This window comes from Petromyzon marinus, chromosome 83, assembly GCF_048934315.1.
Source record: "Petromyzon marinus isolate PM22_M1 ecotype Great Lakes invasive population chromosome 83, UKy_Petmar_22M1.pri1.0, whole genome shotgun sequence".
Classification (NCBI taxonomy): Eukaryota; Metazoa; Chordata; class Hyperoartia; order Petromyzontiformes; family Petromyzontidae; genus Petromyzon; species Petromyzon marinus.
The window spans coordinates 4,794,090-4,938,268 of NC_133748.1; the positions used below are offsets into that span (position 1 = coordinate 4,794,090).

The 144,179-nt window shown below is 48.6% G+C and overlaps 2 protein-coding genes across 6 annotated transcripts; one reads left to right on the top strand and one right to left on the bottom strand.

Moving 5' to 3' along the window:
- Positions 1-13,790: 13,790 nt before the first annotated feature.
- On the bottom strand, positions 13,791-23,365 carry LOC116936809 (uncharacterized). Of its 3 annotated transcripts, none has more exons than XM_032943960.2 (3): positions 23,270-23,365; positions 22,511-22,636; positions 13,791-20,573 (listed from the first exon to the last, which is right to left on the bottom strand). In XM_032943960.2, the coding sequence occupies exon 3, from the start codon at positions 20,561-20,563 to the stop codon at positions 19,238-19,240; it is 1,326 nt and encodes a 441-aa protein (XP_032799851.1). In that variant the 5' UTR covers positions 20,564-20,573; positions 22,511-22,636; positions 23,270-23,365; the 3' UTR covers positions 13,791-19,237. The 3 variants fall into 3 exon arrangements, with proteins under 3 accessions (XP_032799851.1, XP_032799852.1, XP_075913693.1); XM_032943961.2 differs by having other exon boundaries at positions 13,791-20,576; XM_076057578.1 differs by lacking the exon at positions 23,270-23,365 and having other exon boundaries at positions 13,791-20,576; positions 22,511-23,260.
- A 72-nt stretch (positions 23,366-23,437) lies between these two features.
- Positions 23,438-116,457, top strand: LOC142907782 (mesoderm induction early response protein 2-like). 3 transcript variants are annotated; one of them, XM_076057577.1, is made up of 11 exons: positions 44,636-44,842; positions 45,929-46,009; positions 47,939-47,971; positions 101,636-101,695; positions 102,059-102,122; positions 102,276-102,343; positions 102,458-102,679; positions 104,017-104,450; positions 104,726-104,905; positions 112,077-112,285; positions 115,075-116,457. In XM_076057577.1, the coding sequence occupies exons 1-10, from the start codon at positions 44,807-44,809 to the stop codon at positions 112,081-112,083; spliced, it is 1,185 nt and encodes a 394-aa protein (XP_075913692.1). In that variant the 5' UTR covers positions 44,636-44,806; the 3' UTR covers positions 112,084-112,285; positions 115,075-116,457. The 3 variants fall into 3 exon arrangements, with proteins under 3 accessions (XP_075913691.1, XP_075913690.1, XP_075913692.1); XM_076057576.1 differs by lacking the exons at positions 112,077-112,285; positions 115,075-116,457 and adding an exon at positions 23,438-23,528 and having other exon boundaries at positions 44,777-44,842; positions 104,726-109,270; XM_076057575.1 differs by lacking the exons at positions 112,077-112,285; positions 115,075-116,457 and adding an exon at positions 23,450-23,528 and having other exon boundaries at positions 44,774-44,842; positions 104,726-109,270.
- Positions 116,458-144,179: the final 27,722 nt, after the last annotated feature.

Sequence of the window (144,179 nt, forward strand, 5' to 3'; positions counted from 1 at the left end):
GCACGCATGACGCAAGCTCCCGTGATGTCATCGACCCTGGAGGCGAGCGTGACATCAGGTCCGCAACTAGTCCTCTACAATTGTAGGGGGTGGTAGGTGTCCTCGCGGAGTTTGTTGAAAAAGGATCTTTGTTTTGCTGGTATTCAATGTTAGACCCATCCTGCTGTCAGCATCTGTAAATATGTTGACAATGACCTGAAGGTCAACTTCTGAGCAGGCACTGACTTGGGCATGATAAGCATATTGGAATTTGACTTGGCTCTGACACAGTTGATGTTGAATATGTTCACGGCTATACTCTTTGGTTCTTTCGGTAAGGTCACGAAGGTATAAAATAAAATAAATCACGACGTTTTGATTGCAACACAAGCAATCATCATCAGGTGGGAACACCACAGCCGGAATTTTTTTTGCTGAAGTGGGAGAGAGATACCGTGGTAGGAGGTTATATAGGTAAGAAAGGAGGGAGGGGCAAGGGGGGGAGAAAGGGGGGGGGATGTGGAGTAGGGGAAGGGGAGTGCTGCGTGGATGCTAGGAGAGGGACGTGAAGCTGGATGGGGGGAATTGGACAGGGCTGGAAGTGGGAGGCCTAGAGAACTTGGGATGCGGGGGGGGGGGGGGAATTTAACTCGGAAAAATAGACTAGTACCCGGCAGATATGATAGACAACAACCACAAAGCAGTTAGGGTTTTACCTGGTTCATAAAATCCTTCCAATGATTGCTAATTGGAAGGATGTTACATCGTTTCCCCGATGTAACTGCTGCAGCAGGTAAAACTCAGTTTGTAAACTCCAGAATATTGCATGTCAGGAATGACATCCTTCACAGATGGGATTAGATCACGGATTTTGTGTACTGTATTGAATTGGACCTGAATCTTGCGTTTGTTTAAGATATTGGAAATCTTTTTGGTAACACCTGCTATGTATGGTAAGATTATGGTTTTGATTGGCTTCTCAGGGTCTCCATAGTTGGAGAAACAGCTTTGCGAATAATGCGGTCCGAGTACCCATTCATCTTGAGGGACTGGTGTACGTGACCCAGTTCACTGGCTAGGTGGTGTTGGTCGGAAATGCAGTGGGCCCTATGATGTAGTGTTTTAATAAGGGAATTCTTCTGTGCCGGATGGTGGTGGGAGTCAGGTTTCAGATAGGAATCTGTGTGGGTAGATTTCCTGTAGACAGAGTGACCCAACGAGCCGTCAGGTCTCTTCTCAAACACAACATCGAGGAAAGGTAGCTTACCATCCTTCTCCACTTTCATGGTGAATTTGATGAATGGGTGTATGGAATTAATGTGGTTGAGAAATTGGTTCGAAGTTGGCAGGCCATGTGGCCAAATGACCAAAGTATCATCTACAAGGCAGATCTGAAACACGGCAGAACCAATACCTCTGCCGTAGCTGACCTTTGTAATAACACTGTGGGCTCACATGATATTGTGTTTTCCGAGACCAAGGTACTCTATAAACCTTCGGGCTACTATCAAAGGTTTGTTCATGAAGCCATCCAGATATATAAACATAGACATAACCCCCCCCCCCCACCCCTAGGCCCATGCCGGCATGGTATCTCACCAGCCGTTGCCTACCGCACACTAGAAGGATGTTATTAATATGATAATATCCCAATAGCCTCGGGGCTACAGAAAATAACGACAACAGCTTAACCCCCGCCCCCAATTTCCACACGCCGCCCCCCCCCCCGCATCCCTCCTCCATGGCTCTTACCCTATATAATCGCTTGTCGCATGCAGCTCTCTCTGCCCACTACAGTAAAAAACATTTTGCTGTGGTTGTCCCACCTGATGACAGCATCTTGTGTTGCCTCCGAAACGTCGTTAATTAGTTATTTTTTTATTAATATTTTTTCACCTATGTGACTTTACCGAAATAACCAAAGAGTATGGATCATTGTAGTCACGAAAACTTCAAATCTAGGATGAGGCAGTTGTGGAGAGAGTGGAGAATTTCCCATACCTTGGCAGTGTACTAATGACCAGCTCCGGTTTAACAGCAGAGGTTTCACCCTGAATCAGTCGAGCTGTGTGGAAGCTACCAGGTCTATCACTCCGCAGGAAGCTTCAGGTTTTCTCGGCCACGGTCAGTCACTCCCTTCTCTATGCTTGCAAAACTTAGACCCCCCTAATAGAACATCTTCGCTGGTGAGAAACATTGAGGATGGCCTGCCTGGATCCATCCTGGGTTTAACCAGGCTGGATTGTGTGAGGAGCTCATAAATCCTTGAAAGATGTGGACAAAGTCCCATTGGTGAGCTCCTCCGGCAGTCAAGGCTGCGTTGACTGGGTCATGTAGCCCGCATGCGCAGTCATCGCATGCCTAAACAGCTTTTGTTCAGCCACATCGAGGGGGCTAAACGGGCGCGGCACTGGCTAGAGAAGAGATGGAGTGATGTGGTACAGGAGGACGTAGAGCTAAGTGGACTTGCCGATGACTGGTACCAGCAGTGTCAAGATCGGCCTCTGTGGAAGAGGCTCGTGAAGGACGCTACTGGGCAGTTGGAGGTAGTCGCCCTCCAACAACAACGGAGGGCGGAGGAGCGATACTCACAACAACGAGAGAAGCACCGGGTGGCTAATGCAGAGCAAGTTGGCACAGTAGGGGGCACAAGTGGTGCATCAGCCAGTCGTCTCGGTCAGTCGACCTGTATCATCTGAGTCTACCCCGTGACCTCCTACCAGCGGGCATTCGACACTTCATGTGGCCTCAAGGTGCATATAGCCTGGCACAAGCGTTGCGGAAACGTCACCGCCACTTAGTGGCGAATGGCGGTTGTTGTTCAGTCTATGTATGTATGTGTGAGTCGATATGTGTGTGCAAGTCTATGTGTGTGTGTGTGTGAGTCGATTTGTGTGTGTAACTACATGTGTGTGTTTAAAGTCGATGTCTGTGTGAGTCCAAAACAACCCCCTACCTCCTCGCGGTGTCAGACGGGCAACTCTGTCGTGGACAGTGCTGTGGGGGGAGGGCCAATTCCCATTGGCCCTTCCCCTCATAGCGTCTGTGACCACCACAGTGGCTAAACGGGGGCTCTGGATGGGTGCGAGGGGCTGGTAACCCCTCCACCTTCAAAAAATTACCACGAAACCACGACTTAAATATATAACTAATAACCTTGTGCCGGAGGCCCCGGGGGGACAGGCATCTATAACGTCTCCTGGCCAAACCCCAATTGGCAGAGCCAGTAGATTGAATCACTACCCTCGGGGCTCCTCCAGAAACAACAAAAAGCCACTTCGTGTGGCCACGTGGAATGTTTGAAAGCTCACTGCGGAGGAGAGGCTGCCACTCCTCTGTCGGGAGCTGGACCGGTACCGCCTGGATCTCTGTGACATTTAGGAGGTCCGGTGGACCGGTTCTGGCTCCTGGCACTATAAGAGGTGGACAGTCCTCTGCTCGGGGCAGCAGACTGCCAAACAACAGGGTGTGGCTCTTCTTTTGAACAAAAGAATAAAGGGGGCGTGGGAGCGCGGCGGTGAGGTGTGAGAAGCTGTATGCTCCATGCTACTTTGGGCTCGCCTTCTCATTAACCGGAGACGAGGAGTGGTGGTCGTGGTTACTTATGCCCCCACCGAAGACGAACATCCATGGAGGGATGCAGGCAAAGCTGATGGGTCAGATTCCTTCTATGACCTCCTGTAACAGGTGCTGGCTAAAGTAGCCCCTTGGGATAGAGTCACCTTGTTGGGTGACTTTAATCCCCGAGTTGGTCATGATGCTGGCACCTGGTCTGGAGTGATTGGAGGGCATGGGCCAGATCAGCTCAATAACAACGGTAGGAGGCTGCTAGATTTTTGTGCAGCCCATGGGATTGTAATTACCAACATGCTGTTCCAGCATCGGCGCATCCACACATCATGGATGCATGCCGGGTCCAAGCAAGAACATCTGCTGGACTACATAGTGACGGACCAGCGGATGCGAGCCCATGTCCTTGACACCAGGACCTACCGTGGAGCTGATCTGCCCTCTGACCATCGACTTGTCATCTGTAAGATGCGCCTGCCATTCTTCCACCCCGGTGGAGGGTGTACACCCAGGACCCCATTCCAACCTCAAGTGGCCTGGTCTCAGTTAGCTGATGAAAGTTGCAAGCGAGAATTTCATCATCGTTTACGGCTGTGGTTGGCATCGTCCCCCACTCCCCCTGATGTCGAGGGTAAATGGGCAAGGTTTAGGACTGTGACTCATGCAGCAGCAATGGCTGCTTTGGGTACGCGGCCCAGACCTCCCCATAGACTATGGCTGACAGAGCAGGTGTTCAGGATAGTTGAGAAAAGGCGACCGGCCCACTGTCATCGGCTACAGAATCCCACGTCAGAGAATGAGGAGGCTTACCGCAGCCTTCGCTCGGAGGTTTGGAGAGCTGTAAGGCGCTGCAAGGATGGGTGGTGGTCGCAGGTTGCTGAGGATCACAAATCTCTATTTAACTCCATCAAAAAGGTAACCTGCAGCGCCACACCTATTACCATAATTAGGGGAAAAAACGGTGTTTCAATCTCCGACCCCCAGGAACAGGTTTGCAGATTTGCTGAGCATTTCTGTGAGGTCCTGGGGGAGGGGAAACCCCTCAGCCAGGAAAACATTGTGGCACAAAGTGGGGATGACCCTGCTGAGACTGTGGTGCCTCAAATATTGGAAAAAGTCACCCCCTGTGAGTGGCTGGCTGAGGTGCCATCTGTTGAGCAAGTACTGAAGGCGATCCGGAGTTTGAGACCAGGAAAGGCACCGGCAGAGATGATCTCTCAAGCGAAATGCTGAGGAAGGGTGGCGTTTGTGCACAGACTGCCCTATATGACATCATAACAACAGTCTGGACCACTGGATGGGTTCCGCAGGATTGGAAGGATGCCCTGGTGGTCCCCCTCTTTAAGAAGGGGGACCGCACAGACTGTAACAACTACAGGGGCATCTCACTTCTCAGTATGCTGGGAAAGCTCCTGGCAAGGATTATTCAACATCGCCTTGCCAGGCACGCTGAGGAGAGGCTTGTGGAGCCCCAATGCGGTTTCAGGAAAAGGCGGTCCTGCACAGATGCCATATTTTCTGTCCGTCTGCTACAGCAGAGGTGACGGGAATTCCAAGAAGACCTACATCTCTGCTTTATTGACCTGGTCAAGGCCTATGATACCATTAGTAGGCCTGGGCTCTGGTTTGTTCTTCGTGCTTTTGGAGTCCCTGACCCTTTGCTCACGGTCATTAAGGACCTTCATGATCGTGAGCGGGCCCAGGTAAAACTACGTGGCCGGGAGCCAGAGCCATTCCCTGTACACCTTGGGGTGCGACAGGGATGTCCCCTGGCTCCCACCTTATTTAACATCTATTTTGACCACGTTGTTCGTGAAGCCTTCAATAGTTGTAACGGGGGAATCTCCATTTGGTACAGATATAATGGGAGGCTGATCGATGCCCGGGTGCGGTCAAGGGATGGCTCCCTATTGCTCAACCACGTTATGTATGCCGATGATTTGGTAATAGTTGGAGACGCTGCTGCTGAGCCTGGAGCGTGCCACTAAGAGATGGGGCCTTACCATCAGCCCCACCAAAACTAAGCACCTGCCTGGGAATTTTGTACCATCGGACACTCCACCCCCACAACTCCCAATCGGTGATGGGGCAGTTGTGGAGAGAGTGAAGAGTTTTCCATATCTGGGCAGTGTGTTTATGACTGGCTCAAGTTTAACAGCAGAGATCTCACTCCGAATCAGTCGAGCGGCAATATATTTTAATCGGTTGCGTAACGCTGTGTGGAAGGTACCTGGTCTGTCACTCCGCACTAAGCATCAGGTCTTCTCGGCCACGGTCATTCCCTCCCTTCTCTACGCTTGCGAAACGTGGACCCCCTTAATGGAACATCTTCGCCGGTTAGAAACATTTAGGCTAGCCTGGCTACGATCCATTCTGGGTTTAACCAGGCTGGATTGTGTGGGGAGCTCACAAATCCTTGAAAAATCTGGGCAAGGTCCCATCGGTGAGCTCCTCCAGCAGGCAAGGCTGTGTTGACTGGGTCATGTAGCCCGCATACGCAGCCACCGCATGCCGAAACAGCTTTTGTTCGGCCGGATCGAGGGGGCTAAACGGGCACGGCACGGGCTAGAGAAGAGATGGAGTGATGTGGTACAAGAGGACGTGGAGCTGAGTGGACTTGTCGATGACTGGTACCAGCGGTGTCAAGATCGGCCTCTGTGGAGGAGGCTCGTGAAGGACGCTACTGGGCAGTTGGAGGCAGTCGCCCTCCAACAACAACGGAGGGTGGAGGAGCGACGCTCAACACAAAGAGCGGAGCACCGGATGGCTAAAGCACAGCAGGTTGGCACAGTAGGGAGGACAGGTGGTGCATCAGCCAGTTATCTCAGTCATCTCAGTCAGTCGACCCGTGGCACCTGGGTCTGTCCCGTGACCTCCTGCAGCAGGCGTTCGACACTTCACGTGGCCTCAAGGTGCACATGGCCTAGCACAAGCGTCGTGGTGACGTCACCGCCACTTAGTGGCGAATGGCGGTTGTTGTTGTGTGCGTGTAAGTCCATGTGTTTCTATGTGTGTAGGTCGATGTCTGTGTGTAAGTCCATGTGTTTGTCTGCCTTTTTCGCCCGGGCAATGCCGGGTACTTACCGCCAGTCTTATATATAAAAGTCTCTGTGCACGTGCTTGCGAGGGATAAATTAACAATTTCTTGCTATTTCGCTATATTTATTTATTTATTGCGCGACATTGACCATACCAACTCATGCCAATTGGGTGGGGGGGGGCGGATCCTGCCAAGTGATGCGTGTTCGCTCGAGCTCACGGGGGACATCTTTTTTTACGCGTTTAACATCAATATTTACATAATGCTGCACATATTCCTTCATAGTGTGATGTCCTCTTCGCCCCCCCCCCCCCCCAATACGTTGCGTGCAGTTAAAACTACGGAGTCCATAGATAGTAATATTATAGTGCTTAGCATTATTGTTGCACGGGCGAGGGGATGATGGTGGAAGGGGGGTGGGGAGGTAGCGGCCCAGCCCCCAGCCTGGCAACATGCCACCTCCGCCGGCTCGGCAATGTAGGCCAGGGCGAGGGCTCCGCACTGGACTAGGCCTCACCACGGCTATGGTAAGTACAAATTTCCTTCCTTCTTACGCTACAATCACGTACGTCTAAAACTGTTGTTTTATTCCTCACCTTGAAACTATTGTTATTTTTGTTTGTGTGCTCACAACATATATTTTTTGTTCATAACTTGCCCATTACTTTAATCTTTCTTATTATGTCAACTCATGTTCAAATATACCTATCTTTGAAAATATCACCTTCATATTCTTACATTACTTATATTCACTTACAACATTCGCCACTGCAGGAATTCATATTCTTTGCCTCTTTCTGTTACCTCACGTAGCTACAAACATTTCCATACAATTTGCATTTGTCACAATGCCATACACACCATACAAATCGCTCAACAAATATTTTTGGTTTATACCTTGCCCATTACTTTCATCTTTATTGTTGTGTTAACTCCCGTTCAAATATCGTCTTTATAATTGTGTTAGCCCACGTTCAAATACACCTATCTTTGAAAATATCACCTTCATATTCTTCCATTACTTATCTTCACTTACAGCTTTCGTGACTGCAGGATTTCATATTCTTTGCCTCTTTCTGTTACGCCACATAGCTATAAATTTTTTTTCAATTTTGCATTTGTCACTATGCCATACACACCATACAAATCGTACACCTAATTTTTTGGCTTATAACTTGGCCATTGCTTTCTTCTTTATTATTGTGTCAACTCACGTTAAAATATCTATTATTGTGAACTCACGCTCAAATACACCAATTTGACAAAATATCATCTTCCTATAACATTACTTATCTTCACTTCCAGCTTTCGTTACTGCAGGATTTGATTCTTTGCTGCCCGGGGAAAACTACTTGGCCGGGAGTCGGAGCCATTCCTTCTACACCTTCGGGTGTGACAGGGATGTCCTCTGGCTCCCACATTATTTTACATCTATTTTTACCATGTACTTTATGAAGCGTTCAATCTGCTACAGATACAATGGGAGGCTGATCGATGCCCGGGTGCGGTCAAGGGATGGCTCCCTATTGCTCAACAATGTTCTGTATGCCCATGATCTGGTAATTGCTGCTCACTCAGAGGACGAGTTGGAGGTGCTGCTGCTGAACCTGGAGCTTGCCACTCAGAGGTGGGGCCTTGCCATCAGCCCCATCAAAACTAAGCATCTGCCTGGGTATTTTGTACCATTGGATACTCCGCCCCCACAACTCCCAATTGGTGATGGCCCGGTTGTGGAGAAAGTGGAGAGTTTGCCATACCTGGCCTGTGTGCTCATGGCCGGCTCTGGTTTGACTGCAGAGGTCTCACTCCGAATCAGTCCAGCGGCATTGTCTTTTCATCGGTTGCGTAATGCTGTGTGCAAGCTACCTGGTCTGTCGCTCCACACGAAGCTTCAGGTCTTCTCGGCCACAGTCAGTCCCTCCCTTCTCTACGCATGTGAAACGTCGACCCCCCTAATGGAACATCTTCACTGGTTACAAACATTTATGCTGGCCTGCCTACGATCCTTCCTGGGTCTAACCAGGTCTAACCAGGCTGCATTGTGTGAGGAACTCACAATTCCTTTAAACATGTGCACAAAGTCCCATCGTTGAGCTCCTCCAGCAGGCAAGGCTGCGTTGGCTGGCCCATGTAGCCCGTATGCCCAGCCACCGCATGCCTAAACAGCTTTTGTTCAGCCGGATCGAGGGGGCTAAACGGGCGCGGCACGGGCTAGAGTAGAGATGGAGTGATGTGGTACAGGAGGACGTGGAGCTGAGTGGACTTGCCAATGACTGCTACCAGCGGTGTCAAGATCGGCCTCTGTGGAGGAGGCTCATGAAGGACGCTACTGGGCAGTTGGAGGCAGTCGTTCTCCAAGAACAACGGGGGGCGGAGGAGCGACGCTCACAACAAGAGGAGCACCGGGTGGCTAAAGCACAGCAAGTTGCCACAGTCGGGGGCACAGGTGGTGCATCAGCCAGTCGTCTCAGTCAGTCGACCTGTGGCATCTGGGTCTGCCCCATCACCTCCTGCCAGCGGGCGTTCGACACTTGACGTGGCCTCAAGGTGCACATAACCTGCCACAAGCGTCGTGGTGACGTCACCGCCACTTAGTGCCGAATGGCGATTCTTGTTGTATGGTATTGGGTGATATTTTATCTATCTGCGTGACTTTACCGATAGACACAATCAATGTACATTAATAATGTGTGTGCGGACAACTATTTTTTTGTATTCCATGCTTCTTTCGCTCAACTCTTCTACACAGGAACCTGGTATTTTTATCAGCACCTTCTAAATATTCACATTATCGTTTGTGTGCTCACAACTATTACTTGATTATTAACTTGCTCTGCATTCATTTTTTTTGGTGTCAAGTCACCTTCATAGAAACCTATTTTTTCAATAATCACCTTGCTAACATTACAATCATAATGTTTGTGTGCGGACACATTATATTTCTGTTCCTTGCTTCTTCCACTAAACTCATGTACGTAGAAAGTGTGTGTAATTCGATGTGTGTGTCTGTCTTTTTCGCCCGGGCAACGCCGGGTACTTATCGCTAGTAAAACATATACAGAAAATACGACAAACGTTTGTTCCAACCTTCAGGCATGCTCGACTCTTGGGTGATGGGATGAGGCAGGATAAATTCAGGGGACACGGATCTGCAGTCAAGGTCGTGTGCAGCCTCAAGAATTCCCAGGACCCAACAGTAGTGTCTTTGTTTGCATTTACAACTGTGCTCTTGATGTATCCACTCAAACGGCAGTCTCTGGACTTGGTGGAAGCCTCCAACCACACAGTGAACAGCTTGGTGCAGCTGCATTTGTGGTCACAGAGTTTACACTTTCAGTAGCGCTATTGAGAGACTCCACGTGGCAAGAGTTTCGGAACTTGACTAGTGCCTCTGTCTGAACATTAAACAACTCAACGCTGCTGCAGTCTTAGGCCCAGAACCGCCCGCCCGGCAGTCATCACTGATTTTCTCCGGGATTCTTTCGGTCATGGTGGGCGTCGATCGTCCCTCTTGTACCCCGGTGGTGCTTACTTACATCCAGAACATTTATCCCGCCCCTAGCACCCTCTCTCTCCCTCCCTCCCTCCCTAACAGTCAATCAACTGCCTGTTGCTGGGCAGCAGACATTCATCTTTCACCTCTCAGCTCCTGTTAATCAACTTGGCACGTGCAACGTTCTCCAATTGGAACCTCGAAAATTCGTTACATTGAACCTGATTTATTTTGGCAACACCTGCCACCAATCACGCATAGCCCCGTCGACTACTAACCACCTCAGCTCACCCCAGTGCTACAGCGCTCACTCACACCATTGCAGGACACTGGGACCCCACAGCCCCCTCGCTGACCGAAGGAGGCTGCTGGGGCCGATGTGGCCATCATTAAAGGCCTCGGGAGGCTAATGACTTCTCCTCGGCTCTCCTGGAGGACCGAAGGAGTCAACTGGGCCCCCCACGGCCCCCCACGGCCCTCAGGTAGGGTCCTAGGAGGAGGCGGGGACCCTGTGACTTCCCTGGAGGACCGCAGGTAGCTGATGGGGCACCCCCTTGGAGGGCCACAGAAGGGTGCCAGGTCCCCCGCAGCCCCGATGGAACACCACAGGAAGTCACCGGGGCTCATTCGCCTCCTGGAGTGCTGCAGGAGGCCACTGGGGCACCCGTGCCCCCTCTGAAGATCGTCAAGAGGCTGCTGTGGCTCCCTCGGTCTACCTGGAGGGTGGGAGGATGCGGCTGGGGCCCCCACGGCCCATCTGGGCCCCTACAGGGATGCAGGAGGCTGGGGCCCCCGCGACCCCCTGGAGTGGCGCAGATGGTCGCTGTTCTCACTGAGGCCCCCCAGAGGGCCACAGGAGGCCGTTGGGGCCACCACGGCCCGTCTGGTGGGACCGACGAGGAAGCTAGGTTCACTTTGGCCCTCCTGGAGGGCCGTACATAGCCGCGGGGGCTGCCGCAGCCTCTCGGGAAAGCCGCAGAAGGCCACTGGGCTGGCCTTGAGCACCGCAGGTGGCTTATGGGGCCAATCCCGCCCCCCTAAAAGGCCCATGAAGATATTGGGGGCCCACGACACCCCCAGAACGCCGAAGGAGGCCATGGAAGCCCCCATGGCTCCTTGAAAAACCGCATGTCACTGGGGCCTGCATGGCCTCCCTTGGAGAGCTGCAGAAGGCCACTCGGGCTACCACAGCCTCCTGGGAGCTGATGGGGCAAGTCCGGTCCTCCGAGAAGGCCCCATGAAGCCATTGGGGCCAATGTGACACCCCCTGGAGGGCCACAGTATGACGCTGGGACCACCATGGCTGCCCTTGATGGCTGCAGGAGGGTGCTGGGGCTTGTGGTTTCCCTGGAGCACTGGAGGAGGCCACAAGGCCAACCTCATCCCACTTGAAGGGCCGCAGGAGGCTGCTCAGATCTCAGAGGCCCCCTGGGAGGAACACAGGCTGATATGGGGCCACGTCAGCCCCCCTCAAAGACCGGAGGTGGCCATTGGGACCCATGCGGCCCCCCTCAAAGAACCGAGTTGAGGCCTGTGCGACCCCTTTGACAGCTCCAGGAGGCTATTAGGGGCTCCGGGAATCTCCTGCAGGGCCGCAGGAGACTACTCTGATGCCGTTGAACCACATGCCAGGCTGCAGGAGGCCACTGGGAGGCGTCTGTGCCCACAGCAGCCCCTCTGTAGGGTGGCAGGAGGCCACTCGTAGTAGGAAGCTGCTGGAGCCCTATGTGGCGCACCTGGAGGACCACAGGAGGCAGCTAGGACCCTGTTTCCCCCTCCCCCCTTGGGAAGGACATAAGTGGCTGCTGGGGCTGCCATGGCCCTCTGCAGGACTGCAGGAGCCTACTAGTCGTCGTCGTCGTCCCCCCCCCCCCGGAGGGTTTCTGGAGGCTGTTAGAACCGCTGTGGCCCACCTGAAGGGCCACGGGAGGATGCTGGGGCTCATCTGACCATCCTTGATGGACCCAGAAGGCCATTTGGGCCACCACACTGGGTCACAGGAGGCCGTTGGTGCCCCTGCAGTCCCCCTAGAGAGTCATTGGAGGCCATTGGGCCCCATGCGGCCCCCTCAAAGGTCCCACGATATGGTTGTGGCCCCCACATCATTTCCAGAGGACCGCAGGAGGGCAATTACTCCGCCGTGGCCCCCCTGGAAAGCCGCAAGAGACCGCTGGAACCCTGCGGCCTACCTGGAGGGATGCAGGAGGCCACTGGTTCCGCTTCAGCAACCTGAAGCACTGGAGGAGGCTGATGGGTCAGTGGGGCCCCACCGGTGAGCCTTTGTGTTTTCCGGAGTTACCTTTGATGGACACAGGATGCCACTCGGGTCTGTGCGGCTCCCACTGAAGGCCGCAGGTGGCCATTGAGGCCCATGCGGCCCACCTCGATGGCCCCAGGAGGCCTATGGGGCCCCTGCATCCACCCTGGAGGACCACAGGGCCCCCACAGACCCCTGGAGCACTGCAGGAGGACGCTGGAATCCCATGCCCCCTGTGGACAGCCGTAGTAGGCCTCTGTGGCCCCTGCGGCTCCCCTGAAGGTCCATAGTAGGCATATGGAGCCCCCGCGGCCCCCCTAGTGCACCGCAGGAGGCCACTTGGACCCCTGCAGCCCCCATGGAGGGCCGCAGGAGGCCACCGGGGCTGCCGTGGACCCACTGGAGGGCTGCTGGCACAGTGTTTGCATGCCTAGAGGGCTCCTGGGGCCCCTGAAGCCACCCTCCATGCATCGAGGAGGCCATTAGGGTCACAAGAGGCCTCAGGGATCCCCACAGCCTCCCTGTAGGGCCGAAGGAGGCCACTGGGCCCCTGTGGCCTCCCTGGACTGCCTCAGAAGGCTACTGGGTCCACACAATCCCCTGGAAGAGGCCACAGGGGGAGGCCACCGGGGCGCTGGCCGGCCCGAGTGAGTGGTACAGGCCGCTGATGGGGACAGTGCCCACACCTCGAAACCACCAGGATGAGGATGCTGAGGCCCATGCGACCGCCCTGGCATGCCACAGGAGACTTCTGGGTCGCCCGAGGCCCCTTTGGAGGGCCGCTGGGGTCTATGTGGGCCCTTGAATAATGTTTGCGGCCCGCGTGGGATCCAAGGAGAGGAAGGGGCACAGGTGGCAAAGTGATAATTAGGGTACTGTAGCAAGAGAACACAGGTGCTTTAGAATTAGGACCACGAGGGAGATATAAAAGGGGAGCCTCACTGGCAATAGACGTCCTTGCCTGGGGCAAAGACCAAGACAATGTAACTCCGCTGTTTTATTAGAAGCCTCGTTGTTAACTGTTAAATAAAGGTCTTACACCTTCATCTTCTTCTACACCTCGTCAGATCTCCTTTACACATGCATTGTCTTGGTACTCTTCGCCTTTTAGGGTTGTTCTTTGGTCTGACACTCGTAAGACTAGGCCAAAAAGAAGGCCGTCTGGTTTAGGACAATCCGTTTTAAAGACAATACTTATATCAGAGCATGTTTGTTTGCATGTTCACAAGTACGATTGATTAATGCAGACTTGAGTCCTTGTAAAAGGTATCTATTTTGTGGTTGAACATCTTAACACCTCCTGTTGTATTGCCAGGAAGGGCAAAAGCAATTCTTACTTTCCATACGTTGAAACTGACAAAAGTATGATCACACAGCATGGAGGGGTGTTAGCGACGTAAATGGGCGGCAGCTACTGGGGGGCAAAAAACAGGCAGCGATGCTCAGACGGATTTTATGAGGTTTGACCGATTTTATTTTTTGGCTCTTCACCAAGTTAAGGGGAGTTTGTGAGTGTAATGTATGTATGTTGTGTGTGTGATGTGTGTACGTGGTGATTGTAATGTGCGTACGCTGTGATGTGCGTACAGTATGATGTGTGATGTGTGTACGTTGTGTGATGTGTGTACATTGTGTTTGTGATGTGTGTGCATTGTGTATACACTGTGTGATGTGTAAGTTGTGTGTATGATGTGAATACGTTGTGTGTGTGTAATTGTGTATGTTGCGAGTGTGATGTACGTTGAGTGTGTGTACACTGTGTGATGTGTGTACGTGGTGAGTGTGATGTGCGTCCACTAGGAGTTTGATGTGTGTATGCTGAGTGTTATGTCTGTACACTTAGAGTGTGATGTGTGTTTGTGATGAATCTTGTCAGTGTCATGTGTGTACACTGTTTGTGATGTGTGTACATTGTGTATACACTGTGTGATATGTAAGTTGTGTGTGTGATGTATGCTGTGAGTGTGATGTGTGTACACTTTGACTGTGATGTGTATTCGTGAGTGTGATGTATCTTTCGATTTAAAGCTTTCGTGACTGCAAGGATTCATCTTCTTTGGTTCTTTCGGTAAAGTCACGTAGAATGAGAATAAAATAATAAATTGATAAAATAAAATAACACAATAATATTCTCACGACGTTTCGGCCACAACACAAGCGGCCTTCATCAGGTGAAGGGACGAGACTGTCTGGAGGACAAGCGGCCTTCATCAGGTGAAGGGACGAGACTGTCTGGAGGACATTCTCGTCTGGAGGACAGTCTCGTCCCTTCACCTGATGAAGGCCGCTTGTGTTGTGGCCGAAACGTCGTGAGAATATTGTGTTATTTTATTTTATCAATTATTTTATTCTCATTCTACATGACTTTACCGAAAGAACCAAAGAAGGTGATGTATCTTGTCAGTGTCATGTGTGTACACTGTGTTTGTGATGTGTGTACATTGTGTATACACTGTGTGATATGTAAGTTGTGTGTGTGATGTATGCTGTGAGTGTGATGTGTGTGCACTTTGACTGTGACGTATCTTGTCAGTGTGATGTGTGTACACTGAGTATGATGTGTGTAAGTTGCGTGATGTATGTGTGATCTGTGTACATTGTGTGAACACTGTGTGATGGGTATGTGTGATTTGTGTGCGTTGTAAGTGTGATGTATAAGTTGTGTGATGTGTGTATGTTGAGTGTGATGTACGTTGTGAGTGAAGTGTGTACACTTTAAGTGTGATGTGTGTACACTGAGTGTTGTGTGTATGTTGTGAGTAGTGACGGATTAAGATAGTGCGGGGCCTGTAGCATATGTAATTACGGGGCCCTAAATAAAAAAACACACAAATATTAAAACAAACATTTCTAATAATAGAGTTTTTCCCCTTTTTTCTGGCAACAAAACTGAAACCTTTTTACGAGAATTCATGTCTGCATTAACCACAATACCTGCAGTCAAAATGCAAACAAAAAACATACTATGACAATATATGCATTGTCCTTAAAACTGATTGGTCCACACCAAGGGACGGCTTTCTTTTGAGCCTCGACCCAATTGGTGCTTGACCACATGACGCCAGAAGGCGTACAGCTCAAAGAATTATTGTTAAAAGGTTTCAGTTTTGTTGCCAGAAAAAAGGGGAAAACCCTATTACATTTTGGTACTGGCAAAGGAGGTCTAATGATGTAAATGCTCACCCCGAGCCCTCATTACTTTGATAGTGCATTGTCTTTGTGATATGCGTACATTGTGGGATGGGTGTACACTGAGTGTAATGTGTGTACGTTGTGAGTGATGTGTGTACAGTGACTGTGATGTGTACGCTGTGAGTGTGCTGAGTGTATGTTGTGAGTGTGATGGGTGTATACTGAGTGTGATGGGTGTATACTGAGTGTGATGGGTGTATGTTGTGAGTGTGAGGTTTGTACACCGAGTATGTACAGTGAGGGAAAAAAGTATTTGATCCCCTGCTAATTGTGTACGTTTGCCCACTGACGAAGAAATGATCAGTCTATAATTTTAATGGTAGGTTTATTTGAACAGTGAGAGACAGAATAACAATAAAACAATCCAGAAAAACGCATGTCAAAAATTTTATAAATTGATTTGCATTTTAATGAGGGAAATAAGTATTTGACCCCTCTGCAAAACATGACTTAGTACTTGGTGGCAAAACCCTTGTTGGCAATCACAGAGTTCAGACGTTTCTTGTAGATGGCCACCAGCTTTGCACATATCTCAGGAGGGATTTTGTCCCACTCCTCTTTGCAGATCTTCTCCAAGTCATTAAGGTTTCGAGGCTGACGTTTGGCAACTCGAACTCTGCTCCTTCCACAGATTTTCTATGGGATTAAGGTCTGGAGACTGGCTAGGCCACTCCAGGACCTTAATGTGCTTCTTCTTGAGCCACTGCTTTGTTGTCTTGGCCGTGTGTTTTGGGTCATTGTCATGCTGAAATTCCCATCCACGACCCATTTTCAATGCCCTGGCTGAGGGAAGGAGGTTCTCACCCAAGATCTGACGGTACATGGCCCCGTCCATCGTCCCTTTGATGCAGTGAAGTTGACCTGTCTCCTTAGCAGAAAAACACCCCCAAAGCATAATGTTTCCAACCTCCATGTTTGACGGTGGGGATGGTGTTCTTGGGGTCATTGGCAGCATTCCTCCTCTTCCAAACACGGCGAGTCGAGTTGATGCCAAAGAGCTCTATTTTGGTCTCATCTCACCCAGTTGTCCTCTGAATCATTCAGATGTTCATTGGCAAACTTCAGACGGGCATGTATATGTGCTTTCTTGAGCAGGGGGACCTTGAGGGCGCTGCAGGATTTCAGTCCTTCACGGCGTAGTGTTACCAATTGTTTTCTTGGTGACTATGGTCCCAGCTGCCTTGAGATCATTGACAAGATACTCCCGTGTAGTTCTGGGCTGATTCCTCACCGTTTTCATGATCATTGCAACTCCACGAGGTGAGATCTTGCATGGAGCCCCAGGCCGTGGGAGATTGACAGTTATTTTGTGTTTCTTCCATTTGCGAATAATCGCACCAACTGTTGGCACCGTCTCACCAAGCTGCTTGGCAATGGTCTTATAGCCCATTCCAGCCTTGTGTAGGTCTACAATCTTGTCCCTGACATCCTTGGAGAGCTCTTTGGTCTTGGTCATGGTGGAGAGTTTGGAATCTGATTGATTGCTTCTGTGGACAATTGTCTTTTATACAGGTAACAAGCTGAGATTAGGAGCACTCCCTTTAAGAGTGTGCTCCGAATCTCAGCTCGTTACCTGTAAAAAAAGACACCTGGGATCCAGAAATCTTTCTGATTGAGAGGGGGTCAAATACTTATTTCCCTCATTAAAATGCAAATCAATTTATAACATTTTTTTTAAAATGCGTTTTTCCGGATGTTTTTGTTGTTATTATGTCTCTCACTGTTCAAATAAACCAACCATTAAAATTATAGACGGATCATTTCTTTGTTAGTGGGCAAACGTACAAAATCAGCAGGGGATCAAATACTTTTTTCCCTCACTGTATGTATACTTTGAGTGTGATGTGTGTACCTTGTGAATGTGATGTGTGTACCTTGTGAATGTGATGTGTGTACAATTTCAGTGTGATGTGTATGTTGTGTAAATAGGCATAGCCACACCCCCAGAAAAAAAATCCACATACACGCGTAGTCCATATTAGTCCATACTATTCCCTACTGGTCCCACTAGTCCCTACTCGTCCCAACTACTTCATACTCGTCTATACTAATCCCTACTAGTCCATACTCGTCCCTACTGCGCGTAAATCTATTTTCATACTTAGAATAGCACTCAACTCGTTCCCATTGGCCAGGTAGAAGTATGGTTGTGGTGGTTGTTGGAGTGGTTGTTGTGGTTGTTGTTGCGGTGGTGGTTGTGGTGGTGGTTGTTGTGACGGTGGTTGTTATCGTAGTGATTTTGGTGGTGGATATTGTGGCGGTTATTGTGTTCTACTCTGTCTACACATCATCTGTCCTGGCCGACTGGGCCAACTGACAACGTTAAAGCATTCCAAAGGTACTAACAGTTACTCACCCATTCACTAAATCAGACACACAAAGATCCCCCGTATAGCCCATAACAGACTGTTGGGGCAAGTTCTGTTAGCTAGCAGCACCAATGAAGGCCGGCACTGTGGCACATACAGACGAGGAGTGGGTGGCCAGTGCCACACTGGGCCGCCTTTGTCTCCCCAGTGGAGATGTTTACTGCACACCACCGAACCGGATACTTATTTGAGGCTGAGTCGACTCTAGAGAGAGGCCTAGAACCGGTTCAGACAATGACTATCAATGGTGATGGTGGCCGTGAGCGACAACTGAACTTGGGTCTCTTGCTGGGTTCGTATCGTAGTGCTCAGCGCGACCACACTATTGCCGCTCCCCACCATGGAGCATTCCCACATGCACACACACACACAGCCCCTATGCAAACTTGTCCTCATCCACAAACACCGACCAAAGTGAACATTTGACACCACTGGTGAACACTTGAGCACAACAGCAGCAGTGTGCACCTAGAACAGCTAATAGAACACACCGCTAGTGCCTACCGATTAGCACGACTGGCTACGCACATACCAGAGTAGTTTCAAGGTATGTACACACTGCTACAAAGACAAAGATCCCCCGTATAGTCTGAACAGACTGTGGGGAGCAGTGTTATAGCGGTTAGCTCTGCACTGCTATGCTATGAACCCAGCTATGACCTGAGTTCGATTCCCGCTCACGGCCACCAACACCCAGTGACGAGTTTCTGAACCTGTCCTGGGCCTCCCCTAGGTCGACTCAGCCTCAAATGAGTACCTGGTGCGGTGGTGTATAAATAAACATCGCCACTAGGGAGACAAAGGCAGCCGGACATGGTGCTGGCTACTACCCACCCCCTGTGTGTGCCACAGTACCGGCCTTCATAGGTGCTGCTACTACTCACTACTAAGAGCACTTGGCCCAACACTGATACAACACACAGGTCCACACACACAACTATGTACGTACTGCTTCACATAAAAGCGGCACTGCTGCACATACAGCTAAGCACTGCTGGACACACACACAGCTATGCCCTGCTGCACGCAGAGCTACACACCCTGCTGCAAACACAGCTAAGCACTGCTGCAAACACACAGCTTAGCACTGCTGCAAAAGCTTGTGGCTTCTCAAGCAGACCTACGAGTTTGCACTGCACTGTACACCACCACCACCACGATCACCACAACCTCCATTATAAGCACTTCCACCACCACCACCACCTATATCATCACCACTACCACCATGCATTACACTCCAAACACCACCGCACACACCTCTATCCCGAGGTACCGAGGTAACGTCCAGCAGGAGGTAACCCCCCCCACCCCCCCCCCCCCCAAATCTTCGTCGTCTTTCACATCTCCCCCTCGCATTTCACCGTCACTCCTTCACTTTTCAAATTCGCCACCTTCTTGACCTCTTCCTCTTCTGCTTCAGCCTCTTCGTTGCCACCGCCGCCACATTCCACGTCCGCCTCTATGCGTTCCACCTTCACTGTCGGCCACGTCGCCAAAAAGCCGGTGCCGTGGTTCTCCGGCTCTTGCCGCGCGCCAGGCTGGCTCGAAGCGGCGACTTGGCTTTCCCGTCTCAACTCCTCCACCACCTTCATCTTCGTCACCACCGCCTTCTTCATTTCCATCACCGCCGCCTTCTTCGTCCCCATCACCGCCGCCTTCTTCGTCCCCATCACCGCCGCCTTCTTCGTCCCCATCACCGCTGTCTTCTTCATCCCCATCACCGCTGCCTTCTTCGTCTCCATCACTGCTGACTTCTTCGTCCCCATCACTGCTGCCTTCTTCATCTCCATCACCACCACCTTCATCATCGTCTTCTTTGTCTCCACCGTCTTCTTCGTCTCCACCGCCTTCTTCGTCTCCACCGCCTTCTTCGTCTCCATCGCCGCTGCCTTTTTCGTCTCCACCGTCGCCTTTTTCGTCTCCACCGTCGCCTTCTCCGTCTCCATCGCCGTCGCCTTGTTCATCTCCATCGCCACTGCTGCCGTCTCCAGCTCCATCTCCGCCGCCATGTGGATCTTCTCGTGCCTCCTGCGGGCCTCGGAGCGTGCGAAAGCCTTCCCACAGATGCCACACGCGAACGGCCTCTCGCCCGTGTGCGTCCGCTGGTGGTTGTGCAGATACGAACGCTCACCAAATGCCCGGCCGCACGCGGTGCACACGAACGGCCTTTCGCCCGTGTGCGTTCTCAGGTGCTTGCGGAAGTGCGCCGACTCGGCGAACGCCTTCCCGCAGACACTGCACGCGAACGGCCTCTCGCCAGTGTGCGTCCGCAGGTGGACGCCGAGGGACGCCGACTGCTTGAACGCCCTGCTGCATAGGGAGCACGCGAACGGCCTCTCGTCCGTGTGCGTCCTCAGGTGCATCTGGAGGTGGGCGAGCTGCCGGAACGGCCGGTCGCACGCGGCGCACACAAAGGGCTTCTCGCCCGTGTGGGACCTCAGGTGGATCTGGAGGTGCGACGACTGCTTGAACGCCTTCGCACACGCGGGGCACTGGAAGGTCTTCTTCTTCTTGGCGGTGATGGTGGCAGCAACGGGCCGGGGTTTGGAGTGTGGGTTGGGGTTTTCAGGCTGATTATTGGTGTCCAGGTCATGTTGCTGCTGCTGCTCCTCATATTTGTGGCTTCTGGCGACGGTTGGCTGCGTGTTGGGCGTCTGCTGCATGTCGTTGATTCTGCTGGGTGTACATTTACACACGCGCACGTGTGTGCGTGACACACATATGCATCACACACTCAATATAAAACTAGATTCGAAGCTTTCGCGACTGCAGGAATTGCTCTTTGGCTCTTTCGGTAAAGTCACGTAGAAAGAAATTAAATTAAATAATAATAGAATACGACATTTCGTTTGCAACACAAGCAACCGTCATCAGGTACGAATAAATGAGAAAACAAACCTAGTAAATGTATAAATATAATGCAATATAACACAGAGAGTCGGCTAACCAAAGAATAAATCCTGCAGTCACAAAAGCTTCGAATCCAGTTTCAACCACCTCTACGGGGAGGATTTGCCGTGCTTGTTTGTTTCACACTTCTAATTGAGCAATCTTTGAAAGAACGTAATCAACCAGGCTATTCGTTAACTGTTTGTTAACCGACTCTCTGTGTCGCATTGCATTACACTTTCTAATTTTACTAAATTTGCTTTCTCTGTGCTTGTTTGTTTAGAAGTCCAGTGTCTAGCTCGTCTGTCCGCTATGGGCAGGAATTCTACACAACTCTCTCATTGTTCTCTACCCCCCCCTTTCTATTTAAGGCCTCGACACATAGGCGTTGTTTCTGTGTGCCTATGTGTGTGTCTCTCTCTGTCTCTGTGTGAGTCTCTCTCTGCTTGTGTGTCTATGTGTCTCCGTCTCTGTGTTTTGTCTCTCTCTCAAATTTAGCAATTTTTGGAAGAACGTAATCAACCAGGTATGGTGTTGACTGTTATGTTAGCTGACTCTATGTGTTGCATTACATTGTATTTCTAAGTTTACTAGGTTTGTTTTCTCATTCAATCGTACCTAATGACAATTGCTTGAGTTGCAATTGAAACGTCGTATTCTATTATTATATGTATTTCTACGTGACTTTCCCGAAAGAACCAAAGAGTAACACTCAATATACAGTGTACATACACACATCACACACAGTATACACACATTACTCACACCACAGTATACACTGCACATACACATTACACACTCACACAATATACACTGAAGGATAGACATTACACTCACAGTATACACTGTAGATACACATTACACAAACAGTATTTACTGTACATCCACATTACACTCACACAGCGCACACTGTACATATATATTACACACACATAATGTACACTACATACACATTACAAAAATACACACACATTACATACTCCAAATATACAGCAGGCGTCAAGGTCGGGCTCGAACCCACGACTTCCTGTATAACATGCGAGGTAGTTCACATCTCATAGCCACCGTGATGATGGGAAGAGAGAGACATGCAAAATCAAAATATACAGCAGGTTAAATTTTGACTTAAAACTTTCGTGACTGCAGGAATTCATATTCTGTATATTCTATGGTTCTTTCGGTAAAGTCACGTAGATAGAAAAAAATATAACAATAAAGTAATAAAAATAAATATGAAAATAAAGTGAATAAAAAATAATAAAAATATCACGAGGTTTCGATCGCAACACAAGCGGTCGTCATCCGGAACAGGGAGATGATGATATTGTTTAATACGTTTTAATTCACTTCATTTTCATTTTTATTTTGTTATTTTTTCTATCGTCGTGAATTCACCGAAAGAACAATAGAATATAGAGCAGGTGTCAGGGTCAGGATCGAAACCATCACCTCATGTATATCTGAGAACGTCTCCTTGTCTTTGCGATGATGAGAGACACGCAAACTCCAAATATACCAAAGTAGGCGTCAGGGTGTCTGGATCAAACCCATGAACTCCTGTATACCAGGCGAAATAGTTACCATCTCCTAATCACCATGATGATGATGAGAGAGAGAAACGCAACCTCCAAAATATACAGCAGCAGGTGTCAGGGGGTCGGGATCGAACCCACGCATTCCTGTATACCAGGTGAGGTAGTTGACATCACCCTAGGACTCACCACAAGCTATCGCGAGTCGGCTTAGGACAGATGATGTGGACGCACCGAGGCAGAATAACAACAGCAGCAGCGAAGGACTCAGTCCTGAGCGTCGTTCTCCGCGGTGCAGTGAAGGTATGAGCCGGGCTTAGGATAAAAAGGACAGAAAGTAGAAAAGGAATCGCCACAACCATCACAACCTCCACCACAATCACTGCCACCATCACCACCACAACTATCAACCATCATCATCACCACCACCACAACTATCATCACCACCACAACTACCACCACCACAACGACCACCATCACCCCCATAACCTCCATCACCACAACCGGTCCAAAGAGTTACTGGTGTTGGCCGTGAGCGGGAATCGAACCCAGGTGGCCAGATTCGTAGCGCAGCGCACTAACCGCTACACTACCGCTTCCCACAAGCACCACCACAACCAACACCACCACAACCACCACCACAAACAATACAACCACCACCACAAACAACACAACCACAAGCACCACCACAACCACCACCACAAACAACCACCACCACAGCCACCATCTCCCCATCTACCACCACTACTACCACCACAACAACAACCACCATCTCCCCATCTACCACCACTACTACTACCACCACCACATCAACCACCACAACAACCACCATCTCCCCATCTACTACCACCACCACAACAACCACCACTACTACTACCACCACAACAACAACCACCATCTCCCCATCTACCACAACAACAACCACCACAACAACAACCACCACCGCACCTCTTGCTCAGACAACCACCGGAGTCGACTCCCAACTCCACTTCCTGGTTCAGAGGTCGTCTCGTTGCGTCAGAGAGAGGAGGGGCTGTGCAGGGGGCTTACTCCCATCGTGACGTCAGCAGATACGCCTTCTCCCCCGCTCGTGACGTCCACAGAGGAGACCCCCCCCTGTTCGTGACGTCACCGGAAACTTCCCCCTCCACAACGCCACCAGAGACGTCCCGAGACGACCCCTGAACCAGGAAGTGGATTTGACTCGGTGGGTCTCTGAGCAGAGGTGCGGTGGTGAGATGGTGGTGGTTGTTGTGGTGGTAGTAGTGGTGGTGGTAGATGGGGAGATGTGGTGGTGGTAGATGGGGAGTTGGTAGTGGTTATGGTGGTTGTAGTGATGGTAGTGGTTATGGTGGTAGTTGGAGAGGTGGTAGTGGTGGTGGTAGTAGTGGTGGGTGTGGTGGAGGTGGTGGTTGTGTTGGTGGTTGTCTTTGTGGTTGTGTTGATGGTTGTTGTGGTTGTGCAGCCCATGGGCTTGTAATTACCAACCACGGTCTGGCATCCACGCATCATCCACACCACATCATGGATGCACGCCCGGTCCAAGCGAGAACATCTGCTGGACTATATAGTGATGTAACAGTGGATGCAGGCCCATGTCCTTGACACCAGGACCTACCAGGGAGCTCATCTGCACACTGACCATTGGCTTGTTATCTGTAAGATGCACCTGCCATTCTTCCACTCCAGTGGTGGGTGTACATCTAGTAACCCCATTAAAACCACAGTGGCCTCGTCTCAGCTCGCAAGAAATTCATCATCGATTGCAGCTGAGGTTGACATCGTCTCTCGCTGCTCCTGATGCCGAAGGGAAATGGGCAAGGTTTATGACTGGCTCATGCAGCTGCAGTGACTGCTTTGGTTACACGGTCCAAACCTCAAAGACCCTTGGCTGAAGGAGGTGTTCCGGCTGGCTGAGAAAAAGCGACAGGCCCACTCCCACTATCTACAGCATCTCACGTCGGTGAATGAGGCTTCCTTCAGCCTTCGCTGGATGAGTGGTGGTCCCAGGTTTCTGTGGAGATGGCATCTTCCTTAGCCCGCGATCACAAATCACTCTTTAATTTCATTAAAACGTTTCTCGCAGAACCACACCTATCACCATCTTGAGGGGAAAGAAGGTTGATCAAATCTCTGACCCCCAGAAACAGGTTTGAAGGTTTGCTAAGCATTTATGTGAGATCTTCAGGTAAGGAAAATCCATATGCCCAGAAAACGTTATGGGGCAAAGTGGGTATGACCCTACAGAGGCTACTGTGCCTTGAATGTTGGAAGAAGTAACCACCCCTTGTGAGTGGCTGTCTGAAATGCTGAGGGAGGGTGGCATTTGTGTGCAGACTGCCTTATATGACAATAACAGTCTGGACTAATGGAGATCTTTCGCACGAATGGAACGATCCCCTGGTGGCCCCCATCTTTAAGAAGGGGACCGAACAGACAACTACAGTGACATCTCCCTGCTCAGTGTGCCAGGAAAGGTCCTGGCAAGGATTATTCAACATTGCCTTGCTAGGCACACTGAGTGGAGGTTTGTGGAGCCCCATTGGTGTTTCGGGCCAGGGCAGTCCTGCACAGACACTATATTTTATGTCCGCCTGCTACAGCAGAGGTGTAGGAAATCCTAAATGTCTTTAATCTGTGCTTTATTGACCTGGTCAAGACCTATGATATCATAAATTGGCGTGGGCTCTGGGTTCTGACTGCTCACAATCCTTACATGGCTATACCAGAGGAATCTCCATCTGCTACAGATACCATGGGAGACTGATTGATACCCGGGTGTGGTCGAGAGATGGCTCCCTATTGGTCAACCATATTATGTTTATCTAGTGATTGCTGCTCATTCTGAAAAGTTGGATGCGCTGCTCCTGAATCTGTGTCATGCTACTAAGAGGTCGGCGGGGCCTTACCATCAGCCCCACCAAAACTAAGCACCTGCCTGGATATTTTGTGCCATCAAATACTCCACCGACTCAAGTCCCCATTGGTGATGGGGCAGTTTTGGAGAGAGTGGAGAAGTGTCTGTACGTAGACAGCTTGATTATGACCAGCTGCGGTTTGGCAGCCAAGATCAAGCGGCATTATCATTTCATCCTTCATCAGCTGTGTAATGTGTGGAAGCTACCTGGCCTGTCGCTTCATACAAAGCTCCGGGTCGTCTCAGCCACTATTATGCCCTCCCTTATCAATGCTTGTGAAAAGTGGAGCCCTCCAACTGAACATCTGCGCCAGGCTAGCCTGCCTAGGACACTTCCTGGGTTTAACGAGACTGGAAATTACGAGGGGTTCAGAGATCATTGAAACATCTGGACACAGTCCCATCAGTGGCACCATAATTTTCAAGATGTTGACTACTTTGGCCTAAACCCCCTTCGCTCAAAAGATGGACACAAGCTCCTGAAGGGTGATGAACAAATCAAATTCCGGTGGAAAGAACTCAATTGAAGTACATCTCTTTGAGATGGAATTTATAAACCAAATCCCTCAGGATGTGGAAGAACCACCCAGCATGCAGGAGGTACAAGATGTTAACTACCTTGCTTGGTATACAGAAGGTTGTGGATTCAGTCCCGACCCCGATACCTGTATATTTGGCGTTTGCATGTGTCTCTCCCCATGGTCGTGTGGATTTTCTCCGGGTCCTCCAGTGTTCCCCTCCACATTTAGAATTTTGCATTTAGAATATTTGCCTGATATAAATGTCCACATGATGAGCCACTTCAGTGGACTATCATTTGCGGCTGAGTCACTTCTGAAAAAGAGCTATATAGTATCTCAGTGGGGTCTTACCTGCTAAAATTAAAAATAGTAAACAAAAATCGGTGACCTACTCCTTGCAAGCGAGTTTGCCTTGGCTGGGTCATGTAGCCCACATGCCCACCCACTGCATGTCCAAGCAGCTTCTGTTCGGCTGGGTGTACTAGTATTGGTATGATGCAGATGGTTTAGATTTATATGTATGTGTTTGGGTGATTTTGCTTACCTTTCTTGTACTTTTCAAGACTACCATGTTTTTGTATTTATTGTTGTAACCTTCTTACTCGTCCCTACTGGACATCTGTGAAACATATCTTTATAGCTCACCAGATTCCTCCATTATAAATATTATGATCCTGAGTGTATAATGTCTGTATATTGTCTGTAATGTGTATATATATATGCTGGGTGTATATATTTCTTGTGTGTACGTATATGTTCTGAGTGTACTGCGTGTGAGTGTCTAATATGTAAGCGTAATGTTTAGGTGTGTGTAATGTGTATGTATATAGTCTAGTATGTGCAGTGTGTATATGTATCTGCTGGGTATACTGTATGTAAATGTATAACGTGTGTGTATAGTGTGTGTAATGTGTGTATTGTGTGTAATGCGTTTGTATATTGTATGTATATTGTGTCACGTGACTAGTGTGGGTGTACTGTGTATGTATAGTGTATATTGTGTGTAGCATGTGTAATGTGTGTATATTGTGTAATTGTGTTGCATATGTATATATTGTGTGTGATGTGTGTAATGTGTAGTTTGTGATGTGTGTATATTGAGTGTAATGTGTGTATCTTGTGTGTAATGCATGTGTAGTGAGTCCAACCGAGTCGCAGACATTAACTTGGGAGCAACACTATTTATTGTACATCAACACGTAACGTAACACGGACTCCACTCGGGTCTCAAATGCTCATCTAACCACACTACGGCAGAACTAGACATGGTTCACTATACCGGTCCGGACCACAAGCTGGGTCCCGGACCGTGTGGCTGGAGGCTTCTTCTCCCCGACGTGGATCTTCCAACACCAACACGTCAAGAACCCCGAGCTTCTCACGAGGCCTTCGGTATATGCTCCCGGGCTGGGGCTGGCTCTGCCCTTCGCCCCGCCCACCTTACAGACCTCTCGAGCTCCTTCTCGAAGCTTCTCGAGAGCTCCTTTGGATCACGTGACCGCCGCACAGCCCCCGTCCACCGGTGGCCTCCCTCCAGTATCGTCCGGTCACGTGACAGCAGGTCAACTAGAGTATCATGCCCAGGGTAACCCTGGCTGGCTGACGCCTCTTGCTCCCTCACGAGGAGCCGGCACCGCACACTGCTCATGGTGCCTCCGCGCTAACCAGCGCTCACCAAACCCCCGCTCGGGTTGGTACTGCATCCCGTAACCCGGGCTGCCCATAATGACAACACACTCAATTGAGAGGTACCGGCATGCCAAGAGGGTGGCAGCTGCAGCAGTTGCTGAAGCAAAAACCCGGGCGTGGGAGGAGTTTGGAGAGGCCATAGACAGGGACTAACGGGCAGCCTAAAAGATGTTCTGGAAAACCATCCATCGATTTAGGGGGGATCGACAGGACATGGCCCAGGCTGTTTTCAGTAAGGGTGGCGTAACATTGACCTCAACTAAAGAGACAGTCGAGAGGTGAGGAGCTCCTGAACCCGTTGGATAGCCCTGGAAGCAGTTGGGGGGGGGGGCGTCAGATCCATTACAGTTGCTGAAGTCGCTGCAGCGGTTGAGACTTTTTAGTGGCAAAACTGCTGGGGTGGACGAGATTAACCCAGAGTTGTTGAAAGCGTTGGATAGTGTATGAGTGTCATGCTTAACATGCCTCTTCAATGTTCTGGATTGGAAAACTGGGGTCGTGGTTGCCATTTTTAAAAAAGAGGACCAGAGGGTATGCTCCAACTATAGAGGAATCGCACTCCTCAACGTTCCAGGTCAAGCTGGAGAGGAGGCTCCGTCCGGTGGTCGAGCCTCACATTCAGGAGAAACAATGTGGATTCCGTCATGGTCGTGGAACAATGGACCAGCTCTTTTCCCTCTCACAGATATTTGAGGGGTCGACTGGAGAAAGCATATGACCGTGTTCCGCACAATGTCTTGTGGGAGGTGCTGAAGGAGAATGATGTACCGGTGCCGCTTTTGTGCGCTAACCAGTCCCTCTATACCCGGAGTGAGAGCTGTGTCCATAATCTTGGTGTTAAATCAAAGTCGTTCACGGTGGGTGTCAGACTCTGCCAAGGGTGCGTCTTGTCTCCACTCCTGTTTGTCATTTTCATGGACAGGATATCAAGGTGCAGCCGAGGCATGGATAGTATCCAGTACGGGAGCATGGAAGTGGCGTCGCTGCCTTTTGCAGATGATGTCCTCTATATGCCTCGTAAGTCTGTGATCTCCGTCATGCACTGGAATGGCTTGATGCCGAGTGTGAAGCGGCTGGGAAGAGGATCAGCACCTCCAAATCTAAGGTCATGGTTCACTTCCGGGAGATGGTGGATTGTTCCCGCCAGGTGAGGGGGGATTGTTCCCTCCAGGTGAGGGGGGAACAGCTGCCCTTCATGGATGAGTTTAAGTAGCTCGGGTTCTCTTTCACGAGTGCTGGTAAGTGGTAGCGGAAGATCGGCTGTGGATCGGTGTGTTGCAGGCACTGTACCATTCCGTGGTAGTGAAGCGGGAGCTGGGTTCTCCAACAAAGCTTATGATTCACAGGTCGATCTACATTCCCACCCTCAACGCGGGTACAATGGGTGGAAGTGAGGTTTCTCCGCATAGTTGCCGTGCTCACTCTCCATGATCGGGTGAGGAGCTTGGTAATCCGGGAGAGCCTCAGTCGAGCTGCTGCTCCTCCGGATCGAGAGGAGCCACTTGAGGTGGTTCGGGCACCTGGTAAGGATTCCCCCCAATAGATCTCCCCTGGAACTCTACCAGGCACGACCCACTAGGCGAAGACCCCGGGGCCGCCCAGGACATGCTGGCAGGACTATGTTGCTCAGCTGGCCTGGGAATGCCTTGGAATTCCCCAGGAAGAGCCAGAGTCTGTCGCCAGGGAAAGGGAGGTCTGGAGCACCCTACTCAACATGCTGCCCCTGTGACCCTCACCAGGACAAGCGGACCGAGAAATGGAACAAAAAATATCAGCAATGTTGTAAAATTACATTCACACCTAAACGTTGGTGATTTTAATAAGAGTCAGTTTAAATTACAGAAGATGACTGAATGGAGATGCCAAGAGACGAAACTTATTAGGCAGTTCCAAACACTTTGGGGTATCTACTGACTGGATGACGCCTACAACTGCATGCGTTGTTGCATAGAAACCTGTGAATAAGATGACCTCTATGGGTATTCTTTGTCACGCTCCTGGATAGGCGTTCCCAGACTCCACTTCACACGTGCAGGGTCCACCTCTGCTTTGTCCAAATACTTCGAAGACACACATCCCCTTCATAGAATGCAGCAGGTACTTATTTCAGGTGAGCTATGGGTGGCCCAGGACTGGTTCCGATAATCGTTAGTGGTGTTGGTAGTCGTGAGGAGGAATTTAACTCAGTCCGCCGGGTTTGCAGCTCAACATGCTAATAGCTACGTGATCGCTCCCCCAACAAATTCATCCACACCTACACATTCACAAACTCCTGGGGGTTGCATTGCTCTCCTTCAGAGTCTGAATGCTCCTCCTGCTTCACGCTACCTCCATCTACCTGGAGGTTGGGTCCTGGAGTCGAATATTCATCTTCACTTTTCACCATTTCTTCATATTCCACCTTCACCTCTTCATATTCCTTCAATTCTTCATATTTCACCTTCACATTTCACATTCAGTTGTTCACATCCCACCTCCACTGCTGGCCACGTTGCTAAACTGGGGTTGTCTTCTGGTTCTGGTTGCCTGTGGATGAGCTCAGTGCAGCACTTTTGACTTTAACGTCTTTTTTTCCACCTCCATCTTCTCATTGCCTAATTGACATCTGACTGCAAATGCCTTTCCACACGCAGTGCACTAAAAGGGCTTCTCGCGTGTGTTGTCTTTGGTGAATGTTACGAGATCCTGACTGTAAATGCTTTGCCACACACAGTGCACTTGAAGGGCTGATCACATTCAGTGTGTTCTTCAAATGTTTCAGAAAATTTCATGAATCTGCAAATGCCTTTCGGCACGCAGTGCATTTGAAGGGCTTCTCGCCTGTGTGTTCACTGGTGAGTTTGAAGTTGTGATGGCTATCGAAATATGTTTGCGCATACATTACACTTAAAGGGCTTTTTGTCTGGTGAGATTTCTGGTGCAGATTCATGTGTCCTGTGTGGTCCGTGTCATATACACTGGTCGCATTGGTGCCTTTTAGTACCAGGCTATTTTAGGCCTCTGCTCCATGCCATTGATTCTGCAGATATACATTACACTCGTAACATATAATATAGACAAATTACACACACACTAAACGCAATATACAAGTTACATATTACACACACCCATACACATTGCACACAATATACACAAAATTAATACGTATTACACACTCACATGCAGTACACCCAGCATATATACATATATGGATTACACACAATATACATAGACATACACTTACACGCAGTACACCCAGCCGAACATCAACAGCTTGGGCATGAACTGAAAGGCATGCGGGTTACATGACCCAGCCACCGCAGACTTTCTTGCCAGGAGAGATCACAGAGCTATTTATCTCTTTTTCATAAGTGACCTGGCCACAAATTATAGCGCAACGAAGTGGCTTATCATGTGGAAATGTATAGCAGTCAAATAATCTAAACGCACATTTCTAAATGTGGATGAAAAAACCGGAGGACCCGGAGAAAAATCCACTTGACCACGGAAAAAAACAAACCAACTCCAGTGGACTCGATCGAGTGTCGTCTCCTCAGCGAGGTAAAGCAATCAGCCAGGCTGAGGACAAACGACACGAGAATCGCCATCAGCGATAGACAGCGGAGAAGCCCTGCACGGACAGGGCCCCACGCTGAGGCGTCGTCGCTGTTACAACCTGGAAAGCGATCATTCCATAGAGTTGCTGCCACTCAATCGATATCCCGAGAGAAGGAAGCCGAAGCGATGCCTCACCAACATCAACCACTACAGCCACCAACAAGCACAACAACGACTACCACAACAACCGAATCAAAATATTAATTTATACTGGAGGAATCCGATTAGCTACAAAGCGCTTCTTCACAGATGTTTCGTTGTGATCTGTATTCACACACACACACGGGCAAGGCCGTAGCCATGTCAACATTAGGGGGGGACCAAATCTTCGAGGGGTTCTGGGGGTCTCCCCCAGATTTTTTTTTAATTTGATAACTAATTTCCTGCCTAAAATAGTGTAAATAGTGTATTGTATTACATGTATTACATTGCTCTGTTTATTTTTTTTACCTTGTTTCATTGTATGTAATGGCAGAGATTAGGAATTAATAAAAGACAACCATAATCACAATCATATAAACAGAAATCTATGCTTTGTTATTTGAAGACAAGTCAAGATATTGTGGCCAAGGTTTAGCAAATTGTTGTTTTTATTTACATATGTACAAGCTTACTGACAAATATAACGTAATGAAGACGTTAACGTTAGTTGAATTCGCCCGTGAGCACCATTGTTGGTCGCTGGGTGAATGTGTGGCTAGTTAACTTTCCAGGTAACTTAGCTATGATAGCTAACGTTAGTGATGGTTGCTTGATAGCTTGATTAGCAATCGCAAATCGGCCCGTTTTCACCAAAAACGTTTGTTTCCACTCGACAGTGATCTAGCCTACGTAACACATTACATTCTCGTTTTCCACTTTTTAATACATTTGAAAGTAATGAAATGGAGAGAGAGTACAGTGTTTGACATTGATTGTACCTACCCACAACAGTCGAACAACGGCTTCTGCTGGGGTACGGCGAACACCACTTGGACAAACCACACACAAAACTGCAGTACATCGTAATACTAGAACCGGTAGTAGTAGTAATAATAATGTCAATTTAAGTTTAGTTATGATTAAGATTACATTTGCTAATGATTATTTCGGACGGCGGTATGTGGTTGCCTGTCGTAGCATAGCAATAATTTTTTAAAATATTTTTCATATCAATATATTGGTGGGGATATTTTGAGCATATTTGAATATTATAATTACAGCCTTGCTATGTGATGAGTCTATGAGTCTCTGCATGTTGAGTTCCTGGAAGTGACATGGTTTGCCAAATACCTTTACTGTTTGATAGTGTAAATTAATAAAAATTTGGATACGAGTTTTAACATTAATATTCGTGCAGATCAATTTTTTTTTATGTTGACTGATCGTGCATTATTTGTACAATGTTTCATAGCAAACACGTGTGGAGCCAAGTTTCAAATTAAGCATTTCCTTCACACAAGTTTGCCCTTTATTGGCAGCATCGTGACTGTCCCGTGATCACATTCACGAGCTGTAGGGCTGGGTTTTGTCCACTCAGAAGGGATGTTTGCATTCAAAGGCAGCAACACGAATCGGGAGGCTCATCCCTGTCCATACATACACACCTACAGTGAGGGAAAAAAGTATTTGATCCCCTGCTGATTTTGTACGTTTTCCCACTGACAAAGAAATGATCAGTCTATAACAGTGGTTCTTAACCTGGGTTCGATCGAACCCCAGGGGTTCGGTGAGTCGATCTCAGGGGTTCGGCAGAGCCCCCGCCACGGAGGTCCGGACACACTTGAATTATTGTGTAAATTTGCGATGACACACACGGCCTGCTTGGCCATCACTGGCTGCAGATGATCATGCTACACTGCTTGGCCAATCAGCGCTGCGGGGAATTTAGTGCGTACTCAGTAGTCAACGTGTGACTGTTGTTGTCGTACGTCGTGTGATTTCTTTAATATTTTATCCATACTAACTATGTCGGGCAAAAGAAGAAAGTGGTCGGACGAATATGTACAACATGGATTCTCATGTATCACGGAACGTGATGGGAGTGAGCGTCCTATCTGCATGATTTGCAACGCCAAGTTGAGCAACTCTAGTCTTGCACCGGCAAAACTAAAGGAACACTTCTTGAAGCTGCATGGAGACGGGGAATACAAGAACACAACACTTGCTGAATTCAGGGTGAAGAGAGCCAGATTCGATGAAAGGGCCACTCTGCCTGCTCTTGGATTTGTACCTGTTAACAAACCGATCCTGACAGCATCGTACGAAGTTGCTTACCTGATCGCAAAGCAGGGCAAGCCACACACCATTGGTGAAACACTTGTGAAACCAGCTGCATTAAAGATGGCGAATCTGATACTCGGAACAGCGGCCGAAGGTAAATTATCCCAAATTCCCCTTTCAAATGACACCGTCAGTGACAGAATAGAAGACATGAGTAAAGACATCTTGGCTCAAGTAGTCGCGGATCTGATTTCAAGCCCGGCAAAATTCAGCCTTCAACTCGACGAAACCACAGACGTTTCTGATCTAAGCCAGCTTGCTGTTTTTGTACGCTATGTGAAAGACGACATGATAAAAGAAGAGTTTTTATTTTGTAAGCCTCTTACAACAAAAACAAAGGCAGCCGATGTGAAGAAGCTTGTGGATGACTACTTCAGAGACAACAATCTTTCATGGGATATGGTTTCTGCAGTTTGTACGGACGGAGCTCCAGTCATGCTGGGAAGAAAGTCTGGTTTTGGTGCGCTAGTAAAGGCCGATGCACCACACATCATTGTGACGCATTGTATTCTGCACAGGCATGCGTTGGCAACAAAAACCTTACCTCCAAAAATGGCAGAAGTATTAAAAACTGTGGTGGAATGTGTGAACTATGTGCGAAAAAGTGCTCTGAGGCACCGCATCTTCAGTGAGCTGTGTAAAGAAATGGGCTCTGAATTTGAGGTACTTCTGCTCCATTCTAATATTCGGTGGTTATCCCGGGGACAGGTGCTGAATCGTGTTTTTGCCATGCGTGTGGAATTAGCCCTGTTTTTGCAAGAGCACCAACACTGCCATGCAGATTGCTTCAAAAATCCTGAGTTCATTCTCATTTTAGCATACATGGCTGATATATTCGCAGCTCTCAATCATCTTAATCAGCAGATGCAGGGTGGTGGAGTCAATATCATGGAAGCGGAAGAACACCTGAAGGCTTTTCAAAAAAAGCTACCGTTATGGAAACGACGAACAGAGAACAATAACTTCGCAAACTTCCCGCTTCTGGACGACTGTGCAAGTAAGATCGAAGATGTGTCTGGAATCGGAGATATTTCTGTATCCACGGAACTGAAGCAAACAATTGCCACGCACTTAGATGAGCTTGCAAAGTCTCTCGACGGATATTTCCCTACAAGAGAGTCATATCCAGCATGGGTGAGACAGCCGTTCACGTTTGCTGTTGAAACAGCAGATGTCAATGATGAATTCCTCGACGAAATCATTGAAATTCAGCAGAGCCAGGTTCAACAGCAACTCTTCAGAACAACAACGCTCTCAACGTTTTGGTGTCGACAAATGAACAAGTATCCAGTTATTGCTAAGAAAGCCCTGGATTTTTTTATACCATTTGTTACAACATATCTTTGTGAGCAATCCTTTTCGAGGATGCTGGACATAAAAACGAAGAAAAGGAACAGACTTTGCTGTGAAAATGACATGAGAGTGGCACTTGCCAAGGTGAAGCCACGCATATCTGAACTGATCTCTCAAAGGCAACAGCAGAAGTCACATTGATTTCCAGGTATGTAATTTGTTGTGAGTTTATGCATTGTGTTGGTTTTATTCTTTGAACAAGGTAATGTTCATGCACGGCTCATTTTGTGTACCAGTAAAAAACATATCTATGTCTTGAATTTGAAAAAAATCACATTTTATTTTTCACTAAAGAGGGGTTCGGTGAATGCGCATATGAAACTGGTGGGGTTCGGTACCTCCAACAAGGTTAAGAACCACTGGTCTATAATTTTAATGGTAGGTTTATTTGAACAGTGAGAGACAGAATAACAACAAAAAATCCAGAAAAACGCATGTCAAAAATTGTATAAATTTATTTACATTTTAATGAGGGAAATAAGTATTTGACCCCCTCTCAATCAAAAAGATTTCTGGCTCCCAGGTGTCTTTTATACAAGTAACGAGCTGAGATTAGGAGCACACTCTTAAAGGGAGTGCTCCTAATCTCAGCTTGTTACCTGTATAAAAGACACCTGTCCACAGAAGCAATCAATCAATCAGATTCCAAACTCTCCACCATGGCCAAGACCAATGAGCTCTCCAAGGATGTCAGGGACAAGATTGTAGACCTACAAAAGGCTGAAATGGGCTACAAGACCATTGCCAAGCAGCTTGGTGAGAAGGTGACAACAGTTGGTGCGATTATTCGCTAATTGGTGAAACACAAAATAACTGTCAATCTCCCTCGGCCTGGAGCTCCATGCAAGATCTCACCTCGTGGAGTTGCAATGATCATGAGAACGGTGAGGAATCAGCCCAGAACTACACGGGAGGATCTTGTCAATGATCTCAAGGCAGCTGGTACCATAGTCACCAAGAAAACAATTGTTAACACTACGCCGTGAAGGACTGAAATCCTGCAGCGCCCGCAAGGTCCCCCTGCTCAAGAAAGCACATATACATGCCCGTCTGAAGTTTGCCAATGAACATCTGAATGATTCAGAGGACAACTGGGTGAAAGTGTTGTGGTCAGATGAGACCAAAATGGAGCTCTTTGGCATCAACTCAACTCGCCGTGTTTGGAGGAGGAATGCTGCCGATGACCCCAAGAACACCATCCCCACCGTCAAACATGGAGGTGGAAACATTATGCTTTGGGGGTGTTTTTCTGCTAAGGGGACAGGACAACTTCACCGCATCAAAGGGACGATGGACAGGGCCATGTACCGTCAAATCTTGGGTGAGAAACTCCTTCCCTCAGCCAGGGCATTGAAAATGGGGCGTGGATGGGTATTCTAGCATGACAATGACCCAAAACTCACTGCCAAGACAACAAAGGAGTGGCTCAAGAAGAAGCACATTAAGGTCCTGGAGTAGCCTAGCCAGTCTACAGACCTTAATCCCATAGAAAATCTGTGGAGGGAGCTGAAGGCTCGAGTTGCCAAACGTCAGCCTCGAAACCTTAATGACTTGGTTAAGATCTGCAAAGAGGAGTGGGACAAAATCCCTCCTGAGATGTATGCAAACCTGGTGGCCAACTACAAGAAACTTTGACCTCTGTGTTTGCCAACAAGGGTTTTGCCACCAAAGTACTAAGTCATGTTTTGCAGAGGGGTCAAATACTTATTTCCCTCATTAAATGCAAATCAATTAATAACATTTTGACATGCGTTTATCTGGATGTTTTTGTTGTTATTCTGTCTCTCACTGTTTAAATAAACCTACCATTAAAATAATAGACTGACCATTTCTTTGTCAGTGGGCAAACGTACAGAATCAGCAGGGGATCAAATACTGTTTTTCCTCACTGTCCATGCCCGTCTGAAGTTTTCCAATGAACATATTAATGATTTGGAGGACAACTGGGTGAAAGTGTTGTGGTCAGATGAGACCAAAATGGAGCTCTTTGGCATCAACTCAACTCGCCGTGTTTGGAGGAGGAATGCTGCCTATGACCCCAAGAACACCATCCTCACCATCAAACATGGAGGTGGAAACATGCTTTGGGGGTGTTTTTCTGCTAAGGGGACAGGACAACTTCACCGCATCAAAGGGACGAAGGACGGGGCCATGTACCGTCAAATCTTGGGTGAGAACCTCCTTCCCTCAGCTCGGGCATTGAAAATGGGTAGTGGATGGGTATTCCAGCATGACAATGACCCAAAACACACGGCCAAGACAACAAAGGAGTGGCTCAAGAAGAAGCACATTAAGGTCCTGGAGTGGCCTAGCCAGTCTCCAGACCTTAATCCCATAGAAAATCTGTGGAGGGAGCTGAAGGTTCGAGTTGCCAAACGTCAGCCTCGAAACCTTAATGACTTGGAGAGGATCTGCAAAGAGGAGTGGGACAAAATCCCTCCTGAGATGTGTGCAAACCTGGTGGCCAACTACAAGAAATGTCTGACCTCTGTGATTGCCAACAAGGGTTTTGCCACCAAGTACTAAGTCATGTTTTGCAGAGGGGTCAAATACTTATTTTCCTCATTAAAATGCAAATCAATTTACAACATTTTTGACATGCGTTTTTCTGGATTTTGTTGTTATTCTGTCTCTCACTGTTCAAATAAACCTACCATTAAAATGATAGACCGATCATTTATTTGTCAGTGGGCAAACGTACAGAATCAGCAGGGGATCAAATACTTTTTTTCCCTCACTGTACACACACGAGTGGACATATACACACGTATACATTGACAGCCTCGAGTGTACACAGAGAGCACATAGACATACAGACATACACCCCAGTGTACATACACACAGGAGACCGTCTGCTACAGTCTGAAACTGATGGTAGCCTTGCTTGCGTTACGTTATTATTAACCACACATATGAGCTATAACATTCAGATGATGATTCAAAGTTTATGACAGCAATTGTAATAATTATGGTTGATCAAGTAGAACAAGTTATCATTGTAATTCTTCAGACTATTTTCACTGGTAAAGCCTGTAAACTGGCAGCAATGAGATGCGCATTTTATTCGAAAGGAAGCGTACAATTACGCAGTTAAATGCACATACATAATTAGGCTTACGCACAATGGGCACACGAATGTGGGTATGTTGCTAGTTATGCAGATTGCAAATTCGGAAATTGAATGCAAAGTTCATGAAAGAAATAGTCGAGAACAAAGGATGTGAATCCCAGATGGGAATCATCATATGAACCTTATGGCGGGACCCCGGGGTCCTGAATAAACGAAAGTCAAAATCGTAATAAATTTATTTATTTATTTTTGGAGACTCCGTCCCACCGCGCACATAAACGCAGCGACCCACCTGGCGCGGATCATAATAGACTGACCATTTCTTTGTCAGTGGGCAAACGTACAGAATCAGCAGGGGATCAAATACTGTTTTTCCTCACTGTCCATGCCCGTCTGAAGTTTTCCAATGAACATATTAATGATTTGGAGGACAACTGGGTGAAAGTGTTGTGGTCAGATGAGACCAAAATGGAGCTCTTTGGCATCAACTCAACTCGCCGTGTTTGGAGGAGGAATGCTGCCTATGACCCCAAGAACACCATCCTCACAATCAAACATGGAGGTGGAAACATGCTTTGGGGGTGTTTTTCTGCTAAGGGGACAGGACAACTTCACCGCATCAAAGGGACGAAGGACGGGGCCATGTACCGTCAAATCTTGGGTGAGAACCTCCTTCCCTCAGCTCGGGCATTGAAAATGGGTCGTGGATGGGTATTCCAGCATGACAATGACCCAAAACACACGGCCAAGACAACAAAGGAGTGGCTCAAGAAGAAGCACATTAAGGTCCTGGAGTGGCCTAGCCAGTCTCCAGACCTTAATCCCATAGAAAATCTGTGGAGGGAGCTGAAGGTTCGAGTTGCCAAACGTCAGCCTCGAAACCTTAATGACTTGGAGAGGATCTGCAAAGAGGAGTGGGACAAAATCCCTCCTGAGATGTGTGCAAACCTGGTGGCCAACTACAAGAAATGTCTGACCTCTGTGATTGCCAACAAGGGTTTTGCCACCAAGTACTAAGTCATGTTTTGCAGAGGGGTCAAATACTTATTTTCCTCATTAAAATGCAAATCAATTTACAACATTTTTGACATGCGTTTTTCTGGATTTTGTTGTTATTCTGTCTCTCACTGTTCAAATAAACCTACCATTAAAATGATAGACCGATCATTTATTTGTCAGTGGGCAAACGTACAGAATCAGCAGGGGATCAAATACTTTTTTTCCCTCACTGTACACACACGAGTGGACATATACACACGTATACATTGACAGCCTCGAGTGTACACAGAGAGCACATAGACATACAGACATACACCCCAGTGTACATACACACAGGAGACCGTCTGCTACAGTCTGAAACTGATGGTAGCCTTGCTTGCGTTACGTTATTATTAACCACACATATGAGCTATAACATTCAGATGATGATTCAAAGTTTATGACAGCAATTGTAATAATTATGGTTGATCAAGTAGAACAAGTTATCATTGTAATTCTTCAGACTATTTTCACTGGTAAAGCCTGTAAACTGGCAGCAATGAGATGCGCATTTTATTCGAAAGGAAGCGTACAATTACGCAGTTAAATGCACATACATAATTAGGCTTACGCACAATGGGCACACGAATGTGGGTATGTTGCTAGTTATGCAGATTGCAAATTCGGAAATTGAATGCAAAGTTCATGAAAGAAATAGTCGAGAACAAAGGATGTGAATCCCAGATGGGAATCATCATATGAACCTTATGGCGGGACCCCGGGGTCCTGAATAAACGAAAGTCAAAATCGTAATAAATTTATTTATTTATTTTTGGAGACTCCGTCCCACCGCGCACATAAACGCAGCGACCCACCTGGCGCGGATCATAATAGACTGACCATTTCTTTGTCAGTGGGCAAACGTACAGAATCAGCAGGGGATCAAATACTGTTTTTCCTCACTGTCCATGCCCGTCTGAAGTTTTCCAATGAACATATTAATGATTTGGAGGACAACTGGGTGAAAGTGTTGTGGTCAGATGAGACCAAAATGGAGCTCTTTGGCATCAACTCAACTCGCCGTGTTTGGAGGAGGAATGCTGCCTATGACCCCAAGAACACCATCCTCACCATCAAACATGGAGGTGGAAACATGCTTTGGGGGTGTTTTTCTGCTAAGGGGACAGGACAACTTCACCGCATCAAAGGGACGAAGGACGGGGCCATGTACCGTCAAATCTTGGGTGAGAACCTCCTTCCCTCAGCTCGGGCATTGAAAATGGGTCGTGGATGGGTATTCCAGCATGACAATGACCCAAAACACACGGCCAAGACAACAAAGGAGTGGCTCAAGAAGAAGCACATTAAGGTCCTGGAGTGGCCTAGCCAGTCTCCAGACCTTAATCCCATAGAAAATCTGTGGAGGGAGCTGAAGGTTCGAGTTGCCAAACGTCAGCCTCGAAACCTTAATGACTTGGAGAGGATCTGCAAAGAGGAGTGGGACAAAATCCCTCCTGAGATGTGTGCAAACCTGGTGGCCAACTACAAGAAATGTCTGACCTCTGTGATTGCCAACAAGGGTTTTGCCACCAAGTACTAAGTCATGTTTTGCAGAGGGGTCAAATACTTATTTTCCTCATTAAAATGCAAATCAATTTACAACATTTTTGACATGCGTTTTTCTGGATTTTGTTGTTATTCTGTCTCTCACTGTTCAAATAAACCTACCATTAAAATGATAGACCGATCATTTATTTGTCAGTGGGCAAACGTACAGAATCAGCAGGGGATCAAATACTTTTTTTCCCTCACTGTACACACACGAGTGGACATATACACACGTATACATTGACAGCCTCGAGTGTACACAGAGAGCACATAGACATACAGACATACACCCCAGTGTACATACACACAGGAGACCGTCTGCTACAGTCTGAAACTGATGGTAGCCTTGCTTGCGTTACGTTATTATTAACCACACATATGAGCTATAACATTCAGATGATGATTCAAAGTTTATGACAGCAATTGTAATAATTATGGTTGATCAAGTAGAACAAGTTATCATTGTAATTCTTCAGACTATTTTCACTGGTAAAGCCTGTAAACTGGCAGCAATGAGATGCGCATTTTATTCGAAAGGAAGCGTACAATTACGCAGTTAAATGCACATACATAATTAGGCTTACGCACAATGGGCACACGAATGTGGGTATGTTGCTAGTTATGCAGATTGCAAATTCGGAAATTGAATGCAAAGTTCATGAAAGAAATAGTCGAGAACAAAGGATGTGAATCCCAGATGGGAATCATCATATGAACCTTATGGCGGGACCCCGGGGTCCTGAATAAACGAAAGTCAAAATCGTAATAAATTTATTTATTTATTTTTGGAGACTCCGTCCCACCGCGCACATAAACGCAGCGACCCACCTGGCGCGGATCATTCTGTTGTCGTGTTGTCCAAGCGCAGTGAGGACGAATGCGCAGAAGAGCTGAACATGCAAATGCACTCCATGCTCGGGTAGGGGCGGGATCATAAGTTTTATCCAAAGCTGCTCAAACTGCCCACACATCTTAAGTCCTTTATTTGTCATAACGGTATGCGTAATACAGTGAAACGGCTCTCTTTTCTTCATTATTATTTGTGACTTACCAGTGTCTGCAGCTAGGATCAATCGATGACAATCCTATTACCCGCAGATATTTAACAGATCAGATGCGTTGCATCGTTAATTCCCCCTGCTTGATTATTCTGTTGTCTGTATGCATCTGTGCAGATAGTTTTTTTTCCTTGCGGTTAAGCCATAGTCCCCACATACCGCTCGTATCAATGTGAATAAGAGGAGCGGCGACTCACGACTCTGTAGAGCAACGTTGGTATAAACGCTTGTTACAAAATGAACAGCGCATTGAAAACGCGTATTATTTTTACGTGCTGTTTACAAAGTGTGTTCACAAATCCACACTGAGAAACACGATGATTGACAGAGGGGTGTAAATATTTTTTTCGACAGTGTATTTAAATAGAGGTACTGCAGGTAAGTAGTTTCAGTTTTAAAGGCAGAGTTTAACAAGAAAACACTTGCCACCATCCTTCAAACCCATTGGTGAAAAAGAGCAAACTTTTTGTTTACATTATAATATAATGTTTATATTATAATATAATGTTTATATTATAATGTAATGTTTATGCGAGAGCCGGGACTTATGGGACCCCGGGGTCCCGCTATAAGGTTCATTTACCCGGCCAATGTCAAGTAGTCGTCGCTAGCAGTTCCTTGGAGTTCGAGGATGATGTCCATCAGATTTGGTGGTGGTTCTTGAGGTAGCTGAGGAGCCCAATTCTGGATTCACAGATCTTTGGGCATTGGGGTACATGGTCCCAGGTGGAAGTGGACTCCACAGTGTCTCTGGCAAGACCTCAGCAACGGGATGCGGGCCAGGATCTTTCCTGCTTTGGACAAGAGGGAGCTCTCCTGTAGTTTCCATGGCACGACTCGTCACCCTTCTTGAAGATTATTACTATGGTAATATTTCTAAGGCCACCAGGACAGTCTTCTTTTTACATGATCTGAAGGATCAGCTTGTGGAGCCTTGAAGTGAGCAGGTGGCTACCAGCTTGGAAGACTTCAACAAGGATGCCACCTGAAGCTGCTCTGTTGGAATTCATCTGCTTTATGGCACAACTCAGTTAATCGATGGATGGTGGCTCGCTGAGGTGGGGTGTTGCAATTTGGCTTGGATGGTTTCATCCATCTCAGTGGATTCCCTGTCCAGGAGCTGTTCTAAATGCTCTTTCCAGTTTTGACGGACAATGGCGGAGCCAAGATTTTCAGGTAGGGGGGGCAACCCCTCCAACAATGAAAATGATCGGAGTTGTTAGTAAGTAAAGACTTGTCCCTTGCTTTCTATTCGACGCATGTGCAGCCATCGATCGAGGGTCGAATTCGAACCATGTGTGATTGGCATCGCGCTCGCTGGAGGTGAATGCCTTCAGGGAAGTCATGTACTGTATACGCAACTGCGCACAATTCTGAGTCACTTATAACTCCTTTGCCATTACTTATTGCCAATTATGGACTCAGACTATTGTCCTATCATCTCATAGAGTCTCTGGCACGTAATAATATGCTACACAGTGGCAGTGGGGGTCGCGAAATGCCGATTTATTAATAATAAACCCCAATGATCCGATCGAAATTAGCGATTTCGATAGGATCATTGGGGAGGCACGTGCCACCCCCACCCCCCCCCCTTCAGGAGCTGGGATCCATCATGTAACCTGATGGGGTTTTGCCCTGCAGAGGTCCAAGGATGGTCATTGTTGTCTGGAATACGTGCTGGTCGGCATATCCCTCTATCTCGCATGCCATTTCCACCCACCAGCTGTTTTTCATAGCATGTATCTATCATTGAGTTTCGACCTTCAGTTGGTGGTACGCTGCGGTCCTGCGCTGTGTCTTCTGTGGTTTTGGTAGGCAAGGAAGGCAGAGTGCTCGCACTCCAGAAGGTATCAGATCTGGGTGTCATTTGCGTCAAACCAGTCCTCGTGTCTTCGGGGTTCGTAGCCGATGGTCTGGGCACACGAGTCTAGTACGCCGGTTTTGAGCTGGTCCCATTGTGCGTGGATGGTAGTGGCCTCTGGTGTTGGAAGGTTTCCCAACGCAGTATGGCATTGTGCTTGAAGCTCCTCCCTCTTTCCGATGGCCTTTCGGGCTGAAAGATTTTGCTTTCTCTTGCCGGCCTTCCTAGTCCTCCAATGTTCCCGCACCATCACGGAGTGCACAAGATGGTGGTCAATCAAGCAGTCATCGGAACCCTTCATGGTCTTTGTAATAAGAATGTCTCTCAGATCACTGGCACGGACAATAAGATAGTCCAGGAGGTGCCAGTGCTTAGACTTGAGGTGCTTCCATGTGGTCTTTTGTTGGTCTTTCTGGAATAAGACGGTGTTTGTTATGATCAGACTGTGTTGGGCACACGAACAGGAGGATGCTGTTGCCGTTGACTTTTCCCACCCCATGCTTGCCAATGGTTCTGCTCCAGATGCTGTGGTTACATTCAACATGGGCATGGAAGTCACCGAGGAGTATTACCTTGTCGCTCCTCTGAATGGGCAGTCAGGGCATCATCGAGATGGGAGTAGAACTGCTCCTTGATGCTGTCATCCATGTCGAGGGTCGGGGGCATAGGCACTAATGAGAGTTTCACGTTAGTTTTGGCTGAAGTAGAGGCAGAGGGGCATCAACCTTTCATTGATACCTGTGGGGAGTTCCAGGAGTGCATCAGCAATCTTATTTTTGACTACAAAGCAGACTGCGTGGATCCGAGGTTCACTATCCAGCTCTCCTTTCCAGAAGAAGGTTTAATACCATCCTCTCACTTCCCTTAGTTGGCGTTCTCCAGGAAGTTGTATTTCACTGAGAACAGCGATATCAATGTTGCGCTTCACTAATTCTCTAGATGGCTGTTCTTCATCCAGGACAATAACTATTGATGTTGTCCATGAGTGTTCTTACATGTCAGGTGGCAAAATTAATTTTTCTTTTTGTTTCCTTGTATCCATTCTTTTTAAGTTTTTCTTGACCACAAGAATGGTGATCCTGATGGGTGCGGTTTCCCAGCCATAAAATGTGGGACAGCCTATGTTCAGGGCACCTTTTCTTTGGCATCCTAAGGAGGACTCCTCAACCGCAGATATTGCTGCTGAAGGACACCTCTATCCTGGTGCCGGTGTACAACGACTGTCACACACATCTACTGCCTGCATGCAAAGTCTTGACCGAGGGCTTCCAGGTTCACAGCCCTTGTCCCCTTCATGAATCGTCCATCGCCGCAGGACTTTTCCCTAACCTGACGAAAGCCTGCACGGGTGGGATCCACACGTTCTTGAGGGGCTAGTGGCTGGGCCCAGTGACATGGGAAGCCGCGACGACTGGAGCAACTTTCACAGCCTTTGAGACCCACAGTCTCTGCCTGTTCTGCCATTGAGGACTTCTTGGATTGCTTTTAGTCTGGAACCTCCCCTTTGACCTTGCCGCCATGTGTGACCCTACCAGCAGTTCGAGCCTCTGGACGGCTTCACTCTCAGGATGATTGGAACGCGGAAACCTCTCCACCACGATAAGGTGTGCGATCCACTACTAAACTATACACTGAACTACTATACACTATAAACTACTATAGACTAATCTTGATTTGAAGCTTTCGTTATTGCAGGAATCCATACTCTTTTGGTTCTTTCGGTAAAGTCACGTAGGTATAAAATAAAATAGATCACGACGTTTCGGGCACAACACACAGATGCTTGTGTTGCGCCCGGAGCATCGTGATCTATTTTATTTTATACTATACATTACTCCACTATAGACTACAATACTATACACTACACATTCTAAACACTACACCACTGTACACCACACGCCTATACACACTATACACTACATTACTATACACTATACACACTAAGTTATACTGTGCTATACAGAATACACTACTATACACTACACCACGATGCTAATTTGGAAACTTATTTAGAATCGCTTCTCGTTGTTGCTGTTTAGATTGTCCTCCCCCGCACCTCCGACACGCACACAAAGATCCCCAATATAGCCTTCTCAGACTGTAGGGGCAAGTGCTGTTAGTGAGTAGCAGCTACGAAGGCCGGCACGGCACACGAGGGGGTGGGTGGCCAGCACCACGCCCGGCCGCCTTTGTCTCCCCAGTGGCGATGTTTACTACACACCGATGTTTACTTGTTCATGTTTTTGTTTTTTGTTTGTTGCGGTTGCACCCGATTCAAGAGCCGAATGGCTCACAGAGCTATACCAAATAAATGGAACTATGAACCGCACCAGGTACTCATTTGAGGCTGAGTCGACCTAGGGGAGGCCCATGACCGGTTCAGATATTCATCACTGGTGCTGGCCGTGAGCGCGTGGTTTATCCACAGACACAAAGTGCGCTAACCACTGCACTACCGCTCCCCACTCACACAGTGCGCTAACCACTGCACCACCGCTCCCCACTCACACACAGTGCGCTAACCACTGCACCACCGCTCGACCACTCACAGTGCGCTCCTCACCACCACCTTACGATTCCAAGGAATCTATTGCACGTGATCTCTTATTTCGATCTCCCTATGTTAATAAAATCATTTAATTCGATTCAGAAAAATCGCTGACTTCGATTCTGTATCACCTTCCTTACAGCCAGTGGAGTCACGCACTGGGGAATCGAGGCGATGTAAAATAATATCGATCCTTAAAATCGGAATCGAAGGAATGCCCACGGTAAGACTTTCAGTCTCTGTGTCTCTGTGTGTGTCTCTCTCTGTGTCTGTTTGTGTCTCTGTGTCTCTGTCTCTGTGTCTCTGTGTGTGTCTCTCTGTGTGTCTCTCTGTGTCTCTGTGTGTGTCTCTCTCTGTGTCTGTTTGTGTCTCTCTGTCTCTGTGTCTCTGTGTCTGTCTGTGCCTCTGTTTGTGTCTCTTTCTGTCTCTGTGTCTCTGTGTGTGTCGTCTCTGTGTGTGTCTCTGTGTGTGTCTGTTTGTGTCTCTGCGTGTGTCTCTCTGTGTGTCTCTGTCTCTGTGTCTCTGTGTGTGTCGTCTCTGTGTGTGTCCGTTTGTGTCTCTGTGTGTGTCTCTCTCTCTGTGTCTCTGTGTGTGTCTCTCTGTGTCTGTGTCTCTGTGTGTCTCTCTCTGTCTCTGTGTCTCTGTGTGTCTCTCTGTGTCTGTGTCTCTGTGTGTCTCTCTCTCTGTCTCTGTGTCTCTGTGTGTGTCTCTCTCTCTCTGTTTGTGTCTCTGTGTGTCTCTCTCTCTGTCTCTGTGTCTCTGTGCGTGTCTCTCTGTGCCTGTGTCTCTGTGTGTGTCTCTGTCTCTGTGTGTGTCTCTCTGTCGCTGTTTGTGTCTCTGTGTGTCTCTCTCTGTCTCTGTGTCTCTGTGTGTCTCTCTCTGTCTCTGTGTCTCTGTGTCTCTGTGTGTCTCTCTCTGTCTCTGTGTGTCTCTCTCTGTCTCTGTGTCTCTGTGTGTCTCTCTCTCTGTCTCTGTGTGTCTCTGTCTCTGTATCTCTGTGTGTGTCTGTCTGTGTCTCTGTGTGTCTCTCTCTGTCTCTGTGTCTCTGTGTGTGTCTCTCTGTGTCTGTGTCTCTGTGTGTCTCTCTGTGTCTGTTTGTGTCTCTGTGTGTCTCTCTCTCTATCTCTGTGTCTCTGTGTGTGTGTCTCTCTCTGTCTGTTTGTGTCTCTGTGTGTCTCTCTCTGTCTCTGTGTCTCTGTGCGTGTCTCTCTGTGTCTGTGTCTCTGTGTGTGTCTCTGTGTGTGTCTCTCTGTCGCTGTTTGTGTCTCTGTGTGTCTCTCTCTGTCTCTGTGTCTCTGTGTGTCTCTCTGTGTCTCTGTCTCTGTGTGTCTCTCTCTGTCTCTGTGTGTCTCTCTCTGTCTCTGTGTGTGTCTCTCTCTGTCTCTGTGTCTCTGTGTGTCTCTCTCTGTCTCTGTATCTCTGTGTGTGTCTCTGTGTCTGTGTCTCTGTGTGTCTCTCTCTGTCTCTGTGTGTGTCTGTCTGTGTCTTTGTGTGTCTCTCTGTGTCGCTGTTTGTGTGTCTGTGTGTCTCTCTCTGTCTCTGTGTCTCTGTGTGTCTCTCTCTGTCTCTGTGTCTCTCTGTCTCTGTGTGTGTCTCTCTCTGTCTCTGTGTGTGTCTCTCTCTGTCTCTGTGTCTCTGTGTGTCTCTCTCTCTGTCTCTGTATCTCTGTGTGTGTCTCTCTGTGTCTGTGTCTCTGTGTGTCTTTCTCTGTCTCTGTGTCTCTGTGTGTGTCTCTCTGTGTCTGTGTCTCTGTGTGTCTTTCTCAGTCTCTGTTTGTGTCTCTGTGTGTCTCTCTCTGTCTCTGTGTGTCGCTCTGTGTCTGTGTCTCTGTGTGTGTCGTCTCTCTGGGTGTCGCTGTGTGTGTCCGTTTGTGTCTCTGTGTGTGTCTCTCTCTGTCTCTGTGTGTGTCCGTTTGTGTCTCTGTGTGTGTCTCTTTCTGTCTCTGTGTGTGTCTATCTCTGTGTCTGTGTCTCAGTGTGTCGCTCTCTGTCGCTGTTTGTGTCTCTGTGTGTCTCGCTCTGTCTCTGTGTCTCTGTGTGTCTCTGTCTCTGTCTCTGTATGTCTCTCTCTGTCTCTCTGTGTGTCTCCCCCTCTGTGTCTGTCTGTGTTTCCATGTGTTCGTAACGTTGTGTCTCTGTCCGTGTCTTCACAGAGACAGAGAGACATGGAGGACAGGGGAGACTCGGTGAGACACGGAGACACACAGACACTGGGGAAACACAGAGACACAGAGACACTCAGACACGGAGACACACGCAGAGACACGGTGACACACATAAAGACACGGAGACACACACAGAGACACGGTGACACACACGGAGACACGGTGACACAAACAGAGACACACACAGAGACACGGTGACACACACAGAGACACGATGACACACAGAGACACGGTGACACACAAAGACACGGAGACACACAAAGACACGGAGACACACAGAGACACGGTGACACACACAGACACGGTGACACGCAGATACACGGAGACACACACAGAGACACGGTGACACACAGTCACGGTGACGCACACAGAGACACGGAGACACACATAGACAAGGTGACACACACAGAGACACAGTGACTCACACAGAGACACACACAGAGACACGGTGACACACACAGAGACATGGAGATATACACAGAGACACGGTGACACAGAGACACGGTGCACACCAGAGACACGGTGACACACACAGAGACAGGGTGACAAACACAGAAAAACGGTGACACACACAGAGACTCGGTGACACACACAGAGACATGGTGACACACACAGAGGCACGGAGACATACACAGAGACACGGTGACACACACAGAGACATGGAGACATACACAGAGACACGGTGACACACAGAGACACGGTGACACACCAGAGACACGGTGACACACCAGAGACACGGTGACACACACAGAGACACGGTGACACACACAGAGACACGGTAACACACAGAGACACGGTGACACATAGAGACATGGTGACACACAGAGACACGGTGACACACAGAGACACGTCGACACACACAGAGACACGTGACACACACAGAGACACGGTGACACACACAGAGACACGGTGACACACACACAGTCACGGTGACACACACAGAGACACGGTGACACACACAGAGACACGGTGACACACACAAAGACACGGAGACACACACAGAGAAACGGTGACACACACAGAGTCACGGTGACACACACAGAGTCACGGTGACACACACAGAGACACGGTGACACACACAGAGACACGGCGACACACACAGAGACACGGTGACACACAGAGTCACGGTGGTGACACACACAGAGACACGGTGACACACACAAAGACACGTAGACACACACAAAGACACGGAGACACACAGAGATACGGTGACACACAGAGACTCGGTGACACAAACAGAGACACATACAGAGACACGGTGACACACACAGAGACACGGTGACACACACAAAGACACGGAAACACACACGGAGACACGGTAACACACACAGAGGCACGGAGACATACACAGAGACACGGTGACACACACAGAGACACGGTGACACACAGAGACACGGCAACACACACAGAGACATGGTGACACACACAGAGTCACGGTGACACACACAGAGACACGGTGACACACACAAAGACACGGAGACACACAGAGACACGGTGACACACAGAGACTCGGTGACACACACAGAGACACACACAGAGACACGGTGACACACACAGAGACACGGTGACACACACAAAGACACGGAGACAAACACGGAGACACGGTGACACACAGAGGCACGGAGACATACACAGAGACACGGTGACACACACAGAGACACGGTGACACACAGAGACATGGTGACACACACAGAGATACAGAGACATGGTGACACACACAGAGATACAGAGACACGGTGACACACACATAGACACGGAGACACACACAGAGACGCGGTGACACACAGAGACGCGGAGACACACACAGAGACACGGAGACATACATAGAGACACGGAGACACACACAGAGACACGGTGACACACAGAAACACGGTGACACACACAGAGATACAGAGACACGCACAGAGATGCTGTGACACACACAGAGACACGGAGACACACAGAGACACGGTGACACACACAGAGACATGGTGACACACACAGAGACACGGTGACACACACAGGGACACGTGACATACATAGAGACACGGTGACACACACAAAGACATGGAGACAAACACAGAGACACGGTGACACACACAGAGACACGGAGACTTTCACAGAGACAGGGTGACATACACAGAGACACGGAGACACACAGAGACACGGAGACACACACAGACACTGAGGAAACACACAAAGACACGGTGACACACACAGAGACACTGTGACACACAGAGACACGGTGACACACAAAGACACGGAGACACACAAAGAGATGCGGTGAAGCACACAGAGACACGGAGACATACACAGAGACACGGTGACACACACAGAGGCACGGTGACACACAGAGACACGGTGACACACCAGAGACACGGTGACACACAGAGAGACACGGTGACACAGAGACACAGTGACACACACAGAGATGCGGAGACACACGCAGAGACACGGTGACACACACAGAGACATGGAGATATACAGAGAGACACGGTGACACAGAGACACGGTGCACACCAGAGACTCGGTGACACACACAGAGACATGGTGACACACACAGAGGCACGGAGACATACACAGAGACACGGTGACACACAGAGACACGGTGACACACACAGAGACACGGTGACACACAGAGACACGGTGACACACACAGAGACTCGGTGACACACCAGAGACACGGTGACACACACAGAGACACGGTGACACACACAGAGACACGGTAACATACACGGAGACACGGTGACACATAGAGACATGGTGACACACAGAGACACGGTGACACACACAGAGACACGGCGACACACACAGAGACACGTGACACACACAGAGACACGGTGACACACACAGAGACACGGTGACACACACACAGTCACGGTGACACACACAGAGACACGGTGACACACACAGAGACACGGTGACACACACAAAGACACGGAGACACACAGAGACACGGCAACACACACAGAGACATGGTGACACGTACAGAGTCACGGTGACACACACAGAGAAACGGTGACACACACAGAGTCACGGTGACACACACAGAGACACGGTGACACACACAGAGACACGGCGACACACACAGAGACACGGTGACACACACAGAGTCACGGTGGTGACACACACAGAGACACGGTGACACACACAAAGACACGTAGACACACACAAAGACACGGAGACACACAGAGACACGGTGACACACACAGAGACACAGTGACACACACAAAGACACGGAAACACACACGGAGACACGGTGACACACACAGAGGCACGGAGACATACACAGAGACACGGTGACACACACAGAGACACGGTGACACACAGAGACACGGCAACACACACAGAGACATGGTGACACGCACAGAATCACGGTGACACACAGAGACACGGTGACACACACAAAGACACGGAGACACACAGAGACACGGTGACACACAGAGACTCGGTGACACACAGAGACACACACAGAGACACGGTGACACACACAGAGACACGGTGACACACACAAAGACACGGAGACAAACACGGAGACACGGTGACACACAGAGGCACGGAGACATACACAGAGACACGGTGACACACACAGAGACACGGTGACACACAGAGACATGGTGACACACACAGAGATACAGAGACATGGTGACACACACAGGGATACAGAGACACGGTGACACACACAGAGACACGGTGGCACACACAAAGACACGGAGACACACACAGAGACACGGTGACACAGACAGAGACATGGTGACATACATAGAGTCACGGTGACACACACAAAGACACGGAGACACACACAGAGACATGGAGACATACACAGAGACACGGTGACACACAGAGACACGGTGACACACCAGAGACACGGTGACACACACAGAGACACGGTGACACACACAGAGACACGGTAACATACACGGAGACACGGTGACACATAGAGACATGGTGACACACAGAGACACGGTGACACACACAGAGACACGGCGACACACATAGAGACACGTGACACACACAGAGACACGGTGACACACACAGAGACACGGTGACACACACACAGTCACGGTGACACACACAGAGACACGGTGACACACACAGAGACACGGTGACACACACAAAGACACGGAGACACACAGAGACACGGCAACACACACAGAGACATGGTGACACGCACAGAGTCACGGTGACACACACAGAGAAACGGTGACACACACAGAGTCACGGTGACACACACAGAGACACGGTGACACACACAGAGACACGGTGACACACACAGAGACACGGTGACACACACAGAGTCACGGTGGTGACACACACAGAGACACGGTGACACACACAAAGACACGTAGACACACATAAAGACACGGAGACACACACAGAGACACGGTGACACACACGGAGACACGGTGACACAAACAGAGACACAGAGACACACACAGAGACACGGTGACACACACAGAGACACGATGACACACAGAGACACGGTGACACACAAAGACACGGAGACACACAAAGACACGGAGACACACAGAGACACGGTGACACACACAGACACGGTGACACGCAGATACACGGAGACACACACAGAGACACGGTGACACACAGTCACGGTGACGCACACAGAGACACGGAGACACACATAGACAAGGTGACACACACAGAGACACAGTGACTCACACAGAGACACACACAGAGACACGGTGACACACACAGAGACATGGAGATATACACAGAGACACGGTGACACAGAGACACGGTGCACACCAGAGACACGGTGACACACACAGAGACAGGGTGACAAACACAGAAAAACGGTGACACACACATAGACTCGGTGACACACACAGAGACATGGTGACACACACAGAGGCACGGAGACATACACAGAGACACGGTGACACACAGAGACACGGTGACACACACAGAGACACGGTGACACACAGAGACACGTGACACACAGAGACTCGGTGACACACACAGAGACACGGTGACACACACAGAGACATGGAGACATACACAGAGACACGGTGAAACACAGAGACACGGTGACACACCAGAGACACGGTGACACACCAGAGACACGGTGACACACACAGAGACACGGTGACACACACAGAGACACGGTAACACACAGAGACACGGTGACACATAGAGACATGGTGACACACAGAGACACGGTGACACACAGAGACACGGCGACACACACAGAGACACGTGACACACACAGAGACACGGTGACACACACAGAGACACGGTGACACACACACAGTCACGGTGACACACAGAGACACGGTGACACACACAGAGACACGGTGACACACACAAAGACACGGAGACACACACAGAGAAACGGTGACACACACAGAGTCACGGTGACACACACAGAGACACGGTGACACACACAGAGACACGGCGACACACACAGAGACACGGTGACACACAGAGTCACGGTGGTGACACACACAGAGACACGGTGACACACACAAAGACACGTAGACACACACAAAGACACGGAGACACACAGAGATACGGTGACACACAGAGACTCGGTGACACAAACAGAGACACATACAGAGACACGGTGACACACACAGAGACACGGTGACACACACAAAGACACGGAAACACACACGGAGACACGGTAACACACACAGAGGCACGGAGACATACACAGAGACACGGTGACACACACAGAGACACGGTGACACACAGAGACACGGCAACACACACAGAGACATGGTGACACACACAGAGTCACGGTGACACACACAGAGACACGGTGACACACACAAAGACACGGAGACACACAGAGACACGGTGACACACAGAGACTCGGTGACACACACAGAGACACACACAGAGACACGGTGACACACACAGAGACACGGTGACACACACAAAGACACGGAGACAAACACGGAGACACGGTGACACACAGAGGCACGGAGACATACACAGAGACACGGTTACACACACAGAGACACGGTGACACACAGAGACATGGTGACACACACAGAGATACAGAGACATGGTGACACACACAGAGATACAGAGACACGGTGACACACACATAGACACGGAGACACACACAGAGACGCGGTGACACACAGAGACGCGGAGACACACACAGAGACACGGAGACATACATAGAGACACGGAGACACACACAGAGACACGGTGACACACAGAAACACGGTGACACACACAGAGATACAGAGACACGCACAGAGATGCTGTGACACACACAGAGACACGGAGACACACAGAGACACGGTGACACACACAGAGACATGGTGACACACACAGAGACACGGTGACACACACAGGGACACGTGACATACATAGAGACACGGTGACACACACAAAGACATGGAGACAAACACAGAGACACGGTGACACACACAGAGACACGGAGACTTTCACAGAGACAGGGTGACATACACAGAGACACGGAGACACACAGAGACACAGAGACACACACAGACACTGAGGAAACACACAAAGACACGGTGACACACACAGAGACACTGTGACACACAGAGACACGGTGACACACAAAGACACGGAGACACACAAAGAGATGCGGTGAAGCACACAGAGACACGGAGACATACACAGAGACACGGTGACACACACAGAGGCACGGTGACACACAGAGACACGGTGACACACCAGAGACACGGTGACACACAGAGAGACACGGTGACACAGAGACACAGTGACACACACAGAGATGCGGAGACACACGCAGAGACACGGTGACACACACAGAGACATGGAGATATACAGAGAGACACGGTGACACAGAGACACGGTGCACACCAGAGACTCGGTGACACACACAGAGACATGGTGACACACACAGAGGCACGGAGACATACACAGAGACACGGTGACACACAGAGACACGGTGACACACACAGAGACACGGTGACACACAGAGACACGGTGACACACACAGAGACTCGGTGACACACCAGAGACACGGTGACACACACAGAGACACGGTGACACACACAGAGACACGGTAACATACACGGAGACACGGTGACACATAGAGACATGGTGACACACAGAGACACGGTGACACACACAGAGACACGGCGACACACACAGAGACACGTGACACACACAGAGACACGGTGACACACACAGAGACACGGTGACACACACACAGTCACGGTGACACACACAGAGACACGGTGACACACACAGAGACACGGTGACACACACAAAGACACGGAGACACACAGAGACACGGCAACACACACAGAGACATGGTGACACGCACAGAGTCACGGTGACACACACAGAGAAACGGTGACACACACAGAGTCACGGTGACACACACAGAGACACGGTGACACACACAGAGACACGGCGACACACACAGAGACACGGTGACACACACAGAGTCACGGTGGTGACACACACAGAGACACGGTGACACACACAAAGACACGTAGACACACACAAAGACACGGAGACACACAGAGACACGGTGACACACACAGAGACACAGTGACACACACAAAGACACGGAAACACACACGGAGACACGGTGACACACACAGAGGCACGGAGACATACACAGAGACACGGTGACACACACAGAGACACGGTGACACACAGAGACACGGCAACACACACAGAGACATGGTGACACGCACAGAATCACGGTGACACACAGAGACACGGTGACACACAGAAACACGGTGACACACACAGAGATACAGAGACACGCACAGAGATGCTGTGACACACACAGAGACACGGAGACACACAGAGACACGGTGACACACACAGAGACATGGTGACACACACAGAGACACGGTGACACACACAGGGACACGTGACATACATAGAGACACGGTGACACACACAAAGACATGGAGACAAACACAGAGACACGGTGACACACACAGAGACACGGAGACTTTCACAGAGACAGGGTGACATACACAGAGACACGGAGACACACAGAGACACAGAGACACACACAGACACTGAGGAAACACACAAAGACACGGTGACACACACAGAGACACTGTGACACACAGAGACACGGTGACACACAAAGACACGGAGACACACAAAGAGATGCGGTGAAGCACACAGAGACACGGAGACATACACAGAGACACGGTGACACACACAGAGGCACGGTGACACACAGAGACACGGTGACACACCAGAGACACGGTGACACACAGAGAGACACGGTGACACAGAGACACAGTGACACACACAGAGATGCGGAGACACACGCAGAGACACGGTGACACACACAGAGACATGGAGATATACAGAGAGACACGGTGACACAGAGACACGGTGCACACCAGAGACTCGGTGACACACACAGAGACATGGTGACACACACAGAGGCACGGAGACATACACAGAGACACGGTGACACACAGAGACACGGTGACACACACAGAGACACGGTGACACACAGAGACACGGTGACACACACAGAGACTCGGTGACACACCAGAGACACGGTGACACACACAGAGACACGGTGACACACACAGAGACACGGTAACATACACGGAGACACGGTGACACATAGAGACATGGTGACACACAGAGACACGGTGACACACACAGAGACACGGCGACACACACAGAGACACGTGACACACACAGAGACACGGTGACACACACAGAGACACGGTGACACACACACAGTCACGGTGACACACACAGAGACACGGTGACACACACAGAGACACGGTGACACACACAAAGACACGGAGACACACAGAGACACGGCAACACACACAGAGACATGGTGACACGCACAGAGTCACGGTGACACACACAGAGAAACGGTGACACACACAGAGTCACGGTGACACACACAGAGACACGGTGACACACACAGAGACACGGCGACACACACAGAGACACGGTGACACACACAGAGTCACGGTGGTGACACACACAGAGACACGGTGACACACACAAAGACACGTAGACACACACAAAGACACGGAGACACACAGAGACACGGTGACACACACAGAGACACAGTGACACACACAAAGACACGGAAACACACACGGAGACACGGTGACACACACAGAGGCACGGAGACATACACAGAGACACGGTGACACACACAGAGACACGGTGACACACAGAGACACGGCAACACACACAGAGACATGGTGACACGCACAGAATCACGGTGACACACAGAGACACGGTGACACACACAAAGACACGGAGACACACAGAGACACGGTGACACACAGAGACTCGGTGACACACAGAGACACACACAGAGACACGGTGACACACACAGAGACACGGTGACACACACAAAGACACGGAGACAAACACGGAGACACGGTGACACACAGAGGCACGGAGACATACACAGAGACACGGTGACACACACAGAGACACGGTGACACACAGAGACATGGTGACACACACAGAGATACAGAGACATGGTGACACACACAGGGATACAGAGACACGGTGACACACACAGAGACACGGTGGCACACACAAAGACACGGAGACACACAGAGACACGGTGACACAGACAGAGACATGGTGACATACATAGAGTCACGGTGACACACACAAAGACACGGAGACACACACAGAGACATGGAGACATACACAGAGACACGGTGACACACAGAGACACGGTGACACACCAGAGACACGGTGACACACACAGAGACACGGTGACACACACAGAGACACGGTAACATACACGGAGACACGGTGACACATAGAGACATGGTGACACACAGAGACACGGTGACACACACAGAGACACGGTGACACACACAGAGACACGGTGACACACACACAGTCACGGTGACACACACAGAGACACGGTGACACACACAGAGACACGGTGACACACACAAAGACACGGAGACACACAGAGACACGGCAACACACACAGAGACATGGTGACACGCACAGAGTCACGGTGACACACACAGAGAAACGGTGACACACACAGAGTCACGGTGACACACACAGAGACACGGTGACACACACAGAGACACGGCGACACACACAGAGACACGGTGACACACACAGAGTCACGGTGGTGACACACACAGAGACACGGTGACACACACAAAGACACGTAGACACACACAAAGACACGGAGACACACAGAGACACGGTGACACACACAGAGACACAGTGACACACACAAAGACACGGAAACACACACGGAGACACGGTGACACACACAGAGGCACGGAGACATACACAGAGACACGGTGACACATACAGAGACACGGTGACACACAGAGACACGGCAACACACACAGAGACATGGTGACACGCACAGAATCACGGTGACACACAGAGACACGGTGACACACACAAAGACACGGAGACACACAGAGACACGGTGACACACAGAGACTCGGTGACACACAGAGACACACACAGAGACACGGTGACACACACAGAGACACGGTGACACACACAAAGACACGGAGACAAACACGGAGACACGGTGACACACAGAGGCACGGAGACATACACAGAGACACGGTGACACACACAGAGACACGGTGACACACAGAGACATGGTGACACACACAGAGATACAGAGACATGGTGACACACACAGGGATACAGAGACACGGTGACACACACAGAGACACGGTGGCACACACAAAGACACGGAGACACACACAGAGACACGGTGACACAGACGGAGACATGGTGACATACATAGAGTCACGGTGACACACACAAAGACACGGAGACACACACAGAGACACGGTGACACACACAGAGACACGGAGACACACACAGAGTCACGGTGGTGACACACACAGAGACACGGTGACACACACAAAGACACGTAGACACACACAAAGACACGGAGACACACAGAGACACGGTGACACACACAGAGACACAGTGACACACGCAAAGACACGGAAACACACACGGAGACACGGTGACACACACAGAGGCACGGAGACATACACAGAGACACGGTGACACACACAGAGACACGGTGACACACAGAGACACGGCAACACACACAGAGACATGGTGACACGCACAGAATCACGGTGACACACAGAGACACGGTGACACACACAAAGACACGGAGACACACAGAGACACGGTGACACACAGAGACTCGGTGACACACAGAGACACACACAGAGACACGGTGACACACACAGAGACACGGTGACACACACAAAGACACGGAGACAAACACGGAGACACGGTGACACACAGAGGCACGGAGACATACACAGAGACACGGTGACACACACAGAGACACGGTGACACACAGAGACATGGTGACACACACAGAGATACAGAGACATGGTGACACACACAGGGATACAGAGACACGGTGACACACACAGAGACACGGTGGCACACACAAAGACACGGAGACACACACAGAGACACGGTGACACAGACAGAGACATGGTGACATACATAGAGTCACGGTGACACACACAAAGACACGGAGACACACACAGAGACACGGTGACACACACAGAGACACGGAGACACACAGAGACACGGTTACACACACAGAGACACTGAGGAAACACACAAAGACACGGTGACACACACAGAGACACGGTGACACACACAGAGACACGGTGACACACCGAGACACGGTGACACACACAAAGACACGGAGACACACACATACACGGTGACACACACAGAGACGGAGATAAACACAGAGACATGTTGACACACCCAGTGACACGGTGACACGCAGAGACACGGTGACACACCAGAGACACGGTGACACACACAAAGACTCGGTGACACACAGAGACACGGTGACACGGTGACACACACAGAGACACTGAGGAAGCACACAAAGACACGGTGACACACACAGAGACACGGTGACGCACACAGAGACACGGTGACACACACCGAGACACGGTGACACACACAACGACACGGAGACACACAAAGAGACGCGGTGACACACATAGAGACACGGAGACATACATAGAGACACAGTGACACACACAGAGATACGGTGACACACCAGAGACACGGTGACAAACACAGAGAGACGGTGACACACACAGAGACGCGGTGACACACACAGAGACGCGGAGACACACACAGAGACACGGTGACACACAGAAACACGGTGACACACACAGAGATACAGAGACACGCACAGAGACGCTGTGATACACAGAGACACGGCGACACACACAGAGACACGGTGACACACAGAGACACGGTGACACACGCAGAGACACGGTGACACACACAGAGACACGGCGACATACACAGAGACACGGTGACACACAGAGACACGGTGACACACACAAAGACATTGAGACAAACACAGAGACACGGTGACACACACAGAGATACGGCGACATACACAGAGACACGGTGACACACAGAGACACGGTGACACACACAGAGACACGGTGACACACAGAGACACGGTGACACACACAGAGACTCGGTGACACACACAGAGACACGGTGACACACACAGAGACATGAAGACATACACAGAGACACGGTGACAGACAGAGACACGGTGACACACCAGAGACACGATGACACACACAGAGCCACGGTGACACACACAGAGACACGGTAACATACACGGAGACACGGTGACACATAGAGACATGGTGACACACAGAGACACAGTGACACACACAGAGACACGGCGACACACACAGAGACACGTGACACACACAGAGACACGGTGACACACACAGAGACACGGTGACACACACACAGTCACGGTGACACACACAGAGACACGGTGACACACACAGAGACACGGTGACACACACAAAGACACGGAGACACACACAGAGAAACGGTGACACACACAGAGTCACGGTGACACACACAGAGACACGGTGACACACACAGAGTCACGGTGGTGACACACACAGAGACACGGTGACACACACAAAGACACGTAGACACACACAAAGACACGGAGACACACAGAGACACGGTGACACACAGAGACTCGGTGACACAAACAGAGACACATACAGAGACACGGTGACACACACAGAGACGCAGTGACACACAGAGACACGGCAACACACACAGAGACATGGTGACACACAGAGTCACGGTGACACACACAGAGACACGGTGACACACACAGAGACACGGTGACACACAGAGACACGGCAACACACACAGAGACATGGTGACACACAGAGTCACGGTGACACACACAGAGACACGGTGACACACACAAAGACACGGAGACACACAGAGACACGGTGACACACAGAGACTCGGTGACACACACAGAGACACGGTGACACACACAAAGACACGGAGACAAACACGGAGACACGGTGACACACAGAGGCACGGAGACACACACAGAGACACGGTGACACACACAGAGACACAGTGACTCACACAGAGACACACACAGAGACACGGTGACACACACAGAGACATGGAGATATACACAGAGACACGGTGACACAGAGACACGGTGCACACCAGAGACACGGTGACACACACAGAGACAGGGTGACAAACACAGAAAAACGGTGACACACACAGAGACTCGGTGACACACACAGAGACATGGTGACACACACAGAGGCACGGAGACATACACAGAGACACGGTGACACACAGAGACACGGTAACACACACAGAGACACGGTGACACACAGAGACACGGTGACACACATAGACTCAGTGACACACACAGAGACACGGTGACACACACAGAGACATGGAGACATACACAGAGACACGGTGACACACAGAGACACGGTGACACACCAGAGACACGGTGACACACCAGAGACACGGTGACACACACAGAGACACGGTGACACACACAGAGACACGGTAACACACAGAGACACGGTGACACACAGAGACACGGCGACACACACAGAGACACGTGACACACACAGAGACACGGTGACACACACAGAGACACGGTGACACACACAGTCACGGTGACACACACAGAGACACGGTGACACACACAGAGACATGGTGACACACAGAGACACGGTGACACACAGAGACACGGCGACACACACAGAGACACGTGACACACACAGAGACACGGTGACACACACAGAGACACGGTGACACACACACAGTCACGGTGACACACACAGAGACACGGTGACACACACAGAGACACGGTGACACACACAAAGACACGGAGACACACACAGAGAAACGGTGACACACACAGAGTCACGGTGACACACACAGAGACACGGTGACACACACAGAGACACGGCGACACACACAGAGACACGGTGACACACAGAGTCACGGTGGTGACACACACAGAGACACGGTGACACACACAAAGACACGTAGACACACACAAAGACACGGAGACACACAGAGATACGGTGACACACAGAGACTCGGTGACACAAACAGAGACACATACAGATACACGGTGACACACACAGAGACACGGTGACACACACAAAGACACGGAAACACACACGGAGACACGGTGACACACACAGAGGCACGGAGACATACACAGAGACACGGTGACACACACAGAGACACGGTGACACACAGAGACACGGCAACACACACAGAGACATTGTGACACACACAGAGTCACGGTGACACACACAGAGACACGGTGACACACACAAAGACACGGAGACACACAGAGACACGGTGACACACAGAGACTCGGTGACACACACAGAGACACACACAGAGACACGGTGACACACACAGAGACACGGTGACACACACAAAGACACGGAGACAAACACGGAGACACGGTGACACACAGAGGCACGGAGACATACACAGAGACACGGTGACACACACAGAGACACGGTGACACACACAGAGACACGGTAACATACACGGAGACACGGTGACACATAGAGACATGGTGACACACAGAGACACAGTGACACACACAGAGACACGGCGACACACACAGAGACACGTGACACACACAGAGACACGGTGACACACACAGAGAAACGGTGACACACACACAGTCACGGTGACACACACAGAGACACGGTGACACACACAGAGACACGGTGACACACACAAAGACACGGAGACACACACAGAGAAACGGTGACACACACAGAGTCACGGTGACACACACAGAGACACGGTGACACACACAGAGACACGGCGACACACACAGAGACACGGTGACACAGACAGAGTCACGGTGGTGACACACACAGAGACACGGTGACACACACAAAGACACGTAGACACACACAAAGACACGGAGACACACAGAGACACGGTGACACACAGAGACTCGGTGACACAAACAGAGACACATACAGAGACACGGTGACACACACAGAGACACAGTGACACACAGAGACACGGCAACACACACAGAGACATGGTGACACACAGAGTCACGGTGACACACACAGAGACACGGTGACACACACAGAGACACGGTGACACACAGAGACACGGCAACACACACAGAGACATGGTGACACACAGAGTCACGGTGACACACACAGAGACACGGTGACACACACAAAGACACGGAGACACACAGAGACACGGTGACACACAGAGACTCGGTGACACACACAGAGACACGGTGACACACACAAAGACACGGAGACAAACACGGAGACACGGTGACACACAGAGGCACGGAGACACACACAGAGACACGGTGACACACACAGAGACACAGTGACTCACACAGAGACACACACAGAGACACGGTGACACACACAGAGACATGGAGATATACACAGAGACACGGTGACACAGAGACACGGTGCACACCAGAGACACGGTGACACACACAGAGACAGGGTGACAAACACAGAAAAACGGTGACACACACAGAGACTCGGTGACACACACAGAGACATGGTGACACACACAGAGGCACGGAGACATACACAGAGACACGGTGACACACAGAGACACGGTGACACACACAGAGACACGGTGACACACAGAGACACGGTGACACACAGAGACTCGGTGACACACACAGAGACACGGTGACACACACAGAGACATGGAGACATACACAGAGACACGATGACACACAGAGACACGGTGACACACCAGAGACACGGTGACACACCAGAGACACCGTGACACACACAGAGACACGGTGACACACACAGAGACACGGTAACACACAGAGACACGGTGACACATAGAGACATGGTGACACACAGAGACACGGTGACACACAGAGACACGGCGACACACACAGAGACACGTGACACACACAGAGACACGGTGACACACACAGAGACACGGTGACACACACACAGTCACGGTGACACACACAGAGACACGGTGACACACACAGAGACACGGTGACACACACAAAGACACGGAGACACACACAGAGAAACGGTGACACACACAGAGTCACGGTGACACACACAGAGACACGTTGACACACACAGAGACACGGCGACACACACAGAGACACGGTGACACACAGAGTCACGGTGGTGACACACACAGAGACACGGTGACACACACAAAGACACGTAGACACACACAAAGACACGGAGACACACAGAGATACGGTGACACACAGAGACTCGGTGACACAAACAGAGACACATACAGAGACACGGTGACACACACAAAGACACGTAGACACACACAAAGACACGGAGACACACAGAGATACGGTGACACACAGAGACACGGTGACACACACAAAGACACGGAAACACACACGGAGACACGGTGACACACACAGAGGCACGGAGACATACACAGAAACACGGTGACACACACAGAGACACGGTGACACACAGAGACACGGCAACACACACAGAGACATGGTGACACACACAGAGTCACGGTGACACACACAGAGACACGGTGACACACACAAAGACACGGAGACACACAGAGACACGGTGACACACAGAGACTCGGTGACACACACAGAGACACACACAGAGACACGGTGACACACACAGAGACACGGTGACACACACAAAGACACGGAGACAAACACGGAGACACGGTGACACACAGAGGCACGGAGACATACACAGAGACACGGTGACACACACAGAGACACGGTGACACACAGAGACATGGTGACACACACAGAGATACAGAGACATGGTGACACACACAGAGATACAGAGACACGGTGACACACACAGAGACACGGTGACACACAGAAACACGGTGACACACACAGAGATACAGAGACACGCACAGAGATGCTGTGACACACACAGAGACACGGAGACACACAGAGACACGGTGACACACACAGAGACACGGTGACACACACAGAGACACGGTGACACACACAGGGACACGTGACATACATAGAGACACGGTGACACACACAGAGACACGGTGACACACAGAAACACGGTGACACACACAGAGATACAGAGACACGCACAGAGATGCTGTGACACACACAGAGACACGGAGACACACAGAGACACGGTGACACACACAGAGACACGGTGACACACACAGAGACACGGTGACACACACAGGGACACGTGACATACATAGAGACACGGTGACACACACAAAGACATGGAGACAAACACAGAGACACGGTGACACACACAGAGACACGGAGACTTTCACAGAGACAGGGTGACATACACAGAGACACGGAGACACACAGAGACACGGAGACACACACAGACACTGAGGAAACACACAAAGACACGGTGACACACACAGAGACACTGTGACACACAGAGACACGGTGACACACAAAGACACGGAGACACACAAAGAGATCCGGTGAAGCACACAGAGACACGGAGACATACACAGAGACACGGTGACACACACAGAGGCACGGTGACACACAGAGACACGGTGACACACCAGAGACACGGTGACACACAGAGAGACACGGTGACACAGAGACACAGTGACACACACAGAGATGCGGAGACACACGCAGAGACACGGTGACACACACAGAGACATGGAGATATACAGAGAGACACGGTGACACAGAGACACGGTGCACACCAGAGACACGGTGACACACATAGAGACAGGGTGACAAACACAGAGACACGGTGACACACACAGAGACTCGGTGACACGCACAGAGACATGGTGACACACACAGAGGCACGGAGACATACACAGAGACACGGTGACACACAGAGACACGGTGACACACACAGAGACATGGTGACACACACAGAGGCACGGAGACATACACAGAGACACGGTGACACACAGAGACACGGTGACACACACAGAGACACGGTGACACACAGAGACACGGTGACACACACAAAGACACGGAGACACACGCAGAGACACGGTGACACACACAGAGACATGGAGATATACAGAGAGACACGGTGACACAGAGACACGGTGCACACCAGAGACACGGTGACACACATAGAGACAGGGTGACAAACACAGAGACACGGTGACACACACAGAGACTCGGTGACACACACAGAGACATGGTGACACACACAGAGGCACGGAGACATACACAGAGACACGGTGACACACACACAGTCACGGTGACACACACAGAGACACGGTGACACACACAGAGACACGGTGACACACACAAAGACACGGAGACACACAGAGACACGGCAACACACACAGAGACATGGTGACACGCACAGAGTCACGGTGACACACACAGAGAAACGGTGACACACACAGAGTCACGGTGACACACACAGAGACACGGTGACACACACAGAGACACGGCGACACACACAGAGACACGGTGACACACACAGAGTCACGGTGGTGACACACACAGAGACACGGTGACACACACAAAGACACGTAGACACACACAAAGACACGGAGACACACAGAGACACGGTGACACACACAGAGACACAGTGACACACACAAAGACACGGAAACACACACGGAGACACGGTGACACACACAGAGGCACGGAGACATACACAGAGACACGGTGACACACACAGAGACACGGTGACACACAGAGACACGGCAACACACACAGAGACATGGTGACACGCACAGAATCACGGTGACACACAGAGACACGGTGACACACACAAAGACACGGAGACACACAGAGACACGGTGACACACAGAGACTCGGTGACACACAGAGACACACACAGAGACACGGTGACACACACAGAGACACGGTGACACACACAAAGACACGGAGACAAACACGGAGACACGGTGACACACAGAGGCACGGAGACATACACAGAGACACGGTGACACACACAGAGACACGGTGACACACAGAGACATGGTGACACACACAGAGATACAGAGACATGGTGACACACACAGGGATACAGAGACACGGTGACACACACAGAGACACGGTGGCACACACAAAGACACGGAGACACACACAGAGACACGGTGACACAGACAGAGACATGGTGACATACATAGAGTCACGGTGACACACACAAAGACACGGAGACACACACAGAGACACGGTGACACACACAGAGACACGGAGACACACACAGAGTCACGGTGGTGACACACACAGAGACACGGTGACACACACAAAGACACGTAGACACACACAAAGACACGGAGACACACAGAGACACGGTGACACACACAGAGACACAGTGACACACACAAAGACACGGAAACACACACGGAGACACAGTGACACACACAGTGGCACGGAGACATACACAGAGACATGGTGACACACACAGAGACACTATGACACACAGAGACACGGCAACACACACAGAGACATGGTGACACGCACAGAATCACGGTGACACACAGAGACACGGTGACACACACAAAGACACGGAGACACACAGAGACACGGTGACACACAGAGACTCGGTGACACACAGAGACACACACAGAGACACGGTGACACACACAGAGACACGGTGACACACACAAAGACACGGAGACAAACACGGAGACACGGTGACACACAGAGGCACGGAGACATACACAGAGACACGGTGACACACACAGAGACACGGTGACACACAGAGACATGGTGACACACACAGGGATACAGAGACACGGTGACACACACAGATACACGGTGGCACACACAAAGACACGGAGACACACACAGAGACACGGTGACACAGACAGAGACATGGTGACATACATAGAGTCACGGTGACACACACAAAGACACGGAGACACACACAGAGACACGGTGACACACACAGAGACACGGAGACACACAGAGACACGGTTACACACACAGAGACACTGAGGAAACACACAAAGACACGGTGACACACACAGAGACACGGTGACACACACAGAGACACGGTGACACACCGAGACACGGTGACACACACAAAGACACGGAGACACACACATACACGGTGACACACACAGAGACGGAGATAAACACAGAGACATGTTGACACACCCAGTGACACGGTGACACGCAGAGACACGGTGACACACCAGAGACACGGTGACACACACAAAGACTCGGTGACACACAGAGACACGGTGACACGGTGACACACACAGAGACACTGAGGAAGCACACAAAGACACGGTGACACACACAGAGACACGGTGACGCACACAGAGACACGGTGACACACACCGAGACACGGTGACACACACAACGACACGGAGACACACAAAGAGACGCGGTGACACACAGAGACACGGAGACATACATAGAGACACAGTGACACACACAGAGATACGGTGACAAACACAGAGACACGGTGACACACACAAAGACACGGAGACACACAGAGACACGGCAACACACACAGAGACATGGTGACACGCACAGAGTCACGGTGACACACACAGAGAAACGGTGACACACACAGAGTCACGGTGACACACACAGAGACACGGTGACACACACAGAGACACGGCGACACACACAGAGACACGGTGACACACACAGAGTCACGGTGGTGACACACACAGAGACACGGTGACACACACAAAGACACGTAGACACACACAAAGACACGGAGACACACAGAGACACGGTGACACACACAGAGACACAGTGACACACACAAAGACACGGAAACACACACGGAGACACGGTGACACACACAGAGGCACGGAGACATACACAGAGACACGGTGACACACACAGAGACACGGTGACACACAGAGACACGGCAACACACACAGAGACATGGTGACACGCACAGAATCACGGTGACACACAGAGACACGGTGACACACACAAAGACACGGAGACACACAGAGACACGGTGACACACAGAGACTCGGTGACACACAGAGACACACACAGAGACACGGTGACACACACAGAGACACGGTGACACACACAAAGACACGGAGACAAACACGGAGACACGGTGACACACAGAGGCACGGAGACATACACAGAGACACGGTGACACACACAGAGACACGGTGACACACAGAGACATGGTGACACACACAGAGATACAGAGACATGGTGACACACACAGGGATACAGAGACACGGTGACACACACAGAGACACGGTGGCACACACAAAGACACGGAGACACACACAGAGACACGGTGACACAGACAGAGACATGGTGACATACATAGAGTCACGGTGACACACACAAAGACACGGAGACACACACAGAGACACGGTGACACACACAGAGACACGGAGACACACACAGAGTCACGGTGGTGACACACACAGAGACACGGTGACACACACAAAGACACGTAGACACACACAAAGACACGGAGACACACAGAGACACGGTGACACACACAGAGACACAGTGACACACACAAAGACACGGAAACACACACGGAGACACAGTGACACACACAGTGGCACGGAGACATACACAGAGACATGGTGACACACACAGAGACACGGTGACACACAGAGACACGGCAACACACACAGAGACATGGTGACACGCACAGAATCACGGTGACACACAGAGACACGGTGACACACACAAAGACACGGAGACACACAGAGACACGGTGACACACAGAGACTCGGTGACACACAGAGACACACACAGAGACACGGTGACACACACAGAGACACGGTGACACACACAAAGACACGGAGACAAACACGGAGACACGGTGACACACAGAGGCACGGAGACATACACAGAGACACGGTGACACACACAGAGACACGGTGACACACAGAGACATGGTGACACACACAGGGATACAGAGACACGGTGACACACACAGATACACGGTGGCACACACAAAGACACGGAGACACACACAGAGACACGGTGACACAGACAGAGACATGGTGACATACATAGAGTCACGGTGACACACACAAAGACACGGAGACACACACAGAGACACGGTGACACACACAGAGACACGGAGACACACAGAGACACGGTTACACACACAGAGACACTGAGGAAACACACAAAGACACGGTGACACACACAGAGACACGGTGACACACACAGAGACACGGTGACACACCGAGACACGGTGACACACACAAAGACACGGAGACACACACATACACGGTGACACACACAGAGACGGAGATAAACACAGAGACATGTTGACACACCCAGTGACACGGTGACACGCAGAGACACGGTGACACACCAGAGACACGGTGACACACACAAAGACTCGGTGACACACAGAGACACGGTGACACGGTGACACACACAGAGACACTGAGGAAGCACACAAAGACACGGTGACACACACAGAGACACGGTGACGCACACAGAGACACGGTGACACACACCGAGACACGGTGACACACACAACGACACGGAGACACACAAAGAGACGCGGTGACACACAGAGACACGGAGACATACATAGAGACACAGTGACACACACAGAGATACGGTGACAAACACAGAGAGACGTGACACACACAGAGACGCGGTGACACACACAGAGACGCGGAGACACACACAGAGACACGGTGACACACAGAAACACGGTGACACACACAGAGATACAGAGACACGCACAGAGACGCTGTGACACACAGAGACACGGCGACACACACAGAGACACGGTGACACACAGAGACACGGTGACACACGCAGAGACACGGTGACACACACAGAGACACGGTGATACACACAGGGACACGTGACATACATAGAGCCACGGTGACACACACAAAGACATTGAGACAAACACAGAGACACGGTGACACACACAGAGACACGGCGACATACACAGAGACACGGTGACACACAGAGACACGGTGACACACACAGAGACACGGTGACACACAGAGACACGGTGACACACACAGAGACTCGGTGACACACACAGAGACACGGTGACACACACAGAGACATGAAGACATACACAGAGACACGGTGACACACACAGAGACTCGGTGACACACACAGAGACATGGTGACACACACAGAGGCACGGAGACATACACAGAGACACGGTGACACACACACAGTCACGGTGACACACACAGAGACACGGTGACACACACAAAGACACGGAGACACACAGAGACACGGCAACACACACAGAGACATGGTGACACGCACAGAGTCACGGTGACACACACAGAGAAACGGTGACACACACAGAGTCACGGTGACACACACAGAGACACGGTGACACACACAGAGACACGGCGACACACACAGAGACACGGTGACACACACAGAGTCACGGTGGTGACACACACAGAGACACGGTGACACACACAAAGACACGTAGACACACACAAAGACACGGAGACACACAGAGACACGGTGACACACACAGAGACACAGTGACACACACAAAGACACGGAAACACACACGGAGACACGGTGACACACACAGAGGCACGGAGACATACACAGAGACACGGTGACACACACAGAGACACGGTGACACACAGAGACACGGCAACACACACAGAGACATGGTGACACGCACAGAATCACGGTGACACACAGAGACACGGTGACACACACAAAGACACGGAGACACACAGAGACACGGTGACACACAGAGACTCGGTGACACACAGAGACACACACAGAGACACGGTGACACACACAGAGACACGGTGACACACAAAGACACGGAGACAAACACGGAGACACGGTGACACACAGAGGCACGGAGACATACACAGAGACACGGTGACACACACAGAGACACGGTGACACACAGAGACATGGTGACACACACAGAGATACAGAGACATGGTGACACACACAGGGATACAGAGACACGGTGACACACACAGAGACACGGTGGCACACACAAAGACACGGAGACACACACAGAGACACGGTGACACAGACAGAGACATGGTGACATACATAGAGTCACGGTGACACACACAAAGACACGGAGACACACACAGAGACACGGTGACACACACAGAGACACGGTGACACACACAGAGTCACGGTGGTGACACACACAGAGACACGGTGACACACACAAAGACACGTAGACACACACAAAGACACGGAGACACACAGAGACACGGTGACACACACAGAGACACAGTGACACTCACAAAGACACGGAAACACACACGGAGACACAGTGACACACACAGTGGCACGGAGACATACACAGAGACACGGTGACACACACAGAGACACGGTGACACACAGAGACACGGCAACACACACAGAGACATGGTGACACGCACAGAATCACGGTGACACACAGAGACACGGTGACACACACAAAGACACGGAGACACACAGAGACACGGTGACACACAGAGACTCGGTGACACACAGAGACACACACAGAGACACGGTGACACACACAGAGACACGGTGACACACACAAAGACACGGAGACAAACACGGAGACACGGTGACACACAGAGGCACGGAGACATACACAGAGACACGGTGACACACACAGAGACACGGTGACACACAGAGACATGGTGACACACACAGGGATACAGAGACACGGTGACACACACAGATACACGGTGGCACACACAAAGACACGGAGACACACACAGAGACACGGTGACACAGACAGAGACATGGTGACATACATAGAGTCACGGTGACACACACAAATACACGGAGACACACACAGAGACACGGTGACACACACAGAGACACGGAGACACACAGAGACACGGTTACACACACAGAGACACTGAGGAAACACACAAAGACACGGTGACACACACAGAGACACGGTGACACACACAGAGACACGGTGACACACCGAGACACGGTGACACACACAAAGACACGGAGACACACACATACACGGTGACACACACAGAGACGGAGATAAACACAGAGACATGTTGACACACCCAGTGACACGGTGACACGCAGAGACACGGTGAGACACCAGAGACACGGTGACACACACAAAGACTCGGTGACACACAGAGACACGGTGACACGGTGACACACACAGAGACACTGAGGAAGCACACAAAGACACGGTGACACACACAGAGACACGGTGACGCACACAGAGACACGGTGACACACACCGAGACACGGTGACACACACAACGACACGGAGACACACAAAGAGACGCGGTGACACACAGAGACACGGAGACATACATAGAGACACAGTGACACACACAGAGATACGGTGACAAACACAGAGAGACGTGACACACACAGAGACGCGGTGACACAAACAGAGACGCGGAGACACACACAGAGACACGGTGACACACAGAAACACGGTGACACACACAGAGATACAGAGACACGCACAGAGACGCTGTGACACACAGAGACACGGCGACACACACAGAGACACGGTGACACACAGAGACACGGTGACACACGCAGAGACACGGTGACACACACAGAGACACGGTGATACACACAGGGACACGTGACATACATAGAGACACGGTGACACACACAAAGACATTGAGACAAACACAGAGACACGGTGACACACACAGAGACACGGCGACATACACAGAGACACGGTGACACACAGAGACACGGTGACACACACAGAGACACGGTGACACACAGAGACACGGTGACACACACAGAGACTCGGTGACACACACAGAGACACGGTGACACACACAGAGACATGAAGACATACACAGAGACACGGTGACAGACAGAGACACGGTGACACACCAGAGACACGATGACACACACAGAGACACGGTGACACACACAGAGACACGGTAACATACACGGAGACACGGTGACACATAGAGACATGGTGACACACAGAGACACAGTGACACACACAGAGACACGGCGACACACACAGAGACACGTGACACACACAGAGACACGGTGACACACACAGAGACACGGTGACACACACACAGTCACGGTGACACACACAGAGACACGGTGACACACACAGAGACACGGTGACACACACAAAGACACGGAGACACACACAGAGAAACGGTGACACACACAGAGTCACGGTGACACACACAGAGACACGGTGACACACACAGAGACACGGCGACACACACAGAGACACGGTGACACACACAGAGTCACGGTGGTGACACACACAGAGACACGGTGACACACACAAAGACACGTAGACACACACAAAGACACGGAGACACACAGAGACACGGTGACACACAGAGACTCGGTGACACAAACAGAGACACATACAGAGACACGGTGACACACACAGAGACACAGTGACACACAGAGACACGGCAACACACAGAGACATGGTGACACACACAGAGACACGGTGACACACACAGAGACACGGTGACACACAGAGACACGGCAACACACACAGAGACATGGTGACACACAGAGTCACGGTGACACACACAGAGACACGGTGACACACACAAAGACACGGAGACACACAGAGACACGGTGACACACAGAGACTCGGTGACACACACAGAGACACGGTGACACACAAAGACACGGAGACAAACACGGAGACACGGTGACACACAGAGGCACGGAGACACACACAGAGACACGGTGACACACACAGAGACACGGTGACACACACAGAGTCACGGTGGTGACACACACAGAGACACGGTGACACACACAAAGACACGTAGACACACACAAAGACACGGAGACACACAGAGACACGGTGACACACAGAGACTCGGTGACACAAACAGAGACACATACAGAGACACGGTGACACACACAGAGACACAGTGACACACAGAGACACGGCAACACACACAGAGACATGGTGACACACAGAGTCACGGTGACACACACAGAGACACGGTGACACACACAGAGACACGGTGACACACAGAGACACGGCAACACACACAGAGACATGGTGACACACAGAGTCACGGTGACACACACAGAGACACGGTGACACACACAAAGACACGGAGACACACAGAGACACGGTGACACACAGAGACTCGGTGACACACACAGAGACACGGTGACACACACAAAGACACGGAGACAAACACGGAGACACGGTGACACACAGAGGCACGGAGACACACACAGAGACACGGTGACACACACAGAGACATGGTGACATACATAGAGTCACGGTGACACACACAAAGACACGGAGACACACACAGAGACACGGTGACACACACAGAGACACGGAGACACACAGAGACACGGTTACACACACAGAGACACTGAGGAAACACACAAAGACACGGTGACACACACAGAGACACGGTGACACACACAGAGACACGGTGACACACAGAGACACGGCAACACACACAGAGACATGGTGACACACAGAGTCACGGTGACACACACAGAGACACGGTGACACACACAAAGACACGTAGACACACACAAAGACACGGAGACACACAGAGACACGGTGACACACACAGAGACACAGTGACACACACAAAGACACGGAAACACACACGGAGACACGGTGACACACACAGAGGCACGGAGACATACACAGAGACACGGTGACACACACAGAGACACGGTGACACACAGAGACACGGCAACACACACAGAGACATGGTGACACGCACAGAATCACGGTGACACACAGAGACACGGTGACACACACAAAGACACGGAGACACACAGAGACACGGTGACACACAGAGACTCGGTGACACACAGAGACACACACAGAGACACGGTGACACACACAGAGACACGGTGACACACACAAAGACACGGAGACAAACACGGAGACACGGTGACACACAGAGGCACGGAGACATACACAGAGACACGGTGACACACACAGAGACACGGTGACACACAGAGACATGGTGACACACACAGAGATACAGAGACATGGTGACACACACAGGGATACAGAGACACGGTGACACACACAGAGACACGGTGGCACACACAAAGACACGGAGACACACACAGAGACACGGTGACACAGACAGAGACACGGTGACACACACAAAGACACGTAGACACACACAAAGACACGGAGACACACAGAGACACGGTGACACACACAGAGACACAGTGACACACACAAAGACACGGAAACACACACGGAGACACGGTGACACACACAGAGGCACGGAGACATACACAGAGACACGGTGACACACACAGAGACACGGTGACACACAGAGACACGGCAACACACACAGAGACATGGTGACACGCACAGAATCACGGTGACACACAGAGACACGGTGACACACACAAAGACACGGAGACACACAGAGACACGGTGACACACAGAGACTCGGTGACACACAGAGACACACACAGAGACACGGTGACACACACAGAGACACGGTGACACACACAAAGACACGGAGACAAACACGGAGACACGGTGACACACAGAGGCACGGAGACATACACAGAGACACGGTGACACACACAGAGACACGGTGACACACAGAGACATGGTGACACACACAGAGATACAGAGACATGGTGACACACACAGGGATACAGAGACACGGTGACACACACAGAGACACGGTGGCACACACAAAGACACGGAGACACACACAGAGACACGGTGACACAGACAGAGACATGGTGACATACATAGAGTCACGGTGACACACACAAAGACACGGAGACACACACAGAGACACGGTGACACACACAGAGACACGGAGACACACAGAGACACGGTTACACACACAGAGACACTGAGGAAACACACAAAGACACGGTGACACACACAGAGACACGGTGACACACACAGAGACACGGTGACACACCGAGACACGGTGACACACACAAAGACACGGAGACACACACATACACGGTGACACACACAGAGACGGAGATAAACACAGAGACATGTTGACACACCCAGTGACACGGTGACACGCAGAGACACGGTGACACACCAGAGACACGGTGACACACACAAAGACTCGGTGACACACAGAGACACGGTGACACGGTGACACACACAGAGACACTGAGGAAGCACACAAAGACACGGTGACACACACAGAGACACGGTGACGCACACAGAGACACGGTGACACACACCGAGACACGGTGACACACACAACGACACGGAGACACACAAAGAGACGCGGTGACACACATAGAGACACGGAGACATACATAGAGACACAGTGACACACACAGAGATACGGTGACACACCAGAGACACGGTGACAAACACAGAGAGACGGTGACACACACAGAGACGCGGTGACACACACAGAGACGCGGAGACACACACAGAGACACGGTGACACACACAGAGACACGGTGACACACACAGAGTCACGGTGGTGACACACACAGAGACACGGTGACACACACAAAGACACGTAGACACACACAGAGACACACAGAGACACGGTGACACACAGAGACTCGGTGACACAAACAGAGACACATACAGAGACACGGTGACACACACAGAGACACAGTGACACACAGAGACACGGCAACACACACAGAGACATGGTGACACACAGAGTCACGGTGACACACAGAGACACGGTGACACACACAGAGACACGGTGACACACAGAGACACGGCAACACACACAGAGACATGGTGACACACAGAGTCACGGTGACACACACAGAGACACGGTGACACACACAAAGACACGGAGACACACAGAGACACGGTGACACACAGAGACTCGGTGACACACAAAGAGACACGGTGACACACACAAAGACACGGAGACAAACACGGAGACACGGTGACACACAGAGGCACAGAAACACACACAGAGACACGGTGACACACACAGAGACACGGTGACACACACAGAGTCACGGTGGTGACACACACAGAGACACGTAGACACACACAAAGACACGGAGACACACAGAGACACGGTGACACACAGAGACTCGGTGACACAAACAGAGACACATACAGAGACACGGTGACACACACAGAGACACGGTGACACACACAGAGACACGGTGACACACAGAGACACGGCAACACACACAGAGACATGGTGACACACAGAGTCACGGTGACACACACAGAGATACAGAGACACGCACAGAGACGCTGTGACACACAGAGACACGGCGACACACACAGAGACACGGTGACACACAGAGACACGGTGACACACGCAGAGACACGGTGACACACACAGAGACACGGTGATACACACAGGGACACGTGACATACATAGAGACACGGTGACACACACAAAGACATTGAGACAAACACAGAGACACGGTGACACACACAGAGACACGGCGACATACACAGAGACACGGTGACACACAGAGACACGGTGACACACACAGAGACACGGTGACACACAGAGACACGGTGACACATACAGAGACTCGGTGACACACACAGAGACACGGTGACACACACAGAGACATGAAGACATACACCGAGACACGGTGACAGACAGAGACACGGTGACACACCAGAGACACGATGACACACACAGAGACACGGTGACACACACAGAGACACGGTAACATACACGGAGACACGGTGACACATAGAGACATGGTGACACACAGAGACACAGTGACACACACAGAGACACGGCGACACACACAGAGACACGTGACACACACAGAGACACGGTGACACACACAGAGACACGGTGACACACACACAGTCACGGTGACACACACAGAGACACGGTGACACACACAGAGACACGGTGACACACACAAAGACACGGAGACACACACAGAGAAACGGTGACACACACAGAGTCACGGTGACACACACAGAGACACGGTGACACACACAGAGACACGGCGACACACACAGAGACACGGTGACACACACAGAGTCACGGTGGTGACACACACAGAGACACGGTGACACACACAAAGACACGTAGACACACACAAAGACACGGAGACACACAGAGACACGGTGACACACAGAGACTCGGTGACACAAACAGAGACACATACAGAGACACGGTGACACACACAGAGACGCAGTGACACACAGAGACACGGCAACACACACAGAGACATGGTGACACACACAGAGACACGGTGACACACACAGAGACACGGTGACACACACAGAGACACGGCAACACACACAGAGACATGGTGACACACAGAGTCACGGTGACACACACAGAGACACGGTGACACACACAAAGACACGGAGACACACAGAGACACGGTGACACACAGAGACTCGGTGACACACACAGAGACACGGTGACACACAAAGACACGGAGACAAACACGGAGACACGGTGACACACAGAGGCACGGAGACACACACAGAGACACGGTGACACACACAGAGACACGGTGACACACACAGAGTCACGGTGGTGACACACACAGAGACACGGTGACACACACAAAGACACGTAGACACACACAAAGACACGGAGACACACAGAGACACGGTGACACACAGAGACTCGGTGACACAAACAGAGACACATACAGAGACACGGTGACACACACAGAGACACAGTGACACACAGAGACACGGCAACACACACAGAGACATGGTGACACACAGAGTCACGGTGACACACACAGAGACACGGTGACACACACAGAGACACGGTGACACACAGAGACACGGCAACACACACAGAGACATGGTGACACACAGAGTCACGGTGACACACACAGAGACACGGTGACACACACAAAGACACGGAGACACACAGAGACACGGTGACACACAGAGACTCGGTGACACACACAGAGACACGGTGACACACACAAAGACACGGAGACAAACACGGAGACACGGTGACACACAGAGGCACGGAGACACACACAGAGACACGGTGACACACACAGAGACATGGTCACATACATAGAGTCACGGTGACACACACAAAGACACGGAGACACACACAGAGACACGGTGACACACACAGAGACACGGAGACACACAGAGACACGGTTACACACACAGAGACACTGAGGAAACACACAAAGACACGGTGACACACACAGAGACACGGTGACACACACAGAGACACGGTGACACACAGTGACACGGTGACACACAGAGACACGGTGACACACCAGAGACACGGTGACACACACAAAGACTCGGTGACACACAGAGACACGGTGACACGGTGACACACACAGAGACACTGAGGAAGCACACAAAGACACGGTGACACACACAGAGACACGGTGACGCACACAGAGACACGGTGACACACACCGAGACACGGTGACACACACAACGACACGGAGACACACAAAGAGACGCGGTGACACACATAGAGACACGGAGACATACATAGGGACACAGTGACACACACAGAGATACGGTGACACACCAGAGACACGGTGACAAACACAGAGAGACGGTGACACACACAGAGACGCGGTGACACACACAGAGACGCGGAGACACACACAGAGACACGGTGACACACAGAAACACGGTGACACACACAGAGATACAGAGACACGCACAGAGACGCTGTGACACACACAGAGACACGGAGACACACACAGAGACACGGTGACACACAGAGACACGGTGACACACGCAGAGACACGGTAGCACACACAGAGACACGGTGACACACACAGGGACACGTGACATACATAGAGACACGGTGACACACACAAAGACATGGAGACAAACACAGAGACACGGTGACACACACAGAGACACGGAGACTTTCACAGAGACACGGTGACTTACACAGAGACACGGAGCCACACAGAGACACGGTGACACACACAGACACTGAGGAAACACACAAAGACACGGTGACACACACAGAGACACGGTGACACACACAGAGACACGGTGACACACAGAGACACGGCAACACACACAGAGACATGGTGACACACACCGAGACACGGTGACACATACAACGACACGGAGACACACAAAGAGACGCGGTGACACACATAGAGACACGGAGACATACATAGGGACACAGTGACACACACAGAGATACGGTGACACACCAGAGACACGGTGACAAACACAGAGAGACGGTGACACACACAGAGACGCGGTGACACACACAGAGACGCGGAGACACACACAGAGACACGGTGACACACAGAAACACGGTGACACACACAGAGATACAGAGACACGCACAGAGACGCTGTGACACACACAGAGACACGGAGACACACACAGAGACACGGTGACACACAGAGACACGGTGACACACGCAGAGACACGGTAGCACACACAGAGACACGGTGACACACACAGGGACACGTGACATACATAGAGACACGGTGACACACACAAAGACATGGAGACAAACACAGAGACACGGTGACACACACAGAGACACGGAGACTTTCACAGAGACACGGTGACTTACACAGAGACACGGAGCCACACAGAGACACGGTGACACACACAGACACTGAGGAAACACACAAAGACACGGTGACACACACAGAGACACGGTGACACACACAGAGACACGGTGACACACAGAGACACGGCAACACACACAGAGACATGGTGACACACACAGAGTCACGGTGACACACACAGAGACACGGTGACACACACAAAGACGGAGACACACAGAGACACGGTGACACACAGAGACTCGGTGACACACACAGAGACACACACAGAGACATGGTGACACACACAAAGACACGGAGACAAACACGGAGACACGGTGACACACAGAGGCACGGAGACACACACAGAGACACGGTGACACACACAGAGACATGGTGACATACATAGAGTCACGGTGACACACACAAAGACACGGAGACACACACACAGACACGGTGACACACACAGAGACACGGAGACACACAGAGACACGGTTACACACACAGAGACACTGAGGAAACACACAAAGACACGGTGACACACACAGAGACACGGTGACACACACAGAGACACGGTGACACACAGTGACACGGTGACACACAGGGACACGGTGACACACCAGAGACACGGTGACACACACAAAGACTCGGTGACACACAGAGACACGGTGACACAGTGACACACACAGAGACACTGAGGAAGCACACAAAGACACGGTGACACACACAGAGACACGGTGACACACACAGAGATACGGTGACACACCAGAGACACGGTGACAAACACAGAGAGACGGTGACACACACAGAGACGCGGTGACACACACAGAGACGCGGAGACACACACAGAGACACGGTGACACACAGAAACACGGTGACACACATAGAGATACAGAGACACGCACAGAGACGCTGTGACACACACAGAGACACGGAGACACACACAGAGACACGGTGACACACAGAGACACGGTGACACACGCAGAGACACGGTGACACACACAGAGACACGGTGACACACAGAGGGACACGTGACATACATAGAGACACGGTGACACACACAAAGACATGGAGACAAACACAGAGACACGGTGACACACACAGAGACACGGAGACTTTCACTGAGACACGGTGACATACACAGAGACACGGAGCCACACAGAGACACGGTGACACACACAGACACTGAGGAAACACACAAAGACACGGTGACACACACAGAGACACGGTGACACACACAGAGACACGGTGACTCACACAAAGACACGGAGACACACAAAGAGACGCGGTGACACACACACAGACACGGTGACACACACAGAGACACGGTGACACACACAGAGACACGGTGACACACAGTGACACGGTGACACACAGAGACACGGTGACACACCAGAGACACGGTGACACACACAAAGACTCGGTGACACACAGAGACACGGTGACACAGTGGCACACACAGAGACACTGAGGAAGCACACATAGACACGGTGACACACACAGAGACACGGTGACACACACAGAGATACGGTGACACACCAGAGACACGGTGACAAACACAGAGAGACGGTGACACACACAGAGACGCGGTGACACACACAGAGACGCGGAGACACACACAGAGACACGGTGACACACAGAAACACGGTGACACACATAGAGATACAGAGACACGCACAGAGACGCTGTGACACACACAGAGACACGGAGACACACACAGAGACACGGTGACACACAGAGACACGGTGACACACGCAGAGACACGGTGACACACACAGAGACACGGTGACACACAGAGGGACACGTGACATACATAGAGACACGGTGACACACACAAAGACATGGAGACAAACACAGAGACACGGTGACACACACAGAGACACGGAGACTTTCACTGAGACACGGTGACATACACAGAGACACGGAGCCACACAGAGACACGGTGACACACACAGACACTGAGGAAACACACAAAGACACGGTGACACACACAGAGACACGGTGACACACACAGAGACACGGTGACTCACACAAAGACACGGAGACACACAAAGAGACGCGGTGACACACACAGAGACACGGAGACATACACAGAGACACGGTGACACACACAGAGACACGGTGACACACAGAGACACGGTGACACACCAGAGACACGGTGACACACAGAGAGACACGGTGACACAGAGACACGGTGACACACAGAGAGACACGGTGACACACACAGAGACACGGTGACACACACAGAGACACGGCGACACACACCGAGACACGGTGACACACACAGAGACACGGAGACATACACAGAGACACGGTGACAAACACAGAGACACGGTGACACAGAGACACGGTGACACACCAGAGACACGGTGACACACACAGAGACACGGTGACACACACAGCGACACTGCGACATACACAGAGACACGTGACACACAGAGACACGGTGACACACACAGAGACACGGTGACACACACAGAGTCACGGTGACACACACAAAGACACGGTGACACACACAGAGACACGGTGACACACACAAAGACACGGAGACACACACAGAGACACGGTGACACACACAGAGTCACGGTGACACACACAGAGACACGGTGACACACACAGAGACACGGCGACACACACAGAGACACGGTGACACACACAGAGTCACGGTAACACACACAGAGACACGGTGACACACACAAAGACACGGAGACACACGGAGACACGGTGACACACAGAGACTCGGTGACACACACAGACACACACAGAGACACGGTGACACACACAGAGACACGGTGACACACACAAAGACACGGAGACACACACGGAGACACGGTGACACACACAAAGGCACGGAGACATACACAGAGACATGGTGACACACACAGAGACACGGTGACACACACAGAGACACGGCGACACACACAGAGACACGGTGACACACACAGAGACACGGTGACACACACAAAGACACGGAGACACACAGAGACACGTTGACACACAGAGACTCGGTGACACACACAGAGACACACACAGAGACACGGTGACACACACAGAGACACACACAGAGACACGGTGACACACACAAAGACACGGTGACACACAAAGACACGGAGACACACACGGAGACACGGTGACACACACAGAGGCACAGAGACATACACAGAGACACGGTGACACACAGAGACACGGTGACACACAGAGACATGGTGACACACACAGAGATACAGAGACATGGTGACACACACAGAGATACAGAGACACGGTGACACACACAGAGACACGGTGACACACCAGAGACACGGTGACACACACAGAGATACGGTGACACACCAGAGACACGGTGACAAACACAGAGAGACGGTGACACACACAGAGACGCGGTGACACACACAGAGACGCGGAGACACACACAGAGACACGGTGACACACAGAAACACGGTGACACACATAGAGATACAGAGACACGCACAGAGACGCTGTGACACACACAGAGACACGGAGACACACACAGAGACACGGTGACACACAGAGACACGGTGACACACGCAGAGACACGGTGACACACACAGAGACACGGTGACACACAGAGGGACACGTGACATACATAGAGACACGGTGACACACACAAAGACATGGAGACAAACACAGAGACACGGTGACACACACAGAGACACGGAGACTTTCACTGAGACACGGTGACATACACAGAGACACGGAGCCACACAGAGACACGGTGACACACACAGACACTGAGGAAACACACAAAGACACGGTGACACACACAGAGACACGGTGACACACACAGAGACACGGTGACACACACAAAGACACGGAGACACACAAAGAGACGCGGTGACACACACAGAGACACGGAGACATACACAGAGACACGGTGACACACACAGAGACACGGTGACACACAGAGACACGGTGACACACCAGAGACACGGTGACACACAGAGAGACACGGTGACACAGAGACACGGTGACACACAGAGAGACACGGTGACACACACAGAGACACAGTGACACACACAGAGACACGGCGACACACACCGAGACACGGTGACACACACAGAGACACGGAGACATACACAGAGACACGGTGACAAACACAGAGACACGGTGACACAGAGACACGGTGACACACCAGAGACACGGTGACACACACAGAGACACGGTGACACACACAGCGACACTGCGACACACACAGAGACACGTGACACACAGAGACACGGTGACACACACAGAGACACGGTGACACACACAGAGTCACGGTGACACACACAAAGACACGGTGACACACACAGAGACACGGTGACACACACAGAGACACGGTGACTCACACAAAGACACGGAGACACACAAAGAGACGCGGCGACACACACACAGACACGGTGACACACACAGAGACACGGTGACACACACAGAGACACGGTGACACACAGTGACACGGTGACACACAGAGACACGGTGACACACCAGAGACACGGTGACACACACAAAGACTCGGTGACACACAGAGACACGGTGACACAGTGGCACACACAGAGACACTGAGGAAGCACACATAGACACGGTGACACACACAGAGACACGGTGACACACACAGAGATACGGTGACACACCAGAGACACGGTGACAAACACAGAGAGACGGTGACACACACAGAGACGCGGTGACACACACAGAGACGCGGAGACACACACAGAGACACGGTGACACACAGAAACACGGTGACACACATAGAGATACAGAGACACGCACAGAGACGCTGTGACACACACAGAGACACGGAGACACACACAGAGACACGGTGACACACACAGAGACACGGTGACACACAGTGACACGGTGACACACAGAGACACGGTGACACACCAGAGACACGGTGACACACACAAAGACTCGGTGACACACAGAGACACGGTGACACAGTGGCACACACAGAGACACTGAGGAAGCACACATAGACACGGTGACACACACAGAGACACGGTGACACACACAGAGATACGGTGACACACCAGAGACACGGTGACAAACACAGAGAGACGGTGACACACACAGAGACGCGGTGACACACACAGAGACGCGGAGACACACACACAGACACGGTGACACACAGAAACACGGTGACACACATAGAGATACAGAGACACGCACAGAGACGCTGTGACACACACAGAGACACGGAGACACACACAGAGACACGGTGACACACAGAGACACGGTGACACACGCAGAGACACGGTGACACACACAGAGACACGGTGACACACAGAGGGACACGTGACATACATAGAGACACGGTGACACACACAAAGACATGGAGACAAACACAGAGACACGGTGACACACACAGAGACACGGAGACTTTCACTGAGACACGGTGACATACACAGAGACACGGAGCCACACAGAGACACGGTGACACACACAGACACTGAGGAAACACACAAAGACACGGTGACACACACAGAGACACGGTGACACACACAGAGACACGGTGACTCACACAAAGACACGGAGACACACAAAGAGACGCGGTGACACACACAGAGACACGGAGACATACACAGAGACACGGTGACACACACAGAGACACGGTGACACACAGAGACACGGTGACACACCAGAGACACGGTGACACACAGAGAGACACGGTGACACAGAGACACGGTGACACACAGAGAGACACGGTGACACACACAGAGACACGGTGACACACACAGAGACACGGCGACACACACCGAGACACGGTGACACACACAGAGACACGGAGACATACACAGAGACACGGTGACAAACACAGAGACACGGTGACACAGAGACACGGTGACACACCAGAGACACGGTGACACACACAGAGACACGGTGACACACACAGCGACACTGCGACACACACAGAGACACGTGACACACAGAGACACGGTGACACACACAGAGACACGGTGACACACACAGAGTCACGGTGACACACACAAAGACACGGTGACACACACAGAGACACGGTGACACACACAAAGACACGGAGACACACACAGAGACACGGTGACACACACAGAGTCACGGTGACACACACAGAGACACGGTGACACACACAGAGACACGGCGACACACACAGAGACACGGTGACACACACAGAGTCACGGTAACACACACAGAGACACGGTGACACACACAAAGACACGGAGACACACGGAGACACGGTGACACACAGAGACTCGGTGACACACACAGACACACACAGAGACACGGTGACACACACAGAGACACGGTGACACACACAAAGACACGGAGACACACACGGAGACACGGTGACACACACAAAGGCACGGAGACATACACAGAGACATGGTGACACACACAGAGACACGGTGACACACACAGAGACACGGCGACACACACAGAGACACGGTGACACACACAGAGACACGGTGACACACACAAAGACACGGAGACACACAGAGACACGTTGACACACAGAGACTCGGTGACACACACAGAGACACACACAGAGACACGGTGACACACACAAAGACACGGTGACACACAAAGACACGGAGACACACACGGAGACACGGTGACACACACAGAGGCACAGAGACATACACAGAGACACGGTGACACACAGAGACACGGTGACACACAGAGACATGGTGACACACACAGAGATACAGAGACATGGTGACACACACAGAGATACAGAGACACGGTGACACACACAGAGACACGGTGACACACCAGAGACACGGTGACACACACAGAGATACGGTGACACACCAGAGACACGGTGACAAACACAGAGAGACGGTGACACACACAGAGACGCGGTGACACACACAGAGACGCGGAGACACACACAGAGACACGGTGACACACAGAAACACGGTGACACACATAGAGATACAGAGACACGCACAGAGACGCTGTGACACACACAGAGACACGGAGACACACACAGAGACACGGTGACACACAGAGACACGGTGACACACGCAGAGACACGGTGACACACACAGAGACACGGTGACACACAGAGGGACACGTGACATACATAGAGACACGGTGACACACACAAAGACATGGAGACAAACACAGAGACACGGTGACACACACAGAGACACGGAGACTTTCACTGAGACACGGTGACATACACAGAGACACGGAGCCACACAGAGACACGGTGACACACACAGACACTGAGGAAACACACAAAGACACGGTGACACACACAGAGACACGGTGACACACACAGAGACACGGTGACACACACAAAGACACGGAGACACACAAAGAGACGCGGTGACACACACAGAGACACGGAGACATACACAGAGACACGGTGACACACACAGAGACACGGTGACACACAGAGACACGGTGACACACCAGAGACACGGTGACACACAGAGAGACACGGTGACACAGAGACACGGTGACACACAGAGAGACACGGTGACACACACAGAGACACGGTGACACACACAGAGACACGGCGACACACACCGAGACACGGTGACACACACAGAGACACGGAGACATACACAGAGACACGGTGACAAACACAGAGACACGGTGACACAGAGACACGGTGACACACCAGAGACACGGTGACACACACAGAGACACGGTGACACACACAGCGACACTGCGACACACACAGAGACACGTGACACACAGAGACACGGTGACACACACAGAGACACGGTGACACACACAGAGTCACGGTGACACACACAAAGACACGGTGACACACACAGAGACACGGTGACACACACAGAGACACGGTGACTCACACAAAGACACGGAGACACACAAAGAGACGCGGTGACACACACACAGACACGGTGACACACACAGAGACACGGTGACACACACAGAGACACGGTGACACACAGTGACACGGTGACACACAGAGACACGGTGACACACCAGAGACACGGTGACACACACAAAGACTCGGTGACACACAGAGACACGGTGACACAGTGGCACACACAGAGACACTGAGGAAGCACACATAGACACGGTGACACACACAGAGACACGGTGACACACACAGAGATACGGTGACACACCAGAGACACGGTGACAAACACAGAGAGACGGTGACACACACAGAGACGCGGTGACACACACAGAGACGCGGAGACACACACAGAGACACGGTGACACACAGAAACACGGTGACACACATAGAGATACAGAGACACGCACAGAGACGCTGTGACACACACAGAGACACGGAGACACACACAGAGACACGGTGACACACACAGAGACACGGTGACACACAGTGACACGGTGACACACAGAGACACGGTGACACACCAGAGACACGGTGACACACACAAAGACTCGGTGACACACAGAGACACGGTGACACAGTGGCACACACAGAGACACTGAGGAAGCACACATAGACACGGTGACACACACAGAGACACGGTGACACACACAGAGATACGGTGACACACCAGAGACACGGTGACAAACACAGAGAGACGGTGACACACACAGAGACGCGGTGACACACACAGAGACGCGGAGACACACACAGAGACACGGTGACACACAGAAACACGGTGACACACATAGAGATACAGAGACACGCACAGAGACGCTGTGACACACACAGAGACACGGAGACACACACAGAGACACGGTGACACACAGAGACACGGTGACACACGCAGAGACACGGTGACACACACAGAGACACGGTGACACACAGAGGGACACGTGACATACATAGAGACACGGTGACACACACAAAGACATGGAGACAAACACAGAGACACGGTGACACACACAGAGACACGGAGACTTTCACTGAGACACGGTGACATACACAGAGACACGGAGCCACACAGAGACACGGTGACACACACAGACACTGAGGAAACACACAAAGACACGGTGACACACACAGAGACACGGTGACACACACAGAGACACGGTGACTCACACAAAGACACGGAGACACACAAAGAGACGCGGTGACACACACAGAGACACGGAGACATACACAGAGACACGGTGACACACACAGAGACACGGTGACACACAGAGACACGGTGACACACCAGAGACACGGTGACACACAGAGAGACACGGTGACACAGAGACACGGTGACACACAGAGAGACACGGTGACACACACAGAGACACGGTGACACACACAGAGACACGGCGACACACACCGAGACACGGTGACACACACAGAGACACGGAGACATACACAGAGACACGGTGACAAACACAGAGACACGGTGACACAGAGACACGGTGACACACCAGAGACACGGTGACACACACAGAGACACGGTGACACACACAGCGACACTGCGACACACACAGAGACACGTGACACACAGAGACACGGTGACACACACAGAGACACGGTGACACACACAGAGTCACGGTGACACACACAAAGACACGGTGACACACACAGAGACACGGTGACACACACAAAGACACGGAGACACACACAGAGACACGGTGACACACACAGAGTCACGGTGACACACACAGAGACACGGTGACACACACAGAGACACGGCGACACACACAGAGACACGGTGACACACACAGAGTCACGGTAACACACACAGAGACACGGTGACACACACAAAGACACGGAGACACACGGAGACACGGTGACACACAGAGACTCGGTGACACACACAGACACACACAGAGACACGGTGACACACACAGAGACACGGTGACACACACAAAGACACGGAGACACACACGGAGACACGGTGACACACACAAAGGCACGGAGACATACACAGAGACATGGTGACACACACAGAGACACGGTGACACACACAGAGACACGGCGACACACACAGAGACACGGTGACACACACAGAGACACGGTGACACACACAAAGACACGGAGACACACAGAGACACGTTGACACACAGAGACTCGGTGACACACACAGAGACACACACAGAGACACGGTGACACACACAAAGACACGGTGACACACAAAGACACGGAGACACACACGGAGACACGGTGACACACACAGAGGCACAGAGACATACACAGAGACACGGTGACACACAGAGACACGGTGACACACAGAGACATGGTGACACACACAGAGATACAGAGACATGGTGACACACACAGAGATACAGAGACACGGTGACACACACAGAGACACGGTGACACACCAGAGACACGGTGACACACACAGAGATACGGTGACACACCAGAGACACGGTGACAAACACAGAGAGACGGTGACACACACAGAGACGCGGTGACACACACAGAGACGCGGAGACACACACAGAGACACGGTGACACACAGAAACACGGTGACACACATAGAGATACAGAGACACGCACAGAGACGCTGTGACACACACAGAGACACGGAGACACACACAGAGACACGGTGACACACAGAGACACGGTGACACACGCAGAGACACGGTGACACACACAGAGACACGGTGACACACAGAGGGACACGTGACATACATAGAGACACGGTGACACACACAAAGACATGGAGACAAACACAGAGACACGGTGACACACACAGAGACACGGAGACTTTCACTGAGACACGGTGACATACACAGAGACACGGAGCCACACAGAGACACGGTGACACACACAGACACTGAGGAAACACACAAAGACACGGTGACACACACAGAGACACGGTGACACACACAGAGACACGGTGACACACACAAAGACACGGAGACACACAAAGAGACGCGGTGACACACACAGAGACACGGAGACATACACAGAGACACGGTGACACACACAGAGACACGGTGACACACAGAGACACGGTGACACACCAGAGACACGGTGACACACAGAGAGACACGGTGACACAGAGACACGGTGACACACAGAGAGACACGGTGACACACACAGAGACACGGTGACACACACAGAGACACGGCGACACACACCGAGACACGGTGACACACACAGAGACACGGAGACATACACAGAGACACGGTGACAAACACAGAGACACGGTGACACAGAGACACGGTGACACACCAGAGACACGGTGACACACACAGAGACACGGTGACACACACAGCGACACTGCGACACACACAGAGACACGTGACACACAGAGACACGGTGACACACACAGAGACACGGTGACACACACAGAGTCACGGTGACACACACAAAGACACGGTGACACACACAGAGACACGGTGACACACACAAAGACACGGAGACACACACAGAGACACGGTGACACACACAGAGACACGGTGACACACACAGAGACACGGCGACACACACAGAGACACGGTGACACACACAGAGTCACGGTAACACACACAGAGACACGGTGACACACACAAAGACACGGAGACACACGGAGACACGGTGACACACAGAGACTCGGTGACACACACAGACACACACAGAGACACGGTGACACACACAGAGACACGGTGACACACACAAAGACACGGAGACACACACGGAGACACGGTGACACACACAAAGGCACGGAGACATACACAGAGACATGGTGACACACACAGAGACACGGTGACACACACAGAGACACGGCGACACACACAGAGACACGGTGACACACAGAGTCACGGTGACACACACAGAGACACGGTGACACACACAAAGACACGGAGACACACAGAGACACGTTGACACACAGAGACTCGGTGACACACACAGAGACACACACAGAGACACGGTGACACACACAAAGACACGGTGACACACAAAGACACGGAGACACACACGGAGACACGGTGACACACACAGAGGCACAGAGACATACACAGAGACACGGTGACACACAGAGACACGGTGACACACAGAGACATGGTGACACACACAGAGATACAGAGACATGGTGACACACACAGAGATACAGAGACACGGTGACACACACAGAGACACGGTGACACACACAAAGACACGGAGACACACACAGAGACGCTGTGACACACAGAGACACGGCGACACACACAGAGACACGGTGACACACAGAGACACGGTGACACACGCAGAGACACGGTGACACACACAGAGACACGGTGATACACACAAAGACACGGAGACACACAGAGACACGGTGACACACACAGAGACACGGAGTCGTACACAGAGACACGGACACGTACACAGAGACACGGTGACATACACAGAGACACGGAGACACACAGAGACACGGTTACACACACAGAGACACTGAGGAAACACACAAAGACACGGTGACACACACAGAGACACGGTGACACACACCGAGACACGGTGACACACAAAGACACGGAGACACACACAGACCCGGTGACACACACAGAGACGGAGATATACACAGAGACACGTTGACACACACAGTGACACGGTGACACACAGAGACACGGTGACACACCAGAGACACGGTGACACACACAGAGACTCGGTGACACACACAGAGACATGGAGACACACAGAGACGTGGTGACACACACAGAGACACGGAGACACACAGAGACATGGTGACACACACAGAGACACTGAGGAAACACAAAGACACGGTGACATACACAGACACAGTGGCAAACAGACACGATGAAACACACAGAGACATGGAGACACAGAGACACTGAGACACACAGACGGTGACACACACAGAGACACAGAGACACGGAGACACACAGAGACACTGAGACACACACAGAGATACGGTGACAGAGATACGGAGACACACACAGACACAGAGACATACAGAGACACGGAGACACACAGAGACACTGAGACTCACACTGAGACATAGAGACACAGACACTCACACAGAGACACAGACACGGAGACATATATCTGCTTGTGTGTCTGTCGGTGTGTCTCCGTTTCTAAGTTTTGTCCCTCTTTCAAATTTAGTTCTACCTGATTACGATTGCTTGTGTTGCAGTCGAAGCTTCGAATTCTATTTTTTTTATTTCTACGTTACTTGACCAAAAGAACCAAAGAGTGATTCCTGCAGTCACGGAAGCTTCAAATCAAGTTTATACTGTATTTAGTCGCGTGGTGTATAATAGTGTAGTAGATAGTGTAGCGTATAGTGTAGCATATATTTTAGTGTATTAAGTATTGTAGTGTAGTGTGGTTTTGTAGTAATTAATTGAAGGTGGAGGGGTTACCAGCCCCTCGCACCCGTCCAGAGCCCCCAGTTGGCCGCTGAGTGGTTACAAACGCCATGGTCAATCTAAATTGGCCCTCACCTCACGGCACTGCCCACCACAGTGTCGGCGTCTGGCACCACGAGGAGGTAGGGGGTTGTTTTTGCTGGACTCAGTCAGTCGACCTGTGGCACCTGGGTTTTCCCCCTGACCTCCTGCCACTTTGATGCCACTTCACGTGGCATCAAAGTGGACATAGCCTGGCACAAGCGTCGTGGTGACGTCACCGCCACTTAGTGGCGAATGGCAATTGTTGTGTGTAGTGTAGGTCAGGTCAGGCCTTGATCCTGCTAAAATAATGACAGATGGTACAACCTGCAACTGATCAACGCTGAGCACCGGGTGGCGGTTAATTATCCCGCCCCCCCCCCCCCCAAGAAATCCCAACAGCTTAGGGCGGATTAGCACTTGCGTTGGGTAGTGGAACCCTGATGGAGGAAATGCCATAAAAGTTGGATGAGCGAATTCAACAAATTATTCAATGGCTTCCACAATCTCAGTGAGAGGGCAGATGAGGTTTTTTGGCCAAGGAAGGCAACCCATCTAGGAGAAGGAACTGAATAAAAACAACTGCAGGAAACCCACCACCAGCCGTCATGGGTTAATTCCATGCCGCTAGATACTGGCGAGCAAGCAGAGAGAGTGGAGGACAATGCGCATGCACCCAGCCACGTATATCAATACATTCGCATGCATCTCCTGCATATATATGGTTTCAATATCTTTCAACCATTCTTCAACGAAAGTCCTGTCGTGAGGGATAAGGAGCGAAGCAGCATGCCTGATGGGCTGGGAGCTGTAGCAACAAATCCACATCCAGGCAGCTTGAGGAGATGGGTCGTGCAGTATCTACAGGACTAATTGATCTGCAGGGCAGCACCCCAAATGACTGGGCAGCTCTATATAGGGAGGCACTGCCTACCCCAATCCAGGGAGGAGCCTAGAAAAAGTGGCTTAAATTTTTTCACACCAAATCGTACCTGATCAGCTAGCCATGGATGGTGGGTATCCAATGCAGCGGTCAAAAGCTACGTATAATCTCCGACAGAAATTTGTAATTAGAGCTTGGAACGTTCGCACCCTAATTTATCGAGAGGTTTACCCTAGACCAAAATGAAAGACTGCACTTATTGCACATCGCTGCTCTCTCTTAGACAAGTTTTTTTTATGGAGGACAGCTCACAAGACCTGGGAGAATACAACTTCTTCTGGTCAGGAAGACCCGAAGGAGAGTAACGTGTTGCAATGGTAGGTTTCGTCATGAAGAATTCCCTTTCCAGAAAGTTGCCCTCACTTTCCAAAGGGATTTCAGATAGACTCTAAGTTACTTCACCTTCCTCGTAAGGCTTATGCTCCAACCCTGAAACTTTGATTTAAAGCTTTCGTGTGAAAACCAGATGGTTTTCACACCTGATGATGATTGCTTGTGTTGCAGTCGAAATGTCGTGATAATTTAATTGTTTTATATTTTTATTATTTTATTGTTTCCCTTCTACGTGACTTTACCGAAAGAACCAAGAATATGAAACCCTGAAACTATAAAGAAAAAAGGCAATCATGAACTTGCCAAAATATTAACCTCCATTCACAGGAATTACAAGATTATCTTGCTAGGCAACTTCAATGCCGGTTTAGGGACCGACAATGACACCTGCCCTTCTATCATCGGAAGGCACGATGTGGGAAAGTCTAATAGCAATGGTCAACTCCTCCTGGCACTGTGCTCAATGCATGGCCTCTCAATATCGAATACTTTCTATCAGCTTCCTCACCATCTCAAGACAAACTGGATGCTCCAGAGATCAAAACATTGCCACTTAATCGATTATATTATTAGTTTATAAAGTGATTTAGAAGACATCTGAATCACGTGAATAATGAGAGGTGTGATTGATGTCACTGACTATTGTATTGTCAGGTCAAAGATACACCTTCATATAAACACTCCAAAGTGTAAGACTGTGCCACTTCTTCCAAAGAAACTCAATTGAAGAGGTCCAACTCTTCTTCCAAAATAATATTTGGCAATCTCTGAGAAACCTATACCTCAAAAGCAAAGACATTAAGCTACGTTGGACTAGTTTCAAGGACACCGTCTAATCAAACATCCTTGGAATTTCAAGTAGAAGACACAAGGACTGATTTTATTAGAATGAGCCACAGAACCAGGAGCTACTGGATGTAAGTTATTCAGCTCATAACACCCTACTTGAAGGCCCTCAATCCATAGGAACAAACTGGCATATTGAACAATATGCTCCACCTTTCAGAAGAAACTAAGAGAAATTGAAAATAAATGGTGGGACAATAAAGCAACTGAAATACAAAATTGCGCAGACGTAAAGCAGTATAAACAATTTTAGCATGCTTTTAAGAAGTGTATGGCCTAGTTACCCGTACAGAAACCCCAGAGTGGGGTACTTCTTATGAGGTGGAGATAATACTTTGAAGGTTTTTTGAACCAGCCTGGTATAATACTCAGATCAAGCACTAGCTAAAGTACCTCAGCATAATATTCTGCATGAACTTGACAGTGATCCCACACTTGATTGGGTCAAACTAGCAATCCGTCAACTCAAATCTGGTAAAGCCCCAGGTCTTGTCTTCAGCCATCCTCAATCCGTGGGCTGACCGCACCATGGGCAATCCTTTTCCACTTACTGTCTTCTGCTGTCCTCAATGTCTGTTACAGCGTGAGCTTCGTCCTTGCTTTGATGTTATCTATCCATGTCATCCTTGGTCTGCCTCTTGTACATGAACCGGTTATTCTGCCTTGCATAATCTACTTTTCCAAACAAGTTACAATTTTCTCATGATATGAACATAGGTTAGCTTTCTTGCTTTTATCACCTCTAACAGTTTTCTTTCAACACCAACTTTCTACAGAATCCATTCATTTGTTTTCTTTTAAATCCACGATACACAATATCCACCTGAGTCCTTTCATTTCAAATGCATTTATTCGTGCTTCATCGTTATTCTTGATTGTCCAACTTTCACAAACATACGTAGCAACTGGCCACACAAGGGCATGCAGAAATCTGATCTTAGTTCAACGGGAATGCTGTGACTCTTCCAAATTTTCTTCAGCGATGACCCAATCGCCTGACCCTTACTCAGTTTAGCGCAAATTTATTTTGAACACATTGCATCTTCAGTGATAACTGATCCAATATATGGAAAGGTGTCCACTTACTCCATCTGGATGCCTTGTATCCAGATGTTGGAGGTTGCTCCATCACTATCATTTTGGTCTTGTCCACATTGATGAGCTTAAACTTGTGACTATCCTGATCTAGGCGCTCTGTCAACACCTGCAGCTCCACCTTAGAACTAGCAAGAAAAATTATGTAATCGGCATACCGAAGATATGTGACTCGTCGCCCTCCGATCTGGATTCCTCAGAAGAAACCATTAAGTGTATCTCTCATCACCGTTTCAGCCAGGTTGTTAAATAAGTGTAATAAGAGAGTACACCGACGGTCGCCGACCGGCTGGATAGGCTCCGCTGCATCAGCCATTAGCCAATCAGGATTGAGTGGGATCATCTGGGCCAAAGTTAAAGGGCAGAGCTCAGGGGTGCTCACGGGGAATCATCGGGAAGGTTCTAGAAGGGGCGTGGCTAGAGGCGGGGCTTGGCTCCGCGTCAGAGGGTTATAAGGGGAAGCAGGAATGGGCTCGTGCCTCCGGAACGCCAGCGGCCACGCGGTGGTCCGGGGGGTTGTCTCCTTGCGTGCCGTCAGCCAGCGGTGCGCAGGAGCGGAAAGCGTGAGTGAACCGTGCACGGGACAACACCGACTTACGCCCCGCAACGAAGAACGTACAGTTATTACTTGGAAAGGAACGTGGAGCTGTCCAGCCATTAAAGAAATAAAGAAGACACAAGTCAAAGAGCGTTGTCGAAGTGATTTATTACAAAAGTATGGAGAAAGTACACAACGCTGTTTGACTCAACTTTCTCACATGGAACCATTCTGACAGTGTCCCCGCCACTTTGACTCTAGCAAGCTCTTTCTGATCAAGTTTTGCCAGTAAGTCATTCAGATGTAGTGGGAATCCCATGTCCATCGTGGTTCACCAGAGGTTATCATGCGAAACCGAGTCAAATGTTTTCTTCAAGTGATAATGTCCTTTTGCCTTGTGCATGAGGATTCTGAGATTGGTGAATTGGTCTCTGGTCCCCCTCCCTTGCCAGAATCCAGCTTGCTCGTCTGCAATATAATCTTCTGTTTTCAAGTGGATCTGTTCCAGGATGATCATAAGAAAAACTTTACCACCATAAGAAACCAGTGATATTGTTTGTAATTTGTACGCTGTTTAGAATCACCATTCTTTGGAAGTGGGATAAACGTAGAGTATAAGCCCTAGGAGTGGACAGGATTCCTGCAGACATACTTAAAACTGGTGGAGAGAGTTCTGGAAAGATGGAGTCAGACCACATAACCTTAAGGATGCAGTCAGGAAAATAGGAAAATAGGACTGATTGTAACAATTACAGAGGCATTTCCCTTCTGTCAATTCCGGATAAATGTTTAGCGAAGCTCATTCTTAACAGAATCAATAAAACCAATACGAATAAAATTATCCTAGAAAGCCAAGGTGGTTTTAGGGAAGGTCGAGGCACAACAAACATGATTTTTGCACTCGGACAACTACAAGAGAAGCACATTGAACATCACAAACCACTGTAAATGACCTTCATCCATCTCACCAAAGCCTTTGACACCGTATGGAGAAAATGACTATGCAAGCTACTAAAAAAGTTTAGGTGTCCACCCAAGATTCATGAAATAAACAGTTCCATGATGGCATGCTAGGAAGGTTTAGCACTCCCTCAGGCATATCAGATGCATTTAACATTTCAAATGGAGTGAAGCAAGGCTGTGTTCTAGCTTGTTATTTGCTGTGATGGTTGATGAGGCATGGTGCGTTTCATATCTTGTCACGGTTACGCGCAAAGACTATCATCAGGGAGGTCATAGTATGTGAACTTCAGTATGCAGATGACTGTGTCTTGATTGATCACACTGAAGTGGGCCAACAACTGCTAGTCAGCTCTGTTTACAATTCAGCCAAAGAAGTTGGTCTCACTGTGAGCCTCAAGAAAACTGAGGTAATGCATCAATCGGCTCCTGGGAGCAGTGTAATTGGAGCAAGGATCCACATTGACCAACACCAACTTAACTCAATCAGCAAGTTCACATATCTGGGAAGTACAGTGACAAGTGTTAGTAGTCTGGAGTAAGACATTTGAAATGGAATAAGCAGAGTGTCATCCGCTTTCTGTCACCTTCGAGAGCATCTATGGAACAAACCATGTATCACTTTATAAGGACAAAATGCAGTGTTTATATGGCAGTCGTAGTAAGTGCTCTCCTTCATAGCTTTGAAACTTGGACTCCTTACCATCGCTACTCACAACAACTCAACAACCTCCAGCAAAGACATCTGAGAAGTCTGATGAGGATCAAATGGCAGGATACAATAACTAATACTTAAGTCTTGATTTGAAGCTTTCGTGACTGCAGGAATTACTCTTTGGTTCTTTTGGTAAAGTCACGTAGAAATAAATTAAATAATAGAATACGAAGTTTCGATTGCAACACAAACAACCATCATCAGGTACAAATGAGTGAGAAAACAAACATAGTAAACTTGGAAATATAATGCAATACAACACAGAGAGTCAGCCAACAAAACAGTCAACACCCCACTTGGTTGATTACGTTCTTTCTTATTCAATGTGACTTTACCGAAAGAGCTAAGAATATGAATTACTGCAGTCACGAAAGCTTTAAATAAAAATTTTTACGTGCTCTCTCTCAAATTTAGCAATCTTTGGCCGACTCTCTGTGTTGTATTGCATTATATTTCCAAGTTTACTATGTTTGTTTTCTCATTCATTTGTACCTGGTGATGGCTGCTTGTGTTGCAATCGAAACGTCGTATTCTATTATTATTTGATTTAATTTATTTCTACGTGACTTTACCGAAAGAACCAAAGAGTAATACTGAAGTCCTTGCTAGTGATGGAATGACTGTGTGTTACCATTGCCCAACTTTGCTGGGCTGGACACATACTCATAATGGGAAAAAATAGACTCCCAAAAAATGTCTCTTGTCAATTGCATCAGGGAAACAGAAGTAGAGGAGGTCAACGCTTATCCTTTAAGGATGTACTTCACACAAATTTGAGAAGATGTAGGATTTCTGTAGATGCATGGGAAAATGTCGCCAAGATGCAAGAGAGGGCATCGTCCTTGGGAACAGACCACAAAAATAAGTGTATAGTAGTGTAGTATATAGTTGTGTAGTGTATCGTAGTGTATAGTAGTGCAGTGTATAGTAGTGCAGTGTAGAGTAGTGCATTGTATTATAGTTTAGTGTATAGTAGTGTAGGATTTCGTGCAGTGTATGGTCTAATATATAGTAGTATATAGCGTAGTATATATTGTAGTGTATAGAGTAGAGTGTATAGTGGAGTGTATAGTGTAGTGTATAGTAGCGTTGTGTAAAGTAGTGTAGTGTATAGTGTAGTGTATTGTAGTTTTGTTTGTATTATGTTGAACTTCTATGGCACTGTATGTAGCCAACCATGCAAATCAGGTGCAGGGGAATGACAACAAACTAAACACAGCAACAGCAGGCAGTGTGTGTGTGTGTCAGTCACATTCTGACCGGAATGTGACACAGAACCACTGTATCGAATTTTACCTCCATGTCTCACTGTCTCCCCATATCCCCGTGTCCCCTTGTCTCTCTGTCTCCGTGTCTCCATGTTCTTGTATATCCGTGTCCCCGTGTCCTGGTGTCTCCGTGTCTCTGTGTGTTCGTGTCCGTTTCCCCGTGTCTCCGTGTCCCCGTGTGTCCAGGAGACAACCCATGAAGACATGATATCTGTAGAAGATGGAATTTGGAGTGATCGCGTGAAGGTGGGGTTCACGATGGCCATGTCACTGGGGTTAACAATGGCCAAGTCACTGGGTTCACGATGGCCGTGTCGGTGGGGTTCACATTGGGCGTGTCGGTGGGGTTCACATTGGGCGTGTCACTGGTTTCACAATGGCCGTGTCGGTGTGGGTTAACAATGGCCAAGTCACTGGGTTCACAATGGCCGTGTCGGTGGGGTTCACAATGACCGTGTCGGTGGGGTACACAATGGCCATGTCGCTGGGTTCACAATGGCCGTGTCGGTGGGGTTCACAATGGCCGTGTCTCTTGGTTCACAATGGCCGTGTCTCTTGGTTCACAATGGCCGTATCTCTTGGTTCACAATGACCATGTCTCTTTCTCAGGCTGGTTTCCATGATGACCTGGCTACCCACAATGCAACACGTCTCTACCCGCGCCTCCTGCGATGTGAGTGGTTGCCGTGGTTATGCTGTGTGTGTGTGGTTGCTATTTTGACGCTGTGTATGTGTGGTTGCTATGGTGACGATGTGTATGTGCTTGCTTTGGTGAAACTGTGTGTGTGGTTGCCTTGGTAACGCTGTGTGTGTGTGTGTGTTTCAGCGAGCCGACTGTCCGAGTGCGACGCGTGGGACGGCAAGCTCCGAGTGTCAACACACGACTGGAAAAAGGTGACGCACACAGCACAGACAGAGCTCCCCCAGGTGCTGTGAGGAGCAAGTAGCACACACACCCACCCACTCACCCATCCACTCACTCACCCCCATGCCCCCCATGTCCCGCAGGATGTCCGAGTGGGACCGGACTACCAGGCCAAGGTCTCAGCGCTGCTGATGCCGTTGCCGTCCGCAGACAGCGAACGCTGTCTCAGCGCCATCCCAGCAGGAGCGGACCTCTGTTGGGAGCCATCTCGTCTATCTGAGAGACAAGTGGAGGACTTCCTACTGAAGGCGTCTGGCCTGTCTGAGACGGCGTCTCCCCGCAGACAGATCCGGGACAATGAGAGTGTGAGACAAACACGCTCACTCGCTCACCCGTGCGCTCGCTCAATCGCTCACCCAGTTGCTCACTCAACTCACCCACATACTTGTCCACTCACTCATTCACCCACTCACTCACCCACTTGCTCACGCATCCACTCACCCATTCACACATCCACTCACCAACCCACGAATACTCTGGTTCTTTCGGTAAAGTCACGTAGAAAATAAAATCAAATAATAATAGAATACGACGTTTCGGTTGAAACACTAGCAACCATCATCGGGTAAGAATTAATGATAAAACACAGACACGGAAAAAACACAGGCAGACACACATGCATAGAGAGAGACACACAAAAACACCCTGGGCGTGATACACACCAAGGAAACACAGATACGGAAACAATATAGGCAGACAACATGCAGAGAGAGACATACACAAAGATAAAACACAGACACGCCAACAACATAGGCAGACACATGCAGAGAGAGACACACAGAGCCACCTACCAAGACAAACAGAAGTTCAACGACTCTGTGCCGAGGCTTTAAATAGAGAGAGGGGGGGAGGGGCCGGGGCAGAGAGAGGACTGCAGAGGACAAACGAGTGGAGCAGTGTGGAATTACGGACACAGTGGCCGGAGGAGAGACGATGGTTTAGAGCAAGAAAATTTAAAGTTTGAGAAAACAAATTTAGTAAAATTAAGAAGTGTAATGCAATGCAATACAGAGGGTCGGTTAACACACAGTTAACGCATAGCCTGGTTGATTAACGTTCTTCCAAAGATTGCTAAATTAGAAGTTACTTCTCTCTCTAAATGTATCCTTGCTTGTCTGTTCATCTGGGCCAAAATTCATGGGCGGAGCTCAAGGGTGCTCGTGGCAACTATCAGGAAGGTTCTAGAGGGGGCGTGGCTAGAGGCGGGGCCTGGCTCTGCGTGAGAGGGATATAAGGGGAAGCAGGAAGAGGCTCGGGGTCAGAGGGGGAAGCCTGGAAGCGGGACTGCGTCTCGTCCTCTCGGCACGCCAGCGGCCACGTGGCGGCTCGAGGGTCGACTCCTTGCGCGCCACCAGCCAGCGGTGCGCAGGAACGGAGAGAGTGAGAGAGCCATGCGTGGGAGGGAGTCAACACGCGCCCGCGCAGAAGAGAAAGAGAGCAGTGACCACCCGGGAAGGAGCGTGGAGCTGTACAGCCAACATAGAAATAAAGAAAGAAAGACGCAAGTCAACGTTCGTCGTCGAAGTGTTTTATTACACATTCACCCACTCACACACCCACCAACCCACTTACCCACCCACTAATGAACTCTCCCCCCCCATCTCTCTCCCCATCTCTCTCCCCAATTCTCTCCCTCTCCCAGTTCCTCTCCGCTCTCGCCCACTGCCAGTACGATGTGGCCACCGCCCTCCTCCTCATCTCCTCCTCATCCACCTCAACCACCGCCATCATCCCGGCATGTGGCCACACGACGGGCTGCTCGTCGCCGTGGTCCCAGCTGGAGTGCGCCCAGTTTGAGCGAGCTCTCTTCCGCATAGGCAAGGTGTTTCACGCCATGGGCCGACCCTCCACTGCTGGCACCACCAATGCTGGCACCACCACGCCTAGCACCGCTATGACTGGCGCCACCACTGCTGGCACCACCACTGCTGGCACCACCACTGCGGTTGGCGGCTGTTTGGTTGGTGGTGGTGTTGGCAGCTGTGCGGTCCCCACGCGATCGCCATCCGAGTGCGTCGCCTTCTACTACCTCTGGAAGAAGAGCGAGCGCTGTGACGCCTTCCTGACGCTACGCAGGTACTTGCCTACGTGTATAGCATATAGTAGTGTATAGTAGTGTATAGTGTAGTGTACAGTATGCTAGTGTAGTGTATAGTGGATAGGAATGTATAGTGTCGTGTATAATGTCTTGTAGTGTATAGTGTAGTATATAGTAGTGCAGGGTATGGTATAGTAGTGTAGTGTAGTTTATAGTAGTGGATAGTAGTTTAGTGTATAATGTATAGTAATGTATAGTATTGTGTTGTATAGAAGAAGATCGAGTGCTGTGACGCCTTCTTGATATTGCACAGGGCGCGCCTGGGCAAGCTTCGGAGGTACAACGCAGCGGGGGGGACATCCATGGGGGGGACAGCAGCAGCGGCTTCGTCTTCATCTTCATCGGCTTTATTAGTGGGGATGTCGGGGGAGACGACAGCAGCTTCAGCTTCGTTGTCTTCGTCGCACGGCCAGCAGGCCAACAAGCTGCGGAGGTACAACACAGCGGGAGGGACATCCACGGATGGGATAGCAGCAGATTCAGCTTCGTCGTTGCCGCACATCCACCAGGCCACCAAGCTGCGGAAGTACAACGTGACAGGGACGTTAGCAGCTTCAGTGGGGACGTTCGTGGGGACGGCAGCAGCTTCGTCTTTGTCGTTATCGCATAGCGAGCAGGTGGCCACCAAATTGCGTAGGCACAACACAACGGGGACGTCCGTGGGGACTGCAGCAGTTTCAGCTTTGTTGTCATCTTCTCACGGCCAGCAGGCCCCACTAGGGGCCTTCCATTCATCTACGTCATTGTCCATGACGTCGTCGTCGTACTACCATCCGGCTGCCACCGATCTCATGGAGAGGATTCTGGACGAGATGTCGGCCAATGCCATGGCCACCGCCACCACTGGTAGTGGCAGCAGCACTGTTGCCGCTGCCACTGCCACTGCTGATTTTGACGATGATGATGACGATGATGGCAATGATGATGATGGTGATGTTCGTGATGGTGGTGGTGATAGTGGTGGTGATGATGATGAGCATGATGATGGTGATGATGTTGGTAGTGGTGATGGTAGTGGTGGTGATGATGATCATTGTGGTGGTAGTGGTTCTGGTGGTGGTGATGGTGCTGGTGGTAATGGTGCAGGTGCTGGTGGAGATTGTGGTGATAGTGATGTTAGTGTTGACGGTGCTGGTGGTGTGAAAATCGCCACTGCTGCCACCGATGTTTGTAACGATTATGATGTTAACGATGGTGGTACTGATGGTAGTGGAGATATTGATAGTGCTGGAGGAGATTGTGGTGATGGTGATGGTTGTGTGAAAATTCCCACCACTGCAACCAATGTTAAAAACGATGTTTATAAGGCAATGGCTGGTGGTGGTGGTTATGGAAATGATGGCGTAAAACTAGCTACTACTTCCACCAGTATTGAACACGTTTGTGATGATGATGTGGGTGGTGGTGATGGTGCTGTTGATGTTGATGCACATGTTGGTGATGATGGTGGTGGTGGTGATGATGATGTGAGAAATGCTACAGCTGACATCAGTGTTGAAGGTTATGATGATTGTGATGGTGATCATGTTGATGATAGTGATAATGATATGGATGGTGGTGGTGGTAGTGGTGATGATGGTGGTGATGGTCGTGATGGTACTGGTGATTATGGTAATGATATGGATGGCGATGGTGCTGTTGATGATAATGGTGTTTCTGGTGGTTATATTGGCGATGGTAATGATAACGATGGTAGTATTGCTGTGAGATTTGCAGCTGATGGTGGTGGTGATGATAATTGCGTATGTGGTGGTGGTAATATTAGCAGTGGTAGTGATGGTGGTGATGTAATTGGTGCGGCGCTGAAAGGATGAGTGGTAGACGCAGGTTACTGTTGAAATGGAGTCTGCCTCAGTAGCTCGCGATCAATAATCTCTCTTTAATTCCATCAAAAATGTAACATGTAGCAGCACACCTATCATCATCCTTTAGGGAAAGAACGACGATCCTATCTCTGACTTCTAGGAACATGTTTAGAGGTTTTTCAGAGAATATCTATAATATCTTAGGGGAGGGGAAATCCCCCAGCCCCGATAACATCATGGGGAAAGGTGGGGACGACCCTGCTTGGGCTGCGGTGCCTCAAATATTGGCAGAAGTTGCCACCCCTTGTGAGTTTCTGGATGATGTGCCATCTATTGAGGAAGTACAAAGAGCGATCCAGAGTCTGCGACCAGCAAAAACGCCGGGGAAAGATGATCTCCCAAGGAAGCTTCTGAGGGTAGGTCGTGTTTGTGTGCAGACTGGCAAAAGGTCCTGACAAGAATTGTTTAACATCACCTTGCCAGACATATTGAGGAGAGGCTTACGGAGCCCCAATGTGTTTCCAGGCCAGGGTGGTCCTGCACAGACGCCATATTCTCTGTCCGTCTACTACAGCAGAGGCATAGGGATTTCCCAACAGGACCAACATCTCTGCTTTATTGACCTGGTCAAGTCCTATGATACCATCATTTTAAAAAATCCAGATTTAAAAGTATTTCTTTACAACTGCTTTATGTGGATGTATTCTTCCAATCTTGCAAGGCATCCTTCCAATCCTGCGAAACCCATCCTGTAGTCCAGACAGTTGATGTCATGTAGGGCAGTCTGCATATAGATGCCACCTTCCTTCAGTAGTTGGATTGGGAGATCATCCCTGCCCGTCGCTTTTCCTGGTCTCAGACACTGGAACGCCATTCAGAAGGTGTGACTACGTCTGCCAATATTTGAGGCACTATAGCCCCAGCAGGGTCGTCCTCACCTTGCCTCATGATGTCTGGGCTGAGACAATTCCTGTTCCCCAAGACCTTGTAGAAATGCTCTGCAAACCTGAATACCAGTTCCTGGAGTTCACAGATTGGATCACTGTTTTTTTCCTGGATGGATGGTGATAGGTGAGGCTCTGCAAATTACGTTTTTGTGATTGTGGGCTACTGAGGCAGATTCCATCTCCTTAGCATCCCACACCCTCGACTCATCCTTGCAGCGCCGCATGGCTCTCTAAACCTCCGAATGAAGGCTGCGGTAAGCCGTTTTTGTGCACGTACAGTGAGGGAAAAAAGTATTTGATCCCCTGATGATTGTGTATGTTTGCCCACTGATAAAGAAATGATCAGTCTATAATTTTAATGGTAGGTTTATTTGAACAGTGAGAGACTGAATAACAACAACAAAATCCAGAAAAACGCATGTCAAATATGTTATAAATTCATTTGCATTTTAATGAGGGAAATAAGTATTTGACCCCCTCTCAATCAGAAAGATTTCTGGCTCCCAGGTGTCTTTTATACAGGTAACGAGCTGAGATTAGGAGCACACTCTTAAAGGGGGAGTGCTCCTAATCTCAGCTTGTTACCTGTATAAAAGATACCTGTCCAGAGAAGCAATCAATCAATCAGATTCAAAACTCTCCACCATGGCCAAGACCAAAGAGCTCTCCAAGGATGTCAGGGACAAGATTGTAGACCTACACAAGGCTGGAATTGGCTATAAGACCATTGCCAAGCAGCTTGGTGAGAAGGTGACAACAGTTGGTGCGATTATTCGCAAATGGAAGAAACACAAAATAACTGTCAATCTCCCTCGGCCTGGGGCTACATGCAAGATCTCACCTCGTGGAGTTGCAATGATCATGAGAACGGTGAGGAATCAGCCCAGAACTACACGGAAGGATCTTGTCAATGATCTCAAGGCAGCTAGGACCATAGTCACCAAGAAAACAATTGGTAACGCACTACGCTGTGAAGGACTGAATCCTGCAGCGCCCGCAAGGTCCCCCTGCTCAAGAAAGCACATATACATGCCCGTCTGAAGTTTGCCAATGAACATCTGAATGATTCAGAGGACAACTGGGTGAAAGTGTTGTGGTCAGATGAGACCAAAATGGAGCTCAATTCGCCGTGTTTGGAGGAGGAGGAATGCTGCGTATGACCCCAAGAACACCATCCCCACCGTCAAACATGGAGGTGGAAACATTATGCTTTGGCGGTGTTTTTCTGCTAAGGGGACAGGGCAACTTCGCCGCATCAAAGGGACGATGGACGGGGCCATGTACCGTCAAATCTTGGGTGAGAACTTCCTTCCCTCAGCCAGGGAATTGAAAATGGGTCATGGATGGGTATTCCAGCATGACAATGACCCAAAACACACGGCCAAGGCAACAAAGGAGTGGCTCAAGAAGAAGCACATTAAGGTCCTGGAGTGGCCTAGCCAGTCTCCAGACCTTAATCCCATAGAAAATCTGTGGAGGGAGCTGAAGGTTCGAGTTGCCAAACGTCAGCCTAGAAAACTTAATGACTTGGAGAAGATCTGCAAAGAGGAGTGGGACAAAATCCCTCCTGAGATGTGTGCAAACCTAGTGGCCAACTACAAGAATCGTCTGACCTCTGTGATTGCCACCAAGGGTTTTGCCACCAAGTACTAAGTCATGTTTTGCAGCGGGGTCAAATACTTATTTCCCTCATTAAAATGCAAATCAATTTATAACATTTTTGACATGCGTTTTTCTGGATTTTGTTGTTATTCTGTCTCTCACTGTTCAAATAAACCTACCATTCAAATTATAGACTGATCATTTCTTTGTCAGTGGGCAAACGTACAAAATCAGCAGGGGATCAAATACTTTTTTTCCCTCACTGTACACATACGAGTGTACATACACAGCAATGCACATGTACACACCAGTTTTACATCCAGCACTGTACATACATACGAGTGTACTTACACGTGGACATCCACACGTACATACACACGAGTGTGCATGCACATCAGTTTTAATGTTAATATTTTTCAGATTAATACAAACTTTTTTTCTTAAGTTGACTGATGTCCGTTTTTTGCTTTTAGCAAACACTTGTGCACACACACGAGTATACACAAACACGTGTAAAAACACAGCAGTGTTCCGTTATAAAACATGCTTACAAGCTATATAATTCAGATGATTATTAAAAGTTTGACGGCAATTATGATCATTTTGGTGGATCAAATATAACAATTAACTTTCGTTGTCTAGATGCACGCGTATTGACACCGGTGTCCTTAAATATATTTATCAAACGTCAACACGCTATTAAACATGCACCTCTTAGACGAAGTCAAACTCGAGATCACCAGCCCAATGCTTCAGACTATTTCGGCAGTAAGGCCTATAAACTGGCAGCAGTTTACAGGACATTACAGAGTGGAAATATGGAACCTAATGAGATGCACTTAATTATGTCTTCAATCAAAAGGAAGCATACAATTATGCAGTGGTATGCATATACATAGACAGGCTTAAGCACATTGGCCACATGATGGTTAGGATTAGGTTAGGCTGAGGTTAGTGTTAAGTATTGATTGGGTTAGGTTAGGGTTAGGTTGGCATGAGGTTAGGGTTATATTAGGGGTAGTTTAGGGTTAAGTTAGGGTTAGGTGAGGTTTGGGGTTGAGGTTTGTTTAGGTTAGGATTAAGATTAGGTTCAGGTTAGGGTTTTGGTTAAGTTAGGGTTAGGTTATGTGAGGCTTAGTTTAGGGTTTGGGTTAGGTGTCGGATAGTGCTACGTTAGGGTTAAGATTAGGTTACGGTTAGAGTAGGGTTAGGCTAGCGTTAAGTTAGGGTTAGGTGTATGGTTAGGTTAGGGTTGGGTTAGGGTTAGATTAGGGTTAGTGATAGGTTAGCGTTAGGTTAGGGTTCGGGTTAGGTTAGGGTAAGGTTAGAGTTTCGTTTAATAGGGTTAGGTTAGGGTAAGGTTAGAGTTTCGTTTAATAGGGTTAGGTTAGGATTAGGTTAGGGTTAGTTTAGGGTTAGGTTAGAAAGATGGGTTAGGGTTAGGTTAGGGTTAGATTAGGTTAGGTTATGGTTAGGTTAGGGTTAGGTTAAGGTTAGGTTAGGGTTAGGTTAGGGTACGGTTATAGTTAATTTAGGGAACGCTTAGGGTAAGGTTATGTTAGGTTATGGTTGAAATAGGGTTAGGTTAGGTTAGGGTTAGATAAGGTTAGGGTTTAGGGTTATTGGTTAGGGTTTGGGTTAGAGGGTTAAGATTAGGGTTAGGGTCAGGGTACGGTTATGGTGAGGGTTGGTTTAGGGTTAGGGGTTAGGGTTAGAGTTGGGTTAAGGGTGAGTGTTTGGATAGGGTTAGGGTTGGTTTAGGGTTAAGTTCGAGTTAGGGTCAGGTTAGGGTTAGGTTAGGTTAAAGTTAGGTTATGGTTAGCTTAGGCCTAAGTTACATATAGGTTAGGGTTGGGTTAGTGTAGGGTTAGGTTAGGGTTAAGTTAGGCTATGGTTAGCTTAGGTTAGGGTTAGGTTAGGGTTGGGTTAGGGTTGGGTTAGGGTTGGGTTAGGGTTGGGTTAAGGTTAGGGTTAGTTGAGGGTGAGGTTAGGGTGGGGTTAGGCTTAGGTTAGGGTTAGGTTAGGTTATGGTTATGTTATGGTTAGGGTTAGGTTAGGGTTTAGGGTTATTGGTTAAGGTTTGGGTTAGAGGGTTAGGATTCGGGTTAGGGGTTAGGGTTAGGGTCAGGGTACGGTTAGGGTTCGGGTTAGTTAGGGGTTAGGGTTAGAGTTAGGTTAGGGGTGAGTGTTTGGATAGTCTTCTTTGGTTCTTTCGGTAAAGTCACGTAGAATGAGAATAAAATAATAAATTGATAAAATAAAATAACACAATAAAATTCTCACGACGTTTCGGCCACAACACAAGCGGCCTTCATCAGGTGAAGGGACGAGACTGTCTGGAGGACAGCGCTGGAGCGATAGTTTCAGTTTAATTTATTTGGTATAGCCCTGTGAGCCATTCGGCTCTTGAATCGGGTGCAACCGCAACAAACAAAAAACAAAAACAGGAACAAGAAAACATCTTAAAGTGACTATGTGACTGTGCAAACAGAAAATCCAGGAAAAAACAGCAAAATATTCCTGAAAATGCACCGTACACCAACGCTGTGTGCAAAAATCCCAGTGGGATGCAAGTCAAACAACAATAACCACAAGACAACTTAGATTAAGGCCATCAGTCTAACTCCGTACTACAACAAACAAACATGGCCAAACCAAAAAACTTTTTCGACATCACCAAAATAAAGCCATAAAGCAATGTAACAATGATCATAGGAACTGTTTAGGTTAGAGTTATGTTAGGGTTAGGTTATGGTTAGGTTAAGGTTAGGGTAGGGTTTACGTTATTGTTAGAGGGTTAGGGGTTAGGGTTAGAGTTAGGTTAGGGGTTAGTGTATGGGTAGGGTTTGGGTTGGTTTTGGGTTAGGATAGAGTTAGGGTTAGATTAGTTTAGGGTTGGGTTATGGTTTGCATATTAGTGTTAGATTAGGGTTAGGCAAGGGTTAGGTAAAGTTAGGGTTAGGTTAGGATTAGGTTATGGTGAGGTTAGCGTTAGGAACGAATGTTGGGACTGGCTAGAGACATGGGGGTGGTCTTACCTGTGTGTGACAAAGACATCTAAACGTCCCAGTGGGCCGCCAGGTATCTTTAGGCCCGCGAAAATCTACAGCGTTGGTCTCAGATGGCGGCGTGGACGGGGGACCCCAGCCGAGACGGTGGTGAATCGAAGGGATGGTCGCCGAGCAAAGTGGTGGTGGTTCCGGCCGGCGATGCTTCTTCGGAGGTGGACATTGCTACTGCGGTTCCACAGTGTATAATCGGAGACAGGGGGACACTGCGCACCGTCGATGGAGCTGGAGACCTCAACGCGAGAACTGGGTGGCGTAGAGGCCGCCTTTGGCCTGTTTCCGCTGCGGCCAGCTGGGGCACTTCGCGAAGGGATGCCAGAATCGCCCTCCGACACCGACTGCTGCTCTGGCACCCGCTGCCCCTCCAACGGCTCAACCTCAATCCCAACAGGCGAGTCGGTACACATCAGACACCCTGCTCTTTTTGCAATCTCGGGTATAATTCACTCGCTTTCAGCATAACACACACGTTGGCACCGGGCAACAGGGTTCGGTTGCACATGGGTGGCCTAGCTCGATGACACAGTGGGGGAAATTGGCGCGTCGCGGCGGCTGCGGGTTCCTCGGTGGTGCTGAGTTGGGTGCAAGGTGTGGAGGTGCATGTCTTGGTGGACACGGGAGCCATTATTTCATTATTACGGACGTAGTTTTTCAATTGTCGATCCCGGCTCATCAAATACGACCTGTTGTTTGAGTAGCGGGAAATTGTGGGAGCATGGGCATCATTGGTCAAGTGGATGCCCGCATCGTGCTTGGGCCTGTCCTGATCTCGAGGTCGCTAGATGTCCCCTGCCTTTTAGGTACCGATTTCCTTAAGAGGATGCCTATCAAAATCCTCATTGATCAGGGTTGTTTGGAAATGCCGTCGGGTCGCAAATTTTATTTTTTGCCGTCGTCGCAACCATGTTTGGCAGCATGCGTCCAGTACAAGCCCTTGTTGATGTTGCGGTGGAGATCCCGCCAGGATCTTATATGCTTGTACCGCTACGCTATCGTAAGGAAATTAAAAGTGTTGATTCGACGGCTGGGGTCCTTTTGACCCCGTCGAATATGGCGACTCGTTGACTGGCGCTAGTTGGTGCACAGACGGTCCTTCGCTCTGACCAGGCCCCGTTCTTGCAAGTGCTTAACGTGGGCCTGGATGTGGTGGTGACTCAAGCGGGTACGGTGTTGGCTCACGCCACCACCGCGTTTTGTGAACATGATGCCGTTACGCCGCAGACTGTTGTGGGTGCTATTGACCGCATTGGGGTCACGGATGAGATGTGAGCTGAAGCACTGTGTCGGGAGAATTCACAGTTGTCTCCTGAGCAACGGAACAACTTGCGGTTGCTCTTGTGCGAATTCTCTTACGTTTTCAGTAAGAGTGAATTTGATATCGGTCGGACCTTCCCGTTGCATCACCGTATCGACACAGGGGAGGCCGGCCCTATTTGTCAGAAATTGTACCGTTTGAGCCCGGTGGAAAAATAACGTGTGGAACGGGTGGTCGACGACATGTTGGCCGCCGATATTATTTCTCCATCTAATAGCCCTTGGGGAGCGCCCGTCATGCTTGTTAAGAAGGACGGTAGTCTTCGATTTTGTGTTGACTTCCGTAAGTTGAACAAAGTTTCTGTGGCCGACGCGTACTCGCTCCCATGCATGACGCCTCCCTGGATGCCTTGTCCGGCGCACGTTTTTTCTCTACTCTCGATTATTATTATTTTCTCTACTCTCGATTATTCAAGAGCCGGATGGCTCACAGGGCTATACCAAAATAAACTGAACTGAAACTGAACTGATTTGTCTTCAGAGTTTTGGCAACTTCCCCTTGACAATTCGTCAAAGCCAAAAACCGCGTTCAACACGCCCCAGGGACTCTTTCAGTTTACTTGCCTTCCGATGGACTTGAATTCGGCTCCGGCCACCTTTCAGCGACTCATGGAACTCGTCTTGACTGGTGTTGTATATATAGGCCTTTTTCCATTTTTTTATATTAATAATGATTTTGCCAATATTTTTTCATATAATCACTCGCGCGGTCGCTGGGGGAACAAACACACGGAACCCCCCCCCCCCCCCCACCCTTTTCGAGCAGCTGTTTTGTCACTCTCGCAAAGATAATGACACCCTCCCCTCCCACCAACGGGTCAGTCATAAAGTCAAATAAAAAAACACACACACGACCCCCCCCCCCCCGACAAAGGATAACAAACAGGCGTTTCGTTTTGGTTAACTTTTTCATGCTTCTTCTAACAAATGGTAAAAATTCCAAAACTTAGCGACCATAGATGAAGCTAACATTATCGATCCTCACACTCCAATTAAAAACCAGGCTGCAATCTACATCAGTGGATCATTACTCCTCATTCATTAATTCAACACTAATGTTATTTTCACCTTTAATAATTTTCTACACGACCTGACCGAAGCATCAAGAAGAATTCTGGCAGTCAGGGTTATTCCAAAGCCAAAACGAATTCTCTAACCTCGGGATATCAGATAATAACAATAACTCGAGAACAAACAGCACAAACCCAGGATACAGAGGGGGGGACGAAATTAATAAACCCTAAGAAATACGTGGTGATGATAATGTTAAATCACAAATCTTGGGAAACATAAACCAAATAATAATTATGCAGTATTAAACCGGGGGGCCAGCCAGAAGAGATGAGGCGAGATGGGTCGATCACATGACCAAGATAAATGTATCCCAGAGAGAAAGAGAGCCTCCCGACCGCCTTTGTTTTCCAGCAGCACGTGATAGAATTTGCATACGCAGGCAGAGGGCATCTTCTCTTAAAAATAAAAATTGAACATCACGATGGAAACACTACTACAACATACCTTGAGTAACGTACAGAATCATAGCTACAAGTGGTACGGTATCAAACTATGAGGTAAAATAAATGTTTAACTTCAGAAGCCTCAACACACCCTTTGTGCGAGGCAAAATAATGTCACACCGGGATGGAAGAGCAGGGGGGAGAGGACTCAACCGGACAGGAGGCACCCCCCTCCTTCCAGATTAATTAGTGCAGAGGGTGAGAAAGAAGGACGCACTCGGGGGCAATCTGGAGCATCTGTTTCCTTTTGATGGCGTGATGGCTTGAGGAAGGCGACAGGGAACCATGTCTTGATGAAACTAATAATACCTCAATAAATATGACACCCCCCCCCCCCCCCACAACACAGCGAGATCAAAGGAAGTTCCGGTCCTTTGTGAGAAGGCGAGCAGAGGAAGACATTTTGGCATAAAAAGAGAGACACGGGCCATACATTGGATCACAGCTACCAGCGGCAGAAGACGGCTACCATCAGCTCGACAAGAAGACACACAGCAGCTCGGAAGAGGACAGCAAGCCAGCTCCGGGGCATGGCCTCGAGATCAACAATGCATGTGGTGCATCGCAGAGAAGAGGGGCGAGGTGATGTTCTGTGCTGAGTTCGGCATGGACTGACAGAGTTTCTCCAAAAGTTATTCTCAGCGTCAAGCAATCAACCTCGAGAAAGGGCGGAGAGGGCCAAGCATCGACCAAGCCAGCATTGCAGAAAACCAGCAGCATGCGCAATCGGCACCGCCAGAGAGAGACGGAGCAAGAGTGAGCGCGCAGCAGCGCTACCAGCGCCACCAAGCAAGGGTGCCAGCTGCCAGCGGACAAGCGTTGTGCCGACTCAGCTCATCCAGCAGGGGAAAGAGCCTGACCAGCCGCCCGTGAGCAAGAGTGTCAGCGCCAGCGAGCGCGCCATGGGTTCGACCCACACGCACATCCAGCACCAGCTGGGAACCAAGACAAGAGAGAGGGAACCAGCCGTCGGTCGTATACCCTCCCTCACACTCACAAACCCACGACGCTCCCGGCGTCTGCTCCCACAAGAATTGACCAAAAAGACAATCCAAGCACCCACACAATAAGAAGACTAATTATAAACGTGCATGAACCATCAGCTGGCCGTGAAGGCATCGCGGCTCATCGAGTGATAAGAATACGTCGTTTATTAGTAGATTAATTTTTTCTACTTATTTGGTTTTATGTGATTTTTCTTCCAATCGCATAAATTATCAATAGATTAATCGATACAAACTAAACTTTTGAAACTTTTGTCACGAATCTACATGCTCACAGAGATAATGTAATGTTAAACCTGTTTCTTTATCATATAATCTTGTCCACAAATTAATTAAAACTTAGCCAAAGATGAGAATCTCCCATAGGAGGGCACGCACCCCGTCGCGCACCCTTGTTCCAAGACATTTCGTTAATTATATAATCTTGCCGATGAATCTATTGACATATACTTTTGCCTTTGGGGTATAACAATTAGTTTTTATTGCCTTTCGTATGAATATCGTTGCATGAATTTTTAAGGACTTTTCCTCTCGCCGTGTATGCTCGCGTACTCTGAGGAAGTAATCGATTGATCTGTTACCCAGTTAACAAACGTGATCATTGAGGGTTAAATGTATGGATCAATGAGGGGAACATCTGGAGTACTGTGTTGACAATTTCAAGCATAATAATTAGCATATTAGAGTGTTAAGGTTTTGTTTAGAAATTAAAATTGCTTAACACAGAAGTGTTTGAGTGTTTCTTTCCTAAGTTCATGCATAATAATCTTAATTATAAGAACTGTATCCTGCGGTGAGATTTGAATTTGGAGACCTGACATAAACACACTAATACATAATCAGTAAATGTTAAAGCGAGAATAATTGTATTATACTGATTGATAATACAAACCTAGACAACGAAGTCGAGCTTAATCTAGGAATCTTACAGCACATACATTCATTGTCTTATCCCGATTGATGATACGACCCTGGGCAACGAAGCTAAGCCTAATTTTCATAACTGCCCACATTAGCATAAGCCCATACATTCGCATAAATTAATACAATCATATCTCTAATTGGCATAATTTCTGTGCATAATTACATAAATTAGCATAATTTCAGACAATTACACGTTTTTCCAAATTTCATTTAATTTTTATTATTTGTATTAAATTTTCAATACCCAACATATACAACACTGGCCTGCAGTGGGACTCTTGTCTCATTTATTTGGACGATGTTATTGTGTTCAGCCGCACTTTTGGCGAACATCTCCGACGTCTATGTTCCATTTTCGCTAGTATACACTCAGCCAATCTGAAATTTAAGCCGGCAAAATGTCTACATACAGTTGCATAACTTCATACAATTACACCTTCATTTCATTATCACGATGGGAAATACTCCTAGACAACGAAGCAGAGCCTAATTAGCATAAATGCATAATTTACGTAATTACACATTTTACATTTTCATTTAATTTTCATTATTTTTTTATAATTTTCAAGACCTGATATATACAACAGTCCGCAGACTCGGAAACCCTGGCATCTTGTTTTCTCCACTCTTTAAGATCACCAACTTTGGCTGGTTCCCCTCGGAATGTAGATGGCCAAGCGCCCTTCTTAAGGATCGTTACGTCATTTCACGAAGAACCACCCATACTCAAAACCGTACCCTCGGAATTGAAATGAAAAAAAGTGGCGTCCGTTGACTCGGAAATCCTGCCAGCTTGTCCTCTCCAAGCACCCTTTGTCGATGTTGTCGCAGGAAAGATCTGACTCCCAAAATTCAACGGGAGCCGTTGAGAAAACCCAAGGGATATCTTTTCACGAGGATTCGTGCACGGCATTCAAATTTTGTTTTGGTTTTGTTTGGAACAGTTGGGCGAGCCTCACAATATGGGCGAATGCATGAGGCATGGATTTCCCCCTCCCCCCCCCCCCCACTCCTGTCGTCACAGTACGGGCAAAAGCCCCGTTTAACTGTTTGGACTTTGTCGGTGCGTTCAAGGAACACACCCCCCCCCCCCCCCCCCCTGCTCGACTGAAATCATTTCACACGGGAATCTGCCGAATGCCTGACCGCCGGTTAGCTGGGTGGGCTTTGTCGGTGCGTTCGAGGAACCTCCTTCCCGCTGTTCGACCGAAATCATTTGACGTGGGAATCTGCCGAGTGCCTGACCACCGGTCTTTTTGAAGCGACACTCTGTACGGTTGGCTCGGTGAGCCTTTGTTGGTGCTTCCAAGGAACTCGGCAGATTCCAGCATGAAATTATTTCGGTCGAGCAGTGGGGGTTCCTTGAACGCACCGACAAAGCACACCCAGCCAACCGGCAGTCAGGCACTCGGCAGATTCCCACGTCAAATTATTTCAGTCAAGCAGGAGGGTTCCTTGAACACTCCAAACAAAGCCCACTCAGCTAACCGTACGGAGTGTTGTTTCAAAAGAACCGGCGGTCAGGTACCTCCGAAGATTCCCGCGTCAAATGATTTCAGTCGAGCAGTGGATTCGTTGAACACTCCGAACAAATCCGACCCAGCTAACTGTATGGAGCATCACTTCAAAGAACCGGTGGTGAGGCGCCCGGAAGATACCCGTGTCATATTATTTCGGTCGAGCAGGAGGGGTTCCTTGAACACTCCAAACAAAGGCCCACTCAGCTAACCATACAGAGCATTGCTTCAAAGAACCGGCGAACAAGCACCTCCACAGATTCCCACGTATAATGTTTTCAGTGGAGCAATGGGGTTCCTTGAATGCACCGACAAAGCCCACCCAGCCAACAGGCAGTCAGGCACTCGGAAGATTCCCTCGTGAAATTATTTTAGTCGAACAGGATTCCTTGAACACTCCGACAAAGCCCACCCAGCTAATCGTATGGAACGTTGCATCAAAGAACCAGCGAACAAGCACCTCCACAGAATCCCACGTAAAATGATTTCAGTCGAGCTGGTAAGTATCTTGAATGCACCGACAAAGCCCACCCAGCCAATCGGCGGTCAGGCACTCAGCAGATTCCCGCGTAAAATCATTTTAATCGAGCAGTGGGGTTCTTTGAACACTTCAACAAAGCCCACCCAGCTAACCGGCAGTCAGGCACTCAGCAGATTCCCACATCAAATGACTTCAGTTGAGCAGGGAGTTCCTTGAATGCACCGAAAAAGCCCACCCAGCCAACCGTTCAGAGCGTCGCTTCAAAGAACCGGCGGTCGGGCACCTCCGCAGATTCCTGCATCAAATGATTTTGGTCGAGCGGGGAGGTTCCTTGAACGCACCGACAAATCCCACCCAGCCCACTGTACGGAGCATCACTTCAATAGAACCGGTGGTCAGGCACTTGGCAAATTCCCACTTCAAATTATTTCGGTCGAGCAGGAGGGTTCCTTGAACACTCCAAACAAAGCCCATCAAGCTAACCATACGGAGCATCATTTCCAAAGAGCCGGTAGTCGGGCACTTCCAGAGAATCACGCGTCAAATTATTTCAGTCGAGCTGGGGGGGGGGGGGGGGTTCCTTGAATGGCACCACCAAAGGCCCCACCCAGCTAAATGTACGGAGCGACGAGAGGTGCCACAGCGAGATCGTTCTTTTGACTGTGGTCCTCCTCCTCATCGTCGTCGTCCACAAAAGGGGCGCAGGCGGCGGCGGTAACAATGGACTCTGGCGGCCGGAGTGCCGAGAGAGTACCTCGGCGGAATGGTGAAACCGCTCGGTCATCCAGGACGAGTCGTGCAGGAGTAGGAGTAGTCGTCCTGTTGTCATCCAGGAGTCGTCCAGGAGTCGTCCGCTGTGACTACAGGTGCCGCAGCCAGATCGTTCTTTTGACTGCGGTCCTCCTCCTCCTCGTCATAGTAGTCATCCTCGACGAAGGGGGTGCTGGCGACAGTTGGCAGTGGCTGCGGTAACAATGGACGTCGGCGGTCGCTTCAACAGCTGGAGTGGACAGGCGATGCCAACGCCATTTGCAGCCATTGAGCTCAAGGCCTCGCTAAAAAAAATACAAATGAATGATTAAAAAAGAGACAACGGATCTGTTCAGGCGGGGACGCTAACATTCAACATTTGTCAAAAGCAACAAAGTACACTGCAATACACGGCACTATACAATATACTACTGTAATGAGAGAGCGCCACCTGGGGGGTAACAAGGGCTATCTGCATGGCCACCACTGGGAAAATGGTATTCAATCCGAAGCGGGGATCACTTCTGGGCCATATTTTCTGTGGAGTTACAGAGAATATACGGGAACCATCGAGAGGGTTCCACGAGGGGGCGTTGCTGAGGCCGGAGCTTGCTCTGCCGATAGGGATATAAGGGGAGGCAGGAGAGGACTCGAGGTCAGTGTGGGAAGCCTCGGGTCAAGACTGCATCACCGCTCAACCTCTCCTCGCCGGCGACCACGTGGCGAACTCCTAGCAAAGCAGTCGCTCCTCCCGGCATGCCGACAGCCAGCAGCGGGATCGGAGAGAGAGGGAGGCGTGCTCGACGGCGAACAGAGAACGGCTCGTCAACGGCAGTAGAGAAAGGGAAGTTACTCGGAGAGAGGGCGCTGTGTCGTGCAGAGATTCTACAAATAAAGAAAAGATGCCAGTCAACAGTTTTCGTGGAAGTTGCTTATTACACAGAATGTATATAGCGTTGTACCAGTGGAAAGGAGGTACTGAAAGCGTGGGACCTCTCCCTAGTACCGGTGTGTATAAGTGAGAGGTTGGGCCTCTAGGGGAATGGTCTGGGTGCCAGTGAGTAGAGGCCGTGTGAGGACATGGTACTCCAGATGAACCTGGAGAGGGCACGTGACCGGACGAGGGGATAAGGGGTGCCAGGAGGCACGTGACGGACCGTGTAACTGAAGCCCCGACTCTACCAGAAAAATCTGGAAAGATGGAGTGGACAAGGGCGGTGCCTGGCCACGCCAGGGTGGATAAAAGGTGAGTCACGCGGATGCTCAGGGCTCGTCTCTGGGAATGGATTCAGCGGGCTATGTCTACGATCTCCGGGGCCTCAGTGTGGACCTAAAAGTACGTGGCTGTCTGGACCCGAGCGGGTAGACGTCCCACGAAGTGGCTGTGTATAGCCGTGGTGGTTCCCGCTGATTATAGTAATCCCATCAGTAGTTACGAAGTTAGCCGTGGCAGGTAACCGCAGTATATAGTCTCGCTATTGAGTGGTTATGTGTTAGCCCGTGGTGGTCAACACCCTAAGTAGTTATCCAGTGGAAGTTGTGTTGTTCAAGGAATATACGTGTTGCCTCCAAGTCTTGGCGTGTGGCTGAATAGGACCCACTACATTTGTACAAGTTTAGCTCTATATGTTAAATGTATTTGTGCGTATATATTGGTAAATTGTGTGTGCATGTAACTTTGTGTGCAAGTATTTTTCATGTAAATTGAGCTGCACGTGTACAAACGTGTTAGTGTATGTGTGCGAAGATCGTGTAGTGCTTAATGTGTAATGTGTGTAGGTAAAAATGTATTGTCAATTACATATTGTCCTGTATGCAATGTATTCTGTAATGTAGAACACTGTATGAAAAATGTATAAGTGCGTGTGTATGAGTTAAATGTGTTGTACATATAAAGGCCAATACTGCAGTGCACTATTCCTCGACGTGTCAAAGGTCTTTGATTGTTGACCATGATATTCTACCAAGACGATTTGGTCAACTAACATTTTCAGACCGTACAAAACATGGCCAAAAAGCTACCTCTCAGACCGTTCTCAAAAAGGTACTGTGATAACATTTCGTCCACAGATATTAACATAACATAAAGGTGTTCCCACAAGGTTCCATACTGGGTCTAATTATTTCCATTATATTCAAATAATCTTAGACTAAACTTAAATCACTGAGAACGCAATCTCTTTTCTGATGACACTCATGCTTGTATCGGCTAAATCTCGAAATAAAGTAAAACAGAATCACATTTTCGACTTAATTCAACATCAAATGTCATCACTAGAATTGCTCACAAACCCTCAATAAAACGAAGAATATGCTATTTTCTTTAAACAAAAATCCAGTTTCATTGCCTTTAATTCTTACAAATGTCAGAAAAAAACATAATTGCACAAACGGGGTGCTTCAAATATGTGTTTTTATTGATTGAGTCAAAACTTACATTCCAATCCCATATTGATCACATCTCAAAGACAAATAAAAAACTGAATTATGTAAAAATAAACGTTGTTTTCCAATTCGATTACACCTACAAATCGAATCAAAAAACAGTTGAAGCTATCATTATGTATACTAATGAATCACTAAACAGACGAAACACCCTTCATCATTCTGCTCTTCGATTTGCACTGGATATACAGGACCCATCATTGTCAGCTCTACTTAAAATCCACTTGATAATTAAATAATGTTTTTTTTTACAGGTAAAGCCCAGAGCTATATAGCTTTTTTTTTCAAAATCAACCTGGCCACAAATGATACCCCAATGAAGTAACTTATAATATGGAAATGTATAGCAAACAAATACTCTAGATGCATGTTTCTAAATGTGGAGGGAAAAACTGGAGGAGCAAGAGGAAAATCCACACGACCACAAGGGGGAACATGCAAACTCCACATACACAGCAGGCGTCAGTCAAGGTTGAATCCACGACTTATTGTATATATATATATAACATATCGCCACTGCGGCACTCAATAATACATTTGGGCTCTGTTCATTCATAAAATTCTTATTGGCAAATGTCCTCAATAATTAGATAATTCATTAACTCTATTGTCGAACCCAAGGAACCAAAGACGCCAATATAATTGCCTATTAACCAAACCAAAAATACAGTAAGAATGATAAAAGATGACAACACCTTTTCCATTGCAGCACCAACGTTTTGGAACAACGTTGTTTCCTCCTTTAAGAAAAATTTTGAAGCAGAATATTAGTGCTGGTTACAACCAGATTTTATCCTTAGCCACGTATCGATAGTTTAATTAGTTCTGAGCAATTGCATTGAGGTGCAGTATTTTATTTTGATGTGCTCGGGGACTGTTTCTGTTTTTATGCCTGGCCGAAGATTGCATTTTGTGTTGAAAAATCGACAGAAATTTACGTATTAATGCAATTTGTACACGTAATGCAATTTGTACACGTAAATTTATATTTAGTGACTTGCTTAGCTTTCCTACACTTTGCACTCCTATCAGTGTTTGTATTGTTGTTGCAACGTTCTGCTCATCGGGTTCTGCCAGTCTAAATAAAGATTCTAAACTTGATCATTTTTAGAGGGTGTTGTAAAGTTTTTGCAGTGGGCTGTTATGCTGCTGTGTAATCCCAATTGACCCACTTTTGGATTTGTTTCCGTGATATTGGCACATCACGGGATCTTTACCATCGACTGAAGCAAATGGCGCATATTGTATGGTTAGCATATCTGCAGTATTAACCCGGGAGACTGCTAGGTTCAAACCGTAAACATGTGATACAAGGTGCTAATTCAATACAGCGAGACCATGTCACCAAGATAGGATCATTAACGTGTACAATAGGACTTGGGCTTGTGTGATGAGACGTGAATTATAGTAGATCGAGGTGAGATCAATGCATTTTTTAACCAATACGCTATTTTTAATGCCGTGTTTGACCGTGTGCTCTAAAACCGAAAAAAAGCAGAGATTTAAAACATACTCAGGACTCCCAATGGATAATATGACCAAACGTTCATCTCTTCAGTTCGTGGTTTAGGCAATAAGGCCATTCTAAGATTAGCCCAAAGCCAAATAATATTTTTTTCCATAAAATCTCAAAATAACTTACATGTACAGCAAAACGAATGTCTGGCTGATAACATAAAGTCCATGAGAATCGTCCATTTTTATCTTCATGGGGATTCCATGAAATGTCAACAAAGCTGTATCTACCCAATCAGTGCTGCAGCAGTGAATGTCAGCTTTGTGCAAAGTATAGAAATATCTGTTAATAGCCCAACAACCTGTGCCTGTGCAATGAATGACGTGCATTGTGTATGGGTCGCTCAGAAGGTTTTTAGTTAGTGTGAATGAGGCTAGATCACTCGGATCGATCGAGCTAGAGGTCAGTCCAAAAGACAGTCTTAATGGTGTACAGGTTGGTCCCTCCGCTTGTTATTTTCACAACTTGATCTCTCAGTACACACAAGACGTGTGAGAATTAGTATTTAGAAAACGTAGAACCATAGTTTAACTGAAGATTGCCCCGAAGTCTGGAGGGGGGTGGGGGTGATGGGACTATCCGCAGAGTCTACGTGAAATTAAATAATTGAAAAACACTACAGGGGATGAGGTCATTGAAAACAAGCGGGGAGGAGTTACCCAAGCGTCGTTCGGAGGGGAGCGGGTTACATTGGTTTTCAATACAAAACCGGGCATTTAAACATTTTATGCACGGATCCAAATATAAAGAGAACTGAAGACAAGTGAAAAGGGACAGGGCACCACTGACAAAACTGAGGGGGTACCATGGCCAAGTTTCTGAGCACTCAAAATGTGTTGCCGAGCGTTGTGGTCCAGGGGTAGCTGATACTTCGGGTGTATTAACATCAACACTGCATGTTATCTGCTTCACAGTGATTGTTACAGACCATGTGACATATTCTCAAAGTCATGGCCCAAATATATAATGCAAATAATTACCTGCAAATGTCTGAATTGAAAGTTACAAAACATATTTTTTAAAAATCAGACTCAGTGAGCCTTTCCTGGATAAACAAGCGCTGTGGTGGCGAGACGTTAGCTCCATCGCCTGTTATGCAAGGGGCCGTGGGTTCAATCCAGACCTTGATGAATATGTTTGGAGTTTGTATGTCTCTCTCCCTGTGGTCGTGGATTTTTATGCGGGTTCTTCGGTTTTTTCCTCCATATTTAGAAACATACATTTAGAACATTTGGCTGCGATAAATTTCCATTTAATAAGCCACTTCGTTAAGCTATCATTTGTGGCCAGGTCGCTTTTAAAAAAAGCTATATAGTTCAGTGGATACTTATCTGGTAAAATAATAATACTTTAGTTTAGACCAACGCACTGGTCTACAGCCAAAATGCTTTTGAAATAAATGTAGGCCAACTTTACAAATTCTGGGTCACTTAGAATGAAAATGATGCTAAAAATTGTTGATTGGGTCTAGTTTTCAAGCTATGCTACTGGATCAGTATATACGACCCTTGACTTGGGAATGGCAGAGGATAAGTGAGTTATAAAGGGAAGAGATCTCAATTTAAATCAGAAATTACTAAAATACATATTTAACTGGATCTTTGAATAAATATATGATTGGGTTCGGACAGTACTTGCTTTTTGAGCAAAATAATGAATGATGCAATCTTAACCTGGTATTGCATCATACATGATGTTAATTGCATCATGTTATTCTTAGAAGTCATGGATGATGCAATCATACCTAGGCTTACATCCCTCTGCTGAACAAATTGCCCGATATCAGCTCTAGAAATCATACAGTATCGTCCTCTCTTATTTGTCAGTGTTCGATTTTGCAAAGGGACAAATTTCTGTTGATCCAAAGTGAGCATAAATGCCTCTTGTGTGAACAAAGCAGATAACTTCTGCAATGTTTGTGGTGAAGTGACTTTTGCATCACAAAAGCGCAGTATAACCACTGTGGTTAAAAAAGCCTATCACCTTTATTTTGGCTGCAAAATTGGAGATCAGGACAAGATGTTGGCCCCACACATATGCTGCAACACTTGTGTAAGGACAGTACGGGGCCTAGCGGCCATAAATAATGATTGCAGCGATGACGACAGGCAGGGGCAAGTGAGGTAACTAGTGAAAAGTCAACGCTGGGGTAGAGATGGAACCCCCGAGGTGTTATAGTGAGGCAAAGAAAATCTCCGACAGGAGGGAGTTCGGGAAAAGGGGCATGGCAGAGCCGAGGGGAAATAAAAGGCAGTGGGAGAGTCGGAGTCCAGATCGTCGTTGCTGTCACCGCTGTGGATCGTCCGCATCGTCAAAGGAAGGCTAGCGAGGGAAGTTATATATTTACGCCGTAGCTGCTACATCGACGGCTCCTATATAGTCACCCAGCTGTGTCGGGAACGTCGTGTGGCCGCTACATAGAGGCACCCAGTGTAATATTGTCAACCTGTGTCCATTTATTAAACGTCATCAAATCGCTTGGACTGTAAATCATAGTATCTGAGTGCTACCTTACACTTGTGCAACAATTCTTCGCCAGTGGTTGAACAGGAAATCTATGCCTTTTGCAGTGCCAATGATTTGGAGAGAGCCAACAGATCATATCAGCAATTGTTACTTCTGCATGGCACCTCCAGTTGGGAAAGGTGTGTCAAAGAAGAAAGAGTGGACTGTACATTATCCAAACAATCCATCAGCTCTATGCCCAGTACCCCATGGAGAAGGACTGCCAGTTCCTGATGCACCAGAATCACTCACTTGAGTCAGACGAGGAAGAGGAAGAAACTTCTGGTCCTGAACCATCAAGGTCACATGACCCAGATTTTCTCCCATCCTCTTCCTCTGAACCACACCTCATAACACAAGGTGAACTGAAAGACGTCAGTGATTTGGAACTACCCAAGAGTAAGGCAGAGCTGTTGGGCTTCAGACTGCAGCAGTGGAATCTCCTGGCAGGTGATGTTAGGGTTTCCATATTCCGTGACCATCAAAATGATCTTGTCCCATTCTTCTTCATGGAAGGTGATCTTGTAGCCTGCACCAATATTGATGGTGTGATGGCAGCCCTCAATATCGTTCATGATCCAAATGAGTGGAGACTGTTCATTGATTAAGCGAAGATGAGTCTTAAAGCTGTTTTGTTGCATATTAGCAATGTTTTTCCATCAATTCCATGCGGTCCATATGAAGGAAAGCTATGAGAACATGAAAAAACTTTTGAGATGCGTAAGCTATGACCAACATCAGTGGCAGCTTTGTGGCGATTGGAAGGTTGTTGCTCTCTTGCTTGGTCTGCAGACTGGATACACAAAGTACTGCTGTTTTCTCTGTGAATGGGATAGTCGTGCGAGAGATTCCCATTACATCAAAATAGATTGGCAACTCCGACAGTCATTGGAGCCTGGGAGGAAAAAGGTTCAGCTTCCACCACTTGTTGAATCAAGGAAGATTTTTATTCTTGTTTCTTTCGGTAAAGTCATGTAGAATAGAAATAAAATAATAAAAATGAAACATAGTAAAATAAAATTCTCACGACGTTTCGGGCACAATACAAGTAGCCTTCCTCAGGTGAAGAAACAGAACTGTCAGGAAGACAGGGCTTCAGTGAACACTGCCAAGCTTGGCAGCGTCTTTTAAGCTGGGTGGGAGGAGCAGAGCGCCTTGACCAAGGAGTTTACATATCAACAGAATAATTTAGCATTGAAGTAGCTGTGTTCATGTGTTGGATTAGCAGGATGTTAAAGTCAGAAATTAGCATGTAACTGGGAGATTAGCATGATGTTAGTGTGAGGGATTAGCATGTAACTATGTCGGAAAAAGTGGCGGTTTATTTTTTCTTTTCTATGTTAGCACCACGGAAAGCGACGAGCTTTGTTCTGACGGACGAGTATATCTATGCTCGGAACAGAGGAGGGGGGAGAGAGAGAAACAGCCACGATGCACTGCTCTGTCTTGTGTTGCGTTACAACCATGCTATAAACTAGACTACTATACATTACAATATTATACCTTCCAATCTAAACTACATTGTGTAATATCGTATACACAACCCAATGTAAGCTCTAACATTATGCATTAAATTGATATACCTCCAACTAAACTTTTCTAAATTACACGACTATACACCGTAATATACACTGCCATAGACAAACCCCACTCTTGAATTATACAATGGGTTACAATACACTACCCTATACTTTAGACTATAAAATATTAGACTTGTAATATTACACTGTATTATTCTACCAACCCTACTGTGTACCACACTGCTGTATATTCACTATACAATTACAATACTACATGTTCCCTTATGAATTATGTTAAACATTACACTGTTATACTATTTATTATTATACAACATGCTATAAACCATACGATTGACCTCGTGTGAAAGGTACTAAGAGGCAGTGCCAGCGAATGGACTGCGGTCTGAAAGTCACCGTACAATACAATCAATCAAGAACCGAAGTGGTTTATAACGTCTCTCCAATGGTTACTAAGCCAGGATCTATCTTCTCAGTTGAAATTGTCTCTGTGTTTGTATATGCGGATGGCCTCATGAACGAATCTCTCATGGTAGCCGGATGGCTTGCAGAGAACCTCCATCTTAGAGAAGTCAATGTCATGTGAGCCCACTGAATTATAACAGTGATATGCCACGGCTGAGGTGTTCTACCTACCGTGTTTCAAGTCTGCTTAATGTTCACGGATGCGTTCTGAGATATGTCGATTGGTTTCTCCAATGTAGCTGCTACCACAGAGGCAACTTAGTTTATAGAACCACAGCTTTTAACGGCAGAACCAGATCACAGATTTTATGTACTGTGTTGAATCGAACCTGGATCTTGTGTTTATTCAGGATTTTGGAGATCTTTTTTGTGACCCCCGCAATGTAGGGTAAGGTGATGGTTTTGAATGGCTCCTCAAGAGGATCCTTCTTCATGGTTGGAGTGATGGCTTTGCGGATTGTGTAGTCGGAGTAACCATTAGCCTTGAGAGCTTGGTGTACGTGCTTGAGTTCACTGGCAATGTGTTCCTGGTCGGAGATGCATTGGGCTCTATGGTATAGAGTCTTGATGAGGTAATTCTTCTGGGATGGATGGTGGTGGGAATCCGGTTTTAAGTAAGCATCCGTATGGGTAGCTTTCCTGTAGACAGTGTGGCTCATTGAACCATCAGGTCTCCTTTTAATTAGGACATCAAAAAAGGGTAGCTTGCCATCTTTTTCGAATTCCATGGTAAATCTGATGGCTGGGTGTATGGAATTGATGTGGTCGAGGAATTGGTCTAGAGCAGGCCCGCTATGTGGCCAGATGACAAAAGTGTCATCCACGTACCTCTTCCATAAGGTCGGGCATAGAGTGGCAGTCTGGATGGCGTCAGTCTCAAAATTTTCCTTGAAAAGTTCGCTACAACCGGAGATAGGGGGGAGCCCATTGGGGTGCCCTCAGTTTGTTTGTAGAAAGTTCCATTCCAGGTGAAGTATGTGTTGGTTAAGCAGTGTCTCAACAGGGGGGTACATCAGTATGCAGTCCTTGATGAACCAAGTCTTCAATGATTGCGATGGTGTCAGGTACAGGAACTTTGGTAAATAAGGAAACCACATCAAAACTGACAAGCAGGTCGTCTGAGGACAGGGAAATACCCTTTATTGCCGATACCAGGTGCGTAGAGTTTAGTACCGCAGAGGTGGTTTTTCCAGTAAAAGGCCGCAGGATTTCAGACAGAAAACGAGCCAGTTCGTAGGTAGGGGAGTTGATAGTAGAGACGATGGGACGAAGGGGTGTATCTTCTTTATGTATCTTTAGAAGGCCATATAATCTTGGTGGCCTGGCCGCAGAAGGTTTCAACGATAACTGTTTGGTTTGATCAATTAATGCTGTTGAATCAGAAATGATTTTGTTGGTTTTAGTGACGAGGCTGGTGGTGAGGTCTCTTCTTATTTTTGTATAGCTGCCATCGTTGTTTGTTCCTGAATTTTGTTGTTATATTCTATTTTGTCCATGATGACAGTGGCATTGCCCTTGTCGGCTGAGAGGATGACAATGCCATCCCTCTTTTTTAATTGAGACAATTCAAAGTGCTCATCTTTGCTGATGTTGCTCGCTGGCATCTTAGCGTTTTTGAGGGTTGCAGCGATTTCAGATCTTGCTACGTCTGCAGCGATGTGACCCAGGTCCTTGAGTGCCACGTCGACATGGGCAATGATATCATTAACTGGTATGTATCTAGGTGTGATGGCAAAGTTTAGTCCTTTAGCTAAAACGGTTTTCAGACCATGAGAAATAGAACTGTTCCTGCGATTAATTACGACTTTGTTAACGTCTAGCTTTTCGGTTTGTGGGTCCGATTTCTTGTTGGAGAGGTGATTGAATTTGGAAATCAAGTTGTCCTTACATTTGGTCGACATAGTCGCAGCTGAAGAGGCAGTCATATTGTCTACATGTTCCCATCCGATGTGGACATTGTTGCCGTCAATGATAAGTGTGATTTGGAGAGTGTCTTGTCTAACTGATCTAGTTCGTTATGAGACCTCCTTTGCCAGTAACGAGATATAGGAATAGGTTTTACCCTTTTCACTGGCACAAAAACTGACACCTTTATTCAATGCACCATGTTTGCAATAACCACAACACAAGCAGTCAAAATGCAAACAAAAAAGACAACTCTGATAATAATATGCACTGTCCTTGAATTTGATTGGTCCACACCCGAGACGGCTTTTCTTAGAGCCTAGTCTCCATTGGTGTTGGCCCAGAAGACGCCAAAAGGCGTACAACTCCTATATCTTGTTACTGGCAAAGGAGGTCTCATAATGTAAATGCTCACCCCGTGCCCTCAATACTCTGATAGTGCGCTGTTTTTGAGTTGTACGCCTTTTGTCATCTTCTGGTCCAACACCAATAGAGACTAGGCTCTAAGAAAAGCCGTCTCGGGTGTGGACCAATCAAATTCAAGGACAGTGCATATTATTATCAGAGTAATCTTTTTTGTTTGAATTTTTACTGCTTGTGTTGTGGTTATTGCAAACATGATGCCTTGAATAAAGGTGTCAGTTTTTGTGCCAGTTAAAAGGGTAAAACCTATTCCTATATCTTGTTACTGGCAAAGGAGGTCTCATAATGCAAATGCTCACCCCGAGCCCTCAATACTTTGATAGTGCGCTGTTTTTTTGAGTTGTACGCCTTTTGGCGTCTTCTGGTCCAACACCAATGGAGACTAGGCTCTAAGAAAAGCCGTCTCGGGTGTGGACCAATCAAATTCAAGGACAGTGCATATTATTATCAGAGTAGTCTTTTTTATTTGCATTTTGACCGCTTGTGTTGTGGTTATTGCAAACATGATGCCTTGAATAAAGGTGTCAGTTTTTGTGCCAGTTAAAGGGGTAAAACCTATTCCTATATCTTGTTACTGGCAAATGAGGTCTCATAATGTAAATGCTCACCCCGAGCCCTCAATACTCTGATAGTGCGCTGTTTTTGAGATGTATGCCTTTTGGCGTCTTCTGGTTCAACACCAATGGAGACTAGACTCTAAGAAAAGCCGTCTCGGGTGTGGACCAATCAAATTGACTGCTTGTGTTGTGGTTATTGCAAACATGATGCCTTGAATAAAGGTGTCAGTTTTTGTGCCAGTTAAAAGGGTAAAACCTATTCCTGATCTAGTTCGGTGCACGTAAGTCTGTATTTTTTCTGAGAGAAGAGCTAAGCTAGTTCTAGATAGAATTCGGTTTGCTTTAGAAGAAGTTACAGCAGCAGATGTTAGTGTAAATGCGGTTGGTATTACCTTAGAGACGCGGCATCTCTTTAGAAAGGTGAGAGACTCGTTTATCTGAGCCTTCTTATCCCGGAGTTTGTTGAAGGATCTTAAGATTATGTGGAATCCCTTCCCATAGAGGCGGTTAAATTTCGATTAAAAAGCTTTCGTAACTGCAGGGATTCATCTTCTTGGTACTTTCAGTAAAGTCACGTAGAATGGAAATAAAATAATTAAAATGAAACGTAATAAAATAAAATTCTCACGACGTTTCGGCCACAACACAAGTAGCCTTCCTCAGGTGAAGAAACAGAACTGACGGGAAGACAGCGCTTCAGTGAACACTGCCAAGCTTGGCAGTGTCTTTTAAGCTGGGTGGGAGGAGCAGAGTGCCTTGACCAGGGAGTTTACATTTCAACAGAATAATTTAGCATTGAAGTAGCTGTGTTAATGTGTTGTATTAGCAGGATGTTAAAGTCAGAAATTAGCATGTAACTGGGTGATTAGCATGATGTTAGTGTGAGGGATTAGCATGTAACTATGTCGGAAAAGGGATTAGCATGTAACTATGTCGGAAAAAGTGGCGGTTTCTTTTTTATTTTCAACGTTAGCACCACATAAAGTGACTACAAACTAAGTTGCCTCTGTGGTAGCAGCTACATTGGAGAAACCAAACGACATATCTCGGACCACATCCGTGAACATGAAGCAGACTTGAAACATGGTAGGACGAACACCTCAGCCGTGGCAGATCACTGTTATAATTCAGTGGGCTCACATGACATTGACTTCTCTAAGACGGAGGTTCTCTGCAAGCCATCCGGCTACCATGAGAGATTCGTTCATGAGGCCATCCACATATACAAACACAGAGACAATTTCAACCGAGAAGATGGATTCTGGCTTAGTAACCATTGGAAAAACGTTATAAACCATTTAGGTTCTTGATTTATTGTATTTTACGGTGACTTTCAGACCGCAGTCCATTCGCTGGCACTGCCTCTTAGTACCATTCACACGACGGTCAATGGTATTGTTTATAGCATGTTGTATAATAATAATAAATAGTATAACAGTGTAATGTTTAACATAATTTATAAGGCAATATATAGTATCGTAATTGTATAGTGAATATACAGCAGTGTGGTATACAGTAGGGTTGGTAGAATAATACATAGTGTAATATTACAAGTCTAATATTTTATAGTCTAAAGTATAGGGTAGTGTATAGTAACCCATTGTATAATTCAAGAGTGGGGTTTGTCTATGGCAGTGTATATTACGGTGTATAGTCGTGTTATTTAGAAAAGTTTAGTTGGAGGCATATCAATATAATGCACTAACATCATGCTAATCTCCCAGTTACATGCTAATTTATGACTTTAACCTCCTGCTAATCCAACACATGAACACAGCTACTTCAATGCTAAATTATTCTGGTGATATGTAATCTCCTTGGTCAAGGCGCTCTGCTCCTCCCACCCAAGTTAAAAGACACTGCCAAGCTTGGCAGTGTTCACTGAAGTGCTGTCTTCCCGACAGTTCTGTTTTTTCACCTGAGGAAGGCTACTTGTGTTATGGCCGAAACGTCGTGAGAATATTTATTTTATTATGTTTCATTTTTATTATTTTATTTCCATTCTACGTGACTTTATCAAAAGAACCAAGAAGATGAATCCCTGCAGTCACAAAAGCTTTAAATCGAAAAAAAGGAAGATTTTGTTACCACCCTTGCACATCAAGCTGGGTCTGATGAAGAACTTTGTCAAAGCCATGGACAAAACACAGGAAGCTTTCAAGCAACTCCGTGGAAATTTTACAAGAGTAAGTGAAGGTAAGATAAAGAAAGGTGTCTTTGTTGGTTCTCAGATTCGGGAACTTATTTGAGATGATGCATTCGAAAGTGCACTGCGTGGCAAGGAAAAGACGGCATGAAACGCCTTCCGGATAGTGGGAACACATTTTCTCTGAAACAACAAGGCAGACAACTACAGGAAGTTGGTGAAAAACCTCCTCAAGCCATACAAAGCCTTGGTTACATGTCACTTACGATTAAAAAAAAATCACTCTCATCTAGATTTTTTCCCACCAAACTGCGGAGCAGTGAGCGACGAGCATGGCGAGCGATTTCACCAGGACATTGCAACAATGGAGAAACGCTATCAGGGCAAATCGAGCCAAGAAATGCTTGCAGACTATTTCTGGACAGTGTCAAGAGATGCTCCATTTAACGAATACAAGAGACAAGCCAAGAAGCTCCGAGTAGACACTGAATAAGGACTAAACTATGTACTTATATTCTTGGTTCTTTCGGTGAAGTCACGTAGAAGGGAAACAATGAAATAATAAAAATCTAAAACAATACAATTCTCACGACGTTTCGACTGAAACACAAGCAATCATCATCAGGTGTGAAAACCACAACAATATTTTTTTTTCTAAAAGTGGCGGTTTTTTCTTAACGTTAGCACCACGGACAGCGATTTGGCAGTTGATCAGATGGACGAGTCCATCTATGCAGGAGAACTGTTGAGGCAGGAGAAATTAGCGTGAGAGCTGCTGCAGCAAGAGGTTATATAGGTTTGAGATGGGTGCAATCCAAGAGTAAGTGGGCGGGGCTAGAGATGGAATTTGCATGTAAATGTAAGATTGGAGATCCTGATATACCTCATGACTGCGGTGCTGAAGAGGCGGCCATTGTATTGCTAGAGATTAGGGATTAGAATGTCAATGTGAGGCGGCTCCCGCAGCAGCGGCTGTGTTCATGAGAATATTGGCATGTCAGTGTCAGAGAACCGGGCACAACGCCACCTCGTGGGCAACAACAGCTGCGGCGTTGGCCGCTGCAATGTGAATGCAGGAGAACCACCGCAATGGTGGCAGTGCTAGTGAGACATTCATCCTATTAAACAATGTGAGCCACCGCCACATCGAGGAAAAGGGAGCAGCAGCTACGTTAGTGAGACATTTAGCCTGTTAATGTAAATACATTTAACAAGGTAATGTAATTCTAGATTTGAAGCTTTCGTGACTGCAAGGATCCATACTCTTTGGTTCTATTCGGTAAAGTCACGTAGGTAAAAAATAAAACAACAAAAATCACGACGTTTCGGCCACAACACAAGTGGCCTTCATCAGGTGAAGGGACCAGACTGTCTCGAGGACAGCGCTGGAGTGAACACAGCCAAGCTCAGACCGCGACCTTTAAGCTTGTGTGAGAGGAATTAAGGTGCCTTGACAAAAGAATTAGCATAAAAATTAGCATTCAATTGGCGAACTTAGCATGGTGAACAGTGTAGAGGGAGTGAACATGTGCAGACCGGCGAGGGGGGGAGGGGGAGTTTACATATTGATGGTGTGAAAAGGGAATTTAAGCAGCTGCGAAAGTTTGGGATACCACTTCTTGAAAAAATATACTGTACCATTGAAAATTAGTTTAACGTTTGGTTCGATTTAGAACATCTTTCCGATGGTTGCTTAATTTGAAACCATCTTCTCGGTTGAATTGTGTCTTTGTTTGTAAATCTGAATTGCCTCGTGAACAAATCTCTGATAAAAACCCGTGCGTTTGCAAATAACCTTGGTATCAGAGAAAATTATATCGTGATCACCCACAGCGTTGTAACAATGATCAGCTACGGCAGAAGAATTCGTTCTGCCGTGTTTCAAATCTGATTTGTGCTCGCGAATTCGGTCAGAGACATGTCGTTTCGTCTCCTCGATATAGCAGTCACCACAGGTGCAGATCAATCTGTAAACTCCGGGGTACTGTAAGTCAGGAATAACATCCTTCACAGAAGGGACCAGGTCACGGATTTTGTGTACTGTATTGAACCTGACCAGGATCTTGTGTTTGTTTAGAATTTTGTAGATCTTTTTAGTTACGCCTGCTATATATGGCAGTGTGATGGTTTTGATCGGAGTATCAAGTGGTTGTTTCTGTATGGAGGGAGAAACAGCTTGGCGGATGGTATGTCCCTCCCTAAAACCTTCTGCTGCAAGACCCCCTAGATTCTATGGTCTTCCCAAGATTCATAAAGAAGGCACCCCACTACGACCCATCGTATCCACGATCAACTCCCCTACTTATAGACTAGGCCGTTTTCTGTCAGATACCTTGCTGCCTTTCACTGGCAAGACCGACTCAGCAGTACTTAACTCAGCCCAATTGGTCTCTATGGTCAAAGACGTTGTACTGTCCCCTGACGATATCCTTGTCAGCTTCGATGTGGTCTCTTTGTTCACCAAGGTCCCAGTACCTGATACCATTGAAATAATTGAAAATTTGGTCCAACATGGACTAGACCCCGATACACCTGCACTGGTTAGGCACTGCCTCAACAATACCTACTTTACTTGGAATGGCTCCTTCTGCAAACAAAATGAGGGTACCCCCATGGGATCCCCCTTGTCTCCAGTGATAGCCAATATTTTCATGGAGAAATTTGAATCAGACGCCATCCAGACTTCCACCCTCACACCTTCCCTGTGGAAGAGATATGTAGACGACACTTTCTTCATTTGGCCACATGGCCTCCCGGCTTTGAACCTTTTCCTAGACCACATTAATTCCAGACACCCCGCCATCAAATTCACCATGGAAGTGGAGAAAGATGGCAAGCTGCCATTCTTGGATGTTCTGTTTGAGAGGAGACCTGATGGCTCATTGGGACATTCTGTCTACAGGAATCCCACCCACACAGATTCCTACCTGAAACCTGATTCCCACCACCACCCGACGCAAAAGAATTATCTCATCAAAACGTTATACCACAGGGCTCATTGCATTTCGGACCAACACCACTTGACCAGTGAATTAAAACATGTGCATCTGGCCCTCAAAAGGAATGGATACTCTGACCGTACCATCCGCCAAGCTGTTTCTCCCTCCATACAGAAACAACCACTTGATACTCCGATCAAAACCATCACACTGCCATATATAGCAGGCGTTACTAAAAAGATCTCCAAAATTCTAAACAAACACAAAATCCTGGTCCGGTTCAATACAGTACACAAAATCCGTGACCTGATCCCTTCCGTGAAGGATGTTATTCCTGACTTACAGTACCCCGGAGTTTACAGATTGATCTGCACCTGTGGTGACTGCTATATCGAGGAGACGAAACGACATGTCTCTGACCGAATTCGCGAGCACAAATCAGATTTGAAACACGGCAGAACGAATTCTTCTGCCGTAGCTGATCACTGTTACAACGCTGTGGGTGATCACGATATAATTTTCTCCGATACCAAGGTTCTTTGCAAACCCACGGGTTTTTATCAGACATTTGTTCACGAGGCAATTCAGATTTACAAGCACGGACACAATTTCAACCGAGAAGATGGTTTCAAATTAAGCAACCATTGGAAAGATGTTCTAAATCTAACCAAACATTAAGCTAATTTTCAATGGTACAGTATATTTTTTTCAAGTAGTAGTATCCCAAACTTTCGCAGCTGCTTAAATTCCCTTTTCACATCATCAATATGTAAGCTCCCCCTCCCCCCCTCGCCGGTCTGCACATGTTCACCCCCTCTACACCGTTCACCATGCTAAGTCCACCAATTGAATGCTAATTTTTATGATAATTCCTTTGTCAAGGCACCTTAATTCCTCTCACACAAGCTTAAAGGTCGCGGTCTGAGCTTGGCTGTGTTCACTACAGCGCTGTCCTCGAGACAGTCTGGTCCCTTCACCTGATGAAGGCCACTTGTGTTGTGGCCGAAACGTCGTGATTTTTGTTGTTTTACTTTTTTACCTACGTGACTTTACCGAATAGAACCAAAGAGTAAGGTAATGTAACTCAGAAAGTCGGAAATAACTGCTAACATAAGCAGGTAGGATGGAAGCATCACAGCCAGTAATTACTTTACCTGGTTAATAACGTCCTTCCAATGATTGCACGGTTTGTACCCATCTTCTCGGTTGAAATTTTGTCTGTTTATATATCTGGATGGCTTCATGAACAAATCTTTGTTGATAGCCTATGGGTTTGCAGAGTACCTTCGTCTTGGAGAAATTAATTTAATGTGTGCCCTCAGCGTTAAAACAATGATCAGCCACGCAGAGGTATTGCTCCTACCGTGTTTCAGATCCACCTTGTGTTCACGAACACTGTCTGAGACATGTCACTTAGTTTCTCCAATGTAACTACTGTTGCAGGCACAACTTAGTTTATAGACACCGGGGTATTACATGTCAGGGATCACATCCTTCACAGATGGGATCAGATCACAAATTTTTTGTACTGTGTTGAATCGAAACCTGGATCTTGTGTTTGCTTTGATTTTGGAAATATTTTTGGTGACCCCTGCTATGTATGGCAAGGTGATGGTTTGCATTGGGTATTCAGATGGTTCTCTCCCAACGGTTGAGGTGACAGCTTTACGGATTGTGCAGTCCGAATATCCATTCATCTTGAGGGCTTGGCGTATGTGCTCCAGTTCACTGGCTAGGTGGTGATGGTCGGAAATGCAACTAGCCCTATGGTGTTGTAGTATATGCCGGGTCTTGAAAATATAATAAAAATAATAATTAAATGAAAATAGGAAAAATGTGCAATTATCCGAATTTGTGTTAATTTATGTAGCTATGTGTGTAAATTATGCTAAATATAGATATGTAATTGTATTAAGTTATGCAAATGTATGCGATTATGCTAATGTATTCCGTTATGATAATTAGGCTCTGCTTCGTTGTCGAGGGGCGTATTATCAATTGGGATAATTCAATTATTTTCGCTTTAACATTTACTGATTATGTCTTAGTGTGTTTATGTCAGGTCTCCAAATTCAAATCTCACCGCAGGATACAGTTCTTATAATTAAGATTATTATGCATGAACTTAGGAAGGCACCACTTGGACACTTCTGGGTTAAACAATTTTAATTTCTACCCAAAACCTTAACACTCTAATATGCGAACTCTTATACTTGGAATTGTCAACACAGTACTCATGGAGATGTTCTCCTCATTGATCTGTACATTTAACCCTCAATGATTACGTTTGTTAAACCGGGTAACAGAACAATCGATTAATTCCTCAGAGTAACGTGAGCATACTCGGCGATGGGAAAAAGTCCTTAAAATGAATGTGACAATATTCATGCAAACAGCAATGAAGGAACCTGTTCCTAAAGCAAGAGTAGTTATCAATTAATTCATTGGCAAGATTATGCAATTAACGAAAACGAATGACTAAAATACGTCTAACAATCATATTCATGTAACTCGACGGGCAGCAATGCTTTCCACGATCAGTTGATATTTAACGCACCACCTTGGAATGGCAACCCTTTTTGAAACACAAAGATTACTTTTTGGAACAATCTTATTAGTCCCGATATGCGTGTTGTGTGTGGTTGTCTTCTTTGCCACTTGTTGACTTGGCAGCTTACATTGTACGGCGTTCCTTGTGCTGAAAATACCTCGGGCTCCCAGCAGGGCCGCTGGGACAGCGTGTGTGTGTATTGAACACACGGCGCTCTTGCGTGCGCCAACACTCTTCCTCTTCTTCTTTGGTTCTTTCGGTAAAGTCACGTAGAATGAGAATAAAATAATAAATTGATAAAATAAAATAACACAACACAATAATATTCTCACGACGTTTCGGCCACAACACAAGCGGCCTTCATCAGGTGAAGGGAGCGAGACTGTCTGGTAGGACAGCGCTGGAGTGAGAGAGCCACGTTCAGATCACGGATTTTTAAGCTGTGTGAGAGGAACAAAGAGCCTTGACGAAGGAATTAGCATAAAATTTAGCATTGAAAAGGCTGAATGATTAGCTTGTGACTGGTCACAGAAATAGCTATGTTAAAAGTTAAAGCATACACATCCGCAGAGGCACCCATTGTTAAAAGGAATTAGCATAGAATTTAGCATTGAAATAGCTAAATTAAGGCATTCGCTTGTAACTGCTACAGAAATAGTTACGTTGAAGTCAGAGCATACACATTCACCGAGGCACTTAGTACAAATCAAAACAGGAGAATTTAGCATTGAAATAACTAGGCGAATTTAGCATTGAAATAACTGGGTGATTTGCTGGTGACTGGTCACAGAAATGACTAACCCATCTGAGCTATTCACAGTACTATATAGTGAACCAATAAAAACTAAAATATAAATTACCTTCATGTTATCAGTAAACTCTATATTCTCCAATCAGCTAAGCTACCAACCATAAGTCGTTATATATCACAATGCTATATGGCGAAAAAATGGGTGGGTTCTTACCCTCAAATTTCCGTACCACGGATAGCTACGGGCCCCGTTCAGACGGACGAGTTCGTCCATGGTCGGAACAGAGGAGGGGGAGAGAGACAGCTGCGAAGCCCTAGTATACTCCATGTTGTAAACCATACCATTAACCGTGGTGTGAGAGGTATTAAGAAGCAATGCTGGCGAAAGAGCTGCGGTCTGAAGGTCATCGTAAAATTACAATTAATTAAGAACATAAATGATTTAACACATCTTTCCAGTGGTTACTAAGCCTGAATCCATCTTCTCGGTTGAAATTGTCTCTGTGCTTGTATATGTGAATGGCCTCATGAACGAATCTCTCATGGTAGCCAGTTGGTTTGCAAAGAACCTCCGTCTTGGAGAAGTCAATGTCATGTGAGCCCACTGAATTGTAACAGTGATCTGCCACGGCAGAGGAGTTCGTCTTACCGTGTTTCAAGTCTGCTTTATGTTCGCGGATGCGGTCCGAGATATGTCTTTTGGTTTCTCCAATGTAGCTACTACCACAGAGGCACTTTAGTTTGTAAACGCCCGCGTACTGTATGTCTGGAAGAGCATCTTTTACAGATGGAACTAAATCACGGATTTTGTGTACTGTGTTGAATCGGACCTGGATCTTGTGTTTATTCAGGATTTTGGAGATCTTTTTAGTGACCCCTGCAATGTAGGGTAAGGTGATGGTTTTGAGTGGCTCCACAAGAGGATCCTTCTTCATGACTGGAGTGATGGCTTTGCGGATTGTGTAGTCGGAGTAGCCATTAGCCCTGAGAGCCTGGTGTACGTGCTTGAGTTCACTGGTAATGTGTTCCTGGTCGGAAATGCATTGGGCTCTATGGTATAGAGTCTTGATGAGGCAGTTCTTCTGGGATGGATGGTGGTGGGAATCCGGTTTCAAGTAAGCATCTGTATGGGTAGCTTTCCTGTAGACAGAGTGGCTCATTGAACCATCATGTCTCCTTTTAATTAAGACATCCAGAAAGGGTAGTTTGCCATCTTTTTCGACCTCCATGGTAAATCTGATGGCTGGGTGTATGGAATTGATGTGGTCGCGGAATTGGTCTAGAGCAGGCTGGCCATGTGGCCAGATGACAAAGGTGTCATCAACGTTCCTCTTCCATAAGGTCGGGCGTAGAGTGGCAGTCTGGATGGCGTCAGTTTCAAATTTTTCCATGAATACGTTGGCTACAACCGGAGATAGGGGGGAGCCCATTGGGGTGCCCTCAGTTTGTTTGTAGAAAGTTCCATTCCAGGTGAAGTATGTGTTGGTTAACCAATGTCTCACCAGGGGGGGTACATCAGTATGCAGTCCTTGATGAACCAGGTCTTCAATGATAGCGATGGTGTCAGGTACCGGGACTTTGGTGAACAAGGACACCACATCAAAACTGACAAGCAGGTCGTTTGGGGACAGGGAAATGTCTTTGATTGTCGATACCAGGTGAGTAGAATTTAGTACCGCAGAGGTGGTTTTTCCAGTGAAAGGTCGCAGTATATCAGCCAGAAAACGTGCCAGTTTGTAGGTGGAGGAGCTGATAGTAGAGACGATGGGACGAAGGGGTGTATCTTCTTTGTGTATCTTTGGAAGGCCATATAATCTTGGTGGTCTGGCAGCAGAGGGTTTCAACAAGAACTGTTTGTTCTCATCAATTAATGCTGTTGAATCAGAGATAATTTTGTTCGTTTTGGTGACCAGGCTGTTGGTGGGATCTCTTTTTATTTTTGTATAGCTGCCATCGTTGAGTAGTTCTTGAATTTTGTTGTTATATTCTGTTTTGTCCATGATGACAGTGGCATTGCCTTTGTCGGCTGAGAGAACGACAATATCATCCCTCTTTTTTAATTGAGATAATTCAAAACGTTCGTCTTTGCTGATGTTGCTAGGTGGCAACTTAGCGTTTTTGAGGGTTGCAGCGATTTCAGATCTTGCTACGTCTGCAGAGATGTGACTCAAGCCCTTGAGTGCAACGTCGACATGGGCAATGATATCATTAACCGGTAAGTGTCTCGGTGTGACGGCAAAGTTTAGACCTTTAGCTAAAACGGATTTCAGACCATCAGAAATGGAACTGTTACTGCGAATAATTACGACTTTGTTGACGTCTATCTTTTCGGTGTGTGGATCCGATTTTTTGCTGGAGAGGTGATTGAATTTGGAAATCAAATTGTCCCTACATTTGTTCGACATAGTGGCAGCCGAAGAGGTAGTCATATTGTCTACATGTTCCCAATCCGATGTAGACATTGTTGCTGTCAATTTTAAGTGTGATTTGTAGAGTGTCTTGTCTAACTGATCGAGTTCGGTGCGTGTAAGTCTGATTTTTTCCGAGATAAGAGCGAAGCTAGTTCTAGCTAGAATTCGTTTTGCATTGAGAGAAGTTGCAACAGCAGAGGTTAGTGTAAATGCGGTTGGTATTACCTTAGAGTCGCGGCATCTCTTCAGAAAGGTGAGAGACTCGATTAGTTGAGCCTTCTTATCCCGAAGTCTGTTGAATGATCTTAAGGATGTGTGGAATCCCTCCCCGTAGAGGCGGTTAAATTTCGATTTAAAGCTTTCGTGACTGCAATGATTCATCTTCTTTGGTTCTTTCGGTAAAGTCACGTAGAATGAGAATAAAATAATAAATTGATAAAATAAAATAACACAACACAATAATATTCTCACGACGTTTCGGCCACAACACAAGCGGCCTTCATCAGGTGAAGGGAGCGAGACTGTCTGGTAGGACAGCGCTGGAGTGAGAGAGCCACGTTCAGATCACGGATTTTTAAGCTGTGTGAGAGGAACAAAGAGCCTTGACGAAGGAATTAGCATAAAATTTAGCATTGAAAAGGCTGAATGATTAGCTTGTGACTGGTCACAGAAATAGCTATGTTAAAAGTTAAAGCATACACATCCGCAGAGGCACCCATTGTTAAAAGGAATTAGCATAGAATTTAGCATTGAAATAGCTAAATTAAGGCATTCGCTTGTAACTGCTACAGAAATAGTTACGTTGAAGTCAGAGCATACACATTCACCGAGGCACTTAGTACAAATCAAAACAGGAGAATTTAGCATTGAAATAACTAGGCGAATTTAGCATTGAAATAACTGGGTGATTTGCTGGTGACTGGTCACAGAAATGACTAACCCATCTGAGCTATTCACAGTACTATATAGTGAACCAATAAAAACTAAAATATAAATTACCTTCATGTTATCAGTAAACTCTATATTCTCCAATCAGCTAAGCTACCAACCATAAGTCGTTATATATCACAATGCTATATGGCGAAAAAATGGGTGGATTCTTACCCTCAAATTTCCGTACCACGGATAGCTACGGGCCCCGTTCAGACGGACGAGTTCGTCCATGGTCGGAACAGAGGAGGGGGAGAGAGACAGCTGCGGAGCCCTAGTATACTCCATGTTGTAAACCATACCATTAACCGTGGTGTGAGAGGTATTAAGAGGCAATGCTGGCGAAAGAGCTGCGGTCTGAAGGTCATCGTAAAATTACAATTAATTAAGAACAGAAATGATTTAACACATCTTTCCAGTGGTTACTAAGCCTGAATCCATCTTCTCGGTTGAAATTGTCTCTGTGCTTGTATATGTGAATGGCCTCATGAACGAATCTCTCATGGTAGCCAGTTGGTTTGCAAAGAACCTCCGTCTTGGAGAAGTCAATGTCATGTGAGCCCACTGAATTGTAACAGTGATCTGCCACGGCAGAGGAGTTCGTCTTACCGTGTTTCAAGTCTGCTTTATGTTCGCGGATGCGGTCCGAGATATGTCTTTTGGTTTCTCCAATGTAGCTACTACCACAGAGGCACTTTAGTTTGTAAACGCCCGGGTACTGTATGTCTGGAAGAGCATCTTTTACAGATGGAACTAAATCACGGATTTTGTGTACTGTGTTGAATCGGACCTGGATCTTGTGTTTATTCAGGATTTTGGAGATCTTTTTAGTGACCCCTGCAATGTAGGGTAAGGTGATGGTTTTGAGTGGCTCCACAAGAGGATCCTTCTTCATGACTGGAGTGATGGCTTTGCGGATTGTGTAGTCGGAGTAGCCATTAGCCCTGAGAGCCTGGTGTACGTGCTTGAGTTCACTAGTAATGTGTTCCTGGTCGGAAATGCATTGGGCTCTATGGTATAGAGTCTTGATGAGGCAGTTCTTCTGGGATGGATGGTGGTGGGAATCCGGTTTCAAGTAAGCATCTGTATGGGTAGCTTTCCTGTAGACAGAGTGGCTCATTGAACCATCATGTCTCCTTTTAATTAAGACATCCAGAAAGGGTAGTTTGCCATCTTTTTCGTCCTCCATGGTAAATCTGATGGCTGGGTGTATGGAATTGATGTGGTCGCGGAATTGGTCTAGAGCAGGCTGGCCATGTGGCCAGATGACAAAGGTGTCATCAACGTACCTCTTCCATAAGGTCGGGCGTAGAGTGGCAGTCTGGATGGCGTCAGTTTCAAATTTTTCCATGAATACGTTGGCTACAACCGGAGATAGGGGGGAGCCCATTGGGGTGCCCTCAGTTTGTTTGTAGAAAGTTCCATTCCAGGTGAAGTATGTGTTGGTTAAGCAATGTCTCACCAGGGGGGGTACATCAGTATGCAGTCCTTGATGAACCAGGTCTTCAATGATAGCGATGGTGTCAGGTACCGGGACTTTGGTGAACAAGGACACCACATCAAAACTGACAAGCAGGTCGTTTGGGGACAGGGAAATGTCTTTGATTGTCGATACCAGGTGAGTAGAATTTAGTACCGCAGAGGTGGTTTTTCCAGTGAAAGGTCGCAGTATATCAGCCAGAAAACGTGCCAGTTT

Coding starts and splice junctions, on each gene's coding strand:
- LOC116936809 (XM_076057578.1), bottom strand. CDS start 22,713: ATGGTGGCAGTGATTGTGGTGGAGGTTGTGATGGTTGTGGCGATTCCT. Junction 20,577..22,510: donor CCGACTCGCGATAGCTTGTG/GTGAGTCCTAGG, acceptor ATGTACACCCAG/CAGAATCAACGACATGCAGC.
- LOC142907782 (XM_076057576.1), top strand. CDS start 44,807: ATGATTGGAACGCGGAAACCTCTCCACCACGATAAG. Junction 46,010..47,938: donor GAATCGAAGGAATGCCCACG/GTAAGACTTTCA, acceptor GTGTCTTCACAG/AGACAGAGAGACATGGAGGA. Junction 101,696..102,058: donor TTTGGAGTGATCGCGTGAAG/GTGGGGTTCACG, acceptor TCTCTTTCTCAG/GCTGGTTTCCATGATGACCT.